The sequence below is a fragment of the Haemorhous mexicanus genome, chromosome 6 (genome assembly GCF_027477595.1).
Source record: "Haemorhous mexicanus isolate bHaeMex1 chromosome 6, bHaeMex1.pri, whole genome shotgun sequence".
NCBI lineage: Eukaryota > Metazoa > Chordata > Aves > Passeriformes > Fringillidae > Haemorhous > Haemorhous mexicanus.
Genome location: NC_082346.1, coordinates 58,290,179 through 58,434,357, shown reverse-complemented (window position 1 = coordinate 58,434,357; position 144,179 = coordinate 58,290,179). Strand labels below are relative to the sequence as shown.

General features: G+C 41.8%; 1 protein-coding gene across 1 annotated transcript; it reads left to right on the top strand.

The window, feature by feature from the left end:
* Positions 1-75,386: 75,386 nt before the first annotated feature.
* NUDT14 (nudix hydrolase 14) lies at positions 75,387-134,875 on the top strand. Its single transcript, XM_059850484.1, has 5 exons — positions 75,387-75,537; positions 102,692-102,735; positions 117,372-117,436; positions 122,165-122,402; positions 132,812-134,875. The coding sequence occupies exons 1-5, from the start codon at positions 75,457-75,459 to the stop codon at positions 133,050-133,052; spliced, it is 669 nt and encodes a 222-aa protein (XP_059706467.1). The 5' UTR covers positions 75,387-75,456; the 3' UTR covers positions 133,053-134,875.
* Positions 134,876-144,179: the final 9,304 nt, after the last annotated feature.

Sequence of the window (144,179 nt, the reverse complement as noted above, 5' to 3'; positions counted from 1 at the left end):
AAAGCAAGAAATAAATACAAAAAAAAGAGGTCAGGTTTAATAACTCATCTGGAGAGATGGCAAACCTTTGCTCTGACCTGGCACCCTTCTAACCCCAATTCTTCTCTGTCCTTAATAACAGAACTAATTGGAATATCAGGAGATGATCAGAGTCCTGATGGATAAAGCAGCAAAAACGCCCCTGCTTTTAGATGCTAACTTCTCCTGCCCCTGTGTGCATCAGCAGAGAAATACATACATGTTTGCAAGCCTTAGAAAGTGTATGCTTTTCCCTGTTTAAAGCCCTATAGAAATACTCCAGTCAAGATGAGGATGCCTTGGGGAAATGGGAGTAATGGGTTATTTTTGCCCTTTGAATATATTCTTGTGTGTTTCCCAAATTATATTATTAGGCCTTAATATTAAAAAAAAAAAAAAACAAACCAAAAACAAAAACAACCCAACAAAAACAAAACCAAAAGAACAAAACAAAAAGTAAAGAGCTTAAGGTGGTTTGATAGCAAGCAAAGGCAAGCAAGAGCTGAGGAAACTGTCTTGCCCAAACTTTTTTCACCCTTTTCCAGACAAATGGCTTCCTTGTACTCTGCACAGTGCTTGCAGACAAAGTTGCAGTATTATTAGTAAGGTTTATTATAGCCTCTTGCCTTGAATGGCAGCAGCAGAGGAATCCCCACTGGGTGACCCGGGGTGCAGATGAGTGTAGGAGCTGTGTGATTCATTGCACACAGCTCAGTGTGAAATAATCACAGCAAACTGTTTGGCTGGGGAAGAACTGGGCCTCTTTCTGTCTAAGGGCAGCTAAGACAGAAAGCCTCTGATCTAGATGGCATTTCCCTGGGTTAAATTATGCTTCATGACCCTGTTTCCCAAACACGTTTCTACCTTTTAGAAGAGTGTGTACAGTGAGATTGCCTAACACCCCAACATTTAAATTGAAGTGCTTAAAAGGGAAGATAGGTCAGGTAGAGCTATTTCTGTTCCTCAGCTATGCAATCAAGTACTTCTAGGACATGAAGTACATAGAATAATGAAACCATAAAATGATTTGAGTTGGAAGGGGACTTTAAGGTCATCTCCTTGCACCCCCTGCCATGGGCAGGGACACCCCCCACCAGACCACTTTGCTCAAAGCCCCATCCAGCCTGGCTTTGATCACTCCTAGGGATGGAGCAGCCACAGCTTCTCTGGGCAACATCTAGAGCATTCATTCATGTGAATGATTTTTCAAATAATTTTCTGAGAATATTAAATGTTTCCGTTTGTTGTGTCTTCAGAAGTTATTTTAAACTGGGTGACTGTACTTCTCTGACAGACAGAGCTTGCACCAAGTCTGCTGCATTCAACTCAGAGCTGAAGTCAGTCATTTCATTGCTTAAAAAGTCAGTGATTATTTGATCACTAAGTCAATGTAACAGTGAGCTTTAACAGTTACCACTTCCATTTTAAAACAGAAGGCCCAGGTAAGGGATAGACAGCAATCTGACAGTCTTGTTAAGGCTGAGGTGCCTTTGAGTATGCCATGAGCTTTAAGCACCTCTGAAATCTTAGTGTCAAACCCAACAGTGCTTGGTTTTAATACAGCGGGTACTTCCAGAGAACAGCAGCAAGAAGGAAGGTTCTGCACTTCCTCCTGATCACACTGTATTCCAGATGCATGGACCAGACTCTTGTGTCTGTGAGAGACACCAGCAGGAGCTATGCCACACCCACCACATTCCTTTCCTTCATGGAGAAATGGATGCCCAAGTTGCCCATAATTTTCATGTAGGCAGTTCAGTCATTGCAGAAGTTGTTTTCCTCTTCTACCAGGTAAGAACACATAAAATTAGTTATATTTCCTCATACTGAAAATCATTCAAGAATGAGACCAAAGCAAGAATCCTATCCTGATGACAGAGGAGAACATCCAGACAGTCCTTTCCTTTTCTCTGTGACCTCCCTGTCTGCTGCACTGCAAATACTTGTCTCAGGTTGAAGTGCTCCATTTCCTTCCTAAAATCTCTTTCTTGTGCTAGTAATCAGGGCAATATAAAATGTTCCTTTTAGACCATCTGGAAGCCACAAGAAACATCAATTAACTGCATATATTTGAATCATAAGTACATTGGGCTAGAAATTTCTACATATTCTGAAAATGAAATCCTATAAAGATTTTAAGCTGTGCAATATTTAATTAAGTGGTGGCCCCAGAGTGAGCAGAGCAGAATCATGTCCCTGGGCCATAGAGCAGGGTTTGCCACAAACCCACACAAGCCAGTCCCCATCAGCAGTGCAGCTATAAAGTTTCTTTCACATAGCAAGCTCCCTGTCTAGCTAGTGCAGCCACATCACAAACATTTCATTTATAGCCTCTTTTGAAATGCAGAGGATTTTTTTGGGTGGCTCCAGCTGAGCTGCTGAAAAATAAAGGAAGTGTGCTCCCTACTGTCTGGAAAAGCTCTCAGTGGAGCCTGCCAGTTTGATTCAAGCACACTGGTCTAAAATAGCAGCAACAGTTTAAAATGTAAGCCAAGCCCTTTCTGTGTGTGCCTGCAACCCATGAGGATGTCTGTGTGCATCAGAGCCCTGCTGTCAGCTGCAGACAGCCCAGCCAGCAGCCAGCAGCAGCCCTTGGATGGCCTCATATGTCAGTGGGAAGGTGAAGAAGAAGGAAGTGTGCCATTCCCACCCTTCCTGTGGGGAGCATAGGCTTCAGCTTTGTTCGGTGACCTCGAGCAAGTCACCCCACCTTGTTTTGCCTTTCCTTGTGGCCAAAGCAAGGTTTGAATGCTGTTGGTTGAGCACATTTCCATGATCATTCCTGGAGCTCTGACTGTGAGCTGGCTGCTCTAAGAGCAAAGAGGTTTCTCTGCCAGCAAGGGCAGCACAGGAGCCAGCACAAGAGTTACTGGTTGCAGCATTCCCTGGCTCTCTGGAGACCAGGAGGGAGCTGCAAGGGAAGGGCTGACCACCCCACCACCACTTCCTTGGCAAAGCCTTCAGAGGTCTGCTCTGTGCAACAAAATGGATAATGAACAGACACTAAAGTGGAGGCTGGATTTGCTGTGCTGTGCCCAATTCACCTGGCACTGCCCTGTTCAAAAGCAGGGTGAAGAGTCATCTCTGTTTGGGTTTAATTTCACTTGGGAGCAAGGCACAAGAAGCTCTAAGTACTGTTATGGAAAGGGTATGGTGGAGAAGGAGTTGGCTAAGGGGATGTGGCAGTGGCTGATCTTAAGGTGAGAAATGTGTCAGAGAACAGCTGCTAGCAGAGATCATCAGAGGTGATAATGAGTAATATTTGCATTTGAGAGCTGAAATAAATATTAGGGGCATTATTAATGGCATCTTTTGATGACAGAAAGGTATGAGGCATCATCCATGGAGAAAAGATCAAGGGATGCAGTATGAGAAAAACTGAGTTTAAGGAACTGGAGAATTAATAAAAATACTATGTAATTCACAGTACATAATTCACAGTACAATGTTCAGGGTCTTGCAATGAGGAACTGATGACAAAACCTTTTCTATAAGCTGTGAACTCATCTGCTAGAATTGAGTGAAGCAGATAAAGACCTGTGCATATGAGGTTATTATGGGATGATTACATGCTGCCAATGTGATGTAGCTATGTAAAAAGAAAACGTGGTCTTAAGCGGTGTCAGGAGAGGCACTGACTGTTGTACAAACTGACAGTAAAACGTCACCCCCGTGGTGTGCAACAGACCCTGATGAAGACAGATGAACCGCGCTGGGAAAGAGGCAGCGATCGCGGGGGAGGAAAGTGCGCTCCGAAGGGAGGCTCCGGCATTTCCCCTGGCTCAGCCAGGTGCAGTGCCGGGAACGCCGCTCTCTCTGTCCATAACCCGGGCCAGCGACGGACGGGACCTAGCTGTGTCCTCTCCCAGTGCTGTTCCAAGAGGGAACGAGTGCAAAACCCGCAGTAAAGTGAAGCTGGAAGGCAGAGTCAGAGCTCTGGGAAGGAGCGGCTCTCGCAGATGCAGCAGGAGGGGACAGGCGATGCTGCAGTGCCATCCTCTGTCCCTTCAGAGCATCGCAGCCATCTCGGAGCAGGTGAGGCGCTGCGAGGGTCCGGCGGGACGCCATCGGTGAGGAAAGAATCCGGGTGTGCTGTTTTGGACCCGAGCAGGGCAGCAGGTCCTCACTCCCACCTGGAAGCGCAGCTGGATGTGCAGCTGTACCAGGAGGACACGCAGAGGGGACAGAGGGACAACGCAAGAGGGACAACGCAAGAGGGACTCTTACAGCTGGCCTCTGCTAACAGCTGGAAGAATCTGTACCGTGTTCTGAATGAAATCAGGAGAGAGAAATAATACCAAAATACCCACACCTCTGCAAGGAAAAGAAAAAGGAAAGGGGAGAGAGGAGAGGAGAGGAGAGGAGAGGAGAGGAGAGGAGAGGAGAGGAGAGGAGAGGAGAGGAGAGGAGAGGAGAGGAGAGGAGAGGAGAGGAGAGGAGAGGAGAGGAGAGGAGAGGAGAGGAGAGGAGAGGAGAGGAGAGGAGAGGAGAGGAGAGGAGAGGAGAGGAGAGGAGAGGAGAGGAGAGGAGAGGAGAGGAGAGGAGAGGAGAGGAGAGGAGAGGAGAGGAGAGGAGAGGAGAGGAGAGGAGAGGAGAGGAGAGGAGAGGAGAGGAGAGGAGAGGAGAGGAGAGGAGAGGAGAAAGGAAAAGGAAAGGAAAAAGGAAAGGAAAAAGAAAAGGTGCAGTGATTAAGCCCAACTAAATTCCTCTCTCTAACATCAACTTCACCATGCAGTGTCTGAGCTGACTGGTTTGCAGCAGACCCTCACACACCAGACTGTGTCACCTTTTGCTCTGATAGTGGGGACAGCACAGAACAAGCATCTTCCTGCCACTCATCCCTTTGGTCATTATCTTACACGGGGCTTTGTGTTAAAGAAAAACTGCAAACATTTTCACTTCAAGTACATGCTTTGGCTCATTAATCCTCAACAGAATTGATTTTCTGACATGTTTTTTTTCCATGTTAATTGTTCCAAATGGAGAGGAGCTGCCAAGGCTGCAGTGCTGATACATCTCCCCCTAACCACACACCTCAGGAGAAGATGGAAGGTCCATTTTTTAGCTGCTAAGTGTAGCTGTAACACAACTTGAAACCAGCTGTCTCTGTTTTGCATTTGCAAATGTTTTTCAATGTAGGTTGATGTTAGGGCCTGCCAGCATCTGCAGCAATGCTGCCAGCAGCTTATTAACAGGCCAATTGCCAATTGCTCAACATTGTCATATTACACCAGAGCCTAAAAGTCTCTGCAATCAGAGCATCCATTTTCAACATCCTTTGCATATATTTATGATATTTTCTTCTTTTAAAGTGCCCTGCTATTCCTCTGTTAAATATCCATCAACCATTTGGTGAAGAAAAGCATTTAGAATAAAGAGAACTGTCCCTCAGTACCACATTTAAGAAAGCAAACCTGTATGTGATAGATCTTTTCTCAGCACTGTGTCCGAGCTGGTGTGACAGGAGTGCCCATCCCAGGAAGAGCTTTCTGGGGTTTGCCAGGCAAGGAGATCAAAGCCCTGAGACCCCAGGTCCTGTCAGCTGCATGCAGCACTGACAGCCCTGGGAAGGATGAGGTGGAGAAGTGGGGAAATATGTCCCTCCTCAAAAATTCATTGGAAGCCTGGAATGCAAAAAAACCTCACAGCAGCATGCAGGACCAGGCCAAAAGGGCTGGTGTGTGAGGCTGTCCTGCAGTGAGCAGTGAGCTGGCAGGAGCAATGGGAGAGCTGGACACATCAGGATGCTTTTGGGACCTTGAGTGCCCAGCCCTCAGTGCAGCTGGTGAGTCATTGCTGTTTTTCAGAGCAAAAGTGCTGTCCAGCAAGTCTGCAGGAGGCAAAGGACAGCATTTCTCAACTTTTGCACTCATGGCCAGGACTGGTGCTGGAAGCTTCTGTTCCGTCTGAGCACAGGCAGTGCCTCTACTCCTGCCTGCCCACCATCCCTGATGCTGCTTCTCCTGACATCTGCATTCCCTCCTGTCCTCTGGGACAAACACTGCACAAGCTCCTGGGCAGAGTGTTGGTCCTCATGTCAAAAGTGCCATTTGAAAAAAAAAAAACAAACCACAAAACCAAAGACCCCATGAAGTGGCCACCTCCTGCTGACAGCATAAACTCCCTGAGTGTGAGAGGACACTCAGGTCTTTCAGTGTGTCACCTTAGCATGGCATCCTTGATGCCAAACTCCCATCTCTACGGGGCCATCCCATGGCACCATGGCCATCTCTGCACTGGCAGGTGAGGGAGAACAGCCCTGGTGACCTGAGGGGAGGAAGGGATGGATGTCTCCAGGAGGAGAGTCCTGGTGACCTGACAGGAGGGAGGGCTGGATGTCTCCAGGAGAAGGGCCCTGGTGACCTGAGGGGAGGAAGGGCTGGATGTCTCCAGGAGAAGAGTCCTGGTGACCTGAGGGGAGGAAGGGCTGGATGTCTCCAGAAGAGCCCTGGTGACCTGAGGGTAGGAAGGGCTGGATGTCTCCAGGAGGAGAGTCCTGGTGACCTGAGGGTAGGAAGGGCTGGCTGTGTCCAGAAGCAGCACGTGCCTCCCATAGACATTAATTAAACACTGCCTCCTGTGCTGTATGCCACAGATAATTGACCTTCATTTCACATGCTTATGCAAAGGAGCAGTAATGGCTCCAGTGCCTTTGTTAGCTGCCAAGGGCCTCATTACAGTCAGGGGATGCAGCCCTGGGTGGGTGCTGAGGTGCACCATGGCAGTGCACCCTGACATGCCCCACTCTGCACACCGTCCCCTTTCCCCAGGGCTGTTGGGGCTTGTGGGGACTGCTGGTGTCAAATCATCTTCCATGGGGGCCCTGAGCTCCTCCTGGCACATCAGCCCTGGAAAGAAGGCAAGGATTTGCCAGCAGGCCTCTGGCTGGAGCCAGTGTTGGAGTGGGATGTTTTCAGTCAGAGAGCTTTCTCCAAAGCATTCAAACAGAACCCCCTTTGGTGGGGGAAGAGGGCTGAAGGACACCCCTTCCAAGGATGTGTGCCAAGTCCATGGGGAAAGTGCTCCACACATTTTTTTGTTGTGTTGAAGGTATAAGAGACCACACACCAACCCACATGGGTCCCATGGAAGAGGGTTTATACACCCCAGAAAAACCAGAAATTAGACAAATTCAGATGATCTACACTCCTTAAATCCTTTTCTCCATCTGTTACTCACCTTTTATACCTAACTCCTCCACCCTACCAGGCATTCCTGTTGATCCCTTCCCTTCACAGCAGCCCCACTCTGCCTTCCAGCTCTTCTTTGCCTGTAAATCTGCTGTCTGCTCCCTCACCTCTTCATTCATGACAGTTCAGGTCATGACAGCCATGAACACAGTGTGTGAACCTTGAATTATGCTCAGAATGGGTCAAGGAACAGGAAGCTGGAGATGTTCCACAGGTAATTTCCTCAAGCTTAGTTTCTCTGCCTAAGCTAGAACAACCTTTCATTACAATACTCCTGGCTGATCTGAATGACAGCATACAGAAATCCTCCCCTGGACACTCTCCTACCCCCCTCTTGCTTGTGATGGCTCAGGAAGTTCCTGAGCCAGAAGTGACTTCTTTGTGATAGGACTCAACTGACAGGGACTGTCACTTATTTGCTAAGGCTGTGAGAGAGCAGGCAAAGAGGTTAAATGTACAGAGAAATACTCTTTAAAAGGATTTTTATGATTTTTTTCTGAGGGTGTGTCATGTTATGCATGTTAGGAGATAATTGTGTGTTATCTGCCACAGATAACAGAGCAAAATTCTCATTACAAGGTGAAATATGCAGGAATTGGCAGCCAGACATGTTTACTACAGAAGGAATCCAGTAGGGCAATATCTGGTCAAAGAATTGGGATCTTTCTGCAGCCCATCTTTAGAGCAGCCCAAGTTGCTGAGATCTGTGGCTCTGATCCAGCAAAGCACATATTTATCTCTCAGCATGTGAGTAATCCCATTCACTTCATTTGTAGCACTTAGGCACTTCAAGATAAACAAATATTTGTGTGACTTGTTGGATGTGGCTCCAACTGAGCCAGAAGCAAAGAAAGAGAGGTGATTATGCAGTTCCACGGGGAAGAATGTTTTGAGATGTTTTTCTCTCCTTCATCCTTGCAAAGGATGCTGTATGAATTAGAACCCTAGTTAATGCTCAGTTACTGTTCACAGTTACTGCCACTGAGTCTGCTTTGGCTGATAGTGACAGGAGTCTTTAGGGATTACCCTTTAGGGGTTTTTTTTAATGTTTGCAGTACTATGTTTCTTTTAGTTAAACAGGTCTCATGCCTGGGAGAAGTCTTCATGGGTGCTTTTCATAGTGTTCTGTCACTCCTATAATTAAGTAAGCCCCCTTCTTGAGCTCTGTAAGAATATACTGAACTGGTCCTTGTAAAAAGAGGATTTTTTAATGCATTAATATAGGTGCCAGTGTTCACACAGCTGCAGCTGGTGTGTGTGTGTGTTTATGCAGATAAGTATTTTGAGCAGGGAGAAGCCTCTGTTGGCTGCACACTTGATCTCCCTGCTGAAATGAATGACATGAAGTGCTGTAAGACACATTATTCCCATTCTTGCCCCAGGCTGAGATTGCCAATGCTCACATTACAGGGAGACCACTTGACCCATCTCCACTCCTGCACACAAAGTACACTTCATGATTTTACTACAGAGTGTATGATTTGCCTCCATGGGTCAGCCTATCATCTTTCAGAAATTCCAGAAAGAACAGCACCTTCTGGGAGGCAGCCAAAATAAGGACTGCTGGGGAATCTGATATTTGTTTCATGTTTATAGCAGGAGGAGTCAAGCAGTGACAGATCTCCTATCACTTCATTCAAGTTTCTTGCACTGGGTTATGGGATGAGAAACCAGTTGCTCCTAGCAAAGTTGTGCAAACTTGTAGAAGCTGGCAAGCTCACAACACATGAGAATAAAGAGTTACTAAAAATCTCCTTTCTCAAATGGTCTTTGTGTTCAGTTTCTTTGTTTTGCTTAAAATTGAACATAATCTCTTTTACTTTCCCATTTTTTCATTTCAGGGAAAGCAAAAAAACACATAAACCCAGATTTTAATGTTTTGTATTCACTTTGTGTGACAGAGTTCATTGCAGAAGCTTGTTGGGATCTCCTAACTCCTGTTTCTGCTGGAAAGGCTCTTTGCCCTCTTTGCAATTTGCAATTTAGTTTTTCTCCATAGCTACACCATTTCTTTGTGTTTGCCCTAAAGACTAAGGAAGAATGCAAGACAGCTATATCCTTTGCTATATACTGCAGCTGCAGCTGGCATAGTAAGTGATTTCTTCTGGGGTACATAAGTTAATTTTTCTCCAAGAGCTCAACGATGTACAATTAAATTTGTGGTTTAATGAGACAGAGAAATGTCATATCATTCCCATGAATTAGAAAGGTAGAAAGCACTTCCCAATGGGCCAAGTCAGACTTGTCAAATTTTAAATTAACCATCATTATAGTTCAGAACTTATCACAGATTATTCTTCCAAGACCTGTTAAAATGAAAATTTAAAAGATCACATAAATAATGCCATGTGCATAGTTTTAACTCTCAAATTTTAGGCCAATAGAAGGCCTTGGACAGAGTCTAATTAGGCACATGGCCCTTAAGTGAAATGCAAAACCCCAATCACTGTCAACAGAGCCAAAATTCCAGTTAAAACCTCTGACACTTTGATCCTTATACAAAACTCTCATTTTAACCACAATTTTTTTCATTTATTTATGGTCCAGTCTAAGTGCCTTATATAACCTGGGCTGCTCTCTTTCTCAAACATGACTGATTGCCCTAATTGTGCCAAGTTCCTGATTCAAGGACGTCTGGTACAGTAAGGACCACAGGCCAAACCTACAGTACATGAAAGCTATTTTTACCTGCCTGAAACTTCTGATCAAATGAAATTTTGCTTATAAAATACCTTCTGTGCTAATTTAAAAGAATTTTGACTGTCTACATAGAAAGAATAATTGCCATGTTAACTGCCAAAGTGGGCAAGAAGAATGGTCATTTCACAGAAATTTGTTTGCATTACTCATACTTTAATTTCTTTTCCATTTCTTCTAGCAACTCTATTAACCTATTGTTAGTCTTCAGATCTCTTAAACACTCTTTGCAATGCTTTTGTTCAAAGGCAGCCCTACATCAGTATAATTCAGTTTACCCTAACTATTACTGAAAAGTCTGTGGACAATATTAATTTTTAGCCATTTTCATAGTTGGATAGATATTATCTTCATCTTACACATTGAAAATCTAAATCTCTGGTATTTCTTTTTGTCTGCTTTGCTTTGCTTTCATCTGCAACGTTGTCACGCGTACAATCTGGGGTTTAGATTCCAAAACCATAATTATTTCAGGACCAGTGAGGGTTAAGTAGTGAATACTACAAGAGGAAATGTAACCTAGAGATTTCTTCCTTGACATCCCACCAGCCTCCGCTTTTCACATGAATTTCTGTCCTGTTATCCCAACATCACCCAGGCCTGACCTGTTCCCCACCCCAGACTCCCTCAGCAGGTGGTTTCCACCATGGCCTGGGCAATTTGTGGGCTATGCAACCAGCCCATGAAGGGGAGAGTGAGTCAGCCTAGAAGCTTCTGAGGGAAAATGAATCTTTAAGATATGGCACTTTGAAAAGGACAGATATGGGTTATCTGAATCATAAGTTACACCTATAAAAATATGGCATCAAAGAAGCTCCATTAACAAACATTCTCTCCACCTCTGCTTGCACCTTTATCTGACTGAGGAGCAAATTAAGCTGCAGCAGCAGGAACAAGCAGAAGAGCTGATAGGAGAACCCTGAGCACCTCTGAAGCACCACAAGCCCCGGGGACCACCGCAGTGTGAATGCTCAGCAGCAAAAATTCCAGATCAGATGTGCTCTCTTGCCCTTTTCAGAGTCTGCATAGATCTTCAGTACTCTCTTCAGATCCCTCAGATGGCAAATTCCCCAGACCAGATCTGTAGTGGTGTGGTGTGGATCAGCTTTCTTCACGTTAATGGAGATTAGGCACGTAGGGATAATCAAACCTCCCAGGTTACTTATTCCACTGCCTTGCCATTGCTGCTAACCTTGCCATCCAATCTCCAACACAATCTGTTTTAAGAGCACTTATCTCATTTGTGAGAATATTCCAATACTTTAAACAAGCTAGTTTGTTTTTTTTTTTATTTTATTTTATAAATTTCCACTATCTCAATTTTTCCCTTCTGTGATATCCTGCACATGCAGATTGTGGTTTCTTAAAATGCTTTCCAACTACTTACTTTTTTTTCTTTTTTTTTAAATTTAGGAAACATTATCCCTAGCCCTTTAATTAACCACACTGCCCATCTGCTCCAAGCTCTCATCAAATAACACCATTCTCATGGCTGTGCTCTTCAGCTAGAGTTCAGAGCTATCACTCTATCTGGCCTCCAGGATAGGCAGCCTGCTGTTCCAGGCCAAGGAATCATCTCTGTTCCATTCCCATGGCTGTGTTACTCTCAGGCACTTTGCTATTAAAAGCCTGCTCTCTCCAGTGAATCATTATCCCCATCGTGGGCACAGGCAGGATGCAACCTGGTCCTGAGGACCCTTCCCAGGAGCAGAGGCAGGCACTATCAGTGTGAGTCAGTAGATGGCTCTGTTTCAAGCCATTGCAGCAGCCTTTGGATCTCTGTGTGTCTGTGGGGGATGATTTAGTCCTGCTTCTTTCTTTTTGCAAAGTGGGGTCATATCCAAATCCTCCTCTCCTCTGCATGCATCCACTGTAGGTAAAGTGTCCAAGGAAAAGAACTCAAAACCCAAAGCAAATCAAATATGTCAAAACATGACAATCCCCATATGTCCCAGGTACTTTTCAGTCAAATGCTAAGAGAAAGTGCTGTGACACCCCTGAGTATTAATTCATCAGAATGACAAAATTAATTACCTCCATCTCTCCTCAGTTTGTCCTTGCTGATGCTGCCTGGAGTTTGAAGGTGCTCAGAGAGGTCACAGCTTTTTAGTATCACACTAGAGACAATGATCTTTGTTGCACAGTATCATTTTTAATTGCACTTAACTATAAGAATGGCCATACTGGATTAGATTAATTACCCTTATTGTCCAACACACTGTTTCCAACAGCAACCAACAGTGAATGCCTAAGGAGTACTATAGGAACATGTCAAGGAACTATGAGATAGCCTGAGTAATTGCAGCCCTCAGCCATTCCTGCTCCAGAGATATTCTAAATTGGAGTAGTCTTTATCTGTTCAGTAACCTTCAACAGATTTTTCTTGCATGACCTTGTGCAGCTTCCTCTTGCCTCCATTTCAGGCTTTTCCACCAACAACACCCCACACCAAGAAGTTCTACAGCTCATCTACACCATCTGCAGTGTGCCTCTTTTCATTTGTTCAGAGCCTTTCCCTGCCACCTTCAGAAGCCATGCCTAGCTCCTGGATTAGAAGGCTGAGTGAACAGGCAGGCTCTGCTCCCCTTCTTTGTGTACTTCCCCATCTCAGAGATCTGTGTTGCATTTTGTTCTGTGTACTTCCTGCCCATGTCCCTGTCACAGCTCCAGTATTAGGGCTGGAGATACACCCTGGCCAGGTAATTCACATCTCTCTGTGCCTTGCTCAATTCCCACAGCTCAAAAATCAGGATATCAAAAATCTGCTGTGCCAAGAGACTGAGGGGAACTGTGGTGCCACTCATGACATGGCTTATAAACCCAGTGCTGCCAGCACCACTGCACTGTTTAGCCCTAATAATGGGTTCTTCCCCTCCATTTTCTGCCTTGAGCACCAGTTCAATTTGATTTCGGCCTATGAGCAAAAGCAATTCTCACCACAAGAGCAATTCTCACCATAAACTGGAGCCAGGTCTTACAGTGTGTTTCTTGTCAGGCCAAAATGACATTCAGTGCCATTAAAAGGCAATTTCAATGGTAGTTCCTGCTGAGTAATCATGGACACCAGGCACTTTGTACCTTTGGAAATGTCTCACTAACAGCAGCATGGGGGAGGAAGGAAGTGCTCCCTGTGGAGCCTGACACATCACTAATTCAAGTATGATTAAGTCTGCCTGTCCATCAGAGCCCTGTTCTCTGCACTCTGTCCTTCTCTCTCCTCTGGCTTTACCTGTTCCTTCTCTTCTCCAGGTTTGTGCCTGACTCTGCTCCTGGCTGTGGTTCTGTCCTTTGGGAAACCTCAGGCCCTCTGGATTTCTTTGTATAGTGTATTGAAAAATAACCAACTCACTAGCCTAGATCTGCCTTAGCAAGTGAAATTTTAAAGTCCCCATATCTAATCTTCTTCATGGTAAAAAACCTGTCCAGAGAGACATGGTTACTCCAAAATCCCTCTGAGAAATGCTCAAACTAATACTTAAATACCTGGAAGGAGGGGACACTGGCACTGGGCACATTGCAGAGGCTTCTGTTCTTGTCTTTGATAGGAGAAACATGCAAAAGCTGGCAGGAGACCTTTAGTAAAGAGTGTTTAGCTCCTCTGGCTGTTTTGTTCTGTGGACTGGCTGCAAGGCTTTGTGCTGAACTGCAATAAACAGGAAGCATTAACAATAGCTCTGAGACAAGAAGGCTCCCCTGAAAGTCTGTGGCCCAGATATTTGGCTGGTGCTAATCAGAGCCATTCAATTGGGTTTTGGAGAACTGCAGTGAGCACATCAGAACTAGTCCCAGCTCGCATGTGTCTCGTGGAAAGAACAGGTGAGAAAACCAGAAGGTACTGGGGAAACATTTTATTGTCCAGCTGGATGCTTCTCATATGTCAGAAATGAGCTCACTTTCCAACCTCATTGCAATCTATGCAGTAAATATCTGCTGGTTTATTGGCATTTTTGTATCACCCACAGGAGGTGTTGGCCTGGTGCATCCTCCGGAAGGTTGGGTCACCCAATTAATCATTTCACCACATGAAAATTATTCTTTTCTGTGTCACTTCCCAAGTAGCATCTGGTTCATAGTGTGCAAAAGAAACCAAAGGATCCTGGTACACATGGCCAGCTTTGGAAGGAGTAGCAGTGCAAAATGTGCAAGGCAGGAAAATCCCTAATTACTGAAGGAAGTAAATAAACATACATTTCCACTTCCCAGGGGTCAGCTTGCTCAGCTCAGCCACCCCACAACACCATTTTATCCTTCATCTACTTCATCTAGAGGCAAGGGATTTTATCTTCAGGCAGATGGATGCTGGTGCCTGTCACAGGCTGGCTCAGGCTCTCGGCTGCCTTTAGGTGCCGCTACAGCCCAAACAAACACAGCAGGGCTCAGCCTGGCCGCTCTCACCAGTGGAGCCCAGCCCCTGCTCGGGCTGCCCTGCATGTCAGAACCACCGGCAAAAAAGCACCGTGTCCATCACAGTTACACCGAGCAAGAGTCATAAAACTCTCGTGGCTCCCGTGAAAGATGCTGCTGGTTTGGTGGTGGGGGTTTTTTTGGTTTTTTTTGTGTTTTTTTTTTTTTTTAATTTGTATTTATTCCACAAACTGTTCAATTCAAATGACCTGCTCATTCCCAAGCTATTTCTTTAGCCCGTGTTTTTTTTTTTTCGGTAATTAACTCCATCCTAGAAATTTGCAGTTCAGCTGTCCTGTCCCTTGTGTGGGCAGCCCCACAGATGTCCAGCTGCTTGATCAAACACTTCCCTACCTCCATCCTTGCAGGTGCTGTGGGGTTCAACTCATTCCTTCAGGGAAGGAAAAATTACTGACAAAATTACTCCAGACTTTACAAAGTCTGCTAAAAGCAGTGATCCTTCATCCTCACCAGTGCATGAACTACGAAGATTGAGGTGAAGGGGTAGAAGAGCAGGGTGGAGCTCCAAGCTGAAGTTCATCACTCTTGAGACTTCTGTAGGTTTTGGTCAGGGTCCCAAGATGGCCCTCACTGCAGCTGCTGGCTTTTCCCATGGATCATGGATCAGTTTCTCCATCCTATGCAGCCAGTTTTTCTGATCCTCTGCTGTTGGAACAGCTCCTCTGCTAGAAAAGCTTACCCTCCTGTTTCTCTCTTCTGCCCCAATTCCTTCTCCCCCTTTACATTTTCTTAAAGTGAGAACATCCTGGTTTCTTTTTTTCCCCATCTGAGAATTCTCCCTCTCTCTTCAGACTGCAGAGTTTCAGATCCCAGGCCAGATTCACCCTCTGAATCTCTGGCATTCAAGCAGAACCTGGAATGAGAGCCTCTTTTCCTTGCTGCAAAATATTTTGCCATGATATGGACGGGAAGAGTGGAAACATCTCAAGGATACTTCCAGGCTGCAACAAGCTCAAACAGCTTTCAGCAATGCAGCAATTTCATTAAAATAACCCAAATTCATCAGTTATGCAAAGCCTCTCCACAGCACACCAATTAGTGAGGTTAAGCCAGAAGAAAACCCTGTCCCTGGGATAGGCAGTGACTTGCCCACAGCCCCGGAAAGAACAAGAGGGAGATTTGTTTTGTGCCCACGGATATACAATTTCTGCCCTTGGAATCATTTCCTCGAAGGAAAGGGATAAATTAGAGGCCCTGCTTCCCTCTCACGATGAGGAAAGCTCTGATGTTGTTTTGCCTGAGGCAGGTCATGAGCTAGGTTGGAATTGTTTATGTGGGCATCTCCTGCTCAGCTGCAGGACCAGTCCGGAGCGTAGGTGCTGCCAGGGCACACCTGGGCAGCAGCAGTGGCCAGACCCAGGCACATCAATCCATGAGCATGTGCCAGACAGCTGTGGCAGAAACCAACCCAGTGGAACACTTCTTTCTAAGAGCTGGGTGCTCTGGGGGCATCCCCAAGAATCTGATTGCAGAACCAAGGCAGTGGGGCCTGTGGGTGTGAGGGAGCATCTCTTGGGAACCAAGTGCAAGTATTGGTGCCTGATGTTGTGCACCCAACTCTGTAAACTGTGGCCAGAGTGTTTTAACTGGGCTGGGTAAGGGCTTGCTTCTCATATTGCTTCCTGTGCTTTTGTGCATTGTTACTTCTCAAGTTATTCAAAACATCTAAAGGAGGCTGAAGCAATTACACTGCAACTAAAATAAAGTCCTAATTTTGTAACCCACTTCCCCCCTCACCCACACAGAAAAAATCCACAATGAAATATAGTGCATGAGAAAATACAGAATATTCCACCTACCCTTCAACAGAGCATGTATGAGCACAGCCCTATCACAGCCAGCACCAGGCTAGAGAGCTTTTCATTAATTTGGAACATATATGGGCAGAAGCTTGATAAGCAAATAGCAGTGTTCCCAGCACACCAGCCAAGCCCCATGAAAACTAAAAACAATAAAATTATTGAAAGCTTTTTTAAAATTGGAGGAAATTATTACTCATTTGAATTCTGTTCATGTTAAGGTCAATGGTCTTTTTTTCAGATTCTGATTGTTAATATTAGATGAAAGGACATTTCCTTTACATTGTATTTATGAACTCTAGTGGCACAAGGAGGATAACAGCCACATACATTGCACACCAGAAACATTTCTCAATTTTGCATTGTTTAAGAATTAGTTCATTACTCATTTTTCCTTTGACCTTTAAGTTAAAGCCAGGGTTATTTAAATACATTGGGCTTGATTGTGGTTCTAGAAATTGTGTGTGGATACATGACCTGCATTCAGTAAATGCAGCTTAGACTGTGCACATGGATAAGACTGTGGTTTGAAAAACACTGGTCTGAGGGGATTCAGTTCTGTCATGTTCTGTATGATGGAGGCAAAAATCCCAAGAGGTTGAAGGATGGGACGAGTATGTTCAGAATCTTCTGTTGAGATTGACAGAACAAGCCCTGTTTATGCCCCTGAGGTGGAACACCACAGCATTCAGCTGAATATGCCTGGCTGTGCATGCTAAAAGTTGCCTGCATTGCATAATGCTGTGGGTATTCAGGAGGAAATTTTTTGATTGCTCAGGTGAGAGCTTTCACAACGCCACACGAGCACAAAATTATGGTCTTAGATTTGCTGTGGCTTTCTGCTAACAGCAAACATAATTTGACAAGTGAAGGTACCCCAGAGCCTTTTGTGTGGTCTGTACCACAGAATAATTATCCACAAAACAATATACTGCTGGTGACACTTCCATTGCCCCCAAAAATGCCTCCTTTCACTTTGCTGGTGTTACTGTCATTTCATGCTAGTCAGAAGCTTTCTGTTCATGTGGCAGAAAAAAGAAGCACAATTCTCTCAGATTTGCCTGTGTTTAGGTGCTGGATATTGCTCAAGGTACATTCTTGCCCTGTGTGATTGCTAACAGGGCCCAAAGAGCTATCAACACTGTCAAACTTTCACTCAGCAGTGGAACCATGTCAGATCTGCCCTGATGTCTGGGAGAACCAGGTTTGGCTGAGGGTTTTCCAAGTGCTCCCTCCCTTTACACCAGCTGCCAACTGTGTGTCTTTGTCAGCCAGACAACAGAACTGTGTGCTGAGCTCCAGCAATGCTGGCAGCTCTGAGACTTCCACCAAACACCTGTGAGCCGTGGCTTCCTCCCCACGTGGCTGCTGAGACACTGCTCTCATTTTTCTGGTGACAGTGACACCAGAGCATGTCCTTTTCCTCCTGAAGGCATGACAGCCTGTGAGCAGCACGTCTGAAACACCATAAAATTTTAGTCCAAATACTTTTCCCCCATCTTTCCCTTTTCTTTTCATGATTGGATGAATGTGGCCTTCTCTTGCCATGTCCTCATGCACACACTTCCATCCCAGCTTTGGCAATTCTGAAGGAAATTGAGAGTATGTTAACACTTGTGAGTGGTATGGAAAGATTTAGAAGTTTCAGAACCATTCTCCATCACAACTGATATCAACACAGCAGCAGCTCAGTCTGTCCCCTGCAGTAATTGTTAAAGGCTTCTAGAAAATGCATGAAATCAGTAAAGGCATTTTCTGGTTTGATTCAAAAAACTCTTGTGTTCTCAGAGTCAGAATTCAGCAACAAACTCTATGTTTGGCTATCACTGAGAAATGCTAAACTATAGAAAAAATTATCAGCATCCTAACAGAATGAGGCAGGCAGCCTTCTCCTTCCACTTTCTAATCTCCTTTGCTCACACATGATGCACAACAGCAAAGCTGCACAGAATATTTTGAACAATTCTAGTTTGTGAAGAACTCCACTAAAATTTTAGTCTCAAGAAAAAGTTGTAGGGCCTCATTCAGACTTCAGAGTTTTGGCCTAAAGAAATCACGGGTTGCTAAATTAGGAGTAATGATCTGGACAGCCACAGCTCATTTCAAATGAACAGTAATATTACCACTGTGATGAACAGTTATGGATTTTATGTGACAATTTGCAGAAAAGGTATTTGGGGGGTGCTGTGCAGTCTTTTGAAACAGAGCAAAGAACACTATTTTTCCCATTAGCCTTCCAAACTCACATGTCTAAGGGCAGATTAAAGTGAAAGACACAGTGAGGGTGTCCCGAGGCCGCCCCCGCTCCAAAATAACAATAATACACAAATAGTTCAGCTATTGAATAGGTTTGGGTAATCCTTTGTACTTTTAGTATTTCACCATCTGCCATGTCTAAAAAGAAGTACATGTAGCCAGGAGCAGTGTGAAAGACAGGCAGGCAAGGGATCATGACCCCTGCTTTTGACCTTGATGCTGAGAACTCCCATCTCAAAAGAGATCTAGGGCTGCAAACCCGTCACTCGCCCTGCCCTTTGGGGCCAGACAATTGGCAGGGCAGATTCTTCTCTGTAAAAATGAGAAACTGTTGTGGGGGGCTTAAGGGGAGGAGGGAATGAACACCAGAGAACAACAACTGCATTTCAAATAACCTCACTTATTCCTCTCAGCCCTCCTATCAGCTATCAGCATTTCCCTTCTCTCATTTCCATAGTGAAGGCAGATATAAAGCTGTGAAAGGTGTTCAAGATGTGGCACCCATTTGGAAACCTCCCAGGCAGTTGTACTGACATGTTTCTAAAGACTGCCTGTAGGTCTTTCGTCTGGATTAGCTGCACATTCTTCCCTTGGCTCCTTTTCTGTACTGCAGAGCTCCCTCACTTTTATCCATTGCAGGACAAAGTTCCCCTTAAATCCCCACCTTAGAACTCTCTAATTTACACAATAGAAGAGACTTGATTACCACCACTTTGCATCTGTATTTACACACGAGGGGCACCTGGATCCAAGTGAAGTTCCTTTTGGGGATTGACTTCCCTTTGCAAAGCAGGAGTACATTCCAGAGCTTCACTCACTTTAAGTTCACACCAAATATGCAAGTTCAGCTGGCTTGTTCATGAGAGTAAGGCAAGCAAGGGTTGGCCTCCTACTCGACCTCACATGTGAGCAAGGTCTGTCTTTTCTTTTTTTATAGGTTTTTCTTGAGTGCCAGAAGTAGGCAGAAGTTTTTACTTTCAAAGGAAGGACTGGTGGATGCAACACACTGATCTTGCTGCCCTGGTCTACTTCTCTTTCATTAGGTTGTTTTTTCATTATTGTAGAGGAAAATAACATAGATGGGGGGAAAAAAATCAGGAAGATCTATGCCAGACACATAAAGATGAGGTGTTCGTGTTTTGCAAATTGTTTCTTCTCCTGTTTGCTCATAGATAATGGAGTTTTTGACATCGAGCCACAGAAAAATAGAAAAAAAAATGTTGCCTGCCTTGGCCAACCTATTGAAAGAAATAATCTCCTCTTTCCAGTTTGTTTCCATTCCTCTCATTAATCCTTCTTTCCTGCCCAGCTTAACTCTCCCATCCTGTTGTCTTCACTTTGTGATGTTTTACCCAAGACAAGGCTGATGCCTTCTATAACAAATTCCTCTGAGAGACCTGGCAAAAAGAGAACATGACAAGAATCTGCAGGCAGATAGAAACCTGAATGGCTGGCCTTAAGCTATATTGATATTTCTGTAGTGATATATACAGAGACTGCAGTGAAAGCCTAGACCTTTGGCTCACTAGGGCCAGTTACTTGTTTTTAGATGTGGCTGCTAATCAGTCTTTCAAAGGAAGATGAAAAGTCCCTGTATTACACTGAGCTCTGGTGTATTGCTATAGAGAGGAATTTTTCCTTGACCTTACAAATGAGCAAGATATGTCATGCTTACTCTGATATTCTGGTATCCAAATACCTACAAATATTATCAATCAACATCAAATAACCAAGTCCTACTCAAAATCCAGGGTAACAAATACGTGAATGAGACTGTGTAATTGGGTTGTTGGTCATCAAATGTCGTCCTTTTAAAATGTTGTTTTCCCTTCATCATGGAAAGGTTGAAATAAATGATCTGATTGTCTCTGACCTAGCAAAGGGAAATGAAATAAGAACAGCTGGGTAGGTCAAGAAGGAGATGAGTCATGTTACATTCAACTCATCAGGAAGGGCCAGAAATCTGGACTACAGGAATTAGGACAGCTGAGAGGGAGTAAAGCAATTGCAAGAGTATTAGACTTTTATCCAAATCCCTTAAAATGGCCTTTGGTTCTTGCAAAGTCAGCAGAAAACTGGCAATATATTGCTGGAAATGCTTGACAAAAGTGGAAAAGAAATTGCTTTTAACACAATGTTCAGTGGAAAATGTCAGTGCCTCATTTGAAAATATGGGCTGCTGTCTTAAAACCTGGAAGGTTTTAGCAGAGACATTGTTGCAGCAAAATACAAATTAATTTAGGTGAAATCAACAATCTGTCAGAAATGTTAGAAGATTTCTTAACCTGACTCGAGGTAGACTTTTTGGATTTCTTATCACTGAAATATATTGTACAGTCCTAAATCAATACACTGAAATACTGGCAAGCATCACCAACAACACATATGCTTTCATTTTACTATTAGTGGCATTAATGTTAGAAAGAGCAAACTGTGCTCTTTTATATATATCTGATTACTTCCATTTACAAATATGGATTTGCTTTAATAGTTTTCTAGAACAGGACACACCCTGCACACTTTTCCCCCTATAAATCATGCCTAAACTCCTTCCCCTGGCCAAAACTGACTGCAGAACATCTCCTGATCACTTCCACTATTTCTGCTTCTTATCCACTCAGTTGATTCCACAGTGTCCAGGGGTTATGAATGTCCCTGTGATGTCTCAAACCAAAACCAAGCCACAGTGGAGGAGTCAAAAAAAGGGAGTCCACAAAACCACAGATAATGCTCAAAATTCAACTGTGCAGCAAGGCAGCAAAATAACTGAAAACTTTTTTTAGGTCAATGGAGATCAGGTAAAATTGGAGGCAAGCAAAGGCAGGCAAACAGTTTTTGGATTAAGCACACAGGTTTTTTGCTCTATGATTTTGCCTCAGGTTCATTTTGAAGTTTATAAGTTTTTATTTTTTTTAATTATAGCTCCAGTGTTTGAGGTTTTATTGGAATTTGGGGGGTTCTTTTTTCTTTTTCCTGGGTAAAAAGAATATCAAAATAGGTTAAATGCTCAGACAAACTGGCAGGAAATATTTTCTGAAACCAAGAGGAACAAAGATGAAGATGAAAGTAGCAGCAATTCACATTGTCCTGACTAGTCACTCCAGCACTGAGGGGTAACTGTTTTTTCATGAGGAACAAGAAGGAATGCAAATCCTCTGAAGGACCAAGGACTAGCCCTGTGTTCCCAGCACACAAACTCCCACTAGGTCAATGCTGAATAGCTGCATGGTGGGATGCACTCAGGTACCCCACAGCATCAAGAGAGCAATGAGTGCTTCAGAGAGCGACTGTTGTGGAGTCTCCATCCTTGGAGGCACTCCAGTCTCAGCCAGGGATGACCCTGAGCAACCTGATCTGCCTTTGAAGTTGCATTTGGCTTTGAAGTTGGCTGTGCTGTGAGTGGGTGTGTGACCAGGTGACACTGAGAGGTCCCTGCCACTCTAAGATGTTCTGTGATTCTCTCTAAAGCTGCTCAAATTAGTTCCCTGTGCAGCCAGAGTGACACAAAGCGAGGCAGTGATAATGCTTTAGCACAGAACCTGTAGCCAGCAGCACCAGCAATGTCTCTCTTTCCACGGGTGAAGACAAGATGTGAGAGTTGCTAAAGTAATGAAGATCTAAGGACATAAACAAGGCAGTTGTTTGCAAGGTGAGATAGCATCTCTTTATTAATCCAGCTGATAAGGGTGGGAAAACAAAGATAAGGTTGGGGGAATGTAAGACTTTTTCAGGTCTGCTTTTTTTCATGTCAGGTCATCTTCAGTTGATCTTGTAAATAATCATAATTATTGCAGTGCTAAACTATGGAGGGATGGTGACTCCATGCATATAATTACTTCAGAAAATGAAGAATGTGAGATTAGGCTTTAAAATGTGCATTAAGGAGATGTACAGGCTGACAAAAAGGGAAATTTGAGTTTGTTTTGAAATAAAATACAATGTAAAGAGAAATTCTGCAAGTTGGCTTTTTAATTCACTTTCAAAAGTAATTTTAATTTTCACTTCCCTGGGAGACTCCAGTTTGCTCAGGCTACAAAACTACAGTTCAGTTCACTGGAAATTATGGTGAATGGGGAAGAGAATCTCTTGTCTGAGACAGCAGAGAACATTTCAAGTCAGAACTAAGAACTTCTTTGCTATCAGTGATGGCCTTCAAAGAGCTCCCGAGAGATGCACTTGCCTCATGTCAGCCCTGTGAGTCACTCTTTTACACAGGTAATAAATGTACCCAGATTATATATACTTCATGAAAGAAGCCAGGCTTTATATCTTGTTTTGTTAAAGATGTCTTGTTTCCTCAATTGTTCAGCATGAAGACATCTCCCCAGTGCTGTGTGGCAGCTGTGTGTATCCTGAATTCAGAGGGCTGTCTGACCCAGTCAGGGCAGGTTTGTAGTTCAGACAGATCCAAACCTCCCATAGTTTTGCCCTTAGATTACCCTCTAGATTATTTGTGAAAAAGTCCCTGCCATTCAGCAGCAGAATAAATTATTTGTTTAGAGTTTGAGGAGAACTCTAAAGCTTTCTTTCCCCTTGTTCCATGCAGCTCAGCACCTCTCTTTTGCTGCTCTCATTCTGCGTGGATCAACTGAGGGTCAAGTTATCCCAACAGGTTCCTGGGGCCTCTTGGGTCTTGTTTCCAAGTGTTGGTATTTTTAAAGAATCGAAGATTATATGAGGGGTGGGCTACCTATGTCCAAAACAAGGCAGGCATTCTGAGAGAAGTCGAGATGGGCTGGTTGGAGAAGGCACAAAGGAGCCACATCCAAAGCCCAGCGGATCAATGGAAGGATGTGCAACGCCCTAATCTGATGAAGCACCAGACGCTCAGAAACTGAAGGCTTTGATACCTGAGCCCTGTAGCAAAGATTCCCTGGATGCCATGAAGGTGAATTGAGGTTAGCAGGGAGCAGATAAATACAGGAGGGTGCAGACTTCCATACACCTGATGAGGGAGCACAGTTTGCTTTCATCTCAGCGGGGCCCTGTGTTTTCTAAACACTTCAGATGCTGCGTTCTTGTTTTGGTTTGGTTTTCATTATTAAAAATGCAGCAAATGAAACCCCCAGAGAAGAAGCTGGAGGGAGGGCTGCTCCCACATTTTCACCTCTAGGTGGATTGCTTGACCCTGCCCACGGTCCCACCTCGAGTGAGTAACAAAAACATAAATCCCTGTGGGACATGGGAAGATACAGGTTTAACGCACCAGCAGAGTGTGCCTCAGGAAAAGGTATGAAATCATTGCCAAGGAATTTCAGCGTTTATGTGCAGCTCCAAAGTAATCATCTTCTGTTTATTGCCTGGGTAAAACCCTTTATTTCTTGGGTGCTGCATATTTGAGTTCCTACCTGTCACAGACAAAACAGGCATTTTGTTCTTGTAGCTGCTTTCTGTACACTCAGAAGTGCCCTGTGCTCTCTCAGATTTTCCCTTATTTTCTCTTTACTGGCATAATTTCCTTCACTGAAGAACTATAGCAACATACTTTTTGCACAGGAAACAATGACATATACCAGGGCTACCATGAACTTCCTGTTATATGTAAGAAATGCTCCCTATGCTTATTTTTTCACTAAGAATACTTCCAATTTTCAGACCAAAATGGCTTGAAAACTCATTATTTTACACAAAGCTGTCCTGTCTTATCAGGCCTGATATTTTTCTGAGTATAAGGCTATGAAATCCATTCTCAGTGAATTATGTCTGCAGGGTCTCAAAGGCCCTGTAGGGAGGGAAGAAAGTCCCCTATAACTCTCAGCTCGTGATTTAGGCAGTGACACCAGTGCCAGGTGTCCTGCCTGAGGAGAGCAGAGTCAGCAGCACAAACCACCCCGTACCCTGTGTGCATCTACTACATGTTACAGTGATGCACCAGCTTCAGCACATTTCCTGCAAAGAAACAGCTGATGGAGAACACCTTTTTGACCCCTCCACAGACTCCAAATCTTTAAGAACATGGCCTCTTCAATATGGGATAAGAAGCAGCATCTCAACTGAGACGTGACTTGTGCCTAGCATATGACTATCGGTCTTTGGGTGCCAAGGCAAGGAACACCCAGGCTAGGAAGATTGTTCATGTCCTAGATACAGACTCCCTCAGTCCTGGTAATGGCAAATTAAATGAGTTGAGAACATTACAGACAGAGAATCTGTTCTTGGGTTGTGCCAAAGCTGACTTGAATAAGGCTCAACACAAAACACCATCAACTGGAGAGATCTACTTAAGCAATAAATGCTGGTATTTCTTATCACAAGCAAGTTGTGTCCCAGATAGTGCTTTAAAAAAATCAGATCCAGCTGATTTTTTTAAAGCAGTGTGGCCAGTGCCTCCTGCACAGCCAGTACAGTTCATCCCCACACGAGTTTGTTGCCACCATTGGCATGGCTCAAGCTGTCCAAGAAGTTTGCTGATTAATCTCTGCATTCCAGCTAATGAGAAGCCACTGGTTGGGTGCAGGTGGTGGGTGCATTTGCTCAGCCCATGGCACTCAGGATGACTTGGATCACCCTTTCAGCAGTGTGCTATGTTGGAAACACCATAAAATGCAGACAAATACAACTGTGCACTGTGTGAATGTTACAGCCACCACATTTGTTGTGGGTCCTTGTGACTAACCAGAGCTCTAGGATTTTAGTAGGGATTTAATTTTGCAGTATCTTTAAGGGCATGTGGGAAAGGCATCCTTCCTATAATTCATTAGACCTTGGGGGGAATTGAGACCCGTGTAAGTATTAATTCCAGGTAGTTATTCTACAGGATTTTGCTAGAAGAAGGTACAGAGATTTCATACCTGAGCACTGTAGGGCTAAGGAGAGCTGACCTAAATGTCCAGTCTTCCACAGACCCTGACTCACTGGTTCTAAAGATGTGCTGGGGTCTGCTGAATGGCACCATCTCTTCTCTGGTTATACCCCAGGAGTCTGGCAGGACTGACATGACATGACATCCCCTGTTTGCCCTTCCCCTCATCCTTCTCCTCTATCCTCTGCCTTCCCAGCCCAGTGCTTGCTGCCTCAGCTGGCAGTGCCAGGAGCTGGGGCACAGCCTCCATGCTTCGTGGCTACAGTCCTGGACATGTTCCTGTTTTTAGGGGGCTGCAAAAGGCTGCTGTACCTAATTACTGTCTCTTGCAGTCTCACTCTCCAGCCGTGCTGCTTCCAAACACAAAGAAAGGTTTGTTAACACAGCAGCAGCTACTGTGATTTTAAAAAATGGCACCTTTTGCCTTGTGCTGGGAAATCTGTGGGCGTTGGGGCGAGGTATATATACACATGTACTCACTGTACTCACAGTGTGTGCATGCATGTTATAGAGGTTCTGCATATCTACATATATATGGATCTGTATCAACTTTCACATATGTGCACATGCACAGGTTAAGCCTTATCTGTACAACAGGCTAATGTGCCCCCCCCCCTTTTTTTTTTTTTTTTGAGAAACAAACATTTATTGCTGACTTGTCAGGCATATTCCTTTGTGTTGTTTTTTTAACTTGGCCAGTTCTTAGAGTACAATAGTACATTGGCCATCTGTGCAGAGGAGAAGAGGGGTTTAATGAATAGACAAAGCAGGGAATGATTGACTGATTGGGACTCTTTCCCAGTCTCATTCATACCAGCCATACAATGGAATCACTCCCCATTTACACCGCCAGAAGTGAAAGGAGAATCACGTCTGTTTTGAGTTCATTCCTCAGAAGCTCAGATCATCCTCCTGGGCAAAAGACTTTAAAGCACGTGCTGCTGAAGCCAGGCTATCTGGTTTATTCAGAACATGCCCCAGCCTTTTATACGTGCTAGTAAAATTGGCTTCTCCTCAGCCCCTCTGATGGTGTCATGCAGCAGACGTGGCCTTTGTATAGGGCTAGGACAGTTTGTGTCCAGACAAACTTGTTTATGCAACCCAGTATGCCCCTTCCTTTTTTTGTCCCCATGTATAATGACAAAGTTCTAGGCCTGTGGGCAGATCACTTACTTTTCCCTTTTGTCAGAGTACAAATTTACAACAGCCTGTTTGCATACCGTGCGCTGGATTTTAATCAAGTTCACTGTAAGGAGAGATAATAAAAATGAGAACCATGATTACTTCACAGTTGATTTCATTTGAATAAAGAACTGCTCAATGACAGATGGTTTCTAGAGCTGCTCTATATGTGAGCTGCCATGATGTTGAATAGTAAGAAGAGCAAGAAAGTATGCTGCTGTGGTCTTTGGGTCCTTACTTTGTCTTATCTATATTCATGTTTTATTCAGAGAGGAAATTAGACTCCACACCATTTTTTATTCAGAAGAGAAGGTTGGGAAGGAATAATACACAGTATGCAAACCTGCCAGCTTCTCTCTGATCAGGTCCACATCCCTCTACTCTGCCAATACAGCTTGAACAGTATTCTCCACCAGCAAAATGCCTTACTGTGAATGTAGCTCCTATCAGGGGAGCTGTGCTTTTGGCAGTGTGACTTGTGTCACCTCCACCCGCAGCCCAGGGGCACATGTGTTATCCCAGAGCAGTAAAGCAAGGGGTTTTGTTTGTAAAAACCTGTCTGAGGAAGGGGTGTCTCTCTGCACTGCCTGATGTGGCTGCACCAGTGAGGCTGCAGCACAGACGAGCTGAGAGCCTGTGTCCCCTGGCTTTGAATGTGGCTGTTTCTGTGGGTCACTTTTGCCATATCTAGTGCAGTATTGCACAAAACTGCTGAGAACTTTGTTCTCAGAGTTTTACTCTGTGGCAGAAATGCTCCTCTGGCATATATTGAGGGAGTATATATAACCTGTACAAACCAAAGATGCTTGGTGACATATCCTTGTATGAATGAGTGGTCTTTCGTCACCAAGTTGCAGCAATTTTAATCTCTCTCTCATTGCATGCTTACCTGATCTGATCCTGCATTATTCTGAGCTGCAATGGAAAATCATAGACTTGATGAACTAAAATGCTAAGCTTGCTTTGCATTTGGAGCAAGTTTTCCAGAAAGGGCAAAAATCTATACTTTTCCAATGAATAGCTAGGAATGTCAAAATTTATAAGGAGTAGGAATAGCTTTTCTTAGACCACCTACTGTGCTTGGAAGGGTTAGGCAAGTTTTTAAGGACACCACTGAATGTCAGAAAGCTCCAATCTTCAAAAACGGGGAGAGGTTGAAAAGTGCTGCTTTGAAATCTCTTAATACAGCAGGAAGAGATATCACTTGAGATGAAAGGTGGCTGGTGCCTGTGGCTTGCTGGTGTCAGGAGGGACTGCTACTAAAAGTGGAGTACCGAAGGGCATTAGCCTGTGTGGTTCAGAGGGAAAGAGACAGGCAATTTATCACCTCAGGAACACAGAGGTATTTGCTGAGAATAGTTACTGAGGGATTAGAACATGCCATAAAACCACTGTCTTTATTGCATCCACAAATTTTGCATCCAATAATGATTAAAGCCAGGAGGTGAATATTTCAGCTCCTCAGGCCTCATTAATGGGAGTCTTTCCAGTGGCTTTTAAATGCTTTGAGTTGTGCTCACATAGAGCACATTCATCTTGTGAGCTTTTGGACTAAACTTTTTTGGCTGTTGAGTCATGGGTTGAGCTAGTGACCACCTGTGACTCTTGAGATCACTGTGATTATTAGCTTAGGCAAATGCACTTGTCTTCCACTCCTCCTTCCTGTCTCCATTTATCCTACCAGGGTATTCACCTGTTGTGTACTGTCTAAATCCTTGATTAGGAGGTCTCTGGGTCAGGGCTTGTCTTTGTTTCCTTTGTTAGATCTCTTCTATATTAATCCCTTTCACATTGGCAGTATATGAAAGGTGGATTCCTCACAAATTCTTATTAAGTACCCAATTAATAAGAGCAGGAGCATGTTAAGAGCACAGCACAGAAACAATGCTCCATTCAGATGCTGCATGAAATCTTGATGCTGATACTGTCACTTGAGTGAAATCTGTCTAGGGCTGGGAAGAATCCCAGGATAAGCACTAGGAAAATATTATTAACAGAGATGGACGTATTTTATTTCTTTATTTGGAATTTGGCGGGTGGGTGTGTATAATAAAATAAAACTAACAACTGCTTTCTTTGTACTGTGCACCATTCACATACATTTCAGAAATTCAGGCACAAATTGATCCTGAGTAAAAAAAGAAAAATTGGCCTAAACATTAGCCCCTGAACCTGAGCATAATCTGGGGCTTCTGCTTTACAACTTCTCCAGAAACACAGGACACACAACACAAAATTTTATGGTCGTTTGCTGAAAGAAGCATCCTCTCCTGGGATAGCTCCGTGTTTCTAAGGGACTCAACAGTTCCCATGTGCCAAAGGATTAGTGAAGTTCAGACATCAGACCCAAGACCTGAGTAGAACAGATTATCTAAGAGCATCAGTGACCTAGTGAATAGCAACCTAATAAACAACATCCCTTCCCAGGGTGGGGTTTGGACTAGATGATCTTCCAACTCAAACCATTCCATGACTCTGTGACCAGGAAGAACATTGTGGCAGATAAACAGTAAATAAGAGAGGGTTGTATTGGTCTAAGAGATGAGCTGGGGGCACGGTGACACTCAGGGGCCAGTGACAGCAGGAATTAGCAAGGATGAACTGACTGTGAGATCAAGCAGGATGAAGGAAAAGATTTTGGTATTCTTGGTTGAGAGAAAACTCAGGGTTTGACCTGAAATGCTAAATTAAGTAAGGTGCTGAGCTACAATATTTGCTTTCAAATTGATGGCTACAAATTTTGAGAAGGAGGCTGACACCTGAGGTGGGTCCAGTGGGCCCACACTGAGAGGGATGAGAAACCTGGCTCTGCTTCCAGGGTCCTTCCCCCTGCAGGTCTCCAGGCTTCCTTCTTCCCTCTCTCCACATCTCCACACACACAAAGGTCCGAAAGCACAGCCACACACGGAGTGCCTGGAGTTCCTGACTCTGCCAGTGCCTCCAACAAACATTCCCACGCTGCACCTCCGGCTGTGGCAGCGAGGTGATGAAGGCCTGTCTCTGTGCGCTCCCAAAAGGGCTCCCAAAGATCCTGGGTGCTCCTTTTGCCATTCATTGCCCTATAGAGCAGCCTTTGGGCAGCTCTGAATGGTAACAGGTGCTTCTGGCCCCATTGTGCCGTCCCAGCTGTCAGGGATTTCTGGGGACCAGTGAGTGAGATTGTGTAGGAGTTGCTTTAGTGGCTCTTTGCCATTCAGGAATTCTTTTGCGCCAAGGGAATCCTCCAACAGCTGTTTGGGCTGGCTTGGTGACAGCTTTGTGCTGCCGGAGCCGGGCAAAGCGGCCCCAGCTGGGCCAAGGATCTGGCTCCTTGCGTGTAACTTGCTTATTTAGGCCTGTGGCCCTGTTTTGGAGGTAATCACTGCTACTGGTGGTGAATGCAGCAAGCTGCTGAAGCCGGTGGCCTTTGCCAAGGAGCAAAATACCGACTGATGTAATTGGAATGTGAGATCTGCAACGCTTGAAAATTCTGCCAGAAAGTAGTTAAATGGAGATGGCATCTCATTAAAGGGAAGAATGGGGTCTCTGTGCATGTGTTCTGTCCTTAGACTGGGCAATGGATCCCCAGCAAGTTTCCTCTGTAAAAGATGAGCATTTGAAAGAGAGGATGGGGAAGGGCTGGATCTGTGGGTGCAACGGGTAGGTGCAGAGCTAGTGTATTCAAGGATGTGACATCCAAGTGCAGCAAATGAAGGCCTGGCTGGAGGCTTACAAACAAAGATAAGCTTTGCCATGCCATGGTTTTGGTTGTGCATGTGACTTGAATGTCTGTCCTCATCCCTTTGTGCTATTGCCTATTCAGGAGCCACGAGGAGCAAATCATAAGGGCAGCTAGCGACTGTCTCCATATCTACTGAGTCACGATTGGCAACGCACGCCCCGAGGATCAGCTGTTTGATTATCCAGAGAGCATGTGGCTTTACTCAGCTGCTCCAGGCAAAAAAAGCCAAGCAGGACAACTGACTGATTGTCAGGAAGTGTGGACAATGAGGCAGGAGTGGGAATCCATGTGACTGGTTTCTGAGTGCAGTCCTTCAGCACCCAGTCAAAACAGAATGGGCCTGAGCTGGCTGATGACCTGCATATGTAAAAATATTTGTCCTTACTCAAAAGGGAGTGGGACAACATATACTGTGAATGGAACAATGCATGCAAGCATTTGGAAATCCAAGATGTGCCTTGCAGCTAAATCATATGAAATGACATTAGCTCCCCCAGTGTATTGTTGGGTGGGTGATCAGGTTCCAACAAAGCTGCAAAGAAAATAAAAGTGGCACAAAACAAACTCTTGCTAATGAGCAAGCCCATTATTTGTCTGCTGCTAAATATGTAAATACTGAAGCAGATTAAGCAACAGTAGCTTAGAGATAGGTATTTTTCTGTTCATTTATGTGTATTTTGTAGCTTAATGGATTAAAGTGTAAAGCTGACAGGCTGCTTTAAAGAGATGTTCCTTGGGGGACATTAAAAAGTCTTTATGCATGGCACTAGACAAAACACCCACAGCACTGTCTTTGCTCCAAATGGAAAATCAGCTTTTTTTTGGTCTGCTGTCTATAACCAGCTACTAAAGAATACTCTTTATTTTAGTAACTAGACAAAGGAAGGATTTGCAATAGAGTTAGACATCACCTAGAAATTACAGTATTTGCCAGTATTTTAAATACATTTCCCTCAGGACCATTCACTTCCCTCACCTCTGCCGCAAACACAGTTATGGAATTTTTTGGCCTGGGTTCATCCAAAATAATGCCTTGAAGGGACCTTCTCAAGGGAGGAGCAGTAAATGTGATCCCACACTGCTGAGCTATTTCCTTCTGGACCTTAGTGAAGACACTGCCTGCAGTTGGTGCTCCTGGGGGTGTCAGGCTGGATGGGCCAAGCAGGTCTGTCCCAGACAGGCTTCCAAAGCTGATCTAGAACAGACTGGAGCCCCAGCACATCTCCATGTCTGCTGGGGAGCAGAAGGAGGCATGTGGTGTCCAGCCTGTGTGCACTGCTCTGTCCAGCTTCCCACAGGAGGGGAGAGAGAGGCTGGCTGGGTTTGGAGCCAGGGCTTGCAGCTATTCCAGCCCAAGGGTAAACTTCATTTGCACCCAGAGCAGCATGTGGTGGGGTTGGAAGGAGAGATGATGGACTCTCCCTGAGGTGATATCCTCCCTGCAAGGGACTCTCCAGGGTTTTTAAGCGTAGGCTGTAGAAATCTTTTTGATTCGTAGATACATGTTGCTCTTCCTTAAAAGAAAACAATTGCCTTTTTTTTTCCCCTTCCCTCCCTACTTTAAAATCTTCTTCTCCCATAAAGACTTAATCCAAAGAGAAAAGATTCTTCATTTTATTAAAAAGAGCCCATCTGGGTATGAGCCATTGCAGCAAATTAAAAATAAACTTGGAAAATATTGGCAATAATAATAATAATAAAGAGCCTGTATGATGTGAGAAAACACTCCGTGAGCATATTAAAATAGGAAAGCAAGGGAGAGCTTTCCTGAAGTGGATCCACAAGAATCTCTTAGGGCAAAGCCCGAGCATTGCTGGCCCAGCTCCTGCCCCTCCACTCCTACTCCCATGCTGTGGAAGCCTCTCACACCTCCTGGCTCTTCCCCATCACACAGGGACTCCTTTGCCACATGAACTGGTGTGCCAGATCCATCCCATTGCTCCCACACCAGGGAATGTGGTGGTTCTGTGCATAAATCTTGGTGTGGATTTACCCTGCTCCAAAGTTAGAGCATAGCACAGATTAGGAAGAACAGCTCCACACTCCTCACAGAGTCTGTGTCATCACAAGCTGCTACTGAAGGGAGAGGGCCAGCTTTTTATTAACTTTTTTGCAGTGCTTTTTGTCAGCTTGAGCATGAGTAATGTCAGGCTCACTGATATTTTTCATGCTTTAATAAAATGCATCCAACACTTTGGGAACAGTGTGCATCTACATTTTTTTTCCTTCAGTCTCTACCACCCTAAAAAGCAGCAGCACCAAATGCTAGGCAGTTGCCACACCGACCTACAGTGGTGATGGACCAGATAGGAGAAAGAGAATATTGTTTTCTCAACACCACTTTTATCTCACACTTTAAACCCCCATCAAAGAATTTCATGCATATTTCTCTACGTATTGTAACTTGTTGTAGGGGCTGGACTTGGATTGCCTTTTTAGTTAATTGCTACTTCACTTTACATTTCATTTAAAATACACCAGTTCTAAGAAGTTCTACTAGGAGGTCATTGTCTTGGGTACTGCATAAATGTCAGCTATGTTTTCATTTGCTCCTTTATTTCCTTTTTTTTTCTTTTGGTTAGGATTTTCCTCCAGGCCATTCCTTCTTGAGGTTCAGAGTCCTCGAACCTCTGTTCCAGGTTCTTTACTTTCCTGCTCAGCATCCTACTATCATTCATGGTGTAATTCCAAAATGCACACATTCCTTACAGCTGAGATAAGAATCAATGGGGTTTTCTTTGAGGAGCTGATCTACCTTTGGCCTCACATGAAAATGTTGCCCTTCATAGGAAATAAATTTGTGCTGCTTTGATTCCCAAATTCATCTCTCCTGTCCTTGTGGACCTAATCCTGCAACTGGATCCAGGCACAGAAGCTACATGTACACTGGTAAATTAAACATGGGCAGCAGCACTCCTGGGCTCTGCAGCCAGTTGGGAAAGGCAGTGCCCGTGCCTGGACTGCCTGGTTAAAGCTGTTCACATGGCAACCACTTACTGGAAATGGAGCCTGGACTGGTCTAAGTGCTGTGCCTGAGAAGAGAGGTAGAATGAGCAAATGCCCTGAGAAGTTGTGGATGCCTCATCCCTGGGAGTGCTCCAGGCCAGGCTGGATGGGGTTTTGAGCAACCTGCTCTGGTGGAAGGTGCTCCTGCTCATGGCAAGGGGCTTGGAATGAGATGATCTTTAAGGTGTCTCCCAACCCAAACCACTCTAGGGTTCTAGGATTCCATGAAATTCATGTTGGGATGCTCTAAAATTCTGCTAATAGAGGCACAGTACCTGGGGAGCCACTGCCATACCTGAATTTACAAGTGCTGCTGCCTGAGTCTCTTGCTGCAAAGCCCACGCTGTGGGAGCAGCCCACAAGGACCAGCTCACCACTTTATCTGAGTGAGTGGTAATATTGTGGTGCAATCTGCTGGGTAGTACAGCACACCACCGGTGTCTCAGCTGCTTCTGAAGGTGCAGTTGTCTGAGGTAATGTAAGACACACCATGAAGCCTCAGACATTGCTAAGTGACACATTTTATCTGGGTGCTGAGGTAGGTAGGTATGCAGATAGCTAGAGTGATAGATCAGGATTCTTCATCCTCTGGCTCTTCTCCAAAGTCCAGTTAGAGAAGATGATGTGGAAGGGACCTCAAAGGGACCTCAGTCCTCACTGCAGAGCACTGACATAAAAACCCTTACACAAGGCCACCCATGAGTCCAGGTACCCCAGGACTTTCTCTCTGACAGTGACTTGCAGCAGGTTTGTAGATTCCAAAGCAGGGCATGATGCAGAAATTCTCCTGTGGGCATGGCCTCCTCACAGCTTGTGGCAACCAACAACTCCCTCAACTTCTGCTTTAGTAGACTCTAAAGGAATTTTTCATCATGAATGTTTCTGTTCCTTTTCTGGAACCAGTTATATTCCTGGCCCCCATAACACCCTGGGCAAGGAGTTCCACCAACCCATTAGATGTGGTATGAAGCAGTATTTCTTCTTATTTGAGTTTGCTGCTTGATCGTTTCTTTGCATGTGTCTCAGTTCTTCTATTGTAAGAACAGCTGTCTTTATTTACCTTTTCTGTGCCATTTGGGATGGAAAACACTTTTTTCTCAGATGTTGCCTTTCATCATCACTTTCTTCCCCATAAGGTAGATTCCTTTCTACTTGTTCAGTCTTTGCATGGAAGTTATTTCTCCATAAATATCACACCATATTCTGTCACAGTTACAGATGTAATATAGTTCTGCTCTGAGCTTTTGAGATGGGGAACCAGACTATTTGAATGTACTTGGATTGGAGCAATGGCTTCATAATATCTTTTCTTTTTTTTTCCCCTGTATTCTCTTTCCTGTAATTACCAACATCCCATTTGCTTTTCTGATCACTACTGAGCACTCACTGGTAGTGTGATAATCTCATAGTACTGTCCCCTGTGACCCCAGTTTCCCCTTCCTGATTGGTAATTGGTATATTAGAAGCCCTCATTACCTATGTAATATTCAGATTGTTTTTCTCTGCAGTGCATTACTTTGCACTTTCCAAACTAAATTCCATTTCTGTTTTATCATCCGGCCACTCCGTAACACCATCCTCTTCTGCAATTCTTTGCTGCCAGCAGCAGTTTTGACAGGCAGGACTTACAGTATTTGGTGGAAACAACAGTAAGCTGACTCTTTAATTCCTCTCTTTTAAAAAATAATCAATTCACAGAGGAGCCCATCCATTTCTTTGCAGACTCTCTTCTGCCTACACGCTACTGCTGTTTTCCAAACAGAAGTCTTGTCGTGGACTTGCCATTCTTCTCCAGTTGAGGTTGAATTAATGAATTTAATCTCTTAGCAGGTTGCTGGGAATGGGACTGGACTTCTCCTACTCCATAAGCGACACACTGTGCTCCACTGGCCCCCTGCAGCAGTTTTCATCTCCACACATCAAAGTACTTGCAAAGATGGGGGGGTATCAATGTCTCCAGGTGACAGCCAGGGAAACTGATACCCCTTTTAGCAGTAACAGTATGCAGTGTTCTAGAGTGGCCTGAATGCTATTTGTTGAATAAATTAGTTAATGAGTAACAGCAATAGTTGCTAATTAACATACTCAATGAATATTTATGCTGGCACCTTGCCAGTTGCACATCTTATACAATGTGTCTTTCACTCTCACTTTCCCCTTATTTATTTCATACCGTGAGCTCCCATCGGAAAAGACCTATCCATGCTCTGCCTCCCCAGCATCTGTCACAGGGAAAGCCAACTTCTTCTTCTCACCCTGCAACAGCCAATTATGATCAAATGAAAGCCTCAAAAATCATCCCCAGCTCCACTCTTTCCCTGCTTCCCAAGGCAGCAGTAGATCAATGGCTCCTCCACAGCAACCCTAGGATTTACAGACTCAAACTGTATAGAGGAAAGAAGATCCCAGCTCATGGAATGAGACAACCAGCAAATGACCTGAGGGCTTCAAGGTCACAAATACACATCTTTTGCCACTGTCAAAGACCAGATTCAGAAGAATCATACATTCAAAACATAAGCATTCTGCGATATTTAAATCTTCATAAAAAAAATTAATAACTTAATCTCAAAGTGGAATCCAGTCTGCAACCTGCACAGCTCTGGGCCCATTGCTGTACCCCACAGCCTGGACTCATTCCAGTGCCTGGAGTAGCCCCAAAGCATCTGCATTACACCCAGCTCACTAATCAGGCATCTCAACTCTGTACTCCCTGGAGCAGGATGGGGCAAGGATTGGTGTTTGTAATTCAAGAAATGAGGTGTTGGTGTCATCTCTACTTCTGACATGTCCAACACACCTTTGGTGTGGTTTGTGAAGAGCATCCTATAGGCACAAACCCAGAGTTTGGTGGGTTTTATCCAGTACTTCCCTTAAGGATATGACCCTAAGTATCATCCCTGTACTAATCCTGCCCAGTTGCTAAAAATTGAAGGCTGATTTTGAAAAGTCAAACAGCTAATGCAGTTTGTGAAGAGTCACAGAAAATCCTGCACTACCAGTGACTGTGATCTAACACTGGCAAAAGATGAAATAGCAAATAAAAGTTTCTTGATAACAAATGCAAACTGACTCTTACAGGGCAAAAACCACAGCCTAATAATGTCTGTACAGTAATGGACCTTACATTAGTTACTTCCTCTCAGGAAAGACACTGCAATCAGTATGGATAGTGCTTAATTCAGGGTCTAGCAGCACTCAGAAAGCAAAATTGAGCATCAGGAACTACTAGGAATGAAACAGAGAAAAAAAAAAAAGACAGCTGTTCTCATCCCTGTGCTGCTGTGTACATTGATGGTGTGTACCCCTGCAGGCAGGGCTGCTCACTGTGCCCAGGAAAAACAGAGCAGGGCCAGAAATGTTCACAGGAAAACAACAGGGATGATCAAAGCTATGGAAAGTCTTCAAAATAAAGAAGCATCTCATGGACTGGGACTGCTCAGCTGGTGAAGAGATCACTGGGACAGCAGATGAGAGAGGAGTGTGAAATCAGGAGTGGCCTGGAGAATGTGATAAAAATGTGTCTCCCATTGTGTGAGGACTGGGGAGACTTTACATGATTGAGTGCCAGATTTAAAGCAAGCACACCCAACACATAAGCACTTTGTGACACCCATTGCCACAGGATGTCGTGGAGGCCAAAGGTATAAAAAGGTTCCAAATACAATTAGAAAATTCTTGAGAGAAAAGTCAAAGGCCCCTAGACTGCAGAGATGAAGATACAGCTCTGGGTCAGGAAGTCCCTAAACTCCAGACTGCCAGAAGCTGGAAGGATGAAGTGGAGGAAATATCTCTGTACTTGTCCTGCTCCTGTGCTCGTTTGCTGAGCACTGGCTGCAGGCTGGTCAGAGACAGGATGCAGTCTAGGTGACCCCTCAGCCTGACTCAGCACTGCCCTTCCTGCAGCCTGGCTCCCTTCCAGCTGGGCTCATTCACATGATGGCTGCTCAGAGTCTGTATTTCTTTGTGTCCTGCTGTCTTGTGTAATTTGGGTTATCCAGAACACAGGATTTTCTCTGCCAGGTGAGACAGACCCTCACTGGGATCAAGGCAAAGGAACACAACTTTTCAGAAACAACAATCAGAGCTGCAAAACTTGGTACTATGAGGTCAAGGGTCCTGATGGAGCTGCAAAAGAAAAGCAATGACAAAGAGCTAAAACAGAGCTGCCATGACCTGACCGGCACTCTGGCAGGACTCATCAGGGTGTAGGAAACCACACTCAGACTCATTTCTTCTGAGACAGTCCCCATCTCAAACCAGTGCCAGATGGAGTGGGAATATGGACGTGTAAGGAATTTTGGATCCATGCCATGCCCATCACTGAAGCAGTTTCTGCCGACTTCACGTTCCACCAGGGTTTAACAGCTCTGGGTTTTGCTCTGGAGTTCCTCACTAAACAAAAGAGGGGGCGAGCCTTGCTCCAGGCTCACACCAGGTTCTCTGAGACTTCCCAGCCTTCCCATGGCAGATGCACAGAGCTGTAGGAGGTTCAGATAAGGCCTCACTCCAAAATTTAAAAAAAAAAAAAACAAGCCAAAAAGCCAAAACACAAAAACCCAGCAAAAAACCAAACTGCTTGAGCAGCCAGGTAATGAGCAGCACCTGTGCACCTCAAGGCACATGGTGCTTCCCAGCTGAGCACACAGAGCTGCTCCACGTGCTGGAGATGGAGGTGATGCCTGCACCATTGCAGTTTTGGGGTGAAAAATAGTGCAGAAAATCCTTCCTTTGCCTCACTACAGCGTTTGTGAGCACCGTGCAGCAGATAAGCAGCGTAAGTGCATTGTAGCAGGGCGGCTGTTTTTGAATTACTAAAAATCTCAGCACACAGGCTTTGTGATAAGCCTAATCTTCTCATCATTATCATGCTAAGAAATCATGCTGGAGGCCTCTATAATCTGACTTCATTTTGCATTAACCATAATTGTGAGAACTCACTTTCTGCATGCATGTTTGGGCAAAGATTGTTTGCCAGTGACTTTATACAATTATTATACTCCCAGAAGTATGCCAGAATTAATTTTTTTTCCTTGATTTAAAAAGTAAAAGAAAAAAAAAGGAATGATCCCAGTGGAAAAAAGAAAGTGAGAAGAGGAGAAAGTTCTTGCGACACAGCATGACTCTGAAGTGTACAGCAGTGGCACAAATTTCAGAGTTAGAGATTCTGATTAACCAAGCTTCACCAGTCAGCTCAGTGTGCACATCACTGTGACAGGCAAGGTCCCCACACACCAGCTCTCAGTGGGGGACACATGCAATGACTTCACCTTTGTTGCTCTCTTATCAGTACAGATACAGTGCTGGGTTTGGACATCCTTTTCATTTTCTTCCACTTCTACCAAAATCCACACAGTCTGCTCACTCATAACCTTTTCCTCTACAGACTGCCAGGAGTTTACCTTACCTCTAGGGACTGATCCTATTCTTGTCAGACCGACACAGGACTTTGCAGGAGGGGTGGGCCAGGGCTAGGGGCTGGGCTGGGAGCTGCAGGGGAAGCTCTCTGGAGTCAGTCAGGAGCTACAGGGATCAAAGGGCAGAGCCAGTATTTGCAGCTGCAAAGCAGACCTGATGCTGATCCCAACCCTTTTAGATCCCAGTCTGATATGAGAAAAGAAATTTTCATAGTCTTCCCATTAAACACCTTATCAGCAATGTTAAAGCATCTGGAGTGACGGGGTGCTAAGGAGGAGAGACTCGTCAGGAGGGTTTATAAAGAGGAACACCTAAGAACATGAAACCAAAGGAATTATTATGGCTAATGAAACAAAGGCATTTGATTAATTACTGACATTGCAGAAGTACATTTTTAAAAGTGATTACTCTAACTAGAGATGTCGAATGTGATAAGATGCACTAAACAACATACAGTAGGGCAGGAGAAGATTTATGAGATTCCCCTGCACCTTGGCTGCAACAAAGTTCATCAAATCCCAGGAGTTCACAGGAAGAGACCTGAAGAGCTGTGAGTCTTCTGCAAGGCCCTGGAGAGCCACATTATTAACCAGGACTGTCAGTGATCCAGATAAAATACTGGGAGTCAGCTAGGAGGGGTAGAAGGCAGCAAGGCTGCTTGGGCTGGTGGTCTGTTCCCAGTACAGGGGGTGTGGTGGTTTGGCTCTGACCAGAATGTCCAGGGAATTGTCTAATAGGGGGCACATGAAGAAATTGTGGTGTTCAGGCTTTGATGTGCCACTTCTTCCTGGCAGCCCCATGGAGCAGTTTGGAGATGGCAGAGTGTTCTGCCATGGAGCGGTAAAACTGGGTTTTCCTGAAGGGTTTCACCATGAGAAGAATTTCAGCAGACATGAACTTAGTTGTCTGCTGGTGCTTAGAACCATTCTGGCCATGCTAGTGTCATGAAGATTCCCTCTACTTTTACTTTGCCTTCCAGCACTTGGCCCTGGGCAGTTTCCTCAGGGAACACAATTACTCATGAGCCTTTTCCTCTGCAGGGGAGGGAATGCATCCCACCTCCATTTGTCACTGCAGCCCCAAGGAGATGGGGACAAACTGGCCTAGGGAGGGGAAGCCCTCTGAAGACAAATTCTTGTAGCCTCCAGCTTCTGGACCAGCATGTCCCCAAGAGCTGGAGCTGGGTGATGGGAAATGGGCAATTTTTCATCAAGCCCTTATAGATTACCAGTTGCAGCACTTGGGTGAGATTAGTCACTGGTGGCTGGCAGAGCAGGCTGGGGGCTCTCTGCTGACCTGCTGTTATCCTCTTCCTCAGACACCAGCCCCTGGCTGCTCTCTGAGAGCACCAGCACACAGCCAAAACTCAGGTTACACATTGCATGTTAATTTGTAAGCTAATTTTGCCCTCTTGGCTCTGTTCGTGCTCTGGCTCTGAGCTGCTGCTCACAGTCAGAACGAGCTGTGCATATTTAGACAGTGACGGTAACGAGGGCAGAGCTCAGGACAGGCAGGCAGGGACTTCAACATTTCCACCTGCACTGAGTTGAGAATATTACCTAGAAACACTGCTCCTCTCTGCAATCTGCATGGAAATAGGACTTTATTGATCACAGGGGTGCAAACACAATATGCCTGAAGTGGCAAACAAATGGTGATCACAGGAAGAAAAACAAGTTACATAGAAAAAAACCCCAAAACATCAGCTATAAGAAGGCAAGTTGCAACAGTGAACACTGAGGACTTGTCCAAGGGCCAAGAACTAGCCCTGTGTTCATAGGTGCTCTTGGACAACTGCAATGTAATGATTTGGAGCCAGACTCTCTGTCAGGGTAAGAAAGCAATGAAGTAAATTGCACTAATGTGATTTACAGCCACAGAGACTCTGCCACTAAAAGCACAGATCCCTCCAGAAGAGCAAGGGGCATCTCTGATGAGTCGCTGCATGACAGCAGCTCCTTACGCCCTGGAAAAACATCCCAGTGATTTCACTGGCAGACACATGCCCCAAGGGAGGTTTCAAAAGGTGAAAAAAATAACAATATCCTTAAGCTACCTATAACAATTGCTAATTTCCAGCTACTTTCTCTTTTAATCATCGAGACTGGCATATGTTGACACTCCTCTATCATTGCTGTTAATCAGATTTTACTATCTCTGTTTAACTACCACCTTCATAGGCCCTATGGCATTTTTCTGCTTGTGTATGACAGCTCCATTACCTTACCCGTGTTGCCCCGCACTGACACGGAGGGTAATTGAACACCTCCAGATAAAGGTGCTAATAAAAAAACCTGTTTGCAGATGCCCCGAACGCGGCCGAGTGGGAGGGAGGGAGGGAGGGAGATCCCGGGTGCTGCCCTTGCCAGCAGAGGTCACTGCAGAATGGGAGTGTGAACGCTCACCCGGGACCCATTTCCAGCCAAACACCTAAAAACGAGATCCTCCATTCCCGGGCATGCGCATGATAATCCACACGCATTAGGTGTTGTCTTAAAAAATAAAATTTAGTCTTGTGGAGATCTGAATACAAACAGTGCCAAAGCCTCCAGGTAGTCCAGTGGATCTCCCCAAGCTCAAGTGATCAGACACAACGTTTTTCCAACACACACTTCTCCCACCTGGCCAGATCACACTGGTTTTAGGTGAGGGCACCCACCATACTCAGAAATGGTACATTTCCTGAACAGAGCAATACATTTCAATATCATTGCTAGCAGGCTGGCTACTGCTGAAAGCAGGTCGGCTACTGTTGATAGCAGATCTATTGTGTGAAAATAAAAGGGGGCCACTTTTTTTTACTTATTCTTGCTCTTTATCTCAGTTTCAGAGGTGCTGACATTGAATGCTGTAATCTCAGTGAGATTTAATCCTGATTAGTCAGTATGGAAACATTTCTCCCATTCATCTCTCTGGGGTTCATAAACACACTGTGACTATAGACCATGCGGATTTCCCAGTGCACCCAGGGTCACACAAGGGTTGTCAGAGTAAGGACTAAAGGCACTTGGCATGGAAGGCCAGCTCTGCTGTACATTCAGTTTTGCCATGGGAGTTTTCATGATGGCCATCTGAACTGCTCTATAACCCTGATACAAAGTCATCTCCCATGAGCTCTTCTCCATCTTTAGATGTTGCAGAAGAGATTCCAGGAAATCATCCACTCTAGATTTAAAAGAGAAACCGAGAATCCAACTTTACTCCAGTAAGTAGTGGCTAATTACAGTCAGGTTTTTTTACTTGCCTTCTGTTCTGGATGTATCTAGCATCAACAACCAACCACTAGATTTTATTATGGGTTTATTTTCTGCTTGGAACATCTGTTGTATTTTCTCCATGCTCATACTTGTAGACCACAAGCAAGTCACCCCTCAGCCTTCCTTCAAACAGAAGAATTCCACTGAGTTCTCAGTCTCCTGCCATAAAGTTTTCCAGAACTCAGGCTGCTCATGTACCTTTCCCTGATGCCTTTCCAACCTTCAACATCTCCTTTGAAGTGTGGGCCTGAAAATGGGACAGAGCATTCCCATGGCTGCCCCGTGCTGCTGTGCACAGAAATAAATCCAGGTCGTGGCTCCTCCTGTGCATGTTCAGGACATTCTGCACAGCAGCATCATACAAGGAGGTGACATTCACCTGGGTTGTTCACTGTCACCCCTACATCTTTCCAGCTCTCCTGTGGTGCAAGGGATGGAGTCCTTTCCCAAGGGATCATTGACCTCCCAGCACTGTAATGAAAGGCCAGACCTGAGCTTGGAGAAGAAAATGGCTCCCCTGATCCTTGGACCATTTGGCTTAGGACCAAGCCCAGGTTTATGTTAGAGCCTCGAGGGAGACTCCCCAGCTGCAGCAGCACAAAAAGGATGGAGCTGGGAGCAAGGGTGGAGCCTGCATTCCTCAATCTAAAAGGAGACTTTTAGTCTATTCCTCACCTCCCTTTCTTTGAAATGTCTCTCAAGAGATGGTTAGAGAACAAAGGCAAGGAATGAATAAAACACACATTATCAGTACTTTGCATGAGTCCTGCAGGGAAAGGTGGCGAGCTCCCTCCTCTTCGCCTCCCTTTCTTGTTCCTCCCTTGCCACAGTGACTCTCCCAGCTCTGGCCTGGAGTCACTCTCTGGCTTGGCATCCTCCTTGCCATTCTTTGCAGATCTCTCCTCGGAGACACTGGAGATGCTGGCTTCCTCCTCAGAGGGCCTCCCTGCTTTGCTGCTGCTTATTGACATCCCAGTTAAAATTGCCTCATTGCAATGACACAAATGGCAGAAGCAGAGGAAAACACACAAGAATGGGGACAAAATGCTGCACAATGATACATGAAAAGCCACAACTGTTGTGGGGTGGTGCACACCACTGACTCACTGGGGAGCAAAGCAGAGCCCTATCACTCACTGCCATCAGGAAAACCTGGAAGGACTAACATTATACCTTTGAACAATGACATTTTTTAAATTAATATATTCTTTTTTTTCTCTCTCTTGCAGCATATTTTTGAGCGCAACATTTTCCAGTGCTGCACCTTTTTTTCTTCATAGGATTTTAATGGAATTTACTTCCTTTCCAGCCCATGGAGCTTTATACACAGTTTCTCCAAGTATTACACCATTACTGCCATGCAATGGAAAACCAAGCCCTAAGGATTGTTCAAATTGTTTAGTCATTTGTATAGGCCAGAAAATCTTTTGAATGCATTCTTTTATTAGCTATTAGGGGATTTGTGCCTTTTCCAAGCAGGTTCTGCAGAAGATGAGCATTTGCTAGTCTGCAATATGTCAGCATAGCTTCATGGATGTTGTAAAGCCAAATCTGAATAATACCATTGCTGTTAATTTGCATGGCTGCTTAATATTATCACAGAAAAGTTGGATGGAGATGGACTGTCAGTTGTTTTTTGTGCATGAACTGGGTTCCAAACAAGAAGTGGTAGTTTTGCATGCAATAGATAGTAGATCTGTGGAATTGCTTGCCAAAGGATGTTGTGGATGATAAAAGTTTATAAGGGTTCAACCAGTGACTGGACAAGTTCACAGTAGAGAAATGCACTGAGGTTGCTAAACAGACAAACCACACCTTGCTCAGGGAGCCCCTGACCTGAGAACAGCTGATGCTGGAAAGGAAATTTTTCTTACAGATTTTCTGCCTCCTTCCTCCTCCCAAGACATCTGTTTATGATTTCAGTCCAAAGCTGGATGCCAGGTAAGATGGACCTTGATGTGACCTGGTACAGCTGCTCTCCTGGCTTTATGTTTAGGTGGTACAGGCACAAGGAAGCTGTAGCTCATGGAATCAGAGAATGGTCTTGGGTTGGAAAGGACCTTAAGGATCATCTCATTCCAGCCACCCTGCCATGGGCAGTGACACCTCCCACTAGACCAGCTTGCTCAAACCCATTTACTGAAGTGTTTCATTTTTAAGAGAAAAATTACTTGGATATTTTTATTTACTTCTGCCATTACAGAATGCATTGGGTTATACATGGCTTTCAAAAAGTAAAGTTGGTTAATGACACTATTACTTACATTTTCCGTGGATAAGTTTTGTGTTCTTTATTCCCATTCTTACGAGAAAATTAGGACAGTTAAAAAAAAAAGAAAGAAAAGAAAAATTAAAAACAAAGAAATCAAGTACACGTGTTATTTTGACCCAAAACAAGTCCATGACAGCTAGTACACACAGACATTTCAACAGGCATGTTGGCTTTATAATCCCTTTTTTTTGGCGTCAGCCTAAGTGATGAAAGGTAGCCATGTGTCCAGATAACTCCATATGAGTGATTAGAAAACCTGGTCATATTCCCCATGGCACAGGCCCCTACCTGCCTTTTTAAAGACAGCTTTCATCCCAGATGCTTGATGAATGCCAGCTTGTTGCAGTATTAGCAGTAATGTCATATACCTGTGAATGTGCAGCCCAGCCCTGCAAGAAGCAAGTGCCAGGATAGAAGATGAAAAGCAGACCCTAAAAGCCTGAATACTCCAGATGGGCAGGCTGTCCCCAGGGATTAGCTCTCCTCTTGTTTCTATCAGCAAGCAGAGGGAAACAGTTAAAAGAAACAGGCCTTGTTTGCATTAATATTTAGAGTGTTTTGCCCAAAATGTAGCTAAATAATGAATTTGAAGGTACTAAACACTGTTGTGTGAAGCTGCAGCTCAGACGAAACAGAGGAAGAGAGGTGGCAGGAAGGCAGCTTGGGGAAGCAGAGACTCTGCTTGGCCCTGTGTGCCATCAAGACCTCTCTGGAGGATTCCACAGAGATCAGACTGCGAGACCATGACAAAAACCTGACAGCAACCTCAGGTGGAAACACTGATGCCAAATAAATGGCCGGTGAAGCAGGTAAGTGCTGCCCCTCAGCTGACAAAATCCAGCAAGGGTTTGTCTATCCAGCAAGGCAGAATCATGTGCTGAACTAACCACTGAAAGCAGGAAAGGACTCACTTTCCTGAAGGGATGGACACACTTTCCTGAAGGGACAGACATCACCCCGGCTTCCCCAACACTGGTCAACAGAACAGTGGGGGAATGGGCTCTAAATTAACACCACTCTATGGGATGTTCAAGCTGCAGGTGGAGAACTGAGCTCCAGAACTACTGACAAGATGCTTCTGGGGGTGGGAAGCAGCAAATCTCACTTGGCAGGCACAGATTAGATCTAGATGCAGACGCAGATATTGTTGGTTTATTAATGCGCCCGCTCTCGAGCTGGGTGGCAAGTCCCCGGAGGGGCTGGAGTGCAGAGGGTTGAATAGTTTACCTCTGAGAGGGAGAAAGCAAGTGTGAGGCAAAGCCCCCACACTGCTTCCCTCTGTGTTACTGCTTGGATCAACCAGAGAGGCTCCTCCAGGATTCCAAGCCCCACAGGTCACATCCGATGTCCACGTGGAGCCCCTGGCCCTGCAGTGCCTGTCCTTCCCCAGCTGCTCCCACCATAGCCCTGGAACTGGCCTGGTTGCATTCCCAACCCTGCACCAAACAAGCCACAGCTATTCCTCCTGCTCTCCCAAATTAGGATATTTTCCCTGGGGACTGCTGTCTGACTGTCAGTTTTTCCAAGCTGAGGCTATGCCAGCTTTGCATTTCCTCTTCTTTCCTCATACACTAATTCAAGCTTTGTCTGTGGGAAGCTTTCTCTCCTAAAAGCACCTGGTGAATATCCTAGTTTTCCTAGGCTTCTGGGCTAGGGCTTAGGCTGGTGGTAGCCACTAAACCTGATGAAATCACTGGGCATGGCAGTGTCAGCCAACAGGTTGCAATATCAGGGTATACAATAGCAATTTATAACCATGAATTATGTGTAAAGACTGACCAAGGACCAAGGTTACATGTCTGATACACAGGTGTTCCTACTGCAGAGAAAAGTGGTCAACACTGATCTGCAATCCTGATCCCCTCAATTCTCTGTCACCTGTTTTATTTCTGTTCATGCAAGGATTTTGTTCATACAACCTCTGGCGAAAGAGGCTGGTCCTGGTTCTTGCTCAGGTGCAGCCACAGCAGTGTCCTTATCTGTGCCCAGGACAGAGGCAGAGAGCCATTCCTTGCCACCTGGATAGCTCTGGAGGAGGAGGAGGCGCCACATTTGTCAGTGGTGTCCCAATACTCCTTCAACTTCTGGACCATCTGGAAGAGCATCAATGCAGAAGAGGTGTGAGAGTGGGTCAGAATAAAGGGGTTTCTTTGGTTTTCAGTGGCTGGGTGCTGGCTGAGGTCCTGCTAGAGCCCATGGATGGTTTATCACAGCCAAATGTTTGGGCAGGAGGTGCCATTGGGATTATCTGTTGGGAAACTGAGGCTGGAGGTGGGTTAGTGACCAATGACCAGACCAGTTCACCAGGGGCACAGCACTGGTAGTGCATAAGTCATAATAAGAAAGATCACCCAATGATGGAGGAAAAGGAGGGAGATATTCTGCCTCAGCCTCTCTGGAAGATCATCACAAGTTTGAGTCCTGAGTGTAGGTTGGAAGAGGGCTCTTAATTTTGCAATGAGGAATGCAGAGACTGGATTTGATGCTGGAGAACTCACCACTGGAGGGCTGGTGACTTTCCATAAACAACCCCAATGAGCCGAGCCTGACGCCACTTCACAAAGAACTGAATTTCATTCTGAGCAGATATATTTGTTTTGGAGAGGTGTCTGTAAAGCTGAATGTGGTGCAAGTATGCTGCTGGCGGTGAATTTTCTGGCAGAGTCCCTCTTGGCATGCAGCAAAGTTACCAGTCCAGCCCCACCATTCATGCTGGGCCTCAATCACCAGCATGTTGCTGCAGCTTTGTGCTGGTACCATTCCAGAAAAACAAGGGAGAGGCTCCAGAGAGTTCCTGAGCAATGCCATGTCCTGCCTGCATGGCAAAGTCTGCGGCAAAGCTGCCTGCCAGCAGCTGCCTCTTTGCAGGAATGTTGCTCCAGCCATGTCAGCATCCTCTCAGTGTGCTTTGCCATCTGCCTGCCTGTGCCTTGTTTTCTCTCCTGGTCCTACACCAGGCTGGGTGGGCAGGGACGAGACAGTGAAAGGGATTAGTGGCTCCTGTGCCTCCTCCAAATAGCAAGATTTGTGTCCCAGCTGTGCTTCAGAGGGGTGATGACAGTGAGGCCACGTTGGAAATTGAGTACCTTACAGAACTCTGGTGAGGTTGGCATCTGACCTGTGCAAAAGGTTAGCAGAGCCCTGTCTTGCTGGAGGAAAGAGTCAAGTGGCATCAAGTCAAAGCTGTGTGCCTGGTACATACAGGCAAAAAATCATTTATAAGTTAAAACCCTCAACAAAGGCTTGCAATAATGGGATTTAGCTCTCACCACTGTCACAACGCCCACCTGCCACCCAACAATGTTATTTCTCTGTGTTTCAGTTCCTTCCCCATGGAATGGGAAAATCTTCTGTCTCCAGCCCTTTGCTGCTCCTGCCTATTTGAACTGCAAGCTGTTCAGGCCAAGCATCAATTCTCACAAGGTGTACACACACAACAACATATTCCAGTGCATATTCCATACATCCAGGAATAAAAACAAAAACCTGGGACTCCTGTGAAACTGACAAGTCTGGATAAGGGACATGCTCACCCTGCAGGCTGTGTCTACCAAGTGGCTGCATATGTGGCCAGGGTTTTGAGAGACATTAATGTGATGTTTCCTTATGCCCTCAGCCTCTTGGACTCCCTGTGCTGCCAGACATCCGTGGCTACAGCAAGCCTCCCTAATCACTGGTTGCTGGCAAATACACAATCAGTCACCAGCCACTTTTGAAGTGTGCCAGACACATCATGGAATATGTGCTCCTCTCAACCCATCTGCACAACAGGCTACCGATGCCAGCTGCTTTTCTTGGAGTGGCATGGATGGGATAGAAAGAAGGCAAAAGGAGAAAACAGAGTAACTAAAAACCATGTTCTCCACACTTTTAACCCATTTCCTTCTTCCCTGCATAGTGATTGTAAATTGTTGCCTCAATTTTTCTCTCCTTTTCATTTTTCCAGTGATTAATTAGGCCGTCATTGAGTCAATGAGGTTTTACTCACATGACAATAAAATAGGAGATGTTCCTAAACTGACTCTGCAGTTTTCTTTGGGAATATTCACAATTTATAAAAGGATAAGCTAGAAAAGAGCACTGGGGTAATAAACTTAGCCTTCTTGTCCCTTATACTTTCCCAACACTGCTCTGACTTCACTGACCACAATGACTGTATTATCATGTTGCAACACTATTAACAGGCTGATGGTTTCACCAGAATCCTTGTACAGGATCATACATATTTTGTGCCAAAATTTTAGGAAGGAAATCTACTGAAAATTTTTATCCCCCCTGGTGCAAATCTACATGCAAATCCTCTTTGAAAAGAAACATAGCTGGGTATGATTCTGCACTTGAAGGCACATGAGCATGGCTGAATCACCTGAATGAATCTCACTTCAGTGGGATTGAACTAAAAATGCAACACAAAGTGCATTGGAACACTTGGATATAGAAAAAAAGAGGAAAGAGATCTCACTGTGTGCAACTTTTCCTTTTGAGAGCAAAATGGATGAAAGAAAGAAAGCAATAGTTATGTATTTCATGTGCCTTCAGTTGAAAGGTGCTTGATGAGCACAAGAAGTCATCCTTGGGATTCTGTATTTTTTAGAGCAATACTTTTTGTGAAATTCTCAATCAATTCTCATCTCCCACATCAAGCTCCCCAGCTTATCTGGGGGCCCTGCACACCCTCCCCTCATGTGTAATGAATAAATCAGGATTGCAAACAGCAGAAACCACACTTCTTCTGAGTAAGGTCTGTCTGCACAGACACACCATATGAATGGAACCATTTTCAATTCACAACTCTTAATAATTTGGTGACAGAGGGACAGAACACAAGACTGCTGGGTACAATGAGCTAATTGGATAAAAGGCATGTGAAAACACCCTACCTATAATGTACCTTGTTAGCATATGCAAATGACATAATTATAGAGGCAGTTAGGCACAGTAATATATTGTCCATGTGAACTGTCCACAAATACTTTTGAGATCAAGAAATAAAAGTAAATTCTTTAAACATCCTAATTGGTTGCCAAAAGGAAATTCATTCCAACTAGAACTTAACTCAGTGTAAAGTAACGTAACTCATTTGATCTCAGTGAAGATCAAAAAAACACAACCATATCCAGAGAATCTTGGATTACAACACACTGTTTGTATATATTTACTACACAAAGTTATTATGCAAAAAACAATCTTAGTGAGATGAAGGCTCTGTGAAATCATTCAATGCTATTTTTTATGTTATTTGTGAGTCAAACACTGTCCTGTTCGTGCAAGGAGACACCAGGTCTTCGTATAGTCTGGGTTTGCATGCAGGATTTCTGCAAGCCAAATGGATAGTCAGATGTTTCTCATTCCCTCAATTGCACTTGGTGATTTTGCACTTCAAATTTAGGCCAGCCTCTCACCTCTCAAACTATTAATGTGCCTCAGAGACATTTTCTAGGGAATTATTCAGGTAGACAACATTTTTTCTACTTGATTTGCTATGAAATGACAAGCACTGTTAAACCAAAGGTTAATCATTGATTGAGTTTAATGACACTAAGAGAAACAGGTCATGTGAGAAAGCAATTGCACTTCCATTTTTGCTGTCACAGGTCATTTATAGCTTTTGATTCAAATTCCACCCCACGCAAAGAGTTGCTAACAACATCCTACTTCAAATTCTAATGTACTACAACTGCAGAGCAAGCATGTGAGCTGGCAGTAATCAGGTCATTTGTAAAGCATACACAGATTCTTTCATTCATCCTGGCCATTAAACTGTTTGAAAAGATTATTTTTTTGTTCTGCTTTAAGAGGCAGTGCTTTTGACAACTTGTATTACAGAGAAGTGCTCCTTTTTATTTGTGTTCCAGGCTGTTCTGCCATTTTTGTGCATTTCAGAACCTCATACACATCATCACCTGCAGTCTTCCCAGTTTGGTATGGACACAAAACCAAACAAAGCAACAACAAAAAACAAACAAAGAACAAAATGAGGAAAATAGTTTGAAAATAGGTAATTTATTTTCTCTGTGACCAATAGCTCTTGTGCCCCAAAGTACACGAGCACCTGAAAAGTCAACTGTAAGAGTTTATTATTCTTTCAAGGATGGCTACATCAGCAGGGAGCTGCCCAGACAGTAATAGAAACTCCTTCTGATCTCATCCTCCTTTGTGCCCTTCCATATTCATTTGGTTCCAGGTCATGACTCTTCCTTCACACAACCACCAAGCAGATCAGAATCAAACCTTCCACCTGCTGAGGGAGAATTAGTGGGCACTGTTAATCCAATACTCATCTATGCTTTGGCCCACTAGACAAAATAATTAGCCCTCTAATGAAGAAAGGACCCTTTAGAAACTTAGACATGGGCAGAAAATAAGCTATAGAAGTAGATCATGAGGCTTTATAAATCCTCTGTCACCTTTCTTTTCTTCCTTTTCATCCATGTAATAAGACAAAGAAGGGTCTAGTCCTCTAAACTTTTGGGCATTTACATCAGGACCCACATAATTGTACAAGAATTTGCACATACATACAAGAATTTTCAAAACTGACCTTGTTTGAAAGAAGAAAAGACAGTGATGTAAGCTCAACTTAAAAATTCAGGATTTTTGTTACAAAAAGCAGTTATAGGCAAAGGGGAACTGTTCTTTCAAAAAACTAATGGTGGGACAAAAGACATGAAATTGCCTTTATTTGTAGATTGTCCATGAATTCAGGGGTGAGCTGGTTCTTTGGAACTAGGCTGTGGCCAGGTGCAAAGCTGCAGAGAACAGTTTGTCTCTGAGGCATAGCACTGGTTCTTCCTGCAATGGGCAAACGACTCCAGGTGTGATTTGATGAAAATGGGCTGTTGGTAGAGACCAAGTCCAGAGTATCACCAGAGCTCATATCAAAAAATTGGCTTTAAAATGGTAGTAGAAGTGATACAACAAAAGGAATGCCTTGAAGCATTGAAGTGTTTCTCTTTTCAAAGAATGCAGTGAGGATTGTTCAAATCTATAAAACACGAGGAGAGTGCTTGTTCTGCAATAGCAACAAGATTTTTTTCCCTTTAAATCAGGTTCAGGAATGACCATAAAAAGTCTGCATTAAAACTTCTCATTTTCAGTGTGGCAGACCTGGACCGTTGCCACAGACTTTTTGAAGAGTCACTTCACATCCACCTCTATTTTCACCCTTTCAACCCAATTCTACATTGTTACTGCTGAGTGGTGGAGCTGCCTTTGAAAACATACAAAGCAGGTGATTTTCAATTGTATAAAGCCATGTTTGACTTTAGGCATTTGAATTCACGGGAATAGCCTTTCAAAGTGCCTAGTCCAAAGCATAGTGAAGTCAGTGGAAAATCTCCAGGTGACTTAACTGGACCTTGGATCTGGTCCAAACTGTGGAGCCTCAAAGTCTGGAAGTCTCAACTGGGCTTGAAGTTAACCCTGATTGTTCAAAAAGGGAACAAGAATTTTGTTAGGTCAAACTCCTCCACACATGCTGTGTCCTATTTTGCAATGGCTTGAGAGTCTTCTTGAAGGCTGCAGGCATTCAGCACCTTACAAAATGACCCCCCCATCTTCAGATAAACCTTCCACAAAAGCCACTGCAGGAGATATGCAGTGGTTTCATTGCATTGTCTCAATCCAGCTCTGCCAAAATTCATCCAGCTGTGCAGTCTAGTCACCTTTAGCCACAAGTTGTGGTTGCAACTCATCTGCTAAATTTAGCAAGCCACATGGAAACTCATTTCTAGGAGATTGTTCCCTCCAGGCATTGGCTTCGAAAAATAAAGGAATAAACACAGAAATACAAACATTTGAATTAAAACTATGATCTGACTTCCAAAACAATTCTTTATCCATAAAGTTCCCACCCAAGGAACCAGTTACATGTTTCAAGGGACTATATTGTTTAAGAAACTGTAAATGCCACACAGTTAAAAGAGAGAGATGCAGCTAGATTTAGTTAAACAATTGACTAATAACTCAGTCAACATTATTCTTACCCTAGGTAGTAGTTATCAGCTTAGACAGCTGTTACAGTCTTTCACTGTAATACTTAAAAGGCAAACCACCAAATTCAATACCATATTGTTTGTGTAGTAGTGTTTGTTTAAAGGTAAATCACTCATAAAAGTGTAATTTCCTGCTGATACATAATGGTGGATAGCAGCAGGAAGCCGTTTGGAGCAGACAGCCCCTGAGATATGCAGTGCTAAATCACCAGCAGCAGCTACCCCAGCTCTGAAATGACTGTGTTTTTACACCCAGTCACACCTAAATCAGCATCAGCATATTAGGCCTTCTTGCAGACACCTCTTTTCTCTTTGTGCAACAGCACACGATAAGGAAAAGTGCTACAATCGACACAATAAAGTCATGTTTCTCCAAATAAAGATTCTCTTCCTGCTGGGGCACCCTGCTGGGCAAAATTCCCTCCCCAGTCTGGTTTTCTGACTGATTTTCTACAGAATCAAGCTTATATTTTGGGAATCCTTCTGCTTGCTCTCAGCTGATGCACTGCCTCATAGGATCCTATCGTTTTTGGAACTGCTAATTGAAGCTCCCAAATTTGCAGTGTTTTCCTCTCTGGTTTCCATGTGTCAGTGGCACAGACAGAGAGCAGCTGCTGTTGGCTTTGGGAGAGCTGCTCTAGATTCATGCCACAACGACCAAAACCCCAATTAACTTGCCAGCATGTGCTGATCCTTCACCCACTGGCCCCTCAGCCTCTATAGGGCCTGGCAGTGTGAAAGCCATGGGGATGCTCCCAGGGATTAAGCCTGGGACACTGACACATTTATCAATCATGGGATGAAACGTGCCCTGAGAGAAATAACTCTGTGTTTCCATCTTGGAGCTGAATGCTTTTTGTCCAAGTTCATCTGCCTAAATCTCAGGTTTCTGAGTCCAAGCCAGCTCAGTACATGATGAAATTATAATCAATGAAAAGAGAGGCAGAAGGTAATTCATGCTGGGCATTCCATCCACTGTTTTTTTTTTTTTGGCAGAATGAATCAGCATCCATCTCTCAGACAGTCCCTAGAGCCCAGGGTGGGTGGATATGTATTTCACTTCCCTGCATTTCTCTAAAGAGATTTCCTGGGATGCCATCAGTATGCCTTGATGGCCTGCTGCCAGAGCACTCCCCAAGTGCCATAAGAATGCACTGGATAAAATCACACAGCCTGTAGCTCAAGCCCACGCAGAGTGGGGAGGAAAGGACTCTCACTGCATCTCTCACCCTTTCTCTGCCAAAGCCTAATTGCTCAGAGAGATTAGGAGAATAAAAACAATGTGTGTCCTCTGCTCACTCTTACCCATCTATACCTGAGAAGCTGGACCCAGACAAGCCTGGATCTAAGCCACAGCCTTCAGAGGAAGTTTTGACAGAATGAGGATGTTGAGCCTCGTATGGTAGGAAGGGCAATTGCTGTGGAATTTGTACTGAGATTCTCTTGTTCCTCCTCTGGACTGGAGAGACTTCTGATATGTGTATGCACAGATATTTTTACAGAATTCATTTTAGCAGTTCATGGAAAGGAAATAGGAGACCTGCAAAGATTACAGAAGAGTGAATTACTATGCTAAATTTAAATTCATAAAACATTAATAGAAGGCAAAATGGGAAATCAGTTCCATCTTCCTCCATCTGCCAAGCTCTGCTTTCTCAGCAGCAATCATGTAGCTCAGGGAAATTCTCCCATCTCCTTCCATTAGGGTTTGATGTTATCAGCATTTTCCTGTCATATACAAGAAATTATCTTTAATTAGCTCAGCTTACAGCTACACTACCCAGACTTGGAAACTTGTTTTGGGATATGAGGAACTAGTTGTCTTCTCAAGTGTCTTATGAATCATCATCAGCAGCAATAAATACATCAAGTCCAAAGTTGCCTGGCATAACCAAGGCCAATGCTTATCCCTGGAGATGGAGCTCCAGTGCCCAGGCCATGCCCACAGCTCCTCATCCTGTCCAGTTCAGCCATCCTTTCCCCATGGCTATCAGCACTGAGAGGAACAAGAACAAAAAGTAACCTTGCCTTCCAGTGCCAGCAAGTGTATCCCAAATTATGACCGAGAGAGAACAATTGCTTACCTTAAAATGATGCCTTGTTCACCTACTTTTGGTTTGGATTTTTCTTTGTTTTGTTTTAAAACTCAAGTGCATTTAAGAACATGAGTTTCCAGTGTAGTGTGAGCTGCTCACATTCCCTGAAGTTCAAGTTGTTAGAAATTAAGGGGGATTCATTTCCTGGTAAGTTGGATAAAATCCTTTTGCAGCTTGCATTAGTTCGCAACTAAATATAGCACTTGTCAATGCTTTCCTCACCCAGAGGAAGACAAGATTGTCTATTGGTTTCCTCTTCATCACACAGAGGCTAAAACAAAATGTCTTTGTTTAATTGAATGCCTCTGCAGACCTGCTCAGGCTAAACCCCTGTTTCTTCAAACAAAAAGATATCAAAGGAAACATGGATCTGCCATATAATCTCGCATTTGCTTGGAGGGGAGGAAGAGCTACATGCCAGTCTCAGCTTCCCTCAGCGCTTCAAGGACAGAAGGAGCAGCTGCCAGTCTGGGGGCAGCAGGATGGAGGAGGTTCACACACTCTGTAAAAGCAGAATAGCATTTGGAGAGAAACTGCAATCAGCAGGGGAATGGTTTGGAAAAGGCTGTGAGGGGAACAATTTTGTAATGGCTATTCTCTCTGCTGGACCATCAGGCTTCTGCTGTGATGTTCATCACCCAAAAAGTAATCTTGAAACCAAGAGAGATTTTACAATGACCCTGGTGTTTGTGAAGACATGGTAATTTGCATCACTTGTGCAAAATGCACCTATTTGGTACAAGGATTGAGCTACTGACCTGAGTCAAGGATTGGGTAAATGTTTGTCCTTTCAAAAATAAATATTTCTTATAATAATATTTATAACAATTTTGCAGGTTTGTTCTGCAACTCTGAGTGAGAACAAGACCTCTTCACACTTACAAAGGCAGACCCTGCCCCTCAAAACTTGCATTTGAAATCAGTGAGAGAGATGTTGTATAGCAAAGATAACAGAAATGGAAAGGGAAGGATTAGGTTGTTATAAATCACACAAGAGGACAATGTCTGTGCCTGAATGCTGATTTTAGGATGCTAATGATAGAAGGTAGGACTATGGGGAAACAGTCACAGAAATCCCCCAGGTGATCATGGTTGATGACGAAATTTAGGGTTTCTAAATAACACTCTGTGTTATTCATAATAACAGAATTCAGAATTGCACACTGAACAATAACATACATAGAACCATGGTTTTGCAGTCTGCAGTCCAAAAAGCACAGGAATCTCAGACTTTCGTTTTTTAAATTGATCATGAATTTCTCCCTTCAGTTACATTTGGTTTTACTTTGTGGGAAGCCACTGAGTTATACCAGAATGGAACTTAGAAGAGAGCAGACCAACAGCAAGTCCCCTGCCATGCAGTGGCAGTGAGACTGTGCCTGCTTTGCAGCTCTAAAACAGCCTGTAAATTATGGGAGCCTGAATCTCCTCATCCCTTTCTCCCCACCTTGAATAGGACAGCACAGGCAAAGCCCCACGCTGATCTCAGGCTGTGGCAGCCCACACACTCACAGCTCATGATCTCATGATCATTCAGTCTGACCTTTGGAGCAACCCAAGGTGAAGAAATTTATGCAGAAGCTTCTGCTAAACCCTGTGGTCTCAATTTGTGGTTTGTGGTGGTTAAAAAAAATATGGCTTGGTCCAGTCTCCTGATGATGGAGAATCACCACATCCCTGGCCAGGCGCTATTGTGGTTTGCTACACTCAGTGAGTCAATTTAACACAAATCCTCTCAAGCCTCACAGGCCTCCTATCCACTTGCAAACCTGGAAATCAAAACAATTTGCAGGCCCTGTCTTAGTACAATACAAATTAAAATCTCATGTTGAGTCTATTATTCAGCCTAAAGCATCTACCAGAATACGTGGATTTTCTCTAAGAAGTGTCACTGAAGACTGGAAAACCTACCTTCTACCTCCATCACAAATTTACACGTTGATGTATTAGCCAACCCAGATGTTGTTGTTTAAGCAAGTCTTGGCCTCAGAGAGACAGTATAACTTTGCTAAGAGGCTCTTAAGGACATTGAAACTGAATTTATTTTCCTATTTGAAAACCTCTCTCACTGAAACACTCTTTGAGGGAAATCACAAACGCAGGAAACAGCAGCTACAGTGCTGCATGTTTGTCCGTATAGAAGGAATGTGATGATATCATTTTGGAATGTGCTTTCTTTCTCAGGTTTTTGTTTTGGTGGTAGGAATGTCACTTTCTTAAAAAGTAAAGCACATTCTTGGCTGTTGTCTCCCTCCCCCTCCCTCCAAATTTTGCCTACGAATCAATATTCCCATCTTCTGCCATGTGTTTTTCCCAACCTGTCAGATACCGTTTTCATGTTACTAGTACAACCATCTGATGTCAGGCATCCCAACAGGCAATTATAAATAGTCATTTACTATTAGTTTGGAAGGTTTATTTCCACAGATATAAGCTTCAAGATGTTCTTTGCTATTTTAACTTGAAAACGTTTTGGTTTTTTTTTTTTTTTTTGCATCAAGGATATGAGCATTTAAAATATGTCCATTTCTGCCATGCTGTAGTAGAACCCCAAGACAAACCTCTGTTGTCTGAAATTATCTGTAAACACCTCATTCTTTCAATTCCCAGAGGAGCCCAAAGGCACATGATGTTCAGTTCTCTGCAAGTCTGACTGGGTACCTCTCTTTGACAGCTTTTCCTGAGAGAGCCCATCTCCCAGTGGATATTCCCTTATACCAGAGTCAGTGCAGATGAAGTTGGCCAAACATGGAGATCTACTTTGCCATGATTTTCTGTGGAACTTTTTAGTTTTCCCCATTTATACCTAATCCATGTGCTATGTACTGCTACTACATCCCCTATTACATCATGTTCTTAAAGTTCTACTTCCAGTTGCTGTTAAGACTAACTTAAGGAAAAGTAAGATCCTAAACCAGTTTCTCAAAGCCCCCAGGGGACTGAGATGCTGGAGAACACACCCGCACTTCCAAGAGGCAAACCCTGCCTCATCATGCCAGGTTGTTGTCCTTCCATCTCATGAAGCATTGAAAATTCAAAATTAACCAGGAAACAGACTTCAGACAGAAGAATCTGAAAGTTTAAGACTATTTTTTTCTCACCTGAAGAGATCCCTCATTGTGGATTTCAGTGTGCTTTGCAGATGATCAGGAAAGGAATGATCCTTTCAGCAAACAACACAGGGGAAACTCTCCATGGTTGGAAGGTTCCCTTGTCCACAGGCATGATGAGAATGGCTTTCTGAAAAGGCAACTTTTTTGCCTCAGGAGTTTGTCCTGCAGGAGTCCTGGACCTCTTCAAGTGGCAATTGGATCCTTGCTGGTTGGAAGAACAAAATGAACTTCTTGTCTGCCCCAGCAGCTGGACACACAGTATTTAAAGTTTGATATTGAGATGGGCAGTGCATATCAAACCAGTGAGCTGCAAGAATCCTACTTATCACAAAAACCAACACATTTCCTGAAGTGTGTGCTTCACCACTGAACATCTGGTAAAGAATACAGTAGAAGAACAGCAGGGCTTTGCCAATATGGCAGGCAATTCAAAAGCAAAAATGTTGCATCCTGTGTAAACAAAGCTGATTCCAGAAAGCTGTCTTGGAATCTCCTTGTCCTAGCATATCTCATGTCTCAGAGATGACATGGTGTGATTTCTGGGTCTTTATTCTCAGAGAACAGCAACATTAACCTCCGCCACTCTGCAATTTCTGATCAGGACCATCATGTTAATAGGAATGAAGCAGTCTTAGTGAAACCCAACTCACTGATCTAATGTTCTGTCTGATCTCCAGGGTCATTTGCAATGAGTGCTACCGTGGTTTTTTAATCACACAAGTCCTTTTATCGAAGAGTGTTTGACAAAATGCTAAGGGTCTGTAATTTGCCAGAGAATCAAAATTATCTGTATAATCAAGGACACTTCAAGATCAAATACTGACTTTGCATAAGCAAAGCTGTTGCTACAAAAGAATTTAAAAACCTAGCTGGGCAGATGTAATCATGTGAGCATCAGCCAATACATTTTTGTAAGTCTCTATACCGGCTGCAAAATGCTTATGCAAAACCAGAGGCTTCCTACTGACTTAAATTAGGATTGTATGTGGGTGTAGGGTGTGCCTTTGTTGGAGCAGTTTAGATGTCAGAGGCCAGAAATGCAACTCTGTATTCTTTAACAATTAGATAAACCAGTAATAAGTTCGTAATTGCAATTCCACAAGGTAATTTCATGTGCCTGGGAGATGACAATATGCATACAATTGAAAGAAGAAAGCTTTTCATCCCTGCAAACTGTTCATTACTGAATTCTGCAATCTTTTCTATTTGCAGCATGCAGAAGGGAGGGCAGAGGTCACCCTGCACAGGGTGGAGGTACCAAGAGAGGAAGAGGGAATCCCCAAGGCTGCAAATTCACTGAGTTCAGCTCAACACAAAGTATGAAAATGTAGGTCTCTCCTATGCTACCTCTTCTTAGCAATTTTCATCTTTTCGCTTCTATGCAAGAGGAAATGTCCTGGGATAAGGTTCTTAGATCTAGTGTAACAAATAGGGTAGGAAAAATCCCCTTTACTCTGACCATCTTTGAAATAACAAAGCAGCTCAATTTCTGAATTATTATATTTAAGCTGTCTTTCAACTTTCCTTTTTCCCCTGACAGTTTTAAATCTCTCTGTGGGTGGAGGTCTAATGTCAGCACATGCAATTCTATACTTTAATCATTTTTTAACTACAAGATCAAAGCAAATAGGTTTTTATTACTCCAGTGTCCGATACTTCAACTTAACTATTGAATATCAGGCAACAGCTCTTCTCAATGCACCACATTAAAATAAATCTTTCCAGCTACACTTGCCTTCCTCCAAGAAATGTATTAAAAAATTATGTTATTAGTCATGTGAAAATAACCAACTTGTTTCTACATTTACTCTGGGGGTGTGCAAGCAGCACACTGCCTCATGGCAAACATCATTAATATTCTCATCTTATTTTCATTTCTAACACTTTTCTTCACTTTCCCTGCTTCCACACAGGAACCCAGAGAAATTAATACCTGGCCCGTGGCCAGACTGTCTGGGAGAGCAGTCCCCTGGGATATTATTCCTCTGGCTATGGCAGTGCAGAGCCAACCACATGAGAAGAATGAAGGCATCTTTCACCTCCCAGTGTCAACCCCTCCCTAACTGTGCCCAAATCCCATCTATGGTCTCTCTCCACTACCCTGTCTGTGGGAATTCTTCCCATCCATTTGCTGCTGTCTCACTCTCATGGCTGGGTCTCACAGGAATAGTTTTCTGAACTGGCTGCACAATTGTTTGCCCTTTTGTTGACACGGCCAGTTTTGTATTTGGGACTTTAACTTCAAGACAGGGCAGAAGGCTGATACTTCTGGAGAAATTCCTTCATACTTCTGGAGAAAAGGTGCCACTTACAGTTGCATATGACTTGTTGAAGTACTCCCTACTGCTCACAGGGGAGTGACATATTCCTGCTTAGCCCAGAGGAACCTTAACAGTGTCTTACTGTGATTACAGCATAAGCTCTGAGCCAACCTTCCTGCACATGAACCACTTTGGGCATGAGGGCAGTCCCAGTGACCCTCACCATTCCTTACTTTGCATGAACATGGATGTGCTGGGCAGAGTTTCCATCAGAGCCATGCACACACAACGTCTGCACTTTGTTATCCTCCCAAATACTTCTCTGTCACAAGCCGTTCCAATTAAGAAGGCATGCAATAATATCCCTAATTACATTTTACTTTGATGAGAGATCTAGGCATTTTTTTGAAAATGCATGCTGCATAGGGTTAGGAGAATCTTCATTTCAATTCCTTGCATATTTTGGCACGAGCTGTGTCTCCGCCCTCGGTGGGCTCCAGGCCCTGTGGGGCACGTGCATCCCTTCTGCTCCTGCAGCCCAGGCTCTGCATGCCAGACACCAGCACAGCAACACGGGGCTGGTTTTTGCTGACTAACCACAACACTGCATCTCTGAGCTCTGACAGCTCCAACACAAGAATTAAAAAAAGACCCTGAGCAGTCTAGGGGTCTGGATGAAGGGTCCTGCTGTGAAATGCTCCCTTGGAGCTGTCAGGCTCAAGCAGGCACTTGGAAGGAGATTTATATTTTGTTGATTACAATGGTAATAAGCCACAAACACAAATTCAAAGAGTAAGAGTGAACCAAACCCATGTTCCCTTTGAGTGAGATAACATCTCTACCTTTTACACGCCTATCTATTGATGTGTTCCTGGATAAAATGTGTAATTTTAATTAACTGAAAGTACCTACGTTTTATATTGGAGTTGGTGCTAAAAACAAAGAAAATCACACAGCAAAAATGCTATGCTGGCTGAGTGCAATTTTTTTTTTTTTTTTTTGTGCTGAGGAATTAATGTGCAGATTGCTTGCCTCTCAATCAATACACATTAGTGTGTAATTGGTGACTATAAAAATATCCCCCCTCAAGGTGCTCAGTGTCAATTAGCATCACTTTGCTAATTCACTTGCCAAACAGGTACAAGTATTTATATCTTAAGTTTCTCTGATGCAGGCACCATAGGTAAATTTCTTTCTATTAGTGAAGCAGCTACAGGGAATGTACTTATCCCTAAAATTAGGAAGGAAAAGAAGAAAACCTAAAAGCTAATGTGCCAATACAGAACTAAAGTTAAGCACAAGGAGAATAGGTCTTTACTGTAATTGTTTAATATTATTCTAGTATGAAATATTTCTGTTATTTCGACCATTATGTCAAAACCATCTCCATTTAACACACATATTTGTAAGTATGGATGGAGGTATATATATAATATTTATCTATGTATGCTTCAAGAGTGCTGTGTTTTATTTGGATCTCAGAACCATTTGGTCAGCTCAGATCCCTTGATCATACTAAAGAAGAATTTTAGGTCAAAAATTTATATTTATAGAACCAAATATCTGAGCAAATGGGTGTTTCATTAAGAGCTAACTTTTAATCTGCATCTGGGCCCAAGTTTCAAACACTCCTTCCTGGATATCCTCTCTCTGCCCAAGAGCTTTGCCATCTCACTCTCTCTTTCAACACCACCCTGTTGTTTGGCTAGAGAGAAACGTTGTTTCTCTATCTCAGCCAAGGATTTTGCCAAGTCCTGTTGCTTCCACTTCTGTAGCATATTTAGAATTCCTCTTGCCCTCTCTATCTCAAAATTCTTGGCCCTGCACAACTGTTTTATTTTGGCTGCTAGAAGCCCAAACTAACCTCATCAGATTTTGGCCGGCAACACGGATCTTTTTAACCATGTCTGTTTTTCCCTGGGCACATCCTTGTTTACTGAGTCTGCTGCTGGTGGAACCAGTACAGTAAAATTCAGCACACAAAGATACCAAGGAAAATCCATGCTGAATCTTTAAAACAAACAGAAGTGCCACAATACAGAGTTGAGGACATGGCTTAGCCTAAGTCTCAAATTTTCTTTGTTGGGGTTTTTATTTTTGAGGATAGGTATGTATTTCTACTGACTACAGCTTCTTTTTAATGTTTCCAAAATGTAGGCATACAATGCACAGTTTTCATTTTTTCTGCCCAGCTTGCACACAGGTGAATGCCCACAAGCAATTCTCTCTGGATAAGGGCAAACATGATGCAGAGACTCTGTGATTCTCTTGCTACATCTGACTGAACTGGGCTATTACAGCTAATAATGCCTGTTAATGTATTAGTGGACTGCTGGTTAATGTACACTGGTAGATAAATGCTGATGTTGGTATTGGTGATGGCAGTGATAAAAATATAACAGTATAAACACAGTCTTCTGCTGCAAATCACTCTTTCCTTTATTACCTTTCCCTAGTGAAAATCAGCTTTGATTCTAGTAGCAAACTTTTAAGCAAAGCTCTGATAACATTTATCCCAGACCATTTTTATCAGTATTATCTTCCTTCTCTGGTAGGTTAGATAGAGCACCAATTCCAACAGTTTTCCTACATACATACAAGGTGCACAAGGTTGCCTTCATTGAAGAGTTGCTTCCGTGGTTTACTAAAAGACAGAGTTCATCTTTCTTTTTCTTTTTTTTTTTTTTTTTTACTTTTTAGAGCTTTTTATAAAACCCATTTTCACTGCACTTGGAAAATGTGACTGTACAATGGGAAAGGGCAGGCCCTCCTTTTTTTTTTTCTTGTCTGAACACAATGGCAGGATAAGGGAGGCACCACTCATTACAAGGAATACACTTTAATCAAGTTGCCCAGCACCAAGTGTTTGTCTTCTACCACCTTAGATGCCAATGTTTCTTTTCTCTCTGGGAGAAGAAACAGACAACACTTTTAATTTTAATAAAAATCTTTCAGAATGAAGCAAACAGATGACCTAATTTGGAGGATCTACTTCTTTGAGTTGCAAATAAAGGCAAAGATGACTAACAGGCTCCCATACAGCATTGCTGGAGGAGATTTAACACTTTCCTGCTCAGTTTGTTGGCTGGGAAGTGTGAGTTGGATTACCATGCTGTTTGATTCCACTTTCCCTGCTCCAGCAAGTGTCCTTACTATCACATACTGCTTGGCTTGAGTGGGAGCTGCAAAATATGCTGCTGTGACTAAAGCTCCAGTTGGAAAGGTGGAAATCTGATTTTATTAAACACATGTGGATGCCTCTTAAAATTACTCCTGCAGTTAAAGCCAAGACTTCATCTTCAGTTTCACAACAGTCTCATTCTCTGGTATGAATCCATTGTTTCCAGGCTTAAGGATATCAAAGCAAATCCTATGTGTTTCTTTAACCTACAGTACTGGGTGTCTAAGTAGACAAAGACAAGAGATCATAATCCTAAGAAAGAGCCATCTTTCACCTAAATAATTCATTTCAAGCCTCCATGTTTGTGAAGAAAACCACAAAATCATTAAAGACTCCTAGTGCAGGGAAATTGAAATGCTTATTTATTGTGAATCCTCATGGCCAATTCTCAGGATTTGGAACTCGAGTGCTACATTTTTTATGGTGTTGGCTGACAGCAGATAACATTTGAGGGCTTCAAGCATCTTGTCCTGTCTGGATATATCACCCAGTAACAGCAGAAACTTATTCTCTGTGACCAGATAGAAATATCTGGAGCCTGAAGACTCCTGTTCTGTTCTAGAATTCATCTTCTTCAAAGCCAGATCTCCCAGCCTTTTCTCCCAGCAGCACTGAACTCCCAAATTAAAGGGAGGGAAGTACAAAAGGAAGGGTGAAGATGCAGAAACATGAAACCTAAGTCCTCTTTCACCTACACCACCTTGAATACCAAGTGAGCAGCCCTGTTGTCCCTGAGCTGCAGTCACAAAAGGTGCCAGTCCTGCAGTTTGACCTCCTGAGGTTCCCTGCTGGAGGGAACACAGGAGGGACACCAAGTAAGAGGACACAGGAGGTGGTGGAGGACTGGAACCAATGTGTTTTCTGCCATGCACTTCTTCCCAGACAAATCCCTACTTGCTTTGCTTACAGGCTGTAACAGATGAAACTTGGTGTAACCTATCCACTTGCCTACAAATTACCAAAGAATACCATACTAATTATCAGCCATGAGGTGGTTTCTCTTGGAACTTGTGCTCCCCTGGTGAGTGATGCCCACTGTTGGAAACACACTTCTTCATTTTCATTTAAACTTGCCTTACTGCAGCTTCTTACTGCAAATTCTGGCTATTGCAATGCCATAGAGCATCTCCCTGCAAGGGAGAATTGGGAAAAACCAAGGCACTCCACGATATTGGGTTTTTTTGATTTTTTAATTTTGTGAACAGATTTTGGGACCTGCTCTTCTGCCTGACTGCACTAGAGCATACAGCAGGCATTACTGACAGCAAAGAGCTGCTCTGGAGCCCCAGAGTACTGTGCAATGCAGCAAAAGCACAAAAATGCATGGTCCATTGTATGGACCATCTTGCAGTGAAATCTAGCTGAACAATGAACACCTCGAGGGGAGCACTGACTGGTGACAAGCATGGGATTCAATCTTTGTCCCAGATCCATCCATGAATGGATCAGTCCTCATTTCCACAAAATCATTGTTTATTCTACTGGCCCACTAATTGCTACTATTACAGCAAAGGGTACCATGTATGGTCTTGCAGAGTATCAACAACCTCAAGCTGCCAGGCACTTAGGTGTGTAGCAAGGTGCTGCATGCAAACACCTCCACCCAGAGGATGGGCATTTCTTTGATTATTGCTCTGCTTTACCTTTGCCATCCCCTAGGGCAGTTCCCCCCATGGGCACTATCCACAGACACCAGCTGTCTTCCTGTCTCAGCCAGCAGCTGCTACCAGCTCTGCACTATCCATTTGGCAGAGCTTTCACTCCTGAGCAGGTTCTTATGGTTTATGGGCATTTTCCTGTGTTGGAAGGACCAAGAATGAAGGTGCTTCCATGTGCTTTTGGCCCATATCCACTCTGTGTCACATTGAATATCCAGCTCTCTGAAGCCACATCCCCTGTTCGCTGCTGACACTGGGGAACCACTTGGCTTCCAGGGTACAAGATGTAATTTGCTATGTACTTTTCCTTCCAGACACTGTAAACCACCTTAAGATTTATTTTATCATTTATTTTACCAGGAGGATGTTGGATTAATATTTTCCCTACCAAAATCAGCAACACTGTCAGCAGAAAGCCTGTCCCATAAACAGGATGGGAGCCAGACACACAGGACTCCTCCACGAACAATGGATTTTCCTCGAGAATAATCTGTAGAAATCCTGCTATATCTCACCCACAAAGAGGTGTCAGAGATCCCAAGCTGGGGCTAAGGAATAACTGTTGGCACCCAGGATAGATTCCTGAAAACTTCACTACACACAAAGCAGCCACTAGGCTAATCAATTCCAGTATAAGGGTTTCAGATAGATCAAAACAGTTCAAAACAAACATCTCACCATTCATCAGTTATGCTCTTTTCTCTTTTTTTTTTTTTCTTGTTATGAGAAAATGGGCAGAAAACAAGTGGAGAAATATAAATTTATTGTCCATAGACTGGAAATGCTTTTTTTTCCGGTCAGCTCCATTCCTGAGTCAGCCATCTGTGTACACTGCTAAAGGAAGTAATGGAAGTTGTCCATACAAAAGAAAGGGAGCACAAATCAACAAGAGAGAAAACTGGGTTTATCTTGAGCCACTGGCAAAAACAAAGCTATCAACCATGTGAAACAAGACAGGGCTCAGTGCAGAATTGCAGAGCCCCTGTACTGTATTGATGATATCTAAGTTGTGTGACTGCTTTGCAGTTCTTTTGCCTTTAATCCAAATACTGTCAGTCTTCAGATTGCTTCTCAGTGTATGTGTCTGCCTGCAGACACTACTGCATTGATTTCCATCTGCTGCATGTTTTAAAAGTTTTCCTCACAACCTTAACGATTAACTGCCCTTTTTAAATTTTTTTTTTCTCTCCACAGAACTTCAGATTCTGAAGCATGCTGAGGAAAACAATCACAGCAAAGAAGCACCAAATCTCCTGAAAGCTCTCCCCTGATCAGTGGGCACACAAAGATCTACCAGCAGCTGTTGATGTTGCGTTATGGATGATTAGCAGGACTTCCTGTATCTAATGAACATGGCTCTTTCAGAGAGGAGACACAGTACAAAGCTGTCCCAGGAACATAAAAACGATGTAACATTCAGTCAGGAATGCATTTACTACATGGCCTGGAATGGTGAATTGATCTCATGCTTCTCTAACAAAGCTCTCATCTGTAGTCCCCATGCACTGCTGGCACTGGCACGGCTTCAGAACGAGCCTGACGATCCTGCTCCCAAAAGGAACTGATTAGGAGGGATGTTCTAGGAGCTATTTGATACAGGCAGCACAATCCAGAATGCCATTTATGAAGCAAAAATAAAATAATACAGCGGTCTTTAAGTATTTTTATGTCTAAGTACGCCAACAGCATCTTCTAACTGATAGTGAAAATAAGCATTTAACACCCCTATAACCATGGTGTTCCTGGGTTTGTAGCAGGTAGAGTGGATGGACAGATGTTTTGGTGTGAGCATGGCACATAAGAGAAAAAGGTTTAGTTTGGTTTTTGCTGCTTTCCTCTTGATTTTAACTGGAAATATATAAAGAAAGGTCCATTTAAAATCCCTCTGCTCATATCTCTACATATTGTTTCACACACCAGGCATCCAGGATATCCAGGGATATGTGAAATAAAATGTAACGTTGTGAGATGACCTATATGGTGAAGGGAATAAGGATGATGTAAATAACACAGGCAGCTTGTAAGAAAAGCTTTCAGGATCTTTTGCCAAATATCTACCTTATGGCAACAGTGCAAGGAAGAGGGTGAAAATGTACTTGGAGTTTTGCTTTGTCAATACTATAAAATAAACCCAAGTTAAAACGGGTGTTACCCAACCCAATTGTCAAACATCACTGCTGCAATACAAAGACAAATGTTTATTGGCTTAACTTTGAAACTGCAGTAAATGCTCTTCTATTCAATTAGATAAACAAATACAGGACAGAGTATATAATAGGGTCCTTTCATGTAAATTATGCTTTCTAAGTCACGTGTAAAAGAAAAATGACTTTGATGTTTATATTTCTGTAAAATAAAAAACCATCAAGGTTCTCCTTCTGCTATATTCTAAATATAAAAAATAAAGAATGTTTAAATGATGTCCATTTTATGACAAAGTCAGCAAAGTAAAGAAGCATAGCCAGGCTGACAATCCAGCTTTTCTTACCATTACAAGAGAGAAGGAGAAAAAATTCTTTATTCTGTTCTCATTTACAGTAGCACAAATCCCCAGGAACTGCACTGACTCCAGTATGTTATTTTGGATTTACAGCACACTAAAAGAGATTAGAATTCAGTCACACATGAATGAAGAACAGAATATCCACATTCATTCTAAACATATTTTCCTTTCTTGTGTACACAGAGCAGCAATGCTGTCCTTAGCAATGACAGATTATGTGTTGTTGTTTACCTGCTTGCCTAGAGGTATTTGTACAGGTACCAAGCAGGATGCCTCAGTGAAGGAAGCACTTTGTTATCCTCTCCAGCAAATGCATCCTGATTTACGTCCAGAGAGAACTGCCTCCTCTGCAGCATCAGGGCATCGGACAAGGGGCTAAAACATACTCACAGCATTATGCATCCAGTGATGAAAACCACCTGTTTGTGAGCCTGTGCTATTGTCTCTGCCAAGGACTGCCTCTAAGTCCTCACAATTTCTCATGCAGACATATTAGCATACATGGACTGTATATCTTTAAAATACAAGCAGAAAACTGTAGTAGTTTTTGGAGAGCACTGTGGTTAAAACAATATATAATTCCTGATCTTGATGGAGGAGGGCAATTTCTTCCTTCAGGTTGCTTAGTTATGAGAATCTCAAATCTAATCTCAGCAAAAAGGCAATGCAATGAATAGATCCCCACCAGCTTAAAAGCACTGATATCCCCAGCCCAGCATGAGCCAACTTCATACCCTAATGCCCCATGCCTTGTCCAGCATGTTCAGCTGAGCTGCAAACTCCTCACACAGGAGCAGGGAGCCAAGCAAACAGTGCCTTTCCTTTGGTCTTGACACCCGTCAGCATTAAACACATCCGCCTCTTCTGCTCCACAGCCTTGCTAATGAAGTGGCTGCAGGCAAGGAAGAGGCATTAGGAGAGGGAGCACTGCAAAAGTAAAATGAAAATAGGCTGCTCCAGGAGATCGACAGAGATTAAGGATGGATATCCTCGGGCTCAGTTTTACTGTGGGCAAACTAATGCCCACATCTCCACCTGAAATGCTTTGGAAACCTTTTCTGCAGCCTCCAAGAACACAGAGCAAAATAAGAATTCCAGCAAGATAGATCACAAATAGGAAAGAGGAGGAAGGGTTGATTTTTGTGGGTTTTTTTTTTTTTTCTGGACTACAACTAAAGAATTGAAAAGTATGCAGAACATTTATTAAAAAAAAAAAAAAAAGTCAAGTTTTCAAAGTCAGGCACTTTCCCAAGTTAGGAAAGGTCAGTGCCAACAGTTTTGAGAGTCCAGTATAAAATGCCTAGGATTTTGTTTTTCAGAACTTTGATTGTTATGGCGATCCAATCTCTTCCAGACCCAATCTTTTAAAGACCCATATTCTAACTTTCCAGCTAGCCCTCAACAACAAATCAACTACCTGCAGATTACTTGCTAAATCATTTCAACTGACTCAGTCCAACCCTTATATTGCTTCCTGACATCAAGTCTCTGATAATGAAATCCTGCTGTTCTGTATCTCCAGCCCATATCCCACGCTGCCACTGCACTCCCAGAATCATGGTCTGTGCTGTCCTTCAACCACATGTTTTTTGAAGAAAAGTTACAACTCCTTGAACTAAGTTGTGGGGTGCTTAGCCTGTCCTTCCCCTGAGATCTTCTCCAACTCACTTCCAACCACAAGAATCTCACTAGAGCATTTAGGCTGTTTTGTTCTGTGATTCGATACCAATGATCACAATAAAGCTCCGGGTTCCTAATCACTGGTGCAATAGAAATAAACAGGAAAATTATATAATATGTCTAATGAAGAGGAGGCAGGAAAATAGCCAGCTGTGTCTCTCTCCCTTTCTATCACAGAAAACACAAATAAATATATTTGTATTTAAAGATGTTGATTTAGAAACTCTGTACCGGCTCCCTACATCTGGTGAAAAAAACCTTTCTGACTATATTTTTATTTTGGAATGTCTCAATTTACCAAACAGAAACATTTCATCCAGACAAGTATTCAATTAAATTCCTTTGAAAAACAGGCAAGCTTCCACTGGTGCTATGCCAGCCCCAGCTTGTGAGCAGCCTGGCTGGTGGTCTCCTGAGGACCAGGGCTTCCCACTCCCACAGTTTCAAGAAATCTTGCTCGACAAATTGCCTGAAGATTAAGGACCCTTGGGCTTGTAATGCCCCCAGTCCAGGGCAGAGTACCAGGCACAGCACAGTCTTGTGATGACAGGGGAGCCCAGAGATACCAGGCTCTTGGCTACAGCCACGGCCAGCACTCCAGTATCCAACAGCTCCGGCTCCAGTGCTTTTTTACAGGCAATTTCAAACTGTTGGAACATCAAGGTTCCCTGAGAAATCAAAATACTTTTCTCCTTCCAGCTCTATTGCATACATATGTGGCAAACAAAAGAAGATTCTTCGTGATCTTTTGCTCTCCTTCAGCTGTTCCTTATTACCGTACATTCATCTTGTTTGCTCTTTTGTGCAAATTATTTTGCTGCTTTTTTGTGAAAGACACCATTTTTCTACCTGCATTTGAACAGTTCCCAGCATAATGAGATCCAGATATTGGTTGTACGTGGTTATGTAACACAAACAACATGGTGTTATCATTTTCTTTTCCCCCTACTTACAGAGAAGTTTATTGAAAAATCAAAGCCTTCCCTCTAATCATTTTCACTCTGTTAGCTGTAGGCAACATTTGTTGGATAGTAATTAATATAATATAAAAATATCTAAATTTTGCATGCATATTGTTTCTTTTTTTTCACAGACTGCATGTTTGTTCTTCCCCCAGCTGAAAAGCTAAGAATGAGAATTTACTTCCCATGTTCTCACCTCCCCTCCTCTACTTTATACCATATTGAAACTTGTCATATTATATTGTGAATAACTTAAGACCTATTTGACATATTAGTTACACATTTATGTTGCAGAGCTTTTTTTCCTTCACTATTTTTAGAGAGACCAATTTTACATGTCATGATAACCGTATCTATATTTATACTGAATATGTTTAATTTTTTTTTTTCTTGCCATATTTAGTTCAAGGCTTTTACTGATGATAGGCAGAAAAAAAAAAAAAAGCTACTTATCAGACCTTCATTTCACAAGGCAGATGGATAAATTTCAGCTCTTCTGGGAAATGACACTATTCTAGCTAGACCTAGGTGAGTTTCCTACTACAGCCATGAGACAGCTCTGGACTTTGCAAAGTCTTATTAAAAGAGATACACTTTTTCTGAAAACAAGGTGGAGCTAATCAAAACATCTAAGGGGAACAAACTGACATATTCCTCTAACTCACTGTGGTGCACATCAGCAATACCACACACCATGCCTGTCTTGATCATGCTGTTAGTCCTTACAAACCAAATTCAGGAATAATTGCTCCAAGTTCTTCAGACTGAGGCTATTCATGGATTAAAGCAGCACTGAACCAATTGATGGTGAACAAAATTGTTGGAACATAATATTATGTACTGCAGTGTGGACCTCTAATTTTGTATTTTGTAATTGAAATGTAAATAATTTATTAAAACAAAAAGTTGTCTCTCAGGAAAGTTACTACTAAAATCAAAACAAATTTCTCTAGGGCTCTATCAACAATGCCAAAGAATTGCATAAGCACAATTCCTGACTTTTATGAATGTAACCAGGGTGGTTATGCCCCAGAACTGAATAATAATTAAAAGTTAGGTATTGGCAGCTTCAGGCTTGCTTTTCCCCAGGAGCCTAAGGGGTAAGCTTTAGAAGGCAAACTTCACAACAGCCACTTCATTACAGAAAGAACATGCATCTGATCCCCAGAAAGGCACTCAAAACTAACATCTCTGTGGCGATGCAAGGACGGCCCACATAAAGAGGATACCATTTCATGCTGTCAACCATAAGGATTCCCAACATGAGTTTACAAAATAGACTTCATTTGGGACACTTTCATCCATCCTTCTCACTAAGCCTGTACAGCAAAGGTTTCAACTCTCCTAATACCCCTATGTGACCTTAACAAAAACTGCACGTGGCCCAGGGAGATGAGGCAGAGGAAGAAGTTCTGGGAGCAGTTTTTAGGCAGAAGACAATGGCTTTGGTGGCATCCCAGCTGGATGGGGCTGATGTGAGCACATAGCTGGATCCAGTGCCTCTTGGCTTCAACAGCCCCAGCTGGCATTCTTCTGCCCAGAGCTGGGAATTCAGGTTATTTGTCACCCCAACAGCAAAGCCCTTCTACCAAAGATGTGGCATCACTTCCACTTAACAGCTCACAAACCATGAAGTTTGCCAACACTTACATTTCCATGATTTACATTTCCATGATTTACATTTCCCATTTTTCCCTGCAACCATGAGGGTTAGAAATATTTTTTAAAAATGAAATTTGAAAACTGCAAGTCAACACACCTCTAGCTGTTGAGGCTTTCATATTTGTAGTATCTTAGTAACTGCTGTACTCACAAATATCAAAAGTAATGATACTCTGCAATATATTAAGGAGTCCTCTAGAGATGAAAGGCTCAGGACCTGATGATTTTTTGTTCATGAGCCATGGCATGTCAAAGAACAAAGTGAGCCTGGCAGGGATTGACAGAGATTAAAAGTACATGCAGACACGTACACACACAAAAATCACTATGGAAAATGTGCTGCCTAACTCTGCATGAGTGAACCCAGCAGCTCAGGCACCTTGCTAAGCTCCAGTGGGAAGAGAGAAGGGACATTCCGGGGTGTCCACTCACTGTAAGCCTGGGCCGAGGGAGAGGTGCGCTTGGCTCCCGGGGCCACGGCGGGCAGACGGAAACATTCCCGGTTGTGTCCCAAAGCGAACAGCAATAAAACAAACTGCTAATGAGGATGCAACCTGACCCTCTGCAGAGTGCCTGCCCAAGGACCGCGGGGCTGCAAGCGGAAGGGAAGGGCTGTGTCGGCAGAAACTCCAAGCTCAAGGGGATTTTTTTAAAAGAGCAACCAAAAAAAGTTAGGGTACTTTGCTGGTAATAAAAGTTACTCACGAAATAACCCAGAGCAAACACTGCTTTGAAGGAAAGAGAAGTCTCTTAAACAAAGAACTTTACTCTGCAGAAAGAATTCCTTTTTAACACTAATGCTTACATTTCATTTTTTGTAAGAAATGCCAGTGAATCTTCCCTTAAGACTTTTTACTCCAGACAGAACACTTGTCTTCTTTCCCTCTCCGCCTGCTGATATACTCTCCTTTCCAGGAAAGACACAAATTTTTACTCACACTTTCTGCTTTTCTTCATTGGCTGTTTATCACACTTTTACACAAACCATCCTCAGCTATTACAGCCTAGGGACAAACATCTAGATTTTAGTATTTTACAGCAGGAGACCAGCAGCTCCAGGAGACTGAAGAACCCATGAGCAAACTACCCATGACAGCATTCACAAATTTGTATCTGGGTTTTTGGGTTTTTTTTTAAATAACAAGAAAACAATCCAGAAGCCACTATTAAGGAAGAAAAAGGAATGTATTTAATGAAGTGAAAGGCAACCTGTCATTCTGACACATTCTCAGTTTTCTGAAAGTCAGGTTAACAATCATATTTGGCAAGGAAGATGTGATGGCACAAGGGACTTGGTTTGTGGAAGGACATCAGAGTAGCTGTTTTGATTAGAAGAGCAATGATAAACCTGGATAGTGCCCTGCAAAGAAACTGTGATAGCCAAGACTAATCCAAGGTGTAAGAAGTTTGGGAAGTGATGAACTAGGGACAGGATTGTAGAAATGTAACTGATACTGGAATAATGCTAATCAAACTCAAAAGATTCTGCAAGCAGTTAAACATGGACTTAATTGGAAATATCTCATTGAAGGTAACAGGCATGAACACAGTCCTTAAACACTTTGGAATTATGGATGTCTGTTTTCCCTAGTTTCTGGACACATACCACTGCTAGTATTTCTGCTTTAAAAAGGAGTAATCACAGGGATGTCAAGGAACACACAACAAAGTAGTTGGGGCAGTTTACTGAGCAAATATGCCATATCCTTTGGAACCCAGGTGGGAACAGAGCTCTCCTGACCCCTGAGCTGAGGGGCTGAGCAGCTTCTGCATTGTATCATCTCCTAATTCTTGCTGTGAACTCAGTGCACCTTGAGCCAGGTTGGTGTCACTGTGCCAGTCAGCCACAAAAGCAGTAAAAGGGAACAGGAAAGCAGGAGTGTGTCTCACCCATACAAAAGTAAGTTGTTCCCCTTTCTTATTGTTCGTTTGAATAAATGGTAGCTGAGAGAAATTTCCTTCTTGGGATTGTTCCTGGACCAGCAAATGCAAAGCCACTTGCTGCAGAGGGTATCTAAGCCTTAATAAAGAACTGTAATGAAATTCAGGTCCAGGTGCTGAATGATAGTCCCACTATGCAGAACATATTTTTCCTATTTATTTTCTTCCTCAGATTTCTCCTGTAAAACAGGAACATTAAGGCAACTCCTCAATCTCAGCCTGTTAAATCCTCAATTCAGCTGCATACTCACAAAGAAGATTTTCCAACAAAGGAATCGACAGCTTTCCATTGCAACTGCAACACCAGAGCATCCCAAAATGCATTTTCCTGTGACACTGCTCAACTGCTCCAGGTACATTAACGAGATCTGTGACACATCACAACCCCAAAAGCTTCCCACCTAAGCCTAGGAATGGAATAAGCAATCCATCACATAGTGTGACACGTTCCCCAAAACACACACACACTCAAAACCTGAGAGTGGTGTCAGAATGTTTATTGAAGAGGGCAATCTGACTGGCTGAACCGACCTGGGTACCCGGTAACTTTTAACATAAGCAAACAGAGATACTGTAAACCTGCTGTGCATGGAAACTGTGTTTATACTTAAATTGGACTTGGAAGACTGAAATAACTTACTAGAAAAATATAGCTTAAGTTCCCAGGAGCTCTGAATGACCTTGAGATCATTCTGAAAAAACCAGAAATATGTAGACATATACAGTGATGCAAACAGAGTTACACAAATATTTTTGAAGTCAGCTAATAAAATACATTTCCTTGCCTATTTTTTACGATAGCTTTGCAAACATACTTTTAAAACCACACTTTTCAGCCCCACCAAGCATTTTTTTTGCCACTTGCGTTATCAGAACTGATGGCAAGCATTCTGCAATGTAAGTGCTGCCTCATTTACTCCTGGTGAGTTTTGTAATTGCTGGATCTGCTCCTTTTAGATAGACTGCTGAATTTCTTACTACCACGTAACAAGACAACAAACTTTATTAGTAATGCAGTGGAAGTACAGAGGAAGACAAAAAAAGAAAAATGATACAAGAAACTTCAGATTTTTCTCAGTGTGGCCAATACATTGATAAAATATTTTGATTTACATGGCACCTAAATTGCTGTACACAGGCACATCTGCATGGAAAGTGATCACAAATCAGAAATAACAACCACCAGAAATTGTGAGCTCTGTTGCTCGTGAACCTAGAAAATAATTATTAGCAGTATTAAAGCACCCAGAGTAATGTAACCTAATGTTGCATAACTGTGATCAAATGTCTACAAAAACCAGGAAATTGCTAAATCTAAAAGTATTTTGCTTAAAAAATAATGACATAAAAGGAGAGGGGATAACTATTTTATAACTTGAAAACAGCCAAGGGAGTCTAACCGAGCTGCTTTTACTCTTCTGCCATGGGCTGGTGCACGGCCAGTACTGGAAGCTGACTGAAAAGGAAAGTTGGAGATGCATCGAGTGATGGATTGCAGGTTATCCACCAATCTGTATTTGTACCTGCATTTTCCACACCACTCATACAGTCTCCATTTAGCAGGAAAGCACCACACCTGCAGGCAGGCAGAAGGGACTGTGCTTTTCTCAGCAAGGTGCTCATCCTGCAAAGCCCGATGGTGTCCAGGAGTGGGATAACCTGGGAGCATTTAGATCGCATCAAGGCTTTGGAGGAGGGGGGCGGGTTTCAGTTCAGTGCCGGCATACCCCATAAATTTTGGTGCAAAGTGTGGGAATAACTGACCCTCTGAGAAAATCCGCCAAGCTCCTGAGAAAACAGGATGGTGAATAGGTGTTTGTGGAGAATAATTCTACTCCGTGACCGGAGATTGTAGTGAGGTGGGTGGGGGCCGGTCTCTTCTCCCGTGCCTGCGGTGAGAGGAAAAGAATAAATGGCCCTAAGCTAAGAAAGGAGAGATTCAGAATAGAAAGCAGAAAACTTTTTTCACTGTTATAATGGTCAGACATTGCAACAGGCTGCCCAGGGAGATGGTGAAGTCACCAGTTCAAGAGCCGTCTGGATTTGGAACTGGGTGACGCGGTTAGTGGTTTAAGGGTTACAGGGGCAGTGCTAGGCGGACGCTTGAACCGGATGATCTTAAAGATGTCTTCCAACCGTGGTGATTCTGTGAATAAAGGCGGCGAGGCTCCTGTGCCCCGGTTTAGGGGGTGAAATTCAGCATTCCGTGATTCCGGCTCCCGCTGAGGGCAGAGGCCGCAGAGCGCCGCGGCCGCGTCCGTCAGCTCCGGTGCCGCTCCCGGCCCGTCCGCCGGCGGCTGCGCGCGCCTCTCCCCTTCCTCCTCCTCCTCCTCCCGCCGCGGCCGCTGCCCTCGCGGCAGGGATGGAGGCCATCGAGGAGCTGGCGGTCCAGCCCTGCACCTCCTCCCTCTACCTGCGGCCTTTTCGCCTCTCTTACCGGCAGGTGAGTGGCGCCGCCGGCCCGCCCGCCCGCCGTGCCCCGTCCCGGCGAGGCCCCTCAGCCCCCGCCTGCGCCATTTTGGGGCAGCGCCGCTGCCACCTCATGGCACCCCAGGGGCGGCCGCACTGTCGCCGGCGCTCCCTCGGCCCGCCCTGAGGTGGGGTTCGAGGAGGACAGCGCAGGAGGCCCGATAGACCGTGGGGTCACTGCCTTGGTGTGCCAGCGGTTCCTGCGTCCCCATGGGTGTCCCCTGTGCCTGCCGCCTGCGCGGGGCTGTCACTGTCACTGTCACTTTCACCCCGTGCTGGTGTTTGGGTTCACCTCTCTAGAGACATTCCAAACTCGCCTGGACTCCTTCCTGTGTTACCTGCTCCAGGTGACCCTGCCATGGGAGGGGCTTGCGACTGGGTGATCTCCAAAGGTCTCCTTCCACCCTATTTTGTGATTCCGTGAATAGCCTCAATGCCCGCAGGTGGGAAGTGGGGAAGGAAATTCCTGTCCGTTATCATGTTTGTATCAACATGAGTCACCTTTCACAGGATCACTGAGAGATGGCGCTTCCAACTGCGGCAGGAATGCGAGCTTTGAAAGGAAAGTCACTTCTCACAGTGCAGAGCATTGCATGTCCTTAGATGCTTTCCTTGGGCCTGGTTGGTGGCTGGTCCAGGGTGAGCTTTTACCCAGGCAAAGTAGTGGAAGGGGAAATGAAGAAGAGCTTGGACAGCCCTTGAAATGCAGGGTGGAAAACACATCTCTCTTCTTTGCTTTGCTTCTAAACACATCAGTTGGAGAGGCAGAAGAGGAATGTATTGAGTCCAACAGTGAAATAAACTACAGAAAATTAAAAGCGAGGGTTCAAATAGGTTTCATCAAAGCAGATGAGCTGATTTTTAGCATTTTTAAAAATATATTTTGTACATGATTTTCCTAAAGAAAGCTCTCTTCTCATTGATTGGGATAAATAAACCATTTTTATTCATTAACAGCTGAGAGCTTTATACTGAGTTATGTCTTTTTTAGGTATCAGAAGTAAACCTGAAAAATATTCTTTCACATTCTGAATTTTTGCTGGCTTAGTTTACAAGTGCTGGGTCTTACTACTTAATTTAATTTTCACTTGTGAGTCATGCTCTATTTACATGAAAAACGGGATTTAATTAAAATGCTTGAAACAGTATTGCAAAATTACATTTAATTGAATAGATGTGCCTTAGATGTGATGAGTATTGTAAAGAAGAAATAAGGATATGTTTGGTCATGTGCTGTGAATTGACAGAGATCAGCCTTGCCACTAAATGAAGCAGACTCGCCCTTCTTGCTACTTCCTCTCCTTGCACAAGTGTGCAGCAAGTGAGTGAGCTGGACCAGGGTAAAACCTAATCTAGCCAAAAAAAGTCAGTTTTGAGCTAGACAAGATCAGTGATTCAGTTCATTATGCTGGCAGAGGGGAGGTGGTAATGTGGTAGTTAGGGATGAGTGTTTGGGGCCTGGTGAGAGATTGTTTCTCTTGGCTGCAGCACTGTCTTAAAATGAACTTGAAAATGTAGTTTCTATGGCATCTGTGCAGAGGCTGGCTTGGGTCCAGCCCACTGAGAGCATGAGCTCAGTGTGAGCACAACTGTCTGTACCTGGCCTGAGAAACAGGCCCTAGGTTTATTGAAATACATTTTGCATTTAAAAACCGACTTACTAAGCAGAGGAAATACTAAATATTTTCACTCATTTGACTAATTGTTTCAAAAGCATTTAGGTCTGCTGAAAACCTCATTAAACAGTCAAGTGTCTAAAATCCAAGAGAGTTAAATGCCTGTTGTGCTTAAGAATTTTGAAAATTGCACCACTCCTCTAAAACTGACAATTGTTTCCAAAATCTAGCCCTTGATCTTAATGCTTTTATACTGAGTAGGTCTTCCCTTGTCCAACTATTTTAATTCACTATCTGGAAAAAGAAAAGAAACTTTTCTTCTTCCCAGTTCCTATTTGTTCCTAAGTAACATTAATTTCCCCCATCCATGAATTCCCTGCACTTGCTTGCTGAACTTGACCCAAATCTAATAAAAAAGTCTTTCTGGATAACAGAATAATCTAATGGGGAAAACTTGAATAATGGCATTTGTTGCACTGTGAAAACTGACACTAGTTTGTATACTTAAATTATGCAATAAGTGAAATTATGATGTGATTGGAAGGCTTGGGGTGGCCTTATAGGTATATTTTGTGAAGCTGTGACACATCCCCTCTAATTCATTGTAGTCCAAAGAAGATTAATTGATGAATTTTTTCACATAATATTAATGAAGGATAATTGGGGCTTTGAGAATTTGAAATCTATTTTCAAAGAGGTATATTCCTAAAATAGGCATTGATGTTTAACATAAATCTTTTGTCCAAGGACATACAGAGTGAGAGGGTTTTTTATTCATTTGTTTCACAACTATTGCTTTTCTGTACAAATAGGAAATTGAAAGAATTTTTACATACAATGTAGGATTTTAAGATTATTTCTAAGTATTCATGAATGCTTAAGTAACAGCATTGATTTTTAGACATTTCATATCAAAATTATGCTACTTGTGTGGAGATAATTTGAGTCCTGCTACTATACTGTATCTAATCTAGCAAGGTCTTTAACATAAACATAAATTTTATTATTTTACGATAAATTTAGATAGGTGATTTACATTTCAGTGTACCCTGCTGGTTTGGTTTTATACACTCAACCTGCACCCCACTGAGTTGTAAACCATTGTTGTTCTAGCAGCTTTACAGACCACTCAAAATCTGTAAGACACCAGAAGAGGATTCATTTGGGGGCTGAAATCTAAACAAAATCCTGTGTAGATTAGCTCAGTTGGTCAGAGCATGGTGCTAATAGCACCAAGGTCACAGGCTCAGTCCCTGTATGGCCATTCGCTCAAGAGCTGGGACAGTGATCCTCATGAGTCTTTTCCAACTCAGAATATTCTGTGATTATGGAAATACTTCTGTAAACCCAGACAGGTTACACATCTGAAGGAGGCTGTGGTCCCACCTGATGAAGAGTGGAGCCACAGAGTCAGATCATTGTCTACCTGTTCTCAGAGGCATTTGACACATTTACAGTTGCAGGCCTAAGGATTGCCTTAATGTTTTGGCCAGCTGAGTATTTTCCTTGGACATATAGATGCTCAGACTGGGAGCTGTGGACCAGCACAAGAACAGAGTTGTGTTTACATCAAATCCAGTCAGGCAATTTTGTTGGAAAAAACCACAGCACTGTCCTTGTAGATTTGTGCTTGAGTCCCAAGTTCCCCTGTGTTGTAAGAGGTTGAGTCATCCTTCAGACTGTATTTGGTTACATATAGAAATACTCTTTTAAAAGTCTGTGAGAAAAATGTCCTTTTCTGGCTGTTTCACTGAAGTGAGGATTGTAAGAAGTTATGGCAGTTCCTGAAGAAGAAATGGCAGAAAACCATACAGCAATTTATGCCCATGGTGTATTCTGTTCTTCCCATGAGAGCTTTTCATATGAAGTGTTTCATCATCCTCTCCTTCTGCCCATCTGTGTTTTAAGTGAAAGCAATGAGCTCTGAATTTTTCCTGTAGAGCATAAAAGTAGTTGTATACCCTTCTGAAAGAGTTCCAGGTTTCAAACCTTGCAGATTGAGGCACCCTGCAGCTTCATGTTGGGCATCCAAGCTATGGAGAATTGCTTGGCTTGCTGGACAAATCACTGTACCAGTGACTCATTTAAATTCTGTCTTTGTGTAGTGTAGAGGTAGAAATGGAAGTGCAGCCAAGGAATTGTGGAATTCAGCAAACTGCAGTCAGATTTTGGTGAGGGCCAATATGGGGAGGTAAAGTACAAATTAAGATTATATTCTTAAAAATGGGTGTCTGACAGAACTCCAAAAGGGACCTCAGCTTCTATTTTCAGCTGTCAGCCATGCTCCGGGGGGGGCCCTTAGTCAAATGAACCATGTTTTAAATGATGTGGCCTGGGGTTGAGAGATGGACAAGGTACCTCACTTAGCCTGAAGAATATTCTCTTCATTTTGTCAGTAGGAACCCTGTGTTCCTATATATTTTGGTTCTGCTTGGTAGTGAGAGAAGAAAATTCATTTTTTTCACATAGAGGATAGCATCTGTCTAGCTTTAATGTGTGCTTGCCCCCAAAGTGCAAATTGATTTGTTACCTAAATTGGCTTTTTTTTAAAATACATCACCTCTTGAAGAATTGGCTTCTTTACCAGGAACTCCATGGTAAATCTCTTTTCACTTTTTCCTATTGAAGTTTTTCTGCTTTTCATAAATAATTTATTCAAGAGACCAGAGGGATGGCTAATGAGAGATTAACTCAATGCCCAAGGGCTAGGGCATTTCCCTGGGATGTGGTAGAGTCAGGCTGCAAGATCTCACTTCAATTAATATTGCTTCCCACATCACAGGAGAGTGTGCTCACTGCTGGGAAACACATTTGTGTGTAAATCTTCAGCTCTCTTTTGTGTATGCTAGCCAGGCACTAGCCTATATATTAGACAAAAAAAAAAAAAACCAAAAAAACTAAACACCTCCCCCTCCCCCCCCAAAAAAACAACAAACCCCCCCCCCCAAAAAAAAAACAAAACAAACAAACAAACAAAAAAAACCAAACCCAAGTTTAAGAACTCTGCTGAGACTCCAAGTCATGAAGTCAACTCTTGAGTTGTCAACAGTTAAGGAGAATAGTTATGACTTGAGCAGCATTAAGTATCCAAATGGGATTTGGATACAACGAAATCTTAATCAGCACCTCAGCAGGGAGGGATATCAGTGGTTCTGCATGTTGGATTTGGACCCTTACACACAGTTTTGACAGAGCTGTGGTGGATATTCCTGTAGCAATTTAAGAAGTTAACTGCATTCAAGTTTTCCCTGTGGTTCTTACCCCCTGGGAATCAGCAGAAGGTGGCTTTGCTGAAGCTTTTGCTCTGTTGTTCCAATTCGAACCCACTGCCATGAGCCCTTTAAGCCAAATCACTGAGCTTTACACAGAACTAAGTGAATTGCCTTTGCATATTCTTTTTAGTGACCTCTGTGCTAGGGACAGCACCCTTCAAAGGGGAGGCACAGCATCCATCAGCTGGGGGAAAGCATCTAGCTGCTGGAATAATACTTTGAGCTGTTATAGAAACTTTTGTCCAGAGCTCACATATCAAAGCCATTGTGGATCTCTCCCAGACTCATATACCTTTGTTTTTGAAAGTTGTTCTGGCAGGGGAGCTCTTGCCACTGTTTCCTTGAATTCTGTAAACATATATGTGCGTCTGCCCAGGAACTTTTAGAAGTCTGCCACCAGACTAGAACCAACTGTCAGTAATTTTCCCAGCATGTTTGTGTGTGAGTGAGTTTGTGTTTTGAATCTGTGGAATGGTGAATGGGCATCTGTTTCAATGATGTGGGTGGGATAAACCTCAAAAACTCCATGCATATCGACTGAACCATGCAGTCAGTAATGGTAAATTGGAGCTATTTGCTCTTTTCTGAGCTTCACATTCCTTCCACACTTCAGAGTAGGTCAATGCCTTAGCATCACATTTCCTCTATTGATTTAATCCTTAGAATAATTTATTTTAAACATGGAAAATGCTCCCTTCGAGTTCATTTTAATGCATGATTTTTTTTCATTCGCTGTTAAGGGAATTATTATGTCTTTGAGTTTTGACTAGTTCTAAAGCAATTTTCAAGGCTGCTGTAGATTTTAACACTTCATGAGCTTTGTAATGGGTAGAAAATGTGCTTCATGAGCAGGGTGTAGTTCATCAGTGAAGGGATTTCTTCTGATCTGAGTTTGCTACTGCTTTCTTTTGTGACCATGTGCAACCACTGTATCTTAGAATTTTAACTGTCTTGGAGATGTCATCAAGATTAGAATATGTGTATTACATGGAGAAAGAAGTGAGCCCTGTATCATTAATGCCATAAAAACTTTGAAGAAGAAAAAGCAAAGCAGGGCAGTGTAACAATAATATTAACAATCTTATTTTGCATTTAGGAATTTTTGTATATGGTAATTGCAAAATAAATGTGCCCAGCTGCCTGAAATATTCTCTGGAACTTCCGTCTGCTTTTTTATAAACATAAAACATTCTTCTCTGTTTTGACAGTTAAAAATTACGCTGTTGAGGGAGTAAACAGATTTTTAAGTTACCTGTTCAAACAAGTAAGTCTTCTGTTGAATCTTCAAAAGGTTCCAGTAGTAGGAAATATGTTACCAAGTAACACATTTATTTGCTGTTCGTTTTTTTTAAAGCAGTAGTGCAGTGAAAGGAGATGCCATTTTTTCCCTGTGAAGTTTGTCTCATTTTCTTCAGCTTGTCAAGTCTGTTATGTCAGTGTTGAGTATTAATCTTAAATGGGAACATACTGCTTCCAGCTCAGGGAGTCCCTGAGCTGCAAATTGCAGGAGTCTGAGAGTGTTTTAACAATATATTCTTACTTGGGCATCTTGGCTTCTGTCAGAGGTAGATCTTGGATGAGGTTGATTTTTGATCTGACTGCTGCTGTGTTAACAGTGAATGTGGTTGAAGTGCTGTATAATTCTTTCATATGTGTGAAAGAAAAGAAAGAAAAGTTTTTGCAAAGACAGCATTAGTGAGTTGAGTACTGAGGGAACATAATTTCTTTTGAGGGAAATGGTATTCTCTGCAATTAGACCACAGATTTAAGAAAAGGAACTAAGGAATCTAGGCATGTCTGCTTCTGACTCTGCCATATGCTTTGAATTCAACTCTGAAAATTTGTACAAGTTATTTTTGTGTAAGACATTTATTAATTACTGAAGGGGAAATGAAGAGCATTAGTTAATAAGAGCAGTAGTTGAAAAGAACACTGGTACTTGTTTTTGTTTCAGTGAAATTATGTTGTGTTAGTCTTGATTTCTTTATCCAGCATGCTTTGACAAGTGAATGTAAGCTTTGAAGTAAATGCATGAAAAGTAGTTGACAGCGACAAAACTTCATATTTTTAGGTCAGTCATACTATGATTTAACACACTTGTGACAGCAAATGTCACATACTGGAAAGAATAAGGCCTTGTTGAGCACCTTTTGTAGCTGAAATGTGTCTGCACTTACATAAACGATCAGTAAAATCTCATTTAATGCCATCAGACTACTTGGGTTACTGCACAGTAACTGTGAAGTTAAGGCTGAGTGTAGGAGGAGGTACAGAAGTTGTAGTGAGTTTAAGCTGTACTTCTCAGGTTTTGATATGCTGCTCACTGAGAGCCATTGGAATACTTGTAGGTCATCCATATGAGGCAGCTAAGAAAAGCAGAGCAGTTATTAGCAGGCTTAATGTGCTACAGCTTCCCTGGAAGATGTTTCCAGATCTGAGATGAAGAAGTTGAAAACCATCAGCTCTGGCAATACCACTCCAGTAGCCTCATGTGCAAGGACTTGTCTGCACAGGACTTTCCTGATTAACTCCATGTCTCATTCTACAACAAAGAGTCTGGTTCTGTTTACGTTAAACCATTTTCAAAGTACAATTGCACTTTGAATTCATACCCTGCCTTAATCCATGCTAACTTTCCAGTGTGTGCCCTAAGGGAGCAGTAAACTAAACTGGATGACTGTGTCCATACAGGGGTTTAATGGAGTTTAAGTAGCAGAATTCAAGTTCATCAAGGTACTTACTTGAGATTCATTTTCTAGATGTCCTGGTATAGACAAGCCCTAAGAATAAAAGTGGTTTAGTTCTAAGTGAAGGAACCTTGTTATAAAATTAATCTCTGAAGTTTTATTATACTTTTGTGTGTGAAATACAGCTACTGTAGGGTATATATTTTTTGTCCTGTTTGGTACCATCTCTTTGGTAGTAATTGCACTTAGATCTGAGAAATAAAATAGTGCTCATGTTCTTCCAACAACTAAATGCTGTATTTGTTTTTCAGTTTGGATCAAAATTCATGTGTTTGCGTAGCTAGCAGAAACTTTTCCTCACACAAAAAATCTGTCATCTGAATCACAATCTCAGCTATGACACTGTGTGTATTTGATATGTTTTAAAGCAGGTGAACACGGTAAAATTTTAAGTGTTTATAGCAAATCTGAATATTGTGGGAATTAAATTTTCTGTAAATGGTAGTGTTCTTTAAAATGTCAGGGTTTGATGTTCTATAGGGTATTAAACTATCCTACTCTATTTCTGAAAACGAGTGTGTTTTAAATAATTTTATCTCAACTGCTGCAGTATTTAAAATACAGTTGTATTTTCAGTTGTAACTCATAAAAGGTCAGCTCCCATGCTTTGAAAACTCTATACAACTTGATACTGCATAAATGAGCATGTTTTACACAGCAGGCATATAATGTTATCTGCCCCTCTGACTTGCACTCAGATTAATTATTCTTCATAATTTTTAACCCAAGTTAAAGACCTTAGCTTTCTGGTACTGTCCTTCAGACATTGATCAAAATCTTGTTAATATAGTAACACTAAAGTTTACTGAAGTTTAAACAAAGTAAAGCTCCGTTTTTCTTAGTGGTCAGCTCATGTCACACTAAAGCCCTGATCACTGATCAAAACAGCATTAATTATTTGTTTCACGTTGAGGTTGCTGTGTCAAAATCCTTTAAATACCTCTTGGAGCAGAGAGGGAATCTTACAGCCTGTGACAGAGCAGCTGGTGTGGACATGGGCTGATGCCCCAGTTGACAGGTTGTTGGATTAGAAAGAATATCAAAGGCAGTGAGTAAGATTAGGGATAAGTGAACATCTGACAGCAGTTTGCAGCAGGGGAGAACAGATGATAAACAATGGGAGCGGGGTGTGGGGGGGGGTGAGAGGTGAGAAGGCCATGGGAAAAGTGTGGCGGCAATCACTAAAGCTCCAGGTTGCTGAGCCTCATGAATAGAACAGGAAATGGGATTTGCTGGGACAGATGTGCTGAGTGGTGATGAATACATTATAGGGAAATGAGGCTAAACTCCTGAAGGTGAGAGATGTTCTTTCTCTTGAAATAGAAAATATGGGAAAAGAAAAGTTTACCCTTCTAGAGAAGTAAACATTCTTGAAAATTAATATAGAAAAAAGTAATGCTAATGGTAATTTTAATTAAATTATTCTTCTGCAAGAGCATTCATGATAAACTCTAAGTCATGTACTTCCAGCATAACAATCTTACAGTGCTATTACATATATAGGATTGAAATTGTTTGTTTTAGTATTGAGACTGCACAAATGGTGGAATAGTTTGAATGATGGAACAGCCTGGAATGGAGGCTCTGACTGGATAATGCTTAGAAGCATATTCTGTATCTGGCATGTATTACATAGCACTCACATAACATATGTTTGATCCTGCCACTGTTAAGAGACTTGTACTGAGTGATCTTGTGAGGTCCTTCCAGCCTTAACATTTTTTCAATTCTGTAAAGTGATTGAATGCTTGTAGAATATCATACATACCTCCTCCTGTTCCTTAGGGTATTGTTTCTTTACTTCTTGGACTTCCTTAGTTTATATTCTTCATGGATCCTTTTCCAATATTTATGATATAGTTATGTCAGAAAGCAAACAGAAACTTTTTGCATGTTCTCTTATAGGGTTGTATGTTAGTTTTCTGACTTAGAATTTCTTATGAGATTTTTCTTTCAAATTTCTCTAAAGAAAAACTCATTTAAAAACATCTCACATGAACATTTTAATAGTGTATTACTTTAGCTGAAGGGAGAACAAACAGAAAGTATAAATGTTAATGTTCTGAGAAAGTACCAATAAGATTTTTTCACAAGACATCTAGAAATTTATTCCACAATGTATTCTCACAGTTTTAGTTACAAATACAAGCTTGGTAAAGCTTGTAGAAACACAAACTGTGAGAGTCACCAACTGGCAAATACAAAGCTCAATGTTATAAGGACAAGAGGTAACTTAGCTGTAATGGGAATGCCCACCATCTGTCCTTCCTGACCTCAAATCCCTCATATGTGCTGCCCCTGTCCTCTACATGAGGCTGGCCTCCTTCAGTCCCTGTTTGCTCCAGCCATGTGTCCTGTAACTGTAGCTCTCATTTGTAAAAAAACAAGGGATTGTAAACAGAATTTGGGATTGATGTGTCCCATAGCCTGCTTCATGGAATTAGCTGTTCACATTTGAGAAGTTCCATGTTCAGTATCTTGACTGCAGTGCTATCACTTGAACACAGCAACTGAAGAGTTGGTAGAGCTTTGGAGTTACAGATGTCCCACAAAATTAGCAATCAATGAAATTTGTCCTTCAGCCATTCATAATCAAAGAAATAAAATTATGGTGAGTGCAGCAAAACAGAGATAAAAAAAATCCACTCCACTGATTCTAATTAGCGTAAGTACTGTCCTAATAGGTCTATTTTCCATAAAACTGGGATTTCTGCATTTGCATGAAACTATAACCAAAGAATTTACCATTTGTTACAGGCAATTCCCATTTTACATATCATTTATAGTCAGCTTGGACAGTCCTTTACTTTATATTCCAGTATTGAAACGGTTGTAGGGTCACTGTCATGCAAGTTTCAGAAGTAGTGCAGTAACAAATAGAACTGTAGATAATCACTAATCAATTAATCACTAATTCAATCAATTTACTGAATGCCAGTAGTATCTAAGTAATAGGTACATGTCTCACTAGTAGTGCACTCTCTTAGAATGGATGGCAGATTAGAAGGTGTTCACAAGTTACTTGAATCTTTCTGTGCATTACTTTTTCCCAATGGGAAGATGATAAGAGGACTGCCTTTGTGGGAATCAGATTTCAGTTGAGTCTATCAAAATTGAGAGGTAAAAGTGAAATTAAGGAAAGAGCAGAATCTGGAGCTAGTTGCATCTGTCACTTCGAACTGATTTTTGGGAGGGGGGTGGGGAGGAAGGAGAGGATGAAAAGCCCTGAGGATCTTTGTGAGGAGGGTCTGTGAGAAAGTCTTAGGAGAAAAATCTAAAGATTGTTCCTAAGCCTTGGCTTCTGTTAGCCCCCTGCTGCTGTTCTTCATCAAGTTGTTTTAATGGCTTTCAGAGCAAGTGAGTGGAAAATGGTTTCTCTGGAACTTTAAGGAGTCTGAACTGAAAACTGTCATTGCTTTATAAGTAAAACACATCAAAGATTGATGGAAGAATTGCTTGTTAAACACATTGTAGATTTAATTAAAAAAATGGCTGATATCATAAAGAGACATCAGATCATCATAACTACCTAAACGTGAAAGTTTAATGGCTTGTCATCTGCTCAGGAACCTGTGTTAAGTATCTCTTTCATAGCTTTTGTGACCCTCTGTTATATCTGCAAGAAGTTTTTTTTTCCATGAGTGTTGCGGTTTTTTTCATCATGTATAGATGGAAAAGTACCAAAGCATAAAAATATGTAGGTGGTCGTTACTGTGCTTTTTAATTTTCTGTCTGTCTTAAGGGAGGCCTTTTTCTGGTATTTTTAATTAACTAGTGCTTCAAATTCTTATCTAGTTCTGAAATAGCTGTTTTCCTTTGTGTTGAAGTGCATAATATTTGTTCTGTGCGTTCAGTGTGTGCAAAGTGCATTTGTATATCATCTAGTAATTGCATGTTTCTTCTGGAACCTGACCCCTTATTTTCCTCTCCTCTCCTCACTGACAGTTCTCTCCACAGTCCTCCCAATCAGTAAATATTGTATTTTTTACTGTTGTGTTGTAGATCTAATATGAAAAAATTGAAGAAAAAAAAGTGTACATTGAAAACAGCATTTCCACTGAGACTATAAGCCTCATTTTTTAAAACCAAATGCTTTTTCTGATCTCATGCTGCATATGATCACGGTGCACTTTTAGTAAGCAAATACAAGCAATTCTTTTTAAAGACTAGAATAATTCCTCAGCAAGCTGATAAATTACAATATCCATCTTCAGATTTCAAAAATATTCAGTGTTGTAATTCCAATTTTAATTCACAAGTTCCTTCTGGAGTAAAACAGCTACATCTCTGCACGATTCTGACTCCGGATCTGATTCTTTGAGATGCAGAAAATTGTTTTTCCCAAGAGCCTAATATGAGATTACTGCAATTACTGGATTTTCTGCAAATAATAAGGCTTAGAAATGGTATGTTTCACCCAGAAGCATGACATTATTTGAGTGAAATCTGTAAGATTTTTATGATGTACGAGATCATTTAAATAGGGAGTAAGAATATTGACTATCCAATCAGCTACATAGAATTTGGTCACTTGATATTACTGTTCTAAGGATTCTTTTCAATGGTATTTGTCATTTTAGATGATGTTTTCATTAGCTGTAATGGTTATTTGTGAACTTAGAATGGATTTTGTTTTGCTGCTTAAAAATATTCTAGACAATTAGTGAGTCTGGCCAGATATTAAGATCCTTGTAATGAATTTTTGTAACTTTGTGAAATTACAACCTTGCTGAATAAAATTATATTTTAGAACTTCTCATTGATGAGGCCAGGCCGTCCCTTACATTGTTTCTATTCAGTCCTAGTTTAAGCAAATTCAAAAGCAATTTGAGTAACTTTTTTTTACTTAGTAGGTAAGCTGATTGGAGTACCACTGGTAAGCAGTTCAGTGGTTTTTAAGCAGAAATTATATATTCTGACAAACTGAGCTGGAAGTCAATATGGGGAAAAAACACAACAAACAGTACATTAATGTATTGATAATAACATTATAAATATTAATTAAAAAAATTTAGGCTATGATGCTATATAGGTCTTGTATATATTCTTATCCAGAACTGCTGAAATAAACTATCACTGTTGACTTTGTTTAGTTTCATTTTGGCTTCATTTTGGTTATCATTATGCCACTTAAACTTGTTGAGCTTCTGAAGCAGCAGGATTAGAAGAAAAATTGGCTTTCAAAAATCAAATCTTTTGGCAAATCTGCTGTAGAATTTCATATGTGTTTCTGCACTTAGCACTCTGCTTTCAGCATTGTACCATTTCTGACACTTGAAAATATTGGACATAGGCAATTTCTGGCTTACTCTGCAAAGCTGTGTTGCTCTTCAGAGTGACATTTCCATAGCACTGCAGTTTGTACAGCCTAAAATTTTATCTGTAACTCATCTGATTTGTTCTGTTCAGATAAATTAAAAACAGTATGAGATTATTTCATGTAGTGATAGGACACGGAGAATGGCCTTAAACAGAAAGAAGATAGATTTAGATTTTTTATTAAGTGGAAACTGTTGGTTGTGAGAGTGGTGAGGCACTGGCACAGGTTGCCCAGGGAAGTTGTGGGTCGATGCCCCAGCCCTACAGTGTTCAAGGCCAGATTGGATGGTGCTTTGAGCAACCTGGTCTGGTGGAAGGTGTCCCAGCCCATGGCAGAGGGTCTGGAAATTGAAGATCTTGAAGGTCTCTTCCAGCCTAAATCATTCTGTGAATATTGGCCTCCTATTCAGTGAAACCAATCAGTAATTATTAGTATGGAAATTACTGCTATAGTATTTTACAGGATAGTTCCACCAAATCTGAAACACTAATGTCTCCCTTGTTGTTTCTGTAAACCACCCTTATTTCTTGACAAGGAGAGGTGGTTGGCCTGTCAGTCTGGAGAACCCTGTTTCTTTTTATCTCCTTACTTTGTCTTTGATCTGTCTAGGAGTTTAAACCTCTTGGCAGAAATCTGACAGGACTCATGGGAACATACGAGCCTCCCTAGAGCATTATGGGACACTCCATAGAGAAAGATTAATTTGTTAAAGTAATAATATGAATGTTAAGATTTAAGTGTAAGAATTATGTTTGGGGGTGGGAGAGTAGAGATTTAATCACACCCAGGGGCTGAAAAAAGTCAGGGAAACTATTTCATTAAACAGAAAAATTGTCAGGATATTTGCTTTTGAAGTATTTCTGAAAAAACCTAAATGAATGCCAGTCTGTATTGTGTTTTCCCTCCCCTCTGTCTGTACACTGTTCTGCAGCCCATTGGATAGAGCAGTGTCAGGCCTTCCACTCCTGCACCAAGTGGGATGATAAACCACACCCAGCAGTTGTGCCTTGGGGAGAGGATGAAAGGAAGAAGAAACAACTTTCTGCAGTGGTATGTTATGTGTACATTTTAGTGAGAAAAGTGTGTCTTGCTCTTGGAAGGGAAGGTGTAGAATTGCCTGTGGTAGTTGGGAACGTTGGATCTTCATTCCCAGACCAGCCCTGCTGACCCTGTGGGGTGAACTTGTGACCTTCATTCTTTGTCTATGATTTAGGCTCTTCTCTATATACTGAGTTCATTGCATGCTCAGAATGAAGTCTTAGGGCTTAAAGTCTCTTGGTGTTCTACTGAAGGAGCCAACAGAAGAGGCCAAGAAACAGTTTTAACATGCTCACAGTATTCAGTACTGCTCAGGAGACATGCTCAAAATCCTGGGACTGTGTCTATGAACATATTTAGAGGAAGTGGTAGCCTTGAGTTCCTGTGAGATTTGGTGCATAGGATGTGTCTTCCCCTGCTCTTACTTCACCATGGCGACACAGCAGTGCTGCTCCTGGCTTTGTTCCCAACTTTGTTGAGACTCAGGATGACCCAAGTGCTGCCTACTAACCTTGGTCAAGCTTGTTAATGCTGGATTTTTGTTGGCAGGTGCCAGCCTGGTGTGTAAGACGAGGTGTACAGTTCATTGAGCTGTATTTTCTGCATTGATTTGAATGCTGCATCAGAAGTATTTTGTCCTTTTAAAGTGATATATATAAATGAATAGATTTGTGAACCATTTTAAAATCTTACTCATGTGATCCATGATATTGCTTATCAGGTGTTTTAGGAAAACTAAATAACTTGGCAGTTATGCATGATGGGTTGTTTTCTGTGGTATTTGGAGGGGTTTTTAATCCAATTTTAATGATGCAACAGTCTACGGACAGGATTTTTCTTATCAGTATTTTGCTTCAGGTGACACAGTTTTTTTTTGTTTTGTTTTTTAATTAGAGCAGCATTCATCAACTGCATTGTTTTTGAATGCAGATTTATTATCTGTTTAAATGTGGAGTGGCCCAGTGTTGTGGTAGAAGAGGGATAGTTTTATTTTCCTGCTGGCTCTTTGTCAGCCAGAAAAGATTTTAATCAGATCCTATATAAGTTGCCATGAATTGTTAGAATGACTAAAGAGGTAATGAGAAATATTAGACAATTGATGGTGGTGATTAGCTTTTGGCTGAAGTACCAGTGGCAAGTTAAACTGTGGTTTTATGGTGTTGTCAGTGTTGTTTTCCTGAATGACATAGCAAAATTAATGATGAAAGGACAGTTTCTTTCCTTCCTCTCTTGGATGAGGGTCATGACCTAGGGTAGCAAAGATGAAGAAATTATGCTTGTAGGCGTAGTGGTTGCCTTGGGACTGATGATTTTAAGATTCATTTACTCCTTCTACCTACTATACTTGTGTTTGCTTTTCTCCCTGCTGTGCCTGCAGGGATGAGGTGAAAGCCCTAAATCCCAGCAAAGTCAGGGGGGTGAATCTCTCTCTGAGTCAGAGATCCTACGTGAGGCTGTGCTGTACCAGTAACTGACCAGGGAATCATGAGCTGTGGGAATGTGATGTGGACCAGAGCAGTGTTTGCCCTGTGTGCAGCATTTGGAGAATCTTCTTCCTAAGGGGTTGAAAGGTTATTTTGACTGATGAGTGCACAAGATGAGTACAGGAAGGAGCTCAAGAATATTCAGTGAGAATTCTCATCCACTGTAGGGTCTCAAACTTGCTATGGGTACTTTATATTGAATTTCACTCTGTCTTGAAACAGCTACTACAGACAGACATGATTGATCTAGGTATGTTATGATGAGTGCAGAATTATTGCCCCTGCCTGTCATTAAATATCACTAGTCTGAAATTTCAGTCAGGCCCTTTATCTTGGTAACTCGTCAAAAGGAGCAGCTGCCAGTGGACAAGAAAAGATGAAAACAGGTTTCCTGGAAATGTTTTTAATTCTTTTGGTCTCCCTAAAAAAAAAAAACAAACCAAAAAACAACAAAATTAAACAAAATTTACTTTTCTCATAGTTATATGAGTCTCAGTAGTTTGGAAAATGTTGTCTTTATTAAGACAACATATTGTCTTTATTTAACTGTTGGAGTTTAAATGCCATTTTCCAAGGAAATTTTCAGGAATTGGTCTCACTTAATTTCACTAACGCTCTATCAGGTTGTAGAGCAGAAATAATTTCTGTAATCCTAGACAAATATTGCAGTCTAAGTCTCACCACAGAAATTACCTTATTCAATAAAGATGTTTAGATGCAACTGGGGGGTTCTGGCATTTGGCTGAAATGGCAGTGGTCCACAGTAAAGTCTAAATAAAATTCTTCCATTTTTCTAGTGAGGGTCTTAAAGGTGAAGGTTATTGAATGCTAAAAAGTGCTTTTGTAAATCTCATCTTTTGGAGCTGTTAATGAATTATTATAAATTTGAAGTAGGGCTGTGAGCCCACGTCTGTGTTCCCCAGATTAATTTATTACTGAACTACAAAGGCCATGCTTGTTTGTTTGTTTCCAACTGCAACAATATTTAATACTTTATACAAATAAGGAAAACTCCAGCAAAAGTACTGAGGCACAGAACACCCAGGAGATCTCAGCAGCCTTTGGCTGAGGTATTTCCCTGGCTTTTATTCTCTGAGCTGGAGCCAGCAGATGTGCATCCTGGACCTTTGTTTCTCAGCCCCTATTGTAGTTATTGCAAATTGAGTGAGATTTTTTTCTTAAACAATATCAGAAAAAATATTGGTAAAAGATTAGAGAAAAGGGCTTTGGTGGGGAGGTTTTCAGCAAGTATGGGTACAAGTGTGAGATGTGTAATACATCTGTTTGAAAGTACAGCACTTGCTTACAATAAAGTATTTTGCGGTCACATCAGCTGAATGCAGTTTCCAAATTACATTATCTCTGTTAAAACTTCTTTTGTTATTAGGAATATTTTTCTTATCTACATCCAGTTAAAGTTAAAAGTTTTATGTTTTCCTGTAGTGTTCTAGAAAAAATAGTGTGAGTAATTTTGGAAATATGGAAGACGTATGTTCCTTTTATCCCTGCAAAATAAGAAAGTGTGTTACAAACTTCAAAGGGAAAACACAGTTTAGTGAAAATGGCAAAATACATGCAGCAAAATTCAACAATATAAAAGGAATTTATGTAAAAGAACAGTTGAATATTCACTTTAAATTTTATCAGTTGTATACAATGAGAAAGGAATCTGAAGACTACCTGTTAGCAATTGGTTCCTTTGTACAGAATTGGATTTAACTTAATACTAGGAAATCCCCATCTGTATCTCAACTTAATAACCTTAAATTATATGCTGACTTGGCAGTAAAAGGATGTGAGAAAAGTCATAAATTTGACCTTTGTGCATATTGTGTTTCTCAATGTCCTTATTCTTTGTAGTATAGATTTCAGTGTACTGCTGTAGATTTGCCTTGGAATAAAGTGTGTTTGATCTGTACATGCAATTGTTCCTGATAATTATGTATATTCAAAACAGAAAAACAAGGAGATTTTATTGTATTTAATGTACTTATATATGCTTAATTCTCGTGTTTTATAAATTTCATTCAAAGGTAAGCGATCTTAATGATAGCTGAATGCCAAGGTAAACTGCAACTCCATTGTTGAAAAGTACACACAAAAAAACAAACTGTGACCTGAAAAGTAAACTTCCAGAGGATTATAGGAGAAAGTTTACTTACACATCAGGTATCTTAGTTGTAATTGTTCCGGCAGTTGATGTACATAAAATGAACAAAGTGGCTTGGCCCAGTATTGCATTAACAGTTGAATAAATTAATGCATTCTCCATTGTTTACTTTACCTCCCAAAGTGTGAAAAAATTGCACCTTTGAACAGTAAACTCTATTGCTATAACCATCTGTTTGCAGTTTCATTACACACTCCTACCAGAATAACCTTCTCTTTGAAGAGAAAATTGATATGGGTTGTAAAAATTACGGTCTCTGACCTTAGGTTTTATGTCCCTTGAGGTATCCCTGGTGTGGTCTCCACTGGTAGATGTTAAGGTTTCTTCAAGAAGTACCTTTATGTCTTCCAGCTAATTTCAGATAAGAAGCCCATGCATAAAAGAGTTGGCTGTTACACAGAGCTGAGCACTCCAGTCTCTTATTCAAGCCTTAAAATGAGCTGAGTGAGACCCCAGCAACTTTGTCCTGCCCTGACCAGAACTGCTGGACATCTGGCATGATGTCCTTTAGTGTAAAGGATGTTTTGTCTGCATGGACTTCACTAGCTCAGTCTTACTTCTGGAGCTGTTCATATTGTCAATTAAAGCAAATTAGCAGCACTAGTATTTAGCTTCAGGTAGAATGTTCACTTTTAATTCTGTTAAAATGTCATCAGTCTGTGTAATTTTGGGTGCATACTCTACAAGGGCACTAAACTGAGTCAGTTCCAACTGAAATATTTGAATAGGGAAGTTAAAAACTGAAAAATGCCATTATTTGTAATCATGATGCTTTTAAAATAAACACTCTGGATAGTTTAGTAATGAAATATTACAAGCTTTGTTTAAAAAGCAAACACTCCCCCCCCTTCCTCTTGAGCTTAAACAGTGGCTTGTTTAAAAAACCCAGTAAAATTCCATAACACTTAAACTCTTTTGAAGTAGTTTTTCAACATCAGCAAGTAATTCTGCAAATTGCTTTTGAAGATGAGGCTTCATTTACTCCAGCGTGTGCAGTCTGATGGAGTGGATTAGTGGGTGTGGACTGAAATGGTAATTTAGGCCTTTTTGTGTGCATGTGTCTGTAGAACACTCCCTATCACACACATCTCTGTCCTCCTGCAGTAGTTGTGAGAGGACCAAGGCTGTTCTGCTTAATAGTCACTGCTGAAGACTTGCAGTCTTTGTGATGGCACTGCATTCATGTTGACTAATAATTTTTCATTATTAGTTTTTCACTTTCATTCTACTAAATAATTTTTTTCATCAGTTTTTTTTTCTAGAGCAAGAAAATTTTTTTTTGATTAGGTGAGTTCCCAGAACCAGCCCGCACAAATATCAGTGGTGGGGTAAGGGTAGAGTAAAGATGTGCAGGTGGGGTAAAAAGGGCAGCCTGGTTTTTACACTGTTTTGGGACTGCACCCCAGGACAGAGTGACTTCAACTTTGCATTTGAATTAGTAGTTATGTAATAAGAGAGCCCAGCGTAAGACAGTTCCCTACCACTGATGTGTACATTCTAAAGGAAAAAAAGGTCACTCAATTAATGCAAATTGAAATTATTTTATTGATTTTAATATTTTTGTAACTCAGTTCGTGGTTTTATGCTAGCTGGAAGTGCTTCCTTCCATTTTGAAAGATAATGTAGAACTTTCTATGAAGTCTGTAATTATATAAAAAGAAGACAGCATTCCTGCTTGCTACAAATCAAACCTTTCAAGTAGACAAAAAAATGATGATAAGTCATTATTTCAAACAGATTTCAGATGCAAAGTAGTCTATTCAAGACCGGGTTTTTCTTTTAGATGAAAAAGTTGAATATTAAATGTCCTTGAATTTTTGACTGTTCATTTGCACTTTTTTTTTTTAATGGATGAAGATTTTTAGATACAGCATGGCAGTTCTTTAGCTTCTGTGTACAAAAATCCACCTCACTGACTCATTAATCCAATAAAAATATTCAACAGGAAGCAATAAAGCTTTTAAAGTGTATTGAATAGGTATTGAAGAGGTATTTTATTGTCATCAGAAGTCCAAACTTGCTTTAGCTGTCTATCTCAGTTTGGTTTCTGTTCTTCATACAGGTTTCACAGCATTGTGATGACTACCAATGCTTTATTTCTTTAAAAAAATTCCAAACTTTGGCTTTTGAGAATGTTTTTTTCTTTTTGTTCACATAATTTTTGTATGTGGCATATGCTGAAAATACTATGAAAAATGTTCAGACAATGCAAGGTAATTTGGTAACTAATTGTCTCTGATAGTGAAGTGAAAAGAATAAAGTCCTGAGTTTGTCCTGGAAGTGCAGTTTCTGCAGGCACATCATTGTGGGCACTGAAAACATTTTGTATTGATTCTATAGAACAGAGAGTTCCAGCATTAATAATTGAGCTCACAAGAAATTGTTTATATTAGGTTATCAATACTCGTATGTTGCCACTGAAAACCACTGTAGATGTGACATCAGGTTCCATTAGGCTGAAAAAGAAACATAACAAAGAAGCCTCAACTGGTAGCAGCACTTCTTCAGTAGTGAGAGGAGAAAGGAAGGGAAAGGTTCATTTGCAGAGGGATGAGGACATGACTTTTATGGCTTTACCATAGGGGAAATCCACTCTGTTTAACCTGGGGTCTGGGACTTGAGAAGCAGCAGCTAACACAAATCTTTCCTGTTGCAGAGCTCTATCTTTTATAAACCAAAAAGTTCTGAATTACTGAGTTGCTTTTATTGCAAATTTATCTCTTGACAGCTTTTACTGGTTATAAAAAGGTGAATATGTCTGAAAAGCATTAAGCTGAGACACTTAAGGAAATAAATGTGGCAGAAGGTAGCACAAGCTGGCTGTGTTGGTGCAGATTTTTGTCTTCATGAGTCAGTGACTTGACTGCTCGTGTGGATTAACCTGACAAAGCCCCATCTAATAAAATGAGAAGTTTAGTGTTGTCTTGCTATGAAGATCTGGGCAACAAGTAGACACCACAGGAGAGTGCACAGTGAATTTCCAGATAGAGGCATTGCTTTGCACATTGGTACTAAACTGTGTGAATACATTTGTAGAAGATTGGTTGAATGTGAAAATAAGTCCAAAAGAAAAACAAGTTTTACACTTTTTGAAAGAAAACCCTCAAAGCTTTAAAAAAAATTTTTGAGAGCAGAAGAAAAGCAAAAAATTGATTATTCCTCTAGGGAGTTTTACTGCTTTGGTCCATGTAAATCATTAAACAGGGACCTCACTCTTGCTTGACTTTGCTGATTCTGGTTTAAGACCGTTATTTGCCAATTAATTCTCTTATCTGTTTTTCTGCACCTATAGTATAATTATTTTATTACATGAAGAATGCTCATTATCCCTTTGTATTAAGGACATTAACTGCTTTTGTGTCTTAGGAGTGTGGAAACAGAGTAAATGTAGCAATGAGGACAGAGTTATTTTTATGTTATAATTGCTTCAACTTCTCCTGTTGATTTTTTTCACAAATATGGAACATTTACTTTTTGGGTGACGACTTTAAACCCAATCCAAATGGTAGAGACTGGGGAATCATGACTGTTGTCATTTTTAACCCTCATAACTGTGCATGTAGCTTATCTAAATCATAATGTATTTGTCTTAACTGCCTCTGTTTGTTTACATCAACTTTTGTCTGGGCTCTAACTGAATTGTAAGATCATTGAACAGGAAGTGTTCCCACTATATGTGTTTAGTGCCTTTCACAATGGGTCGCCAAACTTCATGTTGTCTCTCCTGTAATGTAAACAGAAAGAAGTTAATCATTGTCATGGACAGATTTCTTTCTCTTTTAATGGTATATGTGATGTTAATTTGCTTATTTTGGACATATGTCTCTTGCATTTTCAGTGATATGCCTGCGTGGTCTGTTACCTTTCTCTTCAAAAATACGTGATACAAGGTTCAAAACCTTTTAACTGAGGTGGTTTTGGTGTAACTTTACAGTTCTTGGCCACTTAGACATTCTCTGCCCAAGCAGAAGTGGATAAACATGGGAGATGACATAAGGCAGTGCCTGTAATTTGGTCACTTTTAAAATTTTTAGATACTTGTATAAGGCAAATAATATAGGAGAGACTTTAAGAAGGTTTTGGGTGAAGAATATTTCTCCTTCACTTCTGTGTTGTCTGTCTAGAGCTCATTTCAAGGAGTCATTAAATAAGTGACAATCAAATTTTTGTTGAATAAAACCCCCAACAGAGTAACTACAGGAAATCTCTTACTGTAAATCTGTGTGTGGAGGATTTATTTTATACACCCTTGTGTGATCTTGTGAAAAAATTATTACACAAAGTTAAAGGAAGCATTAGAGCAGTTTTGTGAGTGTTCTTTCACTTGTTACAGCAACATGGTTTTGGCTTACTCTACAGAATAAAACATCTAACAAAATCTAAGAAGAATAAGCCTTTAATTGCACATGTTTAAAACATACATGTAATGCAGTTTGTCTGCAGCTGTTTTAGAAGCTGTCAGTTAATTCTTTTAAATCTCTCCGTGCAGCTACAGAACTTGAGCACTGCTTCATTGAGATGAGGCAGATCAGAGAAGATCAGCCCAGAAAAATCTCAGCTTTTTTCTCAGGTAGCCAGCTATGACATAGTGCTTCTATATTATGAGAAATAGTGAATATTTTTTTCACATTCACCATCTCTGTGTGATTCATGGTTTTTCAGACTTCTGCTGTTTCAGCCCTTAGTGTGGGACTGTACCAAGGTTACTGTCAGCTGTGTGCCACGGACTACAGCATCCCTGTCCTTTCTCTTCCTCACCTTGAAACTCAGCAGCATTTTATAAGTGGAGTACCACAGCTCTAATGAAATAAATTACTTATTATTCTTTGGGAAGATTCTTGGAATGATTCTTGAGGAAAGGCCTACACCTCTCTAAATTGTGTTTAAGTACTTATTCCTTCCATTTGAAAAAGCTGCATCTGCAGAGAAATTGTGAGTGTCTGGAGGGCTGTAGACCAGAGCAAGACTGAGGGGATTGGTTTATTTGGGTTAGGGGTGTTTTGAAAGCCCAACAGTCAGTGCCAGTTAATGTTTCTTTCTACATCATTAGTGCAGCAAGTCCTTCTTCTCTTCTTTATTGCCCTGCCTGGGCTAAGTCTTAGGTGAGTTCCTCTAGCAAGCAAGAGTTATCCTTTAGGCATTCTGGCAGTGATTTGACCTTGCTGTTCAGATATTTTATTGCCTCAGGTGGTGGACAAAAGCAAAGGACAGCAATATTCCTGACACAGTGATTCTTAAGGCATTTTAGCTAGAGGGCATGTGACAAAAAGAATGGTATTTTGATAGGCTGCAGTCCAGCTTATCCATTACAGACAGTCTGAAGAGACTTCTGCTTGTAATTATGGCACTGAGCTGGTGCAGAAAGAGTCTAAAGAAAATTATTTCAATGGTAGCAGGATGGTAGCAGGACAGAGAATGTGAAGATCAAGGATGGGTGATATAAACAGCTCTGCACGGGTAGCAGTCATATGTGCTAATACTGCAGCCACTGTCAACACTTGTCTAGCAGAGAGCACTTGGCCTGGTTCTCCTGCAATCACTTGAACCAGAAGGCAGTGAGTCTCCTTGTGCAGACTGTCAGGCTGGGAGCGAGCTGATGTTAATTCTGATTAAGTTACCAATGCCATTACCAAGTCAGTCTTACAGACAATATGGTCTTGTGACACACTTTGCACACTCAGGTAGTACTGAAATGGCTCTTTGTGCTTGCTTTTTAGAGGTGAGGGAGGACCATGTTTAATTTGGGAGCCTTTTTGAGGCACTGTCTTTTGGCACTCTTTGGTGCCTTTTGCCAGACTTGGAAGAGTGTTCTGGGGAAGCATTGCTGTGTGCTTTCTCTGTTCTTAAATTTTAGAGACAGGTTGCCAGGCAAGATGGACATCTCGTCTGACCTGATATGGCTTTCTTATGCAATTAGTACTTCTGTAAGTGATCTGTCTTCTGTGTAATGTGAAACGAGGTTGTCTCACATGCTGCCTCTCCTGGAATACAGCTTTATTAATTTACACATACTATATGCACTAGTTGAGTGTTGCAACATCACAGAACCTGATCACTGAGCACAGAACTGGAGTGTGATTACTTTGTGATTAAAGATTTACCAAATCGATTATGTGTTACACAAGGTTGTTGCAGTAGCAGAACTGCTATTCTGAACAGATTAAAACTAATGTAAAATACTTCTGACATATTTATCTTTATAAACATCACAGGACATATTTCCTGTTTGAAGCATAATTTTTTAAATCTTTCTCCAATGTCTTAAAATAATTCTTTCTCCTTCCTGTCATCAATGCTTAGATCTCCCAGCAATCAGTTATACTCAGTTCTCACTGCATTGAGAGATTCTCTGATTGTTCCTTATTAGACACTGGAGAGTGGACTACTTGTAATAATGCAATTACTTATGCTTATTAAAATGAAAAATGTTAAGAGTTTGAGAGAGCCTTTGTGTTTCAGAAAGATACTTCTCTTTTTCAGGAATGATGTTGACTACTGATACCTTTAATATTGCAGCTGTCTGTAACTGTGCAGAGCTTTGTCAAAGACCAGGATATATAGAGTGGAACAGTTTAACAAGTAATCATAACCACTTGGCTTTTAAAAGCATGAATCTTGATCAGTTCAGCAAGTAATACTTTTGTCTCTAAGATAAGATAGAGATACTACATGTAGCTTGATATAGTTGGTTAGAAGCTGGCTGGAATTAATGTTCTGTAAAGTATGTAAAGCAGCATAAGAACCATTGGTAACTGTTTACATGCTATTAATAATTAGCAACCTTCCTACCAGTCTGTTAGGAAAGAACCATGCATTGGGTACAATAGAAACTCAACTCCATTCGGTTGGGTTCAAATTACATTTGACTTCGACAATAGGGCATGAATGGGGCTCATTTGAGTTTCTGCCACTGTAAACAAAGAGATGTTGGAATGTTTCATTTGTTTATTGATTTATTTATTTGGACAGGTGCAACTTGATCATATGAAAAAATTTTTTAATTCAAATATAGGCAGAAAATATCTTAGTAAGCATTGTCCAGTCAGAGTAAATGATATTAACCAATGTCTTGACTCAAAATAATTTAGCCTGTGGCTGGTTTTGAATTTGTGTCTTAGAACAATCAAATCATGTTCTAGAGAAAGTGCTTTACCTGGGCCTAGAAAATTGAAAAATACAGATTTTATTTTCTGAATTATTACTTTTTAGGGGCTAAGTTCCTTCTTTTACTTTCTGCTAAAAATTATGTGCATGTCTGTGAGGTAGGCTCTGTTAATGGTAATAGAGCTCATCCTTGGGAAGAGGTCATTCAGTTCTGATGGATCCCATCTGTATGAGGATGATTCTCTAGGGTGTAATTTTCCTCAGCTATTTGAAACCTTCTCATAAGTGCTCCAAAGCGATCAGGTTCTATAATTTGCAAAATGATGGCAAGAGGAAAGAGCTAGGAAGATTGTTGGTGGGATTGTATGTTAGAATGCAATATCACAGGACTAATAGTCTAAATTAATGCAGGGAGAGACTTGATTCAGGCTTTTTTATGACATCTCCAGTAGCTGGACGCCCACACTTCTCCAGACTGGACATTACAAAGGGAGAATTGTTGATGGTAGCACCATCTTATGATTTGGGGCAGGGGAAGGTTGAGACTAGAGAAACAATATGAAGTTACATGCAGAAGACATTACCCTTGGTGCAAAGTTTTCCAATTCTTTTGTGTTAAATGGAAAATTGCTCAGCAATCTAACAAATCCCACACATACCTTACTTACAGGTAGAAATAAACCTACAGAAAGATTGAGCTGACCTTGCACATTTAATACCCTAAATTATTTTACCATAACACAGCCCATGTTGCAGCTGTATCAGAGTTGTTCCTCTGTCTCTCAGCAGGTGGAATGAATTGGATATACACTCTGATTTGGAAGCAATGGCTTTAATATTTCAGTTCATACTAAGAATTTGCTGTGTTTATTTCCCTTTCAACATTACATTGCATTTAAACAATGACAGGGCTTCTCCTGTAATGCACACATTGGATTCCTGTCAGTGCTAACAGAAGGTATGTGCACACACCAATGGAAGCACGGATTAGAGTTTCTCTTGAGGTGAACAACTGTTTATAATTAGAGTTGTGGGAATCAAGGAAAACCCAGCTAGCAAGCAAACAGTCCCTCTTCCAAAAAGCTTGGTAAACTCATAAAGCTCAGGGGCTTAATCTCTGAACCAGAGTGCTTGTTATCTAATCCCCACCAGCTGTTGTGTACTTGGTAGCCATGACATCTGTAATAGAGCTGAAGGGCCTGTCTATATTGGTTGGCACCTTTACTCACCAACTGAACTTGATTCTTCTCTCATTGCTCACATTTACCTGCTTTAAATCATTAACCAGTTGCTCAGGGTTTGATCATCCATTTAACCATACCTTATAATAGAAGTCAAGTGCTGCTTTTCACATTAAGCATATTTTATGTGTGTAGGTCTTCAGCAGGTCTCATTTTTGTGTTGCTTATAAGAAAAAGGTATCAACCACAAGAATTTCCTCTGGTTTCATACTGATTCCTAACACAGACTTAAAACCAACCTGGGAGTGAAATCTTTTGAGTTGTATTTGACTGAAAAACACCATCACACTTCCAGTAAACAGAATAAAGAATTATATGCATCTTCATTAACTGATGTGTATAAATTGCTATAGGTTATAATATAAAAGTAAGCAAGGTACGTGTGTGTTCATTATAATTGTGAAAGAACACTTGTTTTCAGAGATCACTGTCAGCTGTGCAGTAGTGGATATTGTTCTTTTTAAGCTGGCAGAGGACAGGAATTGGCCCATCTTGAGAAAATCAGCCATTTTTTGTCTCTCAGTTCTTAAGTGAGTGCTTGATTTCAAGCCTGCTGGGACAGAGTGCCCTCAGCACCACCAGCAGTGTAGAGGAACAGCTGCTGTGCAGAGTGGAGTGTGACCCCTTCATGCTAGGTGTGGACAAAACTCCTATTTTGGTCCTTGCAAGGGACCAAAGGGTCCTTGTAAGGGGTTAGAGGGAAGGAGTCTTATTCCTGGATCCCACATGGATTTAGTTAGGAGGTAAGGGCTGAGCTGTTCTCCAGGTTAAGAGCATTTCTGGACATGGAAGGACATACCTGTGGGTTATTTCACTGGTTAAAACAGAGCTGTTTATGGCTTCCTGGCACCAGGGATGGTTAGACTGGGCAGCTAAAGTTGATACTGTGGCCAAAACTAGGCCTGAAGGCTGCAATAAATGTCTGCTAGCTGTCATCATATTATTGTGAGTCTAAGATTTTGAACTGTCCTAAGACAGCTCCAGTGTCTGTAATACAAATTGTCAAAATCCAGAATACTTGCCTCAAAAATAAAACTAAGTTTTCAAAGAAATGCCTCTCAAGTTTTGTTGAATTTCATGATAGTAATTTTTTAGTTGGAGTTAACTTGATTGATTTTTATTTTTTTTCCCTCCAGAATGGCACTAAGAAGTTCTGGGATTTTATGAGGACACATGACAGGTAACAATGGCATCACATTATTTCCCATTGTCTTCCTGTAGTATTTCATACTGTATTCTTTTTCATTGGTCAAGTGTTGATGTTTTCTTTCCTCCAATTTCCTCTTCGATTCTAACTTCTTGTGTAATACTTGCCAGTGGTTCTCTACTGTTTAAGATAGAATTAGCAGAAATTTTAAAATCTCCTTGTGGTTTATTATGTATTCAGTAAGTTTTGTCTTTACTTGACTGTTCCAGTATTAGAGTTTTAACACATCATTATGCATTAACACATTATTGTACACATTATTTACACATTATATTATTAACACAATATTGTACATTTTAATGATTACATAGAAGATGGAACTGAACGTTTGGATTGTATGAAATCCTCTTTGTTGAGTGGGAATTTTTATTACCTGAAAGGAGTTTCTTCTGTCTTTCCAAATGTATTTATCTGATCAGAGAAGGAAAGCAATTAACTCCTGACTTCAAAGATCAGTTCATACAAGATTATAACAAATAAGGTGTATATAAAACAGACCAACTCTCAGTGTTATTAAAAACTAAAATATTTATATGTCTTTTGAAAGTATTAATATTTAATCTGTTTACTGAAAAATTCAGACACCAGAAGATAAAAAAAAAAGGCAAGGGTAACAGCTAACAACTTTTTCCAGAAAAAAGCTTTTCTAAATCTATTAAATGTAAAAAATGTAGCAAAACACTAAAATAAATTGTGACATAACCAGAACCACATCAAGAGATGTGTTGTTTTTTGTGTCCATTAAATAACTAAAATCAGCTGCATTTTGGGAAATTCTTCTCTGTTGGAGCCCTCTAAGTCCTTACATGAGTCTTTTTGTGACATGAGTCTTTACATGCATGTGGGTGCCTGGGAGGGATATAAAATTCTAGCAACACTTTTTATCTATATAAAGATTAGAAGGTAAAATTTTCAAGAGAATTGGGAAAGTATTAGTTGGATTAAAAATGCCTGTACTGCTTGAGAATGAGGACAGAAAAGGGAGTGATATTTCAATACTGAACTTCACACTTGCTTTTGGAATTTGCCTGGAAGACAGTTCTGTCTTTGCACTTTGTCTGTCCATATGGGCATGTGCCTGAATTTATGATGGCAGATACAAAGGCTGAAATGATAATTGATTGCTGGAAATTTAATATATTCCCATTCAAGCAAGTGAATCCAGCCTCAAGTCACAGTGCTGAGAACATGACTTCCAGATGAATTTATATGACTATTTTTGTTTAAACTTTAGTTTATCACTGTGTGATAATGTGTGAATATATGCAACTAACTGAGTGGGGTAAGTATTAAAGGATCAGTTTTCCATGAACTTCTTGGGAACAGTATTTCTGAAGGACTTTTGTGGACATTTTTAAAATAGTTGAGAACATAACTTTATAAAAAGGCTATGGCCACATGTCATGCCAGTCATCTCTGGTCACATAACATTTGTTAGCTTCAGATGCACAACAGCTGCCACCCCAACTTATTAGTGACTACTGTTGAACTGCAGAATGTCTAACACTCTTTCACAAGGAAATTCATTGCAGCTTCTGACACCAAAGGTAGTAATGTGAACTTCCTGCATAGGAAATCCATGGGTTTACATAAATTTTCTTTTGTGAATAGGAAGGCAGTTATTACCCAATACATTAGTCAGACTCAAGATCCCTTATAATACTTTAAAGCTCTATATTTTGATGTATTTTAATAGCTGTGATGCTTATTATATGGAAAAGTCATGTTAACTACTTCCTAAAGATTTTAAAGAAGTTCATGCTGAGAGAGCTCCTACAGGTTCATTACTGTCAATGAAAGATAAATATTGAAGAAGAGGAGAGGTTTCTGGGACACAGTTCTGTTGGTCAGGATTTCCTGGTGTGTATGTCTGCTTGAAGGAGATTGTAGATGTCTTCCAGAATTGAGATCCCTTTTCCATAATACTTTTTCATAAGTATTAATAGCTTACTACTTAGGGAAGTGCTGTAAGACTGTTCAATGCTCCAAGTGTCTGTAATAGAGCTGTTTACCTAAACTGAGCATGTTCTGTAAAGATCTGTAAAGAGCATGTGTATATATTATATATTTACATAGAATTGATATATATTACAAATTTACTGATGTTGAATTAAAAAAACAACTGTGTAATCCTATAAAACCAGACATTGTGCCTAACCCATGTCTTTATTTGTCATCCTCTTTCAGCAGCACAAGTTAAACATACTTAAGACTGACTTCCTTGCTGCATGGTAGTGAACTGAGAGCCTGTGTGCTGGGTTCCTTTGGGACTCCTGTGTTCTGTCTCATTTCAAATTAGATCAATATAAGCCAATTTTTAATAGATTTGTATCAGAAGATACAGGAAAATATTTACCAAGAGAGATGAAGTTATTGTTGTATAAATGTGTCCTTTCCAACTGTTCAGATGAACAGCTGATTAAATTATCCTAAGACAAAAGCACAAGGGCTGCAGTAGTCACTTCATTTGCCTTAGATGTGAGTCATCTTTTAAAACCTCACTATATGTTGCAGTAGGGCAAGATCATTTAACCATATGTAGTCTGGTGGTGTAACTCTAGCCAAGGTAAAATAGCAGAATTGGTATTGCTTTTCCTTTTCTTCCTTTTATTTCTTTTCTTTCCTTTAGTTAATGCAGATCTGGGCATGAGTTTCCAGTATGTAGTTCATGAGCTTTCTAAAGATCAAGATCATTCAGAGCTAGACATAAATCCTGAAGTCATTGCTGTAATTTATGTTGAACAAACAATTGCTTAATTCCCTATCCCTCCCTGCCACTTAAAGACAAAAATAGTTATGTGCAATTTATTGCTGGTCACACAATAAACTGTGTTAAGGCAAACCTTAAGAACCTGTGCTGTCAGAAGTCAACTGTGTGTCAGCATAGACAAAAGAAGCAGCATTTCTTACCATATTTAGGTTTAAATTCTAGCAGACATATCCACGACACAAGGATATACCTATGGACAGTAGTTTTGTCCTGGAATGCTTTGCCCAGAATCTCCATCCTTAGAGAAATCCAAACTTAGACTGGACAAGGCTCTGAGAAATCAGGCCTAACTTAGAAGTTAAAGTGACTTTTAACAGGGGATTGGATCAGATGATTTCCAAAAGTCAGTTAACATCCTGAAGGTTTCTATGATTTTACAAGCATATTAAATGTTTAATGAGTGTTACAATTCCCATCTGAAAACTGTCAAAAATTTGTAAACTTGTCAAGGAACCTGTCAATTCATAAGCCATTTTTCTATTGGAAAATAATGAGCTTACTATTGTCCTGTGGAGTTAGATTTATGTTAATCTTTCTTTGTGACATGCAGATGAACATTATCAGAGCTCATTGGAAGGTTTTACAATGTCATTAGAAACAACAATGAAGTTTACTAAAAATGAATGAAGTAAAAATCCTTGATTATCTCTACTGTAATTATTGAGCAAGTTTATTGAGGTGGTGCTCCTAAGAGTTACATAATTTTGGCCTGTTGTGTCAGGCACACAGCAAAAGATGCTTTCTGCAGCTATACACTGCTTACTTTTCTAATTAAGTGTAATTTTCACTTTAATACTCAAGATGATGTGTTTGGTCATTATTAAACATATCCTGATGAAAATCAGGCAGAGTGCAAGCAATGAAAATTTAGATACAAGGTTTATTTCAAGATTGTTTTTAGGCTTGGGTCTGTCAGAACTGGTTAGCAATTTGTGGGGGTGTGATTTGTGGGCTGGTAATTTTTTTAAGGACTCGGCTTTTAAAAATGAAAGTCTTTATCAGGAGAACATTTTCCTTCGGCAAATTTGTGGTGATTTTCTGTTAGAAATAGAAACATACTAAATTTTACAGAGTAACCATCGATACCTGTAACAAAAAAATATTCTCTAAAACCAGACTCAGGTTACAGTTATATTCTCCCTCATCCTAATTTTGCTATATATAGTACAGTAAGAGCCTGAAATGTAATACTTAAGTTCTACATTCATCTACTTTATAAAGCAATAGACCACATTTGTTTCAGGTTTCAGCAGCTCCCCTTAAACAGGTTCAAGGCTTTTAAAAGGCATAATTTGGGAACAGATGAAGGTCAGTGTACAGTCATGTGCTCCCTTCTGTGCTTTGAGTAATAACGCTTGAGAACAGGGACACAACTGTACCTTTTCCTAGTTGACAAAACAAAATTTTGTCCACCTCTCTGTGTGGAAGTATGAAAAATTCGCATTAAAGTTCACTGCATTTAGAAGAGAACAAATTTGAGGAGACTGAATTATGTGCAAAATAGTTATGTGATTTCTTCTCAACTCTGAAAATGTCATGTGATGAATAAAAAGCATTTGGACTAAAAAGCTTACAATTCTACATGTGCATTGTACCCCATTCATGCTGCATTTTTACCTGTAAAAACATGTTACAGTGACTCAGCAGTAGCTCCTGACTTAAAAATTCTTCATGAAAAAAACTGAAATTATATTCCTGCTTTGTAAGATTTGCCTTTTTTGGGTGTACCACTCGTCAGTTTTTCTGGGTCTGGATTGAAGGCACTTGAGACAGTAATTTTTGTTTGGACTTAAGTGTTTATTATTTCTTATCAGTAAAACAGTCTCATTACTGTGAGTTTGGCAGCTTTTCATTAGCAAGGCACAAAATGGCTTACAATCTTTCATTACAAGGTCTTTTAAGACTAAACTATCCAATTAAGAACTGACACCTGGATTATTTTCCCTTTTAACCCAATAACTGATCCCAAAGAGCCCCCAGTGCTGATTTTTCTGCCCAATTACAAAATTCCACCTAAACTCAAGAAGAATGAAGAAGAAGCATGAAGAAGAAACCCAGGACAACACCCTGTGCCCTCCATCTTGCTTCCATCCACAACATACTAAAAATCCCAAAACCTAAATTTTTTCACTAAATGATACACCTACACTACTCTCTATAATCTATTTCACACTTTGTAGATTCTAGTCTATCTTGAAGTCTAGGAAACTTTCTCCATGAATGAAGCTCAAAGTCATTGTTTGTTCCCCTGGGGGTCAGTGCACCCCAGAGCAGACAGAGAAATACTCCTGGTGCCTTGGGTTTCCACAGCCTTTTTGTTTTTTCAAGCAAAGAGATTAACTTGTTTCACATTTCAAACAAATTAATTCCTAATCTAATTTGCTTCCTCGGAAGAAATGACTTTACACTTTATGTATTACAAAGACAACTGAAAAGTGTAGTTTTCCATCAGGAGTGAGTTTACAGGGTGAAGGAAACCAAAGCAACTTCCACTTCTGCTTGTTCCCTCCAGCAGGTGCCAGTCCTGCAGGCAAACAGGAGGAGGTTCTCCAGGCGGGTTAGGAATGAGCATAGCTCCAAAGGAGGAGGTGCAGGTGTGGAAGCTGTGTGCTGTGCAGTTACCTGGCCAGGGGCAGAGATCAGGAGGTCCTGCCCAGGGCACTGAGGATCATCAGCCCAGCAGCTGTGGCTGCATCCCAGCCCTGGCCACGGGACCAGCCAGGGTGGTCACCAGAGCTGGACCAGTGGCCTGCAGGAGCCCCTGGTGCTATTCTGGCTCAGTGGCTGGAGCAGGCAGCTATGGAGACAGGGTGGAAGTCATGTGCCCTGACCACATTATAGGAGTGGATTAAATTCCTTCTCCTATTTCATATGCCAGATCATTTGGGCTTTATGGAAACTTAATCCTGTATGTATTTTTCTGGTTTATGGCCTAGTGTATTATAAGACAGCATGAAATTTAACTCAGATGCTTCCTTTGTGCAAGAATTATCACAGTAGCTTTAAAATACAGCTTTTTAACATCATTACAGGTAGAAAAAAAGAAAAAAAAAAGTTTTTCCTTGGGTGGCATATGCCTTTTACTTTCAATGATGTGCTGTTATTCTGTAAACCTTGTCTGTCTTTGTAATGACTCCTCCAGGGTGTCAATGATGTGGAATTTTCTTGATTATCTTCAAAGATAGTGTGGAAGATAATGCACTGTTTAAAATCAACTGGAGATAGTTCAACAAACAAAAATAATGAAAGTTTAGGGAAATAATAGCTGAGAGAAGGGAATGAGAGCTAGGCATGTTCATGCAAAGGATATCACAATTGAGGAGAGGAATTACCACTTATCATTAAATGTAAAGGAACATTACAGAACAGGCCAGAATAATTTAATTTCATCAGTAATCAATGACAGAATGAGAAATTATGTGGGGTGGGGAAAATATGTTTAAAATTAAGCACTAAGAAACTGTTTTTACCAATAAGCAATATGATAATCCAGGAAGGCATGTTTGGTAATCACTGTCATTGAAAATGCTCAGGTCTAGGCTTGATATCTGTCTATCAAGGATGTTATCAGGATAATGATAATTTTCCTGGTATTAGAAGGAAAAAATGTAGTAGCATATTAGTTTCCTTCAACCCAAGTAATTACATGATTTGTTTGCATACAATATTTGCAAATAAAATGCACTTAATAGTGTGTTTTTTGTTGTTAATTTTTGGGGTTTTCTGCAGTGAAGACTTGACAGATCCTCTGCTTTTGTGCCAGGAATTCTGCAGGCGTATTTACTGTCTTGTCAAATGAGTTACTATGTTGTTACCTTAGGATCCAATTTAAATAAAAGCATAGGAATGAGAGAAACATGAGATGAGATGTTGTAAAGTTATCAGAGAGAAACATGAAGTCATAAATTTTCAGATTCTCATTTCATCTTCTTAAGCATGTGATATGAAAACACTCTATAGCATATAATCTCTTCTCTGCTGTATCACTAAAACAGGATAAAATGGCAGTAAAATCTTTATAGAGGGAATTGCTTCATTGGGAAGTAAAATATTTGCCTAACGTTAAGAACAGAATCCATGAAAATTCTTATAACTAAGCAGTACACAAGAATTTTGGCTGGTTAGTCATTAATTTCTGAATACAGGGTTCTGGTATCCAGAATAGAAGCATCTTGGGTTTTTCAGAAGTTTAGGGATTTAATTCTCTAGGGTTTCCAACAATATGCAAAATAAATTAATGTATTAATTCTCTTACAATCACTGAAATCAGAAAGAGTCTTCCCTCTGCTTTCAGGTGATTTTGAAATAAACCTGTTGTGTGTGAAGAGTGCCAGGAGTTTGTACATGGCCTAGAGACAGTAGCATGGCCTGCATTTGGGATGGGTGAAAATAATCTTAGGAAAGCTAGGAAATGTTCTGTAGTTGGAGTGCCTGTATTAGAATTTTAGCTGAAAATATCTCTTGGAAAAGAGGGAATTATTTAAACCTTATTCTAGAAAATGGAGAAAAATGTGAACAACTGTCAGTTTCATACTGATGGTACTGAGAGTGTGCAGTAATACCTGGCAAAAGGTTGTGTTATGCACATCATACTTGGATGTTGGTAGGTAATAAACAAAGTTTCTCATTTCCATTACCTTAGTGCAGAGCACTTGAACTTTTTTGTTTTGTGAGCTGTCCTTGAAACCTGATGGTATTTTAAATCTTTGACTTCTGCCATTTCAGAATGGAATAGAGACATACTTAGGCTTTTTAGGTGGATTATTTATTGGTCTTACTATGTGATAGCACTTATAAATGGCAGTTTTACAAATAATTAGGAATTGGAACAAAAGCCCATCAGGCTCTGCAATCTGTTGCACATAATTCCCATAAAGCTGTATTTAATCAAATACGTTAGCACAAAACCTGAATTTATTTATTAAAATATTTTGTTGAAAGAATCCCATTGAGATGCAATGTGTCATTTCTAAGGGTATCCTGGGATACTGGCCAAGATATGACACCTAAGGAATGTTATTGAGAGCAGTGTGCTTTGATGTCTCATTTATTTTGCAGTTGAATTTTCTTTCTAATTTTTCTTTGTTGTATGAAAATAAGTTGCTGAGAGAATTGTTTATTCCGTAGAAGTTTTCCTGACAGTATTCTCTGATTGGCAATACAAATTGCTACTTTACAAGTAGATACAAAATGTATTTTAAAAGTGCATGTGTATGGGTTTGTTACCACTTCTTAGTTCATTTTTATGCTGGTCTGATGATTAACCAAATATATGCTTCCTGCTTTATGGTGTCATGAACAACTTCCTGCTGCAGTTCAGTTTACTGAAACCAAACTTCCTTTTGATTTTTTCCAAAGTAACGTTTATTTTCTTAAGCATACGTGGCTCACCACTTTATTCTGGGTTTATTTAGTATTAAATATTTATGTTGTGATGGAGAAAGCATTCAAATTTCATCAGAATACAGAAGTCTTTTAGACATCTCTAATTATCTGTTGCTAAATCCACTTTATCTGTGATTAGTATGAAAGGGTGAATGTTTTTGTCAGGAGCTTATAGCTTTGCTTTTGTAATAGGCTGCATTTTAAGCAGCCAATTGGATTGGTGTTGGCCTTTGAAAGATGCAAAATGCTTTGAAGGAAGATTTAAATGAACGAGTAAAGACTGTGCAAGCACACACATTTAATTTCAGGACTATCTGCATTATAGCTAAAGCTGTGGGAAACTAAAAGAATTGCACTGGAGAATAATCAAAGGGTACAGCTTTATTACATCTCTGTTCTGAAAACGAAGGGGCTGTTTTCTCTGGCTTAAGGAAGAAGACAGCACTTTAGACACCACTTTAGACACCACTTTAGAAGTTTTCACGATGTGTCCAGCTGTGAAATTGATGGCTGATTTGGATACAGAAATGGCACAGGGGCTACATACAATTTTTTCTTGCGGACATCAAAAATAATTTTGAAATGAGATGAAGTAGGCCCTCCTGAAGGTTGACTCCTCCCAGAGAATTGCTGTTGAGTTTAGGTGGTTTTTGATTATCACTTTCAAATTGAAAGCCCAGTCATTTTAGATTGAAACAAGGAGAGGACACATCCACAAATGTGAACGTGGTTGTGTGGAGACCTCAGAGCACCTTGCAGGATCTGAAGGGGACCCACAGAGAAGGCAGAGAGAGACTCTGTCAGGAGCTGTAGTGACAGGACAAGGAGTAATAGGTACAGATTCAAAGAGGGAAAGTTTAGTTTGGATATTAGGAAGAAATTTTTTACTGTGAGAGTGGTGAGGCACTGGAACAGGTTGCCCAGGGAAGTTGTGGATGCTCCAAGCCAGTGTTTAAAGCCAGGCTGGATAACACCTGGAACAGCCTGGTCAGGTGGGAGGTGTCCTTGCCTGTGGCAGTGGGGGAGTAGAGGATCTTTAGGGTCCATTTCAACCCTTTAGCATTTTATGAACATACTTTATTTGTGATCTGGGGTGTTTCTCAAGTACAATATTTTAAAAAGACTAGATGGAATTGTAGGCTTGACATGGAAAACTATGAATAATCAATTTGTCATCCCTCTATGAACAAAGAAAGCCAAATTCATATAAGTTCAAGAAGAAAAACATATTTATACTTTAAAGCTAAAACAATTATGGGATTTCTGAATTATTTATTTATTTCTTACTAACTTTTCATCTAGTATGATTCGTAAATCTTGACATTTTCTCCTTTATGAGCTATGTGGGCAAAAATATGAAATGTATGTTTTATATTCACATGCTCTCCAGCAGAGATGAATGCATCTCTAAATACCTCTGTGGTTGCACAGTACATCTGATTATTTTCTTCTGATTGTATCAAAGGGATTTTTAAAACCAAATATCTGTTGAGAGTCAAGGGGGCTGATTAAATCACTTACTTGCTTTTATTCCTGCATGCCATTTTTGTGTCTCTTTTTGGAATCTGCCATTCCTTTTTCTTTGTCTTTATTGAGAATGGTAACTGAAATACTGCAGGCACTGTATTAGTAGTATTGGAAGGCTTTTGGTGGTTTGGTTTGGTTGGTTTGTTGTGGTTTTTTAGAAATCATACATCATTAGTTCCTGAAGTCTCCCCCATGGAGCTGAGATTATTGTTTGTAGGCAGCATTTACCAGTATTACAAGATTTAAACTAATTTTGAGATACTTTTTAACCTTTAAAAGTAGGTGAAAGTGGTTGAGGTTAATAGCTCAGAAGTCCTGGCTTTCAGTGCTAATATCAGTCTTTTTTTAGGTGCTTTATCTTCCACTATTCATATCTGATCACAATTTGTGTGTGTCACACACATATCCATGCTTGACACAAGTAGCTCCCGAGTTGCCCTTACAACAATTTAAGAAAGGTCAATTTCTTTGCCTGTGTTACCTCATAATTTACCTAATGTATTAGTATTTTACTTATTAGTACAGGATTGTCATTAAAAGTCCTCATCTGCAGCCTTGGGAGTCTTAGCTCACTGATAGAAGTACAGGGGTCTTGTCCTTGTCTTTGCTATTGCTGTACTGTGGGGATTTTCTAAAATTATTTTTTAGTTTACAAATTCACATTTGTAAAGTCAGCGCTAAGGCCACATCTAAGAATAAAGAAAGACTGAATCCATCTTTATTTATTAAAGGATTTTGAAAGTTTGCCTCATGAAAAGCAATTAGTAAGTGTCAGGAGTTGCATGTGGATTAACTATAGCCCTAGAAGTACACATTTAAGAAGCTGTGGTAAAGTTCATTTGCTGATCTCAGTTTCTGGGATGTATTTCAAAAGAATTAACTTTGCATGGTCCATACGTGTGTGTGCACCTTTTAACAGGATGTCAGTTTTCATCTGTCCCCTACCTCAGAGCTGCTGTGGTCAAATGCTGTGTGTCTTGTGCTGCTCCATGAAACACCACCTTCCTTTCTCAGGTTTGAGAGTGTGAAGCTGTAGTATTTCTAGCTAAATGTCTGCTGAGCTGGAATATCACAAAGCATCAGTTACTGTGATTTCAGTAAATACAGAGCTCTGCTATGTTGGGGGAAGGAAAATTGTGAAGTAGTTTTCTATGGCACACAAAGGAGTCATTTTCTAAACTATTCTCAGCAGTGTTTTCAGCTGTAAAGGTTGTATTCAGGTGGGTATTTTGTTTTTTTTACATAAAAGTCTTAAAGGTGGAGGAATTAAGGTTCTGCACTCTTATGTTGCAGGGTCCATGGGTCAGCTGTCTGATTTCTGCACATTGACTTAGTTTAGGGAAGTCACATATCCATCAGAAAATCCTAATACCTATTTCACTTGGGGCTTTTTTGAAGTTCAAATGGTTAAATGCTTCATGAGAGCCTTGGCTGAATAGTTGGAATCCCTTTCAGAAAACATTGTGTGCCAAGACCAGACACACTTCAACTGCAAACCTGAGTACAACAGCTCAAGTACAGGTTAAATGCTCTTTGTATGTGACATTTTAGGTACATATCTTTCTTAAAATATTTTAAAGCTACTCTAATTGTTCCCATAGATAGAGAAAGAACAAAATTCTACATCATTGCACAGTAAGCTGTTTACATGCATCTTTCTTTGAGGAGAACTACTGTAATTAGAGTAGTGATTTATTTTATGTATAAAGTGAGTGGGAGACACTGCAGTGGGAAGTTGAGGATGAGGTTGAGCTGAAGGCTGAGTAGGTCTGTGGTCTTCACCAGCCCTGGTAGACACTTTACACACCCTGTCATCTCTTAATAAATTCCTTTTCTGTTTGGTTGTAGTCCCTAATGCAGCCATGACAGATGGGGTGTGGAGGAGCCAAGTCTCCTTCACTGGACAGTGGTATTTGCATTCCTGAACTCTGCTTTTACACCTCTGATTCCCCCCAGAGTCAGCTGCTGGAGGAATAGCCAGCAAAAATCCACACCTCTGGAATATGGTAAAAGTAATCTGCTACACAAAGTGTAAAGATTAGAAGGTCTGAGCTGACACAGTGTTTCCTTAGTGCAGTGGTGTTGCAGCTTGTTTTAAGGCATGGATGGAAGCTTGGGATTTATCATGATCCTTTTCTATCTGAGTATTGTTTTCCTTTGTAAAATATAATAAAAAAGTGGTCTTGGGGTCCTGTTTGAGACAAGAACCCTGGTGCTACATTAGTAACTTTGATATCCACTTTAGATTAAATTCTTATATAGTATTACTGCCTTCTTTTAGGGAATGTGGCTGGGCTTTTTTTTTTTTTTTTTTCCTTTTCTAGTGCTTCTGTGTGTTTTTCCCAAATGTACAACTTTGGCTTCATTTCTTTTCTGTATCTTTAAGTTGTGGAGATGCTTACAAAAGTCCATGTGGATGTTTTAATTTAGTGTATGCTTACTCCTCATTTAAAAACTGTATATATAATACTAAAATAGATCTGATTGTAATATTTTGAAAGAAGTTGCCTTGAAGCATCAAATACCTCTGTAATAACCCATGGTATGGCACCACTGAAAGATATGTTTGGACCTACTAATGGATTTGTAGTAGTTCTGTTTGGTAGCCTGTATCATCTGTAAAAATAGCAATCTCAAGCTGATTTTGTAGTGAATTCTTTGTATGATGGTTTTAAAGTCCAGAAGATAAATATTTTCCTTATAGGCCAGACTAATCATGTGAACTCACAGTTTGGGTCATTATAAGGAAACCCATTGAAAATGGGAGTGAGGCTCCTCCACTCAGCTCAGTTGAATTGTCTTGCTCTAACTTTGTGCAATACTCAGATAACTGTCCTGAATGCAGCCTTCAGTGGGTTTTCAGAAGCTACAGACCTAGTCACCTGTGGAAATATTTCATGTTATGTTGTTTCTTGTGAACAATGAAACAGCAAATGGCATTCCCAGTGTTACCCCCCCTCCTAAGAAGGTGTAATTCTGAACTTTCTCTTCCAGGACTCTCCAACTCTGACAGGAAACATTAGAGCTTGTGTGTTGTGGTTTGTTAAAAAATGTAAATTTCTGTTCAAAATTGTTTGTCAGTCTCTCAGAAAATTAGAAGTAATTAAATAGAAAGTTCTACAGATTTGTGCCATTTCTGTACCCTCTCATCTCAAGATGGTGTGAGAAGCAGACAATTGTAATAACTTGCTGCTACTTCTTTCCAGCTAATTTGATCTTGTTCCTTAATTCTGACAGATTGTTTTTAATTTTCCCATCTGTTCCATAAAAATCTCAAGTGATTGACTCCTAGGAAAAAATAATGTCTAATAGCTGAGCCATTTTTAATGAGTTGGTATGAGTTATTTAATGAGACGTGCTGAAGAAGGCAAGCCAAAGGAAAGATTGGGCCTGGGGTGGTGGATGTAAAGAAAGGTTAAGGGCAACCATCTGCTTCAGGAAGCTTCCACTCTTCATCAGCAGCTTTAGGCTGCTGCTCTCTCCACTTTCAGGCAGTGCCTGTGGACAAAACAACAAAGGTTCAGTGGCAGTAATTCCTTTCCCCCTTTTATTTGGGGCAGTGTCTGCCCTCAGACAGTACTGCTTTGGGGAGAGGATTGGTCATGAAAAAGGAAAAAAGAAATCAAAGAATAAAAGAATAATATTTAAGTAACCTTAAAAGTATTATGGTCTGTGTTTAACTTCATTTCTTCCAGCACAAACTCCCAGGTATTCCAGAAAGAACCCTAGTGCCAGGAAACAGAATGAAAATTCTCCTCCAGCGTCTCTGAAGGCTAAAACCTTTGCTTTAAAATTGCCTGCAAATGGCATCTCCCAGGGCAGGAAGCCATCAATATGCAGTACAGGTCTTTGAGAATAGCAAGCATGAATATAAATACTAACATCTGGACTTCTCCATTCTGTTTTGGTTTTTATATATTATTATAATAAACATTAACATTGTTTTTAATAATCATCAGATAGCATTTTCTTTGGCAGCTTGAGACTTCATTATTAAATCAAATAGTGAAAATAAATATACAGCTCTTTTACAAGGAAAGTTGAAAGTTTGACTCAACCCTGCAACTATGCCATTGTGAGTCTAATCCATTGTAGAATTCACAGAATAATGAATTAACGTCTCGGTTGCATACAGTGGGGCAGAACAAATGAGAGAATGCTGCCATGGTAATGAGCAAAATATACACTTGTTTTTTCAGGTGGCAGTGGGCTACCAGCTAAGGAGAAAAACTTTTGTCTGCATTTTCTTAAACAAGTAAAACATGGGAGAGTATTAGGCAAGCAGAGAACATCAGTACTCTATACATCCAGAGCATGTCCAAATACTCAGCCTGTCAGGTGTCCCCATGACATGTTCTGCCAGCAACCAAAGAACCACTGAATGTAGCAGGTGAAGCTACTGGATTAAATTTGTGCAAAATTGGACTTGGATGGTGTCTGTTTTGAAACCTGAGCTCAACAAGTAGCTGCAGATAGGAGATGCTGTGTGCTTATACAGAAGTCACTGTCTCTGAATGAGACTAGACTGTGCCTGAGGTTTTGACTACCCTAATTGGAGACTGATATGAGGGGAAAAAATGTTTTTATTTGTAAGGATTTTTTGCTATCTAGTACCAGTGTTTTTAGACTGGAAGAGGGGGTGGTGGTGGTAGTGTTCCTGTTGGGAAAAAGGAATTGATTGGTGCTTATTTTGAATGCCAGGAGACAAAAGGGACTTAATTTTGAGCAAAATTGTCATGGGCTTTGGGAACATGATCTATCCCTCTAGATGGATTTTGGACAAGGACCTTGCTGTGTAGTGGCTTTAGTAATAAATCTTACGTGTATTTTTGTAGTTGAAATTAAATTCACAAGATGTAAGTTTAATAGCTCTGCATTAATCCTGCATAAAGCATTGATCTTTTGGTGTTTTTATCTTCCTCCTCAGTGTGTCAATCCTGATCTTTAATACTTCTCGGCAGTGCTTTGTTGTGGTGAAGCAGTTCCGCCCAGGTAATCCTCCTTTTTACATTTACTTTTGCTCTCTAGTGAAGCAAGCTTTTAAGGGTTTAGCAGTTAAAAGTTGGTGCATCTGTGGTGATAAAATCTTTGTTCTATATTCTGTTTCTTTGTATGGTAGCCCATCCTTTTCAGTCAGTCAGAATTTCTAACCAGGGAAATTTCCATTACAGGGTAGTCTTACATTCTCCTCTTGGGCTGGTTATTGTCCTTTTTGGGGTGAAATTACAAACAGCTCTACAATGATTGTGCAAGAAATTGCTTTAATTTGAAGTTCCTTCTTGACCTACTTGTACAGAAGCACAGTATTTTCCTTTTTGTTTTGTTTTGTCTTAAATATTCTTTTAATTTGTACTGTCTTATTGTGCATTGTATAGCTGGGAATTTGAAATGAGGGAGATTCAGGACTATATGCTTTTTCACCAGTGTGTGGACAATTTCATTTTACCAGTTATTATGAATTTAGGTTAATATACACTTTTTTTCTGAGTTTTTGTATCAGTTCTTTTAACTCAAAGCAATATTTACTTTCTGGAAGTTAAAAACTAAATCCATTTTCGCTGCATTTTAATTAAAAGAAATGACAAGGTATTTCACTGACTGTTGCTAAGAGACCATTTCAAGACTGCTCATGGTAGACTTTATAGAAACTTTCTAGGGTAGTGTCGCACTGCCCTTTCTTCCTGACAGTGATTGCAGCCTCTCCAGTGCGGTGCAGCAGTGTTACATTGAGAGTGCATCCTTCTCATCAAGTGCTAATTGACTTGTTTAAAGTGTTTGGTTATTTGTTCATCACTAATCCACTGTCTTTTATTTGGCAGTGAATAAATGGCTCCCATAGCTCTTGCTCTCTTTGAGGCAACGTTAGGGAGAAGTGTGTGCATGCACACATATATATACACACTTGTATATATATGTACTGAGCAGCAACACATTCATTGCATTATCTCTATGAAAGTGTCAAATCAGCCTCAAAATCAGCTACTGGAGTGAAACCATTCCAGAAGCTGGAGCTGCTCAGACACCTGGCCATAGGCACAGTGGTCAGTCAGATACCCCACAGCACTTCAGTGATCACAACCATGCCCTGCCCTTACTCACATCCCTATATTTATAGTTATATCTCCATTCCATGGTTATTGTCTGCCCTGGTGTCTGTTCCACAAAGCCAAGACAAAGGCTGAGGCTTTCCTCCTTGCCAGATCCCACCAGGGTCCCACCAGGAAGGCGATCCCTCATGGCTGGGAGGGAGCAGCTGCTGCTCGCTCTGCAGGCACGTCCCCTGCACCTGTGCTGCTGCCATGTGTGCTCGCCTTTCCCTAGGCTGTACTGGCAGGAGCAGCTTTTCCCACTGATGTCTGTGCTGCTTGTAAAGGCACTCATCCCTCCCATTCTGTTTGGCAGCAGCAGCCCTTATGCAGCCACAGCAGAATGGCTGCAGACAGGAGGTTTTGAGGAGCAGGGAGCTGAAGGAGCTCATGCTGACTTCAGAGGGGCAGAAGCACACAACCAGTGAGGCAAAGAGTGTGCTCTGGGATTAGATGATCTTGAATGATCATGAAATCACACATTTGGCAGGAGCAGAGAGAAGAAAGATAAGCATGTATTTCTGTGTATGTACCTCACCCGTGACTAATTTGCAAAGGTATTGGTCAATGCTTGTTTTGGTAGGCAATTAACCACACATTTTCAAATATAATAAAATTGTGTTACTAGGGTTGGGACCTATGAACATGTGCTCTGGTTTATTAACTGCAAGCATAATGACCTTTCAATGCATTGTGATGTTTGTTTTTCCACTGACTTACAATAAACAGTATCAAAGATTTGAATCAAAAGCTGTGTTCCATTTCAGGAGGTAGAAAACACCAGTGCAGTCAGAAGTTTAGAGAGGAGCCAGTACCTTCCCAGACAGCCAAACTCCACTGGCTCCTTAGTCCCTACTGTTGTTTTCTTCTGTTTAGGGTCAGCAAACGAGTCCCTCTATGTGTCACCTGCAAAGGCTGCTTTTAATAACAGCAGTGATCTTATTTGCTCCCTGTGGTTGAACCATCTATCCTTTGTCCCACATTACAGAAAGGAAGGTGAGAACATCAATTCTACTGGAGTTTCCCCTCTGAGTGGAAACTTTCTTACAGCCAGATGGCTCCAGGGTAATTAGTCCAGATGTGGATTCCATCACTTCCTTGGGAAGTCTTTTCCAAAGCCTGACAACCCTTTCTGTTGTCACTCTTCCTGGTGTGCAGCCAGGAGCTGCCCTGGCACAGGTTGGTTCCTCACCGTGCTGCCGCTCATGGCCCTGTCCATCTGGCCTTGGAGGAGACTGCCCAGCCATGGTGCAGTTCCTGGCCAAGGAAGCACTGGAAGACAAGGGAACAACAGACATTGGACAAGTGGGTGGGTGACTGTGCTGGGGCTTCTGGATTCTGCTTTCCATCCTCTGTGGATTTGCAGTAAGATGACAGCCTCTGGTGAGGAAGAGGAGGGTCACAGATTTCCCTGTATAGAGTGTGCCTTAGCCAGTAGGTCACGCACTGTTTTTCAATCCAGTTCTTTACCATCCAGTGCATCACTTGTGCAGTCAGTTTTGCACCTTCAAGAGTGTTATGGGAGATTCTCTGTTCCCTGACATTAGAAGGCAGCTTGGCTTTCCAGGCTTTGCTTATCTGTGAGATGAGTTTGAACCTTTGCAAGCCAGGTGATATTAAATTCATAATCAGACTCCTTGGTGAATGCTCTAATATTTGGGCTTTTAGAGAAGTGGCTGGTACTGCTTCTTTTCTTCCTTATCTACAGAGAAAAACTGTTCCTGGGCTTGAAGTGTGGCCATATCACAGGACTTTGCTCTGAAGAGGACTGCTGAATTAGGTCCTTCTGGGAATGTAGCTTTTGATCTACCTGGGGCCTAGTTGTGCTGAGGGAGAAGGAGAATGTCAGGTGCCTGATGGAATGACAGGGATACAGAAGACTTTTAGTACTTTTAAGTCACAGCTTCATATATCTGTACTCCACACTCTTACCTGCATCCTCTTGTAGTATTCAAAGCCTTTAATGGGATGCATGTGTTGTTCCTTTTTTAATTATCTGATATGGGTTTGTCAGTACTAAAAAAGAAATAAAACTTTCAGAGGATTTGGCTTGTCTCAGAGAAATCTTGGATGTGGTTGTCATTTATGATAATTTTCCTAGCTTTTAGAAGTTTTTGGAATAATGACAATAGACACCCTTCAAGGAGCTGTCCCTTAGAATTGGCAGGGAATATTTTTTTTTCTGGCTTCATGCTGCACTTTAGGAAAAAAACCTGAGCTCTAACTCATGTCTCTCAAGTAAGAAATGGAAACTCTGATCTGTACCTGTTTGAATCTCAAAGACCTGGATATAACTAAGACTAGCCACTTTGAAAGTTTTAACTTCTGGAGAAAGATTAGATTTTGCATATTGGACTGATCTGGACATCTCCCTTTCAAGTGCAGATCTTGCTGTTCTGCACTTCTGAGGTGTCAAAATGAGCAATGCAGAAAGAGCCCAGGCACAAATTGCTGGGGTGTAGACTTTGCTTTAGAGACCTGTGCTTAAGAAGTCACTGTGGTACTTCACTGTAATGCAACAACGTTTCTCCAGAGACCTTTTTTTCAAGAAATACCAAGCTACAGTACCTGGAAGGATGAAAAGTTGCCTATAAAATCTCAGTTGTTATTTATCAATTCTGCAAAATTTAGAAGGGGAAATAAAAGAGAAACTAATTTGAAAACCATGTTATGTGTATGTGAAATATGTATGTAAAATATTTTAATGAAATAAAAATAGGTTCAAAGTTTAAAATAGTTCTATTCAGGGTGGTTTATAACACTCTCTTGGAAACCTTTCATGAAAAGCAAGGGAAGAGACATAAGGAAATTTCAAGGAAAAAAACAAGTGGAATTATGCCTGTATATTAAAGTTGCAATGATCTGGAGTTGTCTGTCAGTAGGGATTCTTTCTGTGTTGACATCCAGTCCTGCAGTTCTCACTCAGGCAAAATTTCTGTTGACATCAGTGAGAGGTTTTGCTTAAATAAGGACTAAAATCTGACATTTGCACTTTCTTTGGGAGTGCATTACAGTGGCAGCTGTTTGTAGATTAGTTCAAGAAGTCTTTTTCAGACTCCACACAGGAATCTGTGCAAGGAACTGTATGTTCAAAAGAGGATTTTTTTTTTTTTTTTCAAACAAACATACATGCTTTTCATACCCTTTCTAAATAACAGCTGAGTTGACAGGCTGAAAGACTCATCATTGTGCACATGGTACTTTATGTGCAACCCAACTTTCCTGCAAGATAACTGCATAGTTTAAATTAAATCCCAATATCTACACTGCTCAACAAATGGGAGCTGTATGGTGCTTCTGGCACTTCGATTTCTTGGATGAACTAGCTTCCTTTTTCAATTTTTTATTTATTTTAAGGTATGCATGAATTCATTTCAGATGATGTAAGTACAAATAAGAGTTTAAAGAATAATTTTACGGACATGGCAAGCAAACCTTTGTTCTTTAAAATTCCAGTTTTGTGTGTCATTACTTTAACAGATAACACAACTGAATTCCTTGTTACTCTCAAGTACTCTCATAGTTGTTAATTTCCAGGCAAAATTTGTTGGCCACCCTTTTCTATATTTAATATGAAGAGACTAACATACTGCCCCTTGTTTCTTTTTCTTTTGTTTTTTGGGGTTTTTTTAAGCTGTTTACATGTGTGAAATAGAAAGGCATCATCCTCAAGTCTTTGAGAATCAGGACAAGGAGAGCTTCCCTTCCCTGGAAAATCCCTTACCTGCAGTGGTTGGAGTGACCTATGAACTCTGTGCTGGCATTGTGGACAAGCCAGGCCTTTCTTTAGAAGAAATTGCGTGTGAGGAAGTTTTGGAAGAGTGTGGCTATCGTGTTTCCATTGCAGACCTCAGGAGGATCACTTCTTACAGGTAAATAGCAGCAAGTTACAACACTTAGCATTTCATTGTTTCACACATTGCTGAAGTGGCCTGAGTGTTCCCTCTTGCCTTGTTTAAGGAGAGTGTTGGAGGAGCATGGACATCTGAAGGTACAAGAAAGGTGTAATTTTTTGCAAGTGAGAGGAGTGTTTACAGATATGTAAGGAATTAGAAATATATAATCAATATGATAATTATGGGATTGAATTCCCAGGAAGAATCATACTATTGTGACTTATTCCAAAGACTATTAGAACAGGAAAAAATTGCATTGGGCTCTTTAGAGTTTGTTACAGCACTAGAAAACAGCCCATCTTTACTATACTGGGTGTTTTCCATCTCTGATTCTTATTACTCAGATTAACAATAGAAATTGCCCAAGATGCTCTCTGATTAACCTTTAACATGATTTTGCAGAAGCATGAGAACCCGTGGCATTAGATCTCTTCATAATACTTGGTCTGTAATTAAAGCTTCTTTGCATGGGACAATAATTATTGTTATATATGAAGATTTTGCTGATTTGACTGTGAAAATTATTACATTGTATTTTTGCAGGGTTATAAATAGTTATTGAAATAGTTTTTAACATGTTTTAAAATATTTATTAGGAGTAAAGGGGAAAATTAACATGTAATGGAAAAACACACAACGTGAGTTGTTGGTGAAAAAAAAACCCTCAAGAGAAACTTTGCACACAGCTTTAATCCTATTATATCTCATTCCCAGCTTTTAGTATTGTTATCCAAAATATATCTATGTTTGTATTTTATAGAGAAAACAGCAGGTTTTTTACTTTCTTTATTTTGCTTGACAACTCCATTGAACTAGGCACTGTCATTGGTTTTTAATTTGGGAATTGAATACAAATCCACAGCTGTCAATCCTGGCAAATGTTATTTCCTGCTGGATTAACAAGCAATGCTTCTGTTGAGGGGAGGGGGTGAATCACAGGAGCTGTCTTTTACAACTCATTGAAACCAGATTAAGGGTTTGTTCTACTGAAAGAAAAAGTGTCTTCCAGATTTATGAGCAAAAGCTGTCTATAGAATTTCATAGGTTGGGTGACACTGGCAGGCTGCTGCATGCAGATATATACATATGTATGTGTATGTATGTATGTGCATACAAATGCAAAAGAGGAAAAGTAGAATACAATTCTTGTAGAAGGTTGGAGATTTAGTGCAGAAGTTTGACTCAATATTAATGATTTATATCTGCATAAAACTCTCTGTGTTTTGGTATTGATAAATATATGTTACAGGTGGTTATTCATTCAGTTGCTTTTTTTTTTTTTTTTTTTAATAATTGCACTGACTTGTGAAGAGTGCATACAGTTGGGGTTTTCTTAGTTGAGACCTTTGCAAAGAGCTCATAATCCTCCATTGTCTGTGTGGACACAGCTTTCTGCCCCTGGAGATCCATGCTGAAGTCAGAAGGGCCTGTATAATTTTTACATTTTTAAATTAATATGAAAGGTTGAAGCCTCAAAGATGATATATCACAGGGGGTTTTTCTGTGATTTCCCAAGCTCTAGTTTTAGGATTTTTTTTCCAAATATTTTGGTATTCCTATTAGGAATGTCCTGTTTTCCTCCAGCCACGGATTGCCATCTTTCTGATCCTTGAGGATTTGATGCAAAGAAAGGAAGTAATCAGTTCATTTATGGTCTCCTAAGGACATTTTTTCTGTAATGGCTACACTACATATGAGAATTCCTGGGCTTTTTCTAAGTGCAGCAAGTTTTTCCAAGTGGTTTTTGCTGCTGTTTCATGCTGTGACTGTCAATAGAAAGCACAGGCATAAAGCATTGCATTAATGCATATGAATGCCATTACAACTGCAATGCATCCTGCCCTTCTACTCTTACCTCCCATCCCAGCAATCTGTGTAATAGCTGTTCTGCATTATTTATTGATCCAGTGCCTCAGGTCAGAGTTTTGGGGGGCTCTCTCTAGATGGCTCCTCTTCCAAAGATCAGCCTCAGCTGGACTGGCACCAGTTGTGACAAATGTGCATCTTTGCTTTCTCTCAAATGTGACCATTCCATGGCCTCTCTTGGAGGGTTTTGGCATTCTGTCTGAAGTGTCTTATTTGTCTGTACCACAAGCAACTTTCCCTTCATGTCTTGCCCAAATTTCTCTTTCTTTACTTCAATACTGACACTTACTACTCTGTCCCCAGTGGACATGAAGTACTTCTGCTCCTTCCACCTCCTTGTTAAAGCATGTTGCCTTTATTTTATTTTTGCCTGTGCTAAACTATTTTAGTTGATTTAGTCTTTCTCTTCAGATCATATTCTCTAGATATCTGATCATTCCTTCTGCTGTCCTCTGCCTTCTCTCCATCTGGTCTGCATATTTCTTAAAAATTTAGTGCCCAAAGTGAAGCACGGTTCTTTAGTGGGGGCTTTCCTGGAGAGAGTGGAAGCATTATCTCCCTAGTTTCATGGATCATTCTTTATACACTGGAGTTTGCTGTTTGCCTTTCTTGCTGAGGCATTACATTATTGATGTAATTTATCTTCCACAATGCCTCCCCTGTCTCAATACTAGGATTTGAACCTGATGATCCTTGTGGGTCCCTTCCAACTCTGAATATTCCATGATTCTGCATTGTCATTCACCTCCTGTCTGTATTCTGTGCCATCTCAGCCTTTGACCTAAAAGCAGGGAGTTGTGTTCCTAATGACACCCCTTGCTGGAACCATGCTCATCAGAAGGAAATTGCCTGGAATAAAAGCAGGATTTGAGCTAGACCTAACCAAAGGGCATGAAGAGCCAAAGACCATCAAGTGTAAAGGGAGAAATGGTTTTGCTAGGAAGGTCAGTACATTTCTGTGCCTAATGGATTAAGAAAGATGGAGCGTGGACAATCCATAGGGAGGACTTAGACTATGGGGAACAATGGAAAATTAAAACCTTGAGTGGAAAAAGAGGAAGAAGAGATGAAGGAACAATGCAGAGAAAAATCATAGGCAGAGAACTAAATGGACCTGGGGAAAGTACATTCATTGTGGTAGAGAAGAATTCTCTGTAAAGACATGAGGAAAGTACTTAGACTGTATTCAACTTTGCTCTGTTCTCTGTTCTATAACTGTATAGGTTAGAGGTAATCTGAAGATAGCAGGGATTTTCCTCATTTATTATCATGGCCTGTAGCAGTAGTTTTGGGGGATTTTTTTTTTTTAGTTCTTCTCAGCTAAGCTGGAAAGTGTGAGCCCAGTACTGCCACAGGTAATTGATACACATGCAGGCAACCCACTGGACCCCTTATTAAGCTCTGTCAAAACTCCAGTGACTTAACACACATCACATAGAAGTCAGACAGTGAATTAAGCAGATCTCAGACTTAATTACCTTGAATGATCCACAGAGGAGCTGTGGAGTCACTGAGGAATCAGGAAAGAAGCCAGGAGTTGGGGAATTTAGGCCATTTGAGTAAGAGTCTTTGGAACAAACTGTTCCAGCAGCAGGAGGACAGTATGGTGTGGGTGAGTGAAGGAGGCTGGGCTGGGGGCAGATAACAAGAAACACAAACATATTTAGAGGAGCTTGACTGGAGGAGGACAGAGGAATCACACTTTGAAAATCAGAAATATCTGTTCCTATTATAGAAAATTGCCAGACAGGAGGTGAATTGAAATGCAGATGGTTCATGTTGTTATGTTGACAGAGGAGGGATCATTCTGAAAAGAATCTGTATTGTTTGCAGCCTGTGTGGTGAGGGTCCACATCACTCCACAAATTTCTGCTTGTGTGCTTGGCATTCAGTAACTTCATTTTGGTATTGCAAAAAGGTTGGTTTAAATTATGGCAGCAGCTAGTTCACTTTTGGAGACTTCAGGAAGTTTTGGTGGCTGCTGATGTCTTGAGTTCTTGTCAGTTGTATGTATGGCATCAGGGAAAAATAGCATAGGTGGTTGATGTGAGGGGTGTGAAGGAATTAGCTCGTTCAATAATAAAATAACAAAATGAAGCTAATCCTATTGTAATTATACACTGAGGGTTCGTGAAGGTTGAAGTTAAATTCAACATTTTTTAAAGCTCTAAAAGAAATCTGTGAGCTTCCCTTAATGTTTGGGGTTTTTTTCACATTTTTAAGTGAACATCTTACTTTGGACTTACTCAGATACCAGATGCAACAATTTTTCTCTCTGTCATGGCATCCCAGCAGTTTTCTGATTGAATCCCATGTGCTGAAATTCAGCTGTTTGTTAGTTTCTTGGGTTGAAGTACTTCCAGCTATCTGCCTTGAGACTTGTTTTCTTACAAGACAGGGGCAGTGAAATAAGTTGTTGTTATTGTTGTTGATGTTGCTATTGCAAAATATTTTCTTTTAGTTCTTGAAAATGTTGGTTGTCCTCAAGAATATTTATAAAATTAATTGGTCTTCAATAACACCTCAGAACATCAGGGTAGAGTTGAACCAAAGCTGCTAGTTCAACTTCCTTTTAGCTTCATTACATCTTTATTTTCTCCCAGAGGCTGTAAAAAACTCTTGGCTCTGACCTGGATACAATAGGAGCTGTAGGTTTTCAGCCCCATTGCAAAGAAATCAGATGGATTAGTTTAAAGGACTGACTATATTAAAACAGGTACTTACTTTAATCTTCCTACATTTGATTTTTTTTTTTTCCCAAAGTGTACAAGAAGAGCATTCAGAGAATTAATATTGGATGTTCCAATTACAGTGCCATGGCTTTTAGCCTCTGTGCAATGAGGTAAAAATGGTTTGTATTCACAGGTTTTTATGTAGAAAGAATAATAGCCCTGAAAATCTTAGAGTGCATTATAATTAGAAAGATCACCTGCTAGTACACCTGTTGGGTGATGGCATAATGTAATATAATTTTATGTTAATTACTTCTGTGCTTTTTTCCTGCACCTGCTGCTCATAATGTCAGAACTGTACAAAGGTCCTAAGAAGTGACAATAGGAGCTGTATGTCACTGATCATCAGTTTACATGTTGCATGCCTAAGTGGATCTTGATTTAAGCATAAATAACAGAGATTTATGTCACATTTATTTGTAAACATGAATTATGTATTTACTCTATACCCAAATTCAGCATCCAGATGGCATATGTCTTAGAAAAGGATATATTGCTTTCAGGAATTTGGACATTAACGGTGTAAGATTAAAGCCAAAAAAAAGGATATATTTCTGTGTTGATAAGAATGTTGATTGTGTATAGATTTTGTATTTGTTTAATATTAACACATTACAAGAAATTTAGCTTTTAATTGCTGTCTGTCAGAAATCTGAACTAAAGTAATAAGTCTTCACAAGGATAAATCAAATTATTTGTTCCCCATGTTGCAGCTGAGGAGAAGACTATAAAATACTGTTCATATTCTCATACATGCTTGTTTCTTCAAATTACAAATATAATATCTACAAACATGATACTTATGAATGAGATAATTGGTTGGCATAGGCAAGCACCCAGACATGAGAAAAAGGCAAAGCTAATCTAACCAAAGCTTTGAATTTTGGCCCCAATTACCAATATGTTTGTGTGTGGACATGCACACATGAGCATACTCATTGTGAAGAAAAAACTCACTGACTGTTGGCAAACTCAGTCTCACTTATGGCTTCAGACACTACTAAACCTTTTTTTTTAAGCCATAAGATACTGTTTCCCACTTCTGATAAAAATTGTATGTACTGTATCTTTATGCTCATGAACTTAGGACAAGTGAAAAGTCCCATTTTGTGAGCTCGATTTCGAGCGCTGTGTATTTCCTCGTGCATTTGATAAAAGGGAGAAGTTAAACAAAAGCTTTGTGGTAGTTGATATTGCTGTGTGTCAAAACCAGATTGGAGTGACAATCTGCCTCCTGTGTTCCCCTGGTCTGAGGAGGAAGTAGATGGAAATACTGTAATTACAGCCTCCTGCTGCCAGCCAGTCCCACCCCTGGGCAGGAGGTGGGAAGTGCCTCACAGTCATCCTGCAGAAGCTCCTTCTCTAGTGTGGCATTGCCTAAAAGTATGTTGCCCAGGGCTTTAAAAGCCATAGCATGATTTAATCTCACTGTTTGAGTGTTTTATTCAAAATGAAATATGGGAAGGCAGCACACAATCTTGTTTTGATGTGTTAAACTTATATATAAGTTACTGTTGTGATGAAAACCATATGACTTTGGTATCCTTACTTTGACATGCTTACATTCCTAGACTTGCTGTTGTCAAAGGTAATGGAGGTTTCTAACTGTCTGAAGCAATGCAGAAAGTTCAGTGCTAATAGAGTTTTGGGGTTTAAAATCTCTCTGTTGAAATTACAGGGCTTGTGAGCTTAAGCCCTAATGACTTGACAAGGAGTTTTTGTGAGCCCTGTAGCTGTTAATTGGAACAACCATCAGCTCCTCAGAGGAGGAAACCAATCCTCAGGATGAAGAGGCGAGGAAAACCGAGCTGTGTTTTGTGTAGATCATTTGCCTTTGTCCCACAGTGGCAAATAAGTCAAGCCCTGTGCAGACACATCAGAATACAGCTGGAACAGCCAGCTGAGGTCAAGCCAGGCTTAGTAGGTCTGGGTCAGTGTGGGCCATGACCTGCTGGGTTTGGGCAGCACGGTGCTAAACCCTGGACTGACACTGAAGCCTGAAGTCTCACCACGGGCTGGTGCTGAGTTCAGACCTGCTCACCCTCCTCCAGCCAAGCCTCTCTTGTCCCAGGAAGGCACCCTTATCAGGAAGGTGGCTTTCCCAGGCTGAAACTCATCACTTGTAGTTCGGGTGTGCTGACCCCTGTGATTTCCACAGATGCAAAGCTAATGAATATAGCTGTAATCTGTTAATAGGTGACTCATTTCAGACCATGGCAAAAGTGTTTTATTTGTAGTGGGAAGTACTGGGATAAGGAAAAGTGTATATCACAGGTGTGGGATAGAAGAAGATGGTAGCAGAAAGAGGAGTATAAATAGGATTAAAGGCACATCAAAATTCCCTAAGCAGCATACTCAGAAAGTGCAGGTAATTTTGTGCAAAAGCAGAGAAGATTCCCAGTGGCAGATAAACCTGAAAGCACACTGCAAACATAATTTTTCCTGTAGCCTATTCACCAGTCAGAGCCACTTTCTCCCTCTCTGCTCTCTTCCAGTGCCCAAAATCACTGAAATGTACAATGTTTTGCAAGTTTAAATGGAAAATCACTTTATTACTTCTACCTGAAAAGCTTCAAAGCAACAAACCTAACTTCTGATTTCTATAAAAGCCAAAGGTTCTAAGACAGACAAAATGTGAATAGAATTGATTTTTGTGCAATTTTCTAAGGACAAGCAGGATACATTAGCAGTCTGGAAATGTCGTGAAAGACAGCAGTAAGCAATACTGGAGAATATTTAATTTAGTAAAGGGCAGTCCATGTGGATATGTGCAAAAAGGATCAACTGGCATTATAAGCCAGAGCATTTAGAATGAAATATCAAGTGAAAAAAGGTAAGATATTTGCCTCTTTTAAGAAATAAAGTATATTTCTAGATCTTTCAACTTCTTTCTGAAACCATTGAAATGGTCTTTTAGAATCAGAGACTAATGGAATATACTGAGTTGGAAGGGACCCTCAAGGACCACTGGGTACAACTCCTGACTCTGCACAGGACACTCCAAGGGCCACACCCTGTGCCTGAGAGCCTTGTCCTAAGGCTTCTTGAGTTTTGTCAGCCTTGGGCCTGTGACCACTGCCCTGGGGGAGCTGTTCCAGTGCTCAAACACCTTCTGGGTGAAGAACCTTTCTCTAATATCCAACCTAAACCTCTCCTGACTCACCTTTGTGCTGTTTCCTCGGGTCCTGTTGCTGCCACGGGAGTGAAGAGATGGCTGTCTGTCCCTCTGCTGCACCTTGGGAGGATGTTGAAGACAGAATCCAGCACTTGCCCTTGTTAAACTCCATATGGGTGGTGATTGCCCCTCTCTTAATTTGCTGAGGTCTCTCTGCAGGGCCTCTCTGTCCTTGAAGGAGTCAACAGCTCCTCCCAGTTTAGTATCATCAAATTGGCAGGAACTGTCAACTCCCTTGAGGGAGACTAGACAACAAATTAAAGCAGTGAATATGTTTATAAATAACATCCTGTAACAGTCTGCAAAGTCACCATGTAAAGAGTGAAGGGATTCTAAGTAGGCTTAGGAATGTTATATTTAGTTGTTTGGGGAGGAAAGAGTAGAGTAGAATGTAATGAGTATTAATACCAGCATTCTTTAATTTTATTTATAGCTCACTTGGAAGTTTTTATTACTTTTTAGCTAATATCTTGTGGCAAAGTTGCACCAGAGAAGAAGTTAGGTAATCAAGTAAGAGAGAATGATCATGTGGGTATGTCCTCCTTTGAATATGTATTGTTCGAAATTTTTGTTTGTTTCTGTGGTTAATTATATGCCAATAGATCTGAAAAAATACCATAACTTTGGGCATCATAACAAAGGAGAGACCTTGATGTCCAGGACTTTCATCTTTTCAAGTATATTAAGTGTAGTAGTTACTTTTGATATATTTAGTTCATAACAAGGGAGTATCATGTGAATAAGTACAAAGAAATTACACCATATGGAAATCAGTCCTGCTGTTTGAGCTGTGGTGGCAAGAACCTGAGTCTTACAGTGTAGCACCTTGGAAATTGGTGTTCCTTTACTTTAGAGAAAAGATGTGTGGAAAGTGAACTGATTTCACAGCTGTAGCTATTTCATAAGGAAATGGTCACAGGTGCTATAGAAGAAGATTATGCTGTAAACAATCAAGCCAGAATGTTTTTGTAGAAGTACTTCTTACATAAATTTGCTGATTTTGTATATAATCTTTATATAATATCAAGTGGACATGGAAATACTCAGGTTAGGATCATTTTCATTCTCCAGGTGGGGCACCCTAGAGGAAGGTGTCAGACTTGATTGACACTCACCATAAATAACAGGACATTAAATACATTATGCAGAGTCCTGTGTTTTTCATGGAACCTGTGGCAACCAGCAAACTGCATTCTTTGTCTTGCAGATTTTACAGTTGGTTAAAACATGGAGCGATGAGCACAGAATGAAAGAGGTCCAATATCAACCTTCAGAGTTCCTGAAAATGCCAAAGATGGTCAAGTTTCTTTACATAGATGTACAGGAATGATCCTGGAGGGGTGACATCTTGTCCAAAGTCACAGAGTGCATCAGAAGTAATTTTAGGAAAAGAATTCACTGATTCACTCCCTAGTCAGTATTTTTAAAAAGTGTATATTGATGTAAGAAACCAATTTCAATAATCAATATTAGAAACCAATCTCTGTAGTCACTATTAATTCCTCAAACAAAATAATTGCCAGTGTTCTTAGAAAACTGAGAGACAAATGATTAATTCCTGCTATGGGGTGTGATGTGTGCTGGATTAACTGAAAGATTTAGTTGACTAATGGTTGGGTAAATCTGGATATACACTCTAAGATCATAACACTGCTACAAATCTGAGAATCCTCTGCATGTGTAATAATATGGAAGCTAATTTTTCATCTTGCCCTAATGCCTCATTCATAGTTTCAGTGAACTTTGGATCCAGATTTAATGTGAAAAGTCACTTGTAATCATGTGAAATGAAGAAATTGCAATTACAATGTGAATATTTTCTTGGAAGGACTAAATGAGTGGATTATCTACTTATCCCTTATTTAATAATACCTAAATTAAATAGTCCTAAGGAAATAGAGGATTAACAAATAAGAAGTATAATACACAGCAAGCAGTCTAGCTGAAGAAAGACTACATAATCTAAAAGATCCTCAACTAAATCCACTGAAGCAAATTTAGCAGGGAGACTGAATTACTTTGGACATGTGCGTGCTTACAGTGGTCCATTTGGGTCAAGGCTAAAGTTCAGGAAGGATAGAGAGCAAGTCTCAGACTGCCTTTCCCTTCTTTACCTATCCAGTCCATGAGTGGAGGATTCCAGCTGTGAATGGACATAATCCTCTTAAGAGTAAAAAATCTAAATATTTGTGTAAAAACAAGCAAACCAATGTAGCACGACAGCACACAGATAGACTGGGGTGCTTCTTCCTGTTGTTTGTGCATCTCTCTGAGTCATCCTGCAGTTTGTTCTCCCTGAGGTCAGCTGGAAGAACTTCTGTTGACTTCAGTGTGTGTCGGACAACAGTTCACCAATACAAATTTTTTTCCTTTTTTTATTTTATCCCAAAATCACATTTTTCCAAAGAATACATTTGAAGATGGATCTATTTTATATGGAACTGTATTCAAAATTGTTGGTATTTCTGCTTGAAAGTTGTAATCAATTTTTGTCTCAGTAATTCTGTCTCAATCAATTTCTGTCTCACACATGAAGGACCTAGGTTTCCATTCCTAGCTCCTTGATGCCTTTTTTCTATCTAAACCAGAGTTTCCTCTCTGCTTTTTTCCAGGTCTGGAGTTGGTGTGACAGGTTCTAGGCAGACTCTGTTTTATGCAGAAGTAAATGACCAGATGAGAACCAGTGGAGGAGGTGGCCAGCCTGAAGAAGGAGAGCTGATTGAAGTTGTGGAAATACCTTTAGAAGAATCCATGAAGTTTGCTTATGATGAGACTTTCCCGAAGACAATGGGTGTCATCTTCAGCTTCATGTGGTTCCACAGCAACATAGCACCTAAACTACCCAAAAAGTAAAGCACCATGATTTTAAGGAAAGCTTTTCTGCTGGTGCTGTGCATGCAGAAAGCTGCAAATCTTCCTGCCTCAATCAACTCAGCTTCTCATAAGACAAATTTTTCTTTAAATAAACTTGGAAGTATAACCTGAATTAAAATCTTCACACAATTTCCATTATTAGCAAAATGTGAACTGGAATCACTGGGGCCAGGATTTGCCTTGGAGAGGTAAATGTTGATTTTTGTGTAAAGGTTAAGTGAATGTGTCCAGATCTCCTTTCTCACAGCACTGTTTAGAGGAGCTGCCCAAGCCCTCAGCACAGCTGCCTCAGGAGCCTCTCACTGTGTCTGTACATACTGGCAATGTGTATTCCTTGTCGGTTTTGATATTTTTTTGAAGAAAGCAGCAAACCTTAATAGTCACAGGTACCTTAACAACGTTCCTGAGTTCAGCACAGCTTTCAGGGAGCAGCTTTCTCTGTGGTGTGTGGCTCCTGTGCAGAGGAGGAGGCGTTTGCATTTCTGAACATGCAAACCTTTATTTCATAAGCAAACAGGTCTGTAAATCCTGCTAACGTGTCGCTTTGACAATGCAGCAGCTGTAAGATTATGTGCTCCTGTTTGTTCCCATCACAATGCTGGGCAGCAGTGATGGAGATGGAGGGGTGAAGGATGGGGGCTTCTGCTGGAACACATGCTTCTTTGTTTGCTTTATGGGCAATAGTTGATAAATTAGATCAAACTTTGTCCCCTAGAGCAGGACCAGAAAGGCCAAATTCTTTTAATTTGACAATGAGGTGATTAACACAAGGGATTCCTCTGAGGCTTGCTGTGGTCTCAATTTCCATACCATCCAAATGGGAGGAATGGGACTTACCCCTCAGATAACACTTCTTGGAATCTAATGATTGGAAGTGCTTTATTGTGATTTTATCATGATTTGTGCAGTGCAGCCTGCACAGACATACTGAGGAATGGCTTTTAAAATTAACGTCTTGATTTAATAATTTAATCTGATTTGATTTAATAAAGTGGTCTAATTAGAACGTATAGTACTTGTTCTATCAGTGTAGTTTGGGTGTGGACTGTTTGTCATGTTAAACTGTTAAGAGCATGAATGAAACAGAATGAAGACTGGCAATTTAATTTTGCACTGGGTTATGTTATTCACTGACTTAATCAACATGGCCACATTATAAATGCCTCCAGGAGTACTGAGGTACTAAGTGTGTTTAGAAGAGAACTGCAAGTATGCAAACTTGAACTTAACAGCTGAGATAAATGCAGCAGAGGTGTCTGATGGAGTCCAGTGGCTGATTTTAAATCACTGCTTATCTCAATAGGTGTATAAATAAAAAATTTTTTTTTTTTTAAAAAGAGCTTTTAGAATTGCTGCTTGCTGCTTCTCCTCCTGATGGGGAGGAAAGGTCCTTGGAAAGCCACTGAAGAAGGAGCAGCCTCTGCCCGTGGAGTCAGGCTATTTGTGGAAGTTCAGACACAGCTGTGTTGAGCTGGGACGGGTCCATGGTGAGTCAAGGGCTGAGTTATTGTGAGAAGCAAATAAATTCTGTCTGTCTGATGTATTTACATTGGAAGGTGTTTCAAGGTGGGGTCTCCACTGCTCTGTCTAGTACAGTGTGTCCTGATTGCTGCTGAGGCCTTTATGAACTACTACAGTCCATAGAATAAATAATGTCTTTTATTCCAGGCTGTAGTAAGCAAAATTTCTATTTGAGTCCACCAAAATTACTGGTCACACAGCAGCTTGTGTGCATACATGTCAAAAATCTTTTTTCTGTATATGCAGAAATTGGGAAAAATAAAATCTTTTGCCCCTCCAAAGCACTGTGACTGTGCCTCTTAATGTACCAAACCTCCCTGGGGCAGTGCCAGGCTTGCCAAAATCTGGCCCCAGGTCCTGCTGCTTCCCAGGGGTGGGGTGAGAGCTGGAGTTCACCCTGTGGAAAGAGGGGGACACATGGAGAGGTGCGGGGAGGAAGCCACAGGGGTGGCAGGGTGGCATCAGTGCTCTGAGGTGACCTCACCAACACAGCCTACAGGCTCCAGAGTGTTTTTAGGCAGTTGTTACTCGAGGATAATGGTGATGGAGGGCAGTGGCATGAGCTGGGCATTCCCTCAGCACTCCTCCATGATGTAGGCAGCCAGACAAGCATAGTCCCCACCTCCCAGTCTGCTCCTCCAGGGCTCTACTGGGCACACACCCACAAACTCCTGGGGGACTGCAGTGCTCTGGAGCCTTTACACCCCAAGGGATGCTGGACTCCATCCCTGTGCTCTGCCTCACCATCCCTGCATTGTGCAATTCTCAAACACGCCAAACAGTCACAGGATTACTTCCATTTTCTTCCACAGTTTGGGAATTTTCCACAGAAACAGCAGTATACTGAAAGCTATGGGGATCTTGAGTTTGAATCTGCAATATTAAATATAAATGTGTCTTCCATCTCTTACTTTTTCTATGTCAGTTTTGGTGGGAGATTTTATAAGCCATTATGAAGGTTTCAAAATGTGGGACAAAGGGCTTGGCCTTGTTGGGGTATTTTTTTTAATACAGTAGATGATTCATATTTATAAAAATAAAACCAGAGCAATTCAGATGTCATTTAACTCATCCAGGCTCATTTCAAAGATCCTAATTAGAGCAAATCCAATATACATTGGCCAAGCCAGGCAGGGGGAAAGTTCTTCTAATGGAATCTCACAATCACATCTGCCTTTTAGATGCATCCTTTGGACGTGCCACCACACATACATCCATGGAGGGTGGACAGTTAGCATAAAGCAGTGTCCCCATTTGCTGCTAATGAATACTGGCTCCAGCCTGCAGAACTCTGAGCTGATCTCATCCCACCATCCCCATGAGATCAGCATCTTTTATTGAGTACAATTGAGTGGTCCACATTTATAACACAAGTCTTAGAATCTCTGCTGTCTTTACGATGTGACTTTGAGATGTAGAAATAATCTAATGAACCCGAAGTTATGACTCAGACTTCTAATGAAGCCTGGAATGATAAAATCTTCAATGCAGTGTCGCTGTCGGGCTCACTATTGGGTGGCGGAAGAGAAGGCACCAGCACCTTGCAAGTCCGTGGATCTCGTCTGTCACTGCTCTTTGTGACCCTGTTTGTAAAGTGGCTGCAAGCCCTGAGCTGCTCCCAGCTCTCACGACAGAAATATGATTAAAACGCCTTCTCTAAAAGGCTGTCCCTGTAAACAAGCCAGCTGGATCGCCCCGTGGGGCTGGCGGGGTGCGGGATTCCCCGGGGAATGCGGCGATGCTCCCGCCGCTGGGAGCGCTCCCGGCGAGCGCCGCTCGCCTTCCCCTTCCCTGATCGCCGTCCCTCGCCCCCGGCCAGAAAAGCGGCGCTCCGGCTCCCCGCAGGGCCAGGCCCGGGGCCGGGCCAAGGGCAACCGAGATAATTGCTCCTGAAATACACGTGCCGGCCGCGCAGGGCGACCCGCTGGACAAATAGGATTTTTGCTAAATTAGGACAATTGCCGAGCACGCTCCATCCCCTCGCCGGGGCTCTATACATAGATGAAAGGCACACCCAGTTGTGCAATCTGTTGCAATGGCACACCTGGTGCTGTCTGCAAGTCTATTCACAACCGTCAGCAGGTGCGACGTGGCCTTTGTGGCCATAAAATCTGTCTGGGCCGCCCCTGCTGCGCTCCCCGCGCTCTGGCAGGGGAGGCTGTCACAGATTAATGCGGTTGTTTGAAGCTGCTGGGAGCCACCGCCTGAAGCCTGTAGAGGCTTCAGGGGGATCAGAGCAAAGCCTGTGCACACAGGATGGATTTGCAGCTCCTGTCTTGGTGGCTGTGCTGGGGTGGAGGTAACAGGCAGGGCAGTGCTGCTGCCTGAGCAGGGACAGGGGATGAGAGCAACCTGCTCAGATGGGAGGGGGAGTGGTTCCCCCACCATGGCAGGGGGTTGGAATAAGATGATCTTTAAGGTCTCTTCCGAGACAGTGATCCTCCAATACAGCAGGTTCCTGTTTCTGCAGCCCCAGGGATGCTGCCCGGTACCTCTGGCATCAGGTACGAATGATTTGCAGTCGAGCCCCTGTTAGGGCTCTGTCTCTTCAAAAAGGGGTTTGCTTGCTTTGCTTTGGGGTGCTGCATCTCACACAGCACAGCATTAAGGTGGAGCTCCGAGACCTCTGCCCCAATCCAAACTTGACTTTCATTAAAGGAAGGATGCCATGGACTCTGAAGTAGGTTTTCAGCAGGAGTTTTCATTCCCACTGGGTCATGCAGGATTTTGCTAGATACAAACAAAAAAAGGGGATGCTCAAATCCCACCCTGCTGCAAAAGGTATTTCTCAATTTCTCTAATCCTTCAGAGCCACTCTCACATTTTAATTGGCAATGCATTTTTACAAGGACTTAAATGCTCTCGAGATGAATCATGAGGGAAGAGAGGAAGAATTCATAGCAGCTAAATGGCCCAGATTTGTGGTGCTTGGAGCTCTCTGGTCTGCCTCAGGACTGGCTTCAGTGCATTTCTCGTAATTGGAAATACAATCAGATCCATATTAAACCCTGCCAACCATGGCCTGTATTGCTCTGCTGCTGAAGTGCTCAATATCCTGTACTGGCTTCAGTCTCTAATAAAACATTCAAAGCAGTGACGCTCAGAGAAACCCCTTTTGGACCCTTGGTTATGAGGAAAATGGGCTGGGAATGGGCAATGTGGGAATGTCTGTCAGCCATCATCATTAACAGTGGCCCTCATGCCCCAGCCTCGTTAACAGAAAAATCCCTGGGCTCCTCCTGTGCCCACCTGTGCATCAGTTCTCAGGGTATGGGTTGATGGGTAGAGTATTCAACAGTGAGAAAAGCATGATTTGATCCTTTTATGACAGCAAAATGTTGCTGTGTGTGGGAAGCCCCTGGGGTTGAAGCCACATGTGTGAGAGACTGACCCCTCCAAACGATGCCATCCCGCGCATGTCCATCACACTGTGAACACAGCCTGGTTTAACTCTGTTTCCTGGCACTTGTGGAGAGGGGCTTGGGGAAAAAAAAAAGGTCAGTTTGCTAATTCCCTGACAATAAGCCCAGAAGGACATCTCACCTGGCCCTAGGTGCCATAGAAACATCTGATGAGCCTTGCCCCGGTGCTTTGGAGTGTCTGGCACCGCATTGGCCCCACCCCAGCCCTTTCCAAAGTCCTCAGCAGGTGACGGTGGGCACAGATGGTGCTGTGCCCTGTGCTCTGTGCCCTGTGCTCTGTGCTCTGTGCTCTGTCTGTGGCACAGCTCAGCCACCTCCAAAGCCACCCAGGGGCTGCAGGCAGAGCCAGGGCCATGAGAATCACTGTGCTCCAGCCTGCTGGTCCCCTCCAGCTCTCTTGGGCCTGGGGATGGGGACAGGCTTTGGGTCCAAGGTCACCAGTCAGGTTTACAACATGTCTGGGAGGTGGTTGGTGAATAGAAGGTGCCTCCATCTCCTGCCCAGCATGTGGGTCCCTCCAGAGTCCTGCCTTGTTTCATGGGGAGGGGGTGTTGGGGAAACACTTGCTCGTGCAGCAATCGCTAAAATAACTGTTCAAGGCACAATTACCCTCTTGAGAGTGCTAGAAACAATTTAAGAAATGTTCTTGGGACGAGCGTTGGGCGCTGTGCAAACAGCTCGGCGGGGTTTGTGCGAGGGGCCCCGGCCGCCGGCCCGCCCGGCCCCGCAGGAATGCGCTCGCACCGATAACCCACACGCTCCTTCTGTAACCTCCTTCCTTTGGTCCTGCAGGCTCCCCCCGCTCCCACCCTGCTGTTTGGAGGTCCTCATTTTCCCATAAAATCAGGAAAACAAAGCCAGAGTTATCACAAGTCCATGCCACACTTTCTCCAGCACCCCATCTCTAGCCACTATGAAAGGAAGGGACTTTGGGGGGACTTCAGCACCCACCAAGGGTCTCCCCCGAGGCAGAACCTGGGTTTTGCTGCTCCACAGATTCCCAGTCTGAGCAGACTCTCAGTGGCAGCTCACTGGCCTGGCTGGGTTTGTGCCACAGCCCGAGTGCTGCTGACCCCAGAGCTGCAGCAGGGATGCAAAGGTTTGAGTTACAGCAATCCATCAGCTGCTCATCCACTTGCCAGCCCCACTGCTCTCCTGCTATCAATCATGTGGGAGCCCCAGGGCAGGTTTGCAGCCCCGTTGTTCCTACTGTGGCAGCTTAGCAGGGTGTCAGCAGCACGGGGAGCCCTCAGCCTGCGGGGCCTGAATGCAGCCACAGAGCTGGGACCTTCCACATCCACAGCAAATCTCCTTGGTCTTTGGGACTGGCATCAGGATCTGTCCTGTCTCTTCCTATCATGGCTGGGGTAGCATCAGGGCAAAGCAGCCAAGATCACATTCAATGTTTATGCTTAGTCATGGAAGTGCTCCAGAAAACCCCATTTGCTGGAGTGAGCAACCTTTTGTCTGATTTTATGCAGCATCTGTAAAGAGCGGGGAGAAGGGTTTGCAACATGCTGCCAGGGAAAAAAGGGAACAGGGTTAGGCTGGTGCAGGGTGTGTCTGAAAATTGCACAGCCTCAGGCTGACCTCCAAAGCAGCCACAACCCTTTACATCCCTGACCAGCTGATTTTGTATGGGTGGAGACTGTCCCATCTGCAGCAGCAGCATCATTTTGGGCTGCCCAGACCTGGAGCAGGACATGGCCAAGCCAGGTACCAGCTTTGTACCCAATGTTCTCCCCTGCCACATCTTGCCAGTCATGCTGCCAGCTTCATTTTCCCAAATGGGTTTGTTTTACCACTAATGTCTTTGTTCAGGGTAATTTTTTTTACTACTATTTTTTATTTGGTTTATTGCTCTTCCACACAACCTGATCCCAGCCTCTCAGATGAGCACAGTCAAAATCACACCAATACATCACCATAATCAGATCTGATTGCAGGGGCTCTCTGGGAGCCAAGGCACTGAGCAAAGGCTAACAGGCTTATTGATCACAGCAGAGCCACAGCTCTCTCTAGCACAGGATTTAGCTCCTAGGTGCACTCTAACATGTCAATTTGTTTTTTCTCACTGGCAAAAACAATGTGCAAATATTCTGCTGCTAATGATACTGGTCTGTTCCTGGTTAATGAATGGGGAAATAAAAAGATTGAAGTGAATGTCTTGCCTTCTAAAGCCTCGTGACTGATCCTAATGCCCTGTCCTTTTTCTATCAATCAAGGCTGATTGGCAAAGCTTTTTAATTCAAGTCTCTAAGCAGGATGATCAGCATTTACTTAGCTAGTGTTGATTTCCCCTTGACCAGGCTGCTCTGGAGAAAGGTATCACCTTTTAGTGCAAACCCTCTTACAAGGGATAAAGACACCGAGACCACCTCCATCCTGCTTGTTAACGATCCTCCCAAGCAGCTCTTGGTGTGGGTCAGGGACTGGGGGTCCCCCAGGAGCTGGGCAGGCTCCCAGTGAGGACTGTGGCTCTGAGGGCAGAGCACCTCCTGTGGCCCCAGCCCAGCTGTGGGGTGCTGGCTCAGGGCAGCCCAGCCCCAGCCCTCCCTTCCCAAACCCTGGCTCCAGGCACGGTGCGTGGCCTGGGACTGAGTCCCAGAGCTGCTGCAATGTAAAACAAACCTGGCAGCAGGAGCCTGCAGCCTGTGGCACATCCCCCCTGGCTATTTTTAGCTGCTTTTCCAGAGAAACAAGGCTTATGCAACCTGCCTGCGAGTGCAGGGACTCTGGCTACTGCTCACCACGGCACCTCCACCCCTTGGATGGGATACTTGCTCCAGGATGAGTTGAACAATGCCACTGGAGAGGGTGAGCCCATGGAGTTGCAACACAAGCATCCCACAGAGCTGGACCATGAGCTCTGCCACTCACAGGGTGATGAATTTCTCCCAGTGTTTCTTCTGTCACCTGTACCCGAGCACCCACCCCGGGCTGCCTGGCAAGCAGAGAGGGGAGATGGAAACATGAAATGCAACTAGGCTAACATTTAACAAAATTACTCGTTTTTGTGAAGTTGTTCTGTAAGGTCCTGTTTCTGGACAAGATAGGAGAGGGTTGGAGCTGAGAGTGGTGGTTTGGCATTGCAGGGCTGGTGCTCCAGGGTTGGTTTTGCCTCACTGGCTTCATAAAGCACATCCAGGACAGGCATAGAGCACTGCAGAATTTACACAGAGCATTTACACTTCATACAAAAAAGAGGAACTTTTTTCCCTCAGGTACTATATTTAGATATTTTATGTGTAATAAGAGTTTGGTTATCTCTTCAAGAAAAGCAGAAACTGCTGAGCCCCTGGGAGCAGGGGAGTCTGGAGCTAGGCAGGACCACTATAAATGTTTCAGGGCACTCAGGACCCATCTCCAGCCAAGACTTCCATGGCATGAGGAAGCCTTCAGTGCTTGGGAAAAGCCCACAAGGCTGTTGGGGCAGTAGTCTGATGACTTTTGACATGCCCTACTGCTACAGCCATGCTCCAGCTGCAAATATCCATCCTATTGTAGTTCAAAATAAAAACAAAGATCTTGTCTGCAGGACAGCAATCAAATGCAGCTTGGAACATTTCAGAGCCACCCTTGTTTTGCCAGCAAACGGCACACAGTGCCATGAAACTCCAGACTGAGCCATAGGAGTGACACAGGGGAGTTAATAGGAGCCATCTGTGCAGGTTATGGACTATTTCTTCCCTTTTAACCAGTTTTGGGCCAGCTGGGTCATTCTGAGGTACAAGGAACAGTGCCTGCCTCTTTGTGCCACCTGGAGATGTCAGATCCCATGCAGCAGCATCCAATACAGAGCAGCTCAGCAGTATTTCAGGTCATTATGCAGTGCTCAGCCCTCCCACCAACCATTTGTATGCAGATCATGGGTGCTTTATATCAAATAAATTATTCTAAAATTTCAGACAAGTGAATGCCACACAATAAAAATATTAGACAATCATTCTAAGCCTGTGTGTACACTGATATTCCACTGATACAAAGCACATTATGAAGCATAGACAGAGTATTGCACTAATGCTATAAAACCAACCTGAGTTTGAGTACTCAGAAAGCTGCTTATCTGGTCCTTTGGACTAAGACTCAATGCCTTTCAGTTATTAAAAGGGCTGAATTATGTCTCAGTCTAAACTTGGAAGTCAGAGAAGCCCCAGACCTCTCCAAGACCTGTGAAGGAAGTAAAGCCCTTTAAACCCCAGCTCAGCTTTTCTGAAAGAGCATTTGACTCCAGGAGGGATCCCTTGTTTGTTTGTTTGTTTGCTTGCTTGTTTGTCTTCAGCCAAGCTTATCCTCAAGCAATTTGCACTGACACCCTTTCTGAGCTTGGGCTTTTCCAGAGCTTCAAGGAAGGTCCCATTCCAAAGGATTGTACCCTCCCAGGTGAAAACTGATGGATGTCCAGGGAGGAACTCAGTGCTAACCCCATGTCTGTGTCCATTTGACTCCCTCCCATCATCAAGCCACCAAACAGCCTTTTACAAAGGACATTGTTATCACCAGAAGATTTGGAGACTGAGAGGTTCAATCTCCAACCTAATGACCAACCTAGCAGCACTGTAATCTTAGAGGTCCCTGCATCAAAGGCAATCCTTCCACTGGCAAGCTGTGAAGGCTTTGTAAATCAAGTGTGTGTTTGTGGAACACCAGCCCTGGGTAACAGCCAAGGTCCTGAAGGTTAAGGGATGATATGGAAATACAGCAGACCTCAAGGATACTGGATATATTTTCTATTTTCAGATTTATATGCCTGTCCTGGCATGTGTTTTTTGTCATGTGTACCACATGAGCCCTGTATTTGACACTTTAAATCGAGGAACAAAGGACTGTAACTGTAGAGGGGGCTAAATTGAATTGAATTAATTTGTTTATCCTGCAAATCAACATCTGCTCAGACCTATTTCTTTCAACTCTGAAGTTGTCATAATGGAATATTTTGCCTTCTGCTCAGTCTAATTATAGATGCACGAGCCAAAAGCTCTTAATTTTGCTCACAGCCATCAGTGGGAGCTTTTCTGCCTCACAGATAAATGAAGGCTCTTTCTCAGGAAGGTGTTTTCCCCAGTGAGTTGTGTGTTGGTACCTGTCTAAGGGGATGTTTTTGAACTTAATTCATTGAAAAGCTTCTTTTCAGCACTGATGAAAACCATTACAGAAAATGATCCCAAGGGGTCAGGTCTGCTCAAGAAGGGGTGGGAGGAAATTTCTCAGAGGCACACAGCTCTGTCATCCTCACTCTGCTGTGCCCAGGAGATGAGCTTGTGCCACAGAACAAACAGAGCAGCCCCCACCCCCAAAGGCTCCAGAAATGATCATAACTCCAGAAGTATCCATTGCAAAAACCTTTCCTCCACCCTCATATCATGATAGAATCCTAGAATGGTTTGTGTTGGAAAGGCCATCATGATCACTCAGTTCCAAGCCCCCTGCCATGGACAGGGACACCTTCCACTAGATCAGGTTGGCCTTCAACACTTACAGAAATGTGCCATCCACGGATTTCTTGGCAGCCTGTGCCAATGCCTCACCACTCTCACAGTGAAGAATATGCTAGGGTGGCTCCTACAAGATGGAGGTGCCCAGGCTGGTGCAGCCATGGGGCTGGTGAATCCCCCCAGCCCAGCACAGACAGAGCCACACGTTCAGTGGCATCAACCTGAGGAGCCTCAGTCAGGTGCAGACTTGTCCCCACACCTTTGCTGCAGCAAGTGTGTGACCTTACCAACCACGGTGGCATTTCTGGTCACCTCAGACTATATATAACCTTTCTGTGCCACCTTCTAAAGAAGTCCAGGTGTCCCACGCTGTAATGATAAAGAAGTGTGGTTTAATCTTTCAGGTTTCATCAATTTTCTAAGAAATATGAGGCATCCCCACTTCAAAAGATCTCTGAAAGCAGAGGGGAATTTTCAGCTGCTCACTGATGGAAATTACATGGTTTTATTTGCCAAATCAGGGCCAAACCAGGTTGGATGCAAATAAATACAGCTCTGTTGTTTCCAGAGAAGGATCTCTGTTGACTTACCCTACACAGAAAGATAGAATGGCTTTTCTTTGCCTTGATTGTTTTGGCACAGCTCCGGCTGCAACAGCTTACTAAGAACTGTCAACACCAAAATCCAGATCTGCTATTGAGTAAAATGAGCCCTTGCTGTATTTCCAG

Bases quoted from the DNA above. Each gene is read 5' to 3' on its own strand.
- NUDT14 (XM_059850484.1), top strand. From the start codon at position 75,457: ATGGAGGCCATCGAGGAGCTGGCGGTCCAGCCCTGCACCTCCTCCCTC. The intron at 102,736-117,371 runs GTAACAATGGCA...CTTCCTCCTCAG, and splicing joins TTTATGAGGACACATGACAG to TGTGTCAATCCTGATCTTTA. The intron at 122,403-132,811 runs GTAAATAGCAGC...GCTTTTTTCCAG, and splicing joins AGGAGGATCACTTCTTACAG to GTCTGGAGTTGGTGTGACAG.